Here is a 111959-nt window from a genome sequence, read left to right on the forward strand (position 1 = left end):
AATTGGGATAAATTTATAAAATAATTTTGGTCAACTCGTTTTTTAAAAAATATCTCTTCAAATATATTTATTATTATAAATCAAGATATGCATGGTTGATGAACTAGAAAAATGTGTAAAATAACATTGTTCAACTAATTTTTTTAACCACATGGGACATATTGACCACACAGCAGGAGCTCGTCCGTTAATTTGTCCAGCAGCTTGGGCATATAAATTTTTTTGTTGTGCTTTTTGTTAGAGCCTTGGTCGCTAAATTTGGGTACTGCACATGCACTTGGTATAAACATTAGTGTATTTTAGTTATCAGAAAATCAAAAAAACAATTCAAAGATTCGAATTAAATGAATCTCCACTACTTTAATTTAAGTTCTAGATTTGTATGTTTTCAACTCACAACAAGATGAAATTGACTGGGTATGCTTTTTTTTTTTTAATCCCAATCATCTCAATATAGGAGTATGGCGACTCCGTAGAAATGGATGGCCACGACGTCGACTATGGGGTGAGAGAGATTATCTTTAAAATGTTTATTTATCAACATGTTTTGAATACATGTCTTATTTTGTGAGTACTTGAAATTCATTTTGTAGAATGAGGAGTTAACCTTGAAGATTGGAAGTTTGGGGACTTGTATCATAAACAAGCAATGTTTGGATGTCATCTCCGGTGAGGTATGAATTTCCTCAAAATTCATCGTATCTGTTTGATCACGCTCAGTTGTTGGCATCTTGGACTGTCAATTTTCGGCTTTAGTTCTGTTTTTGCTGGTTTAATGGTATTATAAGAAAATCCTTCTAATTGTCTGCAAACCCTTTTAAGCTGGCAAAAACTTGTGTGAGACGGTCTCACGAGTCGTATTTTATGAGATGGATGCCTTATTTGGGTCATCCATGAAAAAATATTACTTTTTATGCTAAGAATATTACTTTTTATTGTGAATGTCGGTAGTGTTTATCTGTCTTACAGATAAAGATTCGTGATATCGTCTCACAAGAGATCTACTCTTTAAGCTGTTGGTTTAAAGATCATGAATAGACTAAGCAAATGTCGGAGCCAGAATTATGGTTCTGTCCGGGCTAGAATTTTAAACTCTAGAATCTTTTATTATTTTAAATTGATCTACCCGGGCTAATATCATATTATTTCAAAATTATACAAAATTTACACATAAATTTTTTTAAAAAAAATTGGGCCATCCGGGCTAAAGCTCGGGTACAAGAAAAAGGAATATGTTATTCCTAGCAAGAAGGAATGAAAATTAACCAAGCTTCTTGGGATTCAGCTCAATATCACCTGTATTTTTAACCCAAGTCCTATAAGCATGACAAAATCATGCTTGAAGATCTTTGATAATGAAACTTCGAATCTTGACACACAAGCCACGTATAATGGAATAAATCAAGTTATTTTATCTTGATTAAGAGAGCAACTCGCCCACTAAAATGAACGGTGAAACCAAGCGTAAACTGTTTCAATCAATCATTGAAGTTGACTTTGCTGACGGAGCCTCATTTTGTCATGCGATATTTCTTGTAGTCAAAGAGAAGCAATTCCTAGTAAAAAAATTTTAAAAAAAGGATAGGCATTTCTTTTTGTTCTATTAAGTCTGAAGCTTATAACTGTAATCATGCAAGCTAAGAACACATGTTGCCTCGAGTTATTAATTTAAATCTTATACTCTTGAAACCAAGAGATCAACGTGGAATTAGATTGTTAGGATTGGCCTATATCCCTCATTATCAGAAGTAATTTCCCAGTTTCAAATGGTGATAGGACCATGTTGAGTACTCTTTGCGGAGTATATATATTCTGTTTCTTGATACCATATTGTTTATGACAACGTACGAGGCAGAGTTCTTTCAGAAGGACGCAGGTTTTGAAATTGCTAATATTGTCGAGCATAGCTGCATTAATTGTTTAGCTAAAAAAAAGGCCGAAAGTGCACTATGCGTTGAACCAGTGTAGCACGGTTGAGTGTTTAACATTTGGTTCTTCATTGCAGTGGCCCCTCTAGATTCGACTGGGAATCTGGGATCAACATTCTCGAGCATGGATTTATAGGCGAACTAGACAAGACTTAATCAAAGTGATGGAAACTGAGTTGGTTTCCCGTGATTGCAAAGAGACCTGAAGAAAATCACTAGTATATTTCTGTTTAGAGACTCAACAAGGAGAAAAGGGGCAGGATACAGCCACACTACTTCATCCACTAAGCATAAACCCATGTGATTTAAGAATGTAATACAACCAAAATGTCGCCCTCACTGTGCAATCTCGAAAATACGTCATGACAGCATGATATTGATGTCATCATGAACCCATGTTACCTCGGAATAGTGGTGATAATTTAAATAACAAAATCAGTAGTGCAACCGATAAAGAAAATGGGGACCAAAAGGGTTTGTCTTCTTTTTTTTATCAACCAATATGGAGTGCATTATGATGAGTTCTTCGCAATTGGAATGACTTCACTCTCCAAAAACATAATAATAGTGTTGGGGTCATTTGTCATTGGATTGGAACTAGGGGTGTGAAACTCGTTTCAACCGAAAATATCGAAATCGAACAAATCAAATTTTGTTCGATCAACCAAACCAACCGATCAATATTAGTCATTAAAAACGATTAAATCGAACCGATATTTTTTTAAAAAAAATTGGTTTTTTATCTTAAAAAATTACACTATTTGTCTAGTTTTAATAAATTCAAACACTAGAATAAAACAATAATTATTGAATAATTATAATGGTATAATAATAAAATTAGACTTTGTTCGAAGCCCAATTTTTTTTGTATTTTTAAAGCCCACTAAGATATAAGACAGTAAAAAATCTGATTCAATAATAATTATATATACAAATTATCGATTTAACTGATTTTTTATATTTAAAATCGAAACAGAACCTACTTACCGAAATTTTTTTTTTTTTAAATATTTTGATCTGTTAAGTCAGTTTTCTTGATTTAACCTAGAATTTGTAATCCCACAATTGAAACACATCACATGCATTAATCTCTGCGTCAGACAGATTTTGTCTCGTTTGTTTCTACTTAATATTTTCTTGAAAACTAAAATTATTCATAATAATTATAATAATAATATTCCATTAATAAAACTGTGCATATAGCTATTGCATGTGTAAGTAGAGACAAAAACGGTCAGCGAAGCATAAAACGAAGCTTGCGATGAGTGGTTTAAATGTAGGGCAGTAAGGTAAGAGTGTGTTTCAAGACAATTACTCCATTGGGTTGGCGTGGAAATACCAACGGGTAATGGTAAAAGTTATATATAGCATATATAAATTATTGAAAAATTAGATTTTATATTAAATAGTAAGGGATTATAGATGAAATGAAATATATTGTATGTCATATTTGTCACGCCCCGAAACCGAGACGTGTCATCGATGTTGTTTAACAATTTAAAATCGTGTAACAACAAGTCACGTAGTACATCAAATAGTCAAAAGTCAATCTATTACATAAATCAATAATCTTCTTTACAATGTGATTGAAATGATATGTAGAAGCGTAAAACACGATAATATAACTAAAAGATGGAATGACAAGACTAATCTTGAATTGGATTAGCTTCTTCACATCCCCAAAAATATTCTTGTTCTTTATCTTCGATTTGTTCTCGTTCTTATCTGGGGTGGAATGTAAGAGGTGCATATTTAGGGAAATAATCAGTAAATTGGGGTCGATCGTGCATAACAAATATCAAGGTTATAATTATACGAATATATTATCATAATTTCAGTAATAAACATGTTGAATCGAATATGAACAAAATACAAACATAGCACTGAAAGTCATCTCATTTTCATGGTTTACTGATCAGTCTCATATATGTTATTCCTCTAAGGGGTGATGTCAAGTGAACGGTTATTATATCTCACCGCATCAGGGTCAAAACATATCAAATATCGGAATTTTCATGTCATTTCTAATTCAAATCATTACAGTGCATTTCAAATATTTCAAACATGGTTTCAAATATTATAACTAATATCCAACAACAACATATTCAAGAATGTTCATAACAAATAAGAATGAATAGATCATGCCGACCGAATTTCAAGAAACATACATAACGTATTTTTAAGCAAATGTGGACATACTTACAAAGAACAAGTATGTCGATATATATATCAAATAGTACATTTATGAAATGCAAGTGTGTGTAAGAGTATAGCAAAAATCCACTTACTTTTCTCTTCTTTGGATTAAAACGTGAGGAACTTGTGGGAGGAATTCTGCTCGAACTCGTACAAGACTTGGTTGTTGCAAGCCCAAAGCAAGTTGCTGTAATTTCGAACACCATGAATGGATTTCGGATAGTGGCACCACTTGAGCAGCAACTTTAGCTCAAAATTTGGGACAGGATATGGGTAGGACGGAGGTAAACCGGGGCTTGAGAATAGCAGCTAGGGAGCTTGAAAAATGAATAACTTTGTGTCTTGTTTGGGTGTGATTTTTTTCAACTCTTGGGGGTTATTTATAGGTTAGAAAAGGAGGGGATTACACACAATTTTCAGCCATGTTTATGGCCTCCTTAATGACATTAAACATCATGTTCTAGGTTGGCCATGGACTGTTCAAATTCAGCTTTTAATTCGGGTTGAATGAGATTTAAAGGCTTGGTTGAATCTGCATTTCATGATTTTGTGTGGGTAATTTTGGGTCATCACATTATCATTTTTGATATAAAACAAAATTAGCATTAATTTGACTCTTATACAAACTAGCTTATAATTAAACTGCTAAAAACCATTTTTACCTTCATCATCATAGATTTAATTATGATCTTCTACTTTTTTATTTGGTTGGTTTCCATAATCTTTGTGTTGCTTGTTCTATTGTGTTCGTATCAGGGGACTGGGAGAGTTTATCCTTGTCCAAGAGCTTAGAATCATGAGTAGGTCTGTTGTGCATGAGACGGTCTCATAGATCTTTATTCGTGAGACGAGTCAACTCTGCTCATCTTTACAATAAAAATTAATAATTTTGACATAAAAATATTGTTTTTCAATGAATAACCCAAATAAAATATATATCTCACAAAATTTACATTTGAGAAGGTCTTATAAGAATTTTTTGTACATAAGCATTCACCGAGCAACTTGGTTTTTTATGAAATTCGATCCCATTTATATAAGACATAATCTGATCCCGATTTTATTCGCATTATAAAAAAGGTGGAGTCGATAGTGGAGAGAAGAAAGTTTTAGGCATTCATTCAACTTTGAATAAAAAAAATAAAAAAATATGGAAAAAAAAAACTTCTTCATATTTTAAAAAATGAAATATGACAATAGTAAAATAATATACTTTTTTTTAATGGTGAGCATGTTTAATTTCTAAAATTTTGAAGTTGGTAATTGATGAACCCACCAAAGCTCAACACAAAGGAAAAGGTTGCATTCTTGAGTGAGGATATAAAGGGGTTATTTCACTCTTCACCATTCACTAAAACTAAAATCTTCACTTAACAAAGGATTTGTTGACAGAGAAGGGAGAAAGAAAAAGGGATTGAGGAGAAACGAGAAAAAAGTTTCAAGTGGAGAGGAGGGGCAAAACAATCTTCCTCAGCTTGCAGCACAAAACAAAGGTATGTCTATATTAGTATATCCCTTTCTTTATTTACTTCCTTTTGCTCCCCCATGCCAAAGTAGATCCCAAGTAATTTCTTGATCCTTTCCCTTCGCATATTTTTTCTTTTTATCTTTATGTGAAAGAAAGATGGCGTGATCATGAGTCAACCCTAAAGTTGGTCTGAGTTGTGACCTAAATTGTAACTTTTGACAACAAAAGAATTAGATAATATTATATCTAAATCCCATTTACACACTAGCACATTTATAAACCTAGCAAGGGGTGTTCAAGTTTTGAGGGGTTTGATGTATTATATATGAATGACTAGAAGAAGAAAGACGAAAATCAAGAAAATTGTGTCTAATAACATTTCTGAGGGTTTCCAAACTCAAGATCTATAATTTGTTCAAGCAATGCAGCAAGAAAACGGAATGGATGCGTATACTGGAGTCGGAGGATCAACCCTAGCTTTTGCTAAGCTATCACAAGTCATGCCATGTATTTCTCCGGTTCACATTTTCAACCAGGTTGATGACTTTTCGGGCTCTGATATCGACCCGTTTCATCTCCACCCACCACCATCATTTGGCGGTTTTTTAAACGGGAGAGGTTCCAGCTTACAATTTGGATACCGTGGACAGGTTTCGGACCGTCGAATGAGGCTTATTTCCGAATCTGTAGTCCAAATGGTGCACCCCAACTCGGCCCCTTTTGGGCTGCAAGCCGAGCTACAGAAAATGAATACTCAAGAAATCATGGATGCAAAGGCTCTTGCAGCCTCTAAAAGCCACAGTGAAGCTGAGAGGAGACGTAGAGAAAGGATCAATAATCATCTCGCTAAGCTCAGAAGCTTACTTCCTAACACCATCAAAGTAAGCATTTAAATTCCACATTTCGTTAACTCTTTCTAGCTTATCTTTATTAATCGGAGTTCACACAAATCTTGGAGCTTGATTCTATGTCATCTTTCGTGGGTTCAAAGATTTTTCAGACTATAACATGTCCCAAGATTCTAGTTAAAATACTTTGAGCCACAGGTTTTGTTGGGGATTAATGTGACACAAAAAATGGAAGAATCTAGACAAAAAATGACACATTTTTTAATACAGAAATCTGCATGATGAGTGGATGTAGTTTATGTGCATTAGCGATGCAGATATTTATATTTAGTGTAACTTCGTTCCGCATTCTGAATAGATGGTTAACATATGTCATATTAAATTATACATGTCCATTATCCGATCAATATATAAACGAAGAACATGAATGAATACAGCGGAAGAAAACATTAAAAGAATGCAATAAATGAGTTTTTTTCTTCACGCGACACAAACTCGGTGTAGCAAGCAATTTGAACTAGTAATTTATGGCTTTGTGCTGCTTATGAATCCCCCGACGGGGTACTTCGATTTTTCTTGGTTCAAATGCTACATTAATGGGTGATTTTAAAAATTATTTAATTCATCTTTTATATTGATGTAATTGATTCCCAATGGTAGTCCCAAGGGAAGGGAATATGGGGCGAGGGAGAGGGAACAGGCGTCACATCTCTCAGTTTTATACGATAAAGAGAATCTTTGAACCAGTCCAAAAGCTTTGTCTGAAATTTCCTGCCGGATTTAATTTGCAGTCAAAAATTCTATGCAATGGATCTTAAAAGAAACAAAATTAAAAATCAAAATAAATTGGACAGACAAAGAAACATTCTTGTCAGTAATTCGGCTCATTCTCACACTTTATTATACCTACTATGCCTAGTTTCCCAACTCCACCATCAACATTTACTCAGAAAAATGGAGAATTACACTTTTAGCTTTGTAATATAAAAGTTTTTGATTTTATAATCTATTATCCATCAATTTCACAATTCTAGTCCATTATTTTTCAATTTTAATAATTTTTCACTAGATATTGACGTGACTCGACAATATCTAACATCGGGTCTCAAATTTGATTCTAATGAAAATATGTGATATGGCGAAAATTTAATTCTCTAGATTTTCGTTTTATCCGCTACATGCAAGTGTAAAAATTTTTAGCCGATACATCTGCTTCACTCATTGGATTCTTGTAACAGATTCTATCATAACAAAAAGTGGTACAAAGGTTACATGACAAACATCTATTCTGTAACTTTTATTTCAATATAATGTGTTGTGATTTTTAGACAGACAAAGCATCATTGTTAGCAGAAGTGGTCGAACAAGTGAAGGAGCTAAAACGCCAAACTTCCCTAATACAAGGAGCAAGTCCAGTTCCATCCGAAAACGATGAAATAACAATTCATAATGCACCAGATAAAGATGGTAAACTAGTGATCAAAGCTTCAATCTGCTGCGAAGACCGGTCTGACCTCTTACCTGACCTAATCAAGACTCTAAAATCTTTGAGGTTAAGAACAGTAAAAGCCGAAATCACTACACTCGGAGGTCGAGTTAAGAATGTTTTGTACATAACTTGTGCGGAAGATCATCAAGATTCAAAAAATGACTACAGTGGTTTTGAGCAGCAACGTCAGCCATTATGCGTTAGCTCAATTCAAGAAGCACTTCAAGCAGTAATGAAGTGTAATGGCAATGGGTATGGTACTTCAGGGAGCGTTAAAGGGCAAAGAACAAATTTGAATATCCTTGAACACAGGTCTCTCTAAAAAATTTACTCTAAAAATTAACTTTTTTATTATTATTTTCCTTTTGTGTGTTTTTTGGGTTTTCAATAGTTTCCTTGATTGTTGTTCTATGAGGTATCTATGTAATATTTTGGGACTAATTATTGGAATGCGGATTCGAAGTGGCGTGTTCCAATTACGTGTCACAACTGTTGCGGGTTAAGTTTATACCGCACCCAAGTACATCATTATGGGAAATTGGCTAGCATAGTGGGATTTATTTATTGGGGTTAAAACTTTGCTGGACATAACTTATTTAATGATACTAACAATGGACTTCAATAAATAACTAATGAAATCTCAAGCCCAAACTTTAAACATATACTAAAAATTGAGATAGATCAGTTCACAAAGCTGAGTTGTTGGCTACGGGCTAGGACTGTTAAACGATGACAAGGAGTATATTGATAGTATTGTCGAGAAAATTTAATGGGCTTCGGCACAATCAATGAGAGTTCCTTTGGCTATCTTATTGTCATTGGATTGCATTAGCCGATTGGAAGTAGTTTGAGAGTCATGGTGGACATAGAATCATGCGTGACATAATCAGATTTGCAGATCCTTCAAGCTTTCACTTCTCTTTTGAGGCAAAAATGTTGTATTCAGAAGATATTTTTTGGCAGATTAAGGACAATATACATGATATTTTTCATGCCACTATTAATTCGTCATATTTGTGGAGACACTGCACGGTTATGAGATTGACTAATAATATGTGTCTTTATAATTTAGTTTATGATGAAGATCATGATGATGAAATTTAAGAGATTTTCATATTGGATTGCAAACACAGGAGACATAAAAATTAAAGAATCAAATGACGGATATGCGAAGATTGATATTCTGAATGAATTGTTGATTAAAGATTTCAAAGACCCTATTGCAACAGTCGTAGAGAATGCATATCCATTTATCGTTAGCACAGTAAGTGGTTCATCATACTTTCAGCAGAGAGCTATATTGACATCGACTCTCGATGTTGTTCAGTCTATAAATTAATACATGACATTACTGAACAATTAAGATGGAAGATTGTATTTAAGTTCAGATTCGACGTGTTATTCAGATAGAAATGTTGACATGTTGCACTATGTCTATGCTCCAGAATTCTTAAATGAAATTAGATGTTCTGGAGTTCCAAACAACGAGTTAAATTTGAAGGCTGGAACTCATGTTATGTTGTTGCAGAACATGTATTATTATCTTGGATTATGCAACACTATTTAGATTGATTATCACGAGGCTCGGAAACTATGTTTTGGAAAGAAAAATTCTTGCTGAAAGTAATGCGGGGTCAAGAAATGCTTATTCTAAGAATGTCATCAACACATCTGATCCAAGACTTCATTTCTAGTTCCAAAATAAACAATTTCCCTTAATTGTTTCATATGCAATGACAATGAATAAAATTCAGGGGCAATTATTATTATGTGGGGCTTTATTTGAGGAAACATGTCTTTAGTAATGACCGGTTGTACATTGTTGTATCCAAAATTACAAATTCTGGAAGACTTAAAATTTCAATATGTGATGATGACAGCAACCAAAGAAACTCAACGACAAATGTTGTATACACAAAAGTTTTTCAAAATTTGTAATAATATTTTTTCACATTTTTTTTGCTTTAATCAATATTAAGTTAGATTTTGTTTTTATGTTTTAATTACAAACTCAAAATCTAATACTCTCCAATTTTTAATCATTATATTATATACCAAATACAATCTGTGCAACGCATGAGTGCAAAACTATTATACTCAAAATTGAGATAGATCAGTTCACATGGCAGAGTTGTTGGCAGTTCAAAAGGCCTTATAGTATGTTCAAAAGGTGCGAGAAAGTTGGTAAAATGAAGTTTGGTAGCTTTTTATACTGATATCAGCGTTGATAACTTTATTATATATTTGTTAGATTATATTTCATAAATGATATTGAAATATTAAATTTGTAGCATATTAATAAATTTTTATTCAATTTAATAATATACTATTTAAAAACAAAAAAAATTGAAACATAATTAAAATTAGAAAAAATATACATGTTAGAAAAAAAATGCATAATTAATAATTAAAATTTAAAATAATTAGAAAAAGTACACATAATTTTAAAACTTACATGCAATTTAAAAAATTACAAATAATTAAATGGAACAAACTATGAACTAAATAAATTATTAATTGAATCATTTAAGAAAATTTTTTTCTTGCATCTTCATATAATACTCACCTTGAATGTCATTCAGGTTTGGATCATTGATATTTGTCCTAATGAACAAATTTTCTTGCTCTATCTTCTTTCTTTCTTCTCCCTCCACCTCATTTCTCACTTCATTTCTATACTTTTCGCAGCTTTTGCAAAATGCTTTTATGCTAGAGCAATCTTCGTATCTTCCTTTTCATAGTATTGTGTCTCTCCTTCTTTCATTTCTTGTAACAAATCCATAACCTTTGGAGCTTTCGATCATTCTCTTTTCATGCCCTTTTTGAATGACTTCCTTCCCATTAGTCTAATGGTTTTTCCCAATTGATGCACGAAATCTCCTTCATCAGCGGTGAGTGTATCGGAAGGTGTGGGGAAAAGAGCTAGAAAAGATCCACCATCAATATCAATTTTTTTATAGCATTCGTCGAAACTCTTTTGAATTTTTTGAAAGATCATATCTTCCATTTTGATTACTCTCTCAACATTAACCAAGCTTTCTCTTCGGAGGAGACTTCCCATAATCTTGCTCCATATTTGTTTGAGCTTGGGCATACCAAACATTGATTCATTTCGTGTTTGGATGGAAAATGAAATGAAAGTTGAAGAAACTTTGATTTTTAGAATAAAAGTAGAAAGAATTATGATTTTTTAATGTGTAAATGATATCAATTTATAGGAGTATGGTTGGATTTTCAAAATATGATCGTTGGTGGTTTTTCATAATTAAAAAAATGATTTTTTTCCTAATTTTTCGATTTTTTTCTTATTTTTAAATACATTTTTTTTTAAAATAAAATGTTGGGTAAGATCTGGTCATTGATCTTTAATGGCCAGATCATTTTAGCCATTCATTTTTATTTTAAAAATTTATTTTCAAAATTTTTACGGTTAGATTAAACTTGCCATTGATTTTATTATACAAAAAAATAATAAAAAGCAGACATCACCGCACGAAGAGTCTCCTCGCGGAGCACGCTATATCCATCGTACACAGATCCTTCCGTGTGCTTTTTCCTCACCCCTTGGAGGGGCGAGTAACCCATGCAAGCACAGAAGACACGCTTTATTGCACGACTTCCATTGTCACGCCCAGAGTTCGGGTCCGCGTCTGCGTGGTCGCACGATAGACCCCTCCTTATAACAACTATTTCGTATTCGTCATCCCTTTACGAAAATGATTCACTCAAGTTGCTATAATACTCTATTGTAAGCTCATTATAAATTCATTTTAAATATTTAATTTTTAAGATATGGGATAAGAGATATTATATCCACGTCCATTGAACATATAAAGGGATGCATATAATGCAGTGGTGTCCATTACTAGCCCATCTCAGTTTGCAATGGAAGCTCCTGTTGTTGGTCGTATCCACCACTACTGTAGTCAGGCGTCTTCCTTTGTCGTACAACATTGTATTTGCTATGGTAGCTTCATTTGTTGCTCGTTATCCAGCACTACAGTAGTTGGGCCTATTCTTTTGTTGTACAACATTTTATGTGCTCAACTAATCGAGTCATCGTGTCCTAACATCTTTTGACGAAGTCCTAACATCTTTTGATTTATCGTACGCTACTTGAGTGTGTAGATTTTTGCCCTATGTTTTTAGGTCCCTGATAAATTCTGACATTCTAGGATGACAATATTATGATCTTGAATATTAAAAAATAATAATAAGATTGAACAATTTTTCTTAACCAGCTCTTCTTGGGCAATAGAGCACCAAAACCAAATCAAATAAAATCATGAAACTGCTTCCAAACAAGAACACAGCATCTGATTAATTCAAGAAAATACATTAATACACTGGTGTCAACGAATTCGTCGAGGATGCTTGCTACTACAAGTATATATGGGTAGTGTTTAGAATCACCAACAGAGGAAGAAGCCATAATTATAATTCTACTATCGTCAAAATTGTATAGGCCTTGATAATAAGATCAGAGTGCCTCTTTCAGATTAAACGTTCTTGATAAAGCTCTTGCATGGTCGTATTCGTTCAGCTCCACCAGCATTTTCTTCAACCTTCTAACGAGTTTACCAGTTTCTGTTTCCATGTTGCCAGAGCCAACCTTTTTCTCCAGTGTCTTCCCAATCAACAGCAAATAGTCCACCAAAGCCTGCAACTTTCGGCTACAAGACCAAAACCAAAAAAACACATGGAAAAAGCAAAAAAAAAAAAGGAAAAAAAGATGCTATTATAAAATCGAACGATCCTGACACGTTATCCAGTCTTAACAATTCGGAAAAAGACTTCAAGCAAATCTGAATAACAATATTTATCCTACCTCCGATCCCCTGTAACACTAGGACCCGCCCAAACTCCATTCATTGAAGAAATGACTCTCTCCGTTCGGAAGATAGAATCATGAATATTAGAATGTATGATGTGAAGATGTGGAAGAATCTTGCCACACAAAAGTTCATCGAGAGCAATCTTCTCCAGCACATGCACAGAAAGAATTTTATTCCACAAGCACACGTTTCTCATCAATCGAAGCGCTGTACCAAACTTATATGCCGCCACTCGAGCTGCATTTGATACAGTGTTCATTTCGACTGGGCTCCATGTTGGGACCTACAATATAGAAATCAGAGAAAAATAAATCGTCTCAAAAAGAAATTAAGATTCTCTTGAAACAAATACAATGATTTAATTCAAACTAAGTAATGTCACCATCAAATCAGCTACAGCACTAGTAAGACGATCACGAAGTACTGCTAACAAGTCCCCAAGAGCCGAACTGGAGTGATCTACGTATCTGATGACCAAGTTCATAGCAGATACAGCATTTTTTGTTTCGACGGTACTATGTGTGTCCCAACAAGAACTTAACTGATGATACAGAATAGGGATTGCAAGTTTTTCAACCAGTACAGGAATAAGATTTGCATCAGCATCAGCCTCAGAATCATCCCTGCCGTTTCTAATCTCGCTTCCAGGTACACCATAATCAAACAGAAAAGAATGCCTGCAATACATAGAAATTACATTCAAACACATGGGGTGGAAAAATATGAAATGTTATCAACTTGCATAAATAGGATTCAGCACTGGCACCAGTATATTCCATAAAGAGGACTTTTTGGGAAAACAATGTGTATAATCGATGAAAAAAAGAATTATCATGCAGCTTAATAGCATGGCAAACAATCTTTGTGAAGTCAACAGACACTTTCAGAAGAGAGAAGGAAGAAATTTATGAAAATAAATTACAGATAAATTCTCTATGATAATAAAAAGCGTTAAAACAAGTAGCAGTTAGCGCATATGTAGGCAAAGCGATTGGTCAAAATTGATATCCCACCAAATTAGGTAAAAATGATCAAGATGCCTCATTTGTCAGCCTGTTACTGTCAGTTACAAAGCTAAGCGCTCGTATAATGATCTTTCCACGACAAAATATTACATCAACCGTTTATGAAGGTACTTACCATGCCATATCTATAAAATCTGTATCTTCATGTAGTGGATCCCACTTCAGAAGTTCCAGTCTCACATAAGGAGAGAATATAGAAGGTATACTCAATGACATATAAGCATCAGAATAGCTTGATGCATAAACTTTCTTCCATCCATCAAATCTTTCTACCACTGTTGAAAATTGAGAATATTCTTCATCTGCATCACTTAAAATTTTATCCGCAACCTGAAGCAATTGATTACGGGTTGACTCATACGCTGTGCTCTCACTATCACTTTCATCAGTGCTCGATTCTCCTTCCATTTGCGAATAAAAACGATCATTTTCCATGGTTAACTTTCTTTTAGAGTCAGATTTAGCTCTTCGTCTTTGTCGAGCTTCAGCCCTTCTTGTCATATCCATTCGCTTTTGAAGATTCATATCTCTACCAAGTTCATCCAGCTCTACTGGTGCAATCTTAAATGCTCTAGAATTAGCAGATACAGCCGCCGCCGCCGCCGCTGCTTTTGCTGCATTGCTCCCTCCTTTACGGAATTCTGCACGTACCGCAATAATAGCCTGTTCTATTTCAGGGATTTCGTCATCGTTATCTGCTGCCCTTCTTTCTGCAATGGCTCTTGCCCGTTCTTCATGAAGTTTTTGCATTTGTTCTTCAAGTTCTTCAATGAAAGGAGCTTTATGCTATAAAATGGAAACAAATAATTGACATTAATAAAGCCAACCCTATTAGTCGCCATGCAAGAAATAGGTTAGATAAAAAATGCCAACTTGCAACAACAGTATCCACAGCACAAGCATGGACTGATATTGTAAATCATACAACAGAATGCAACGTTCAGTAAACCCAAAAGGTGTGAATAGTGTAGTGTGTGCTACGTCAACTGACTTGCCCAGTAGTTGAACACCAATAAGTTATATATGAGTAGAAGGAGAATTAGTCAACTAACAAAACATTGCTGATATATTTTTAATCCACAAAAAGTCTTGCATGCATAAATTCATGAATGTTCACACAGGATCGCTTTGCTCAGCTAATATAAGGATTTGATTCGGATATCGAAGAGATATGCCCTCCAATATAAAAGAACCCTCCAAGTGAAATGCAAAAGCTCAAAATTAATAAGCAGCTTGATTAAACCAATATCTCCCTCACTAGTATCCTTGAATTTTCACCTTTTTCTAACACCATATAGATTCTAAAATGATACTTTTGACGTTTAAAAAGATACAAAAGTGAAGGTTTGATGGGAGCTAGGTGATAGCCAAGAGGGCAGGCAAAATTACTGCAAGGCAGAAAAAATATAACTTCGTTTCCTTCGGTTCCCCCACCCACTCTATCTCCAAATGCAGAAAAATTCAAGGAAACAAAAAATCTAAGGAAGAACAATCGAGGTGAAAGCAGAAAAAATTAACAGAGGTAAGCTTAAAATAAACCAAACATTCACTGATCCAGAGATCCATTATTCAGTAAGTACGGTAGCAATTTCAAGGTTGCGTTAAGCAACATAGTTTCTCAACTGTTAAACTAAGCCGAAAAAGCAAGGCTTACTATACGTCCACCCCACTGTCAAGAATTGGCTTTAAGATTGATGGTTAAATACTCTTATCATTTCGACAATATGTTCTTGCAATTTACGAAGCTACCATCATTTTGCAGCAGTTTTCTCTTAGATAGTTATCATGCCAGCAGGGCATTCTACTTCATCCACAACTCATGCAGTGGAAAAACAGAGCAATTTCAGAGTAGGTATAACATGATCCCTCAAACTAAAAATGAAAAGAACAGAATCAGCACGAGATATTCCCTCGTATTAAATTTAGTCATGTTTGAGAATTTAAAGGGTATGTCATTGAAATGATTAATGAAGCGAACACTCATATTTCACGACATACGAAACAACAACACCACATTGACACAAAATCTAAGGTGTTTGTTATAACAAAAACTAAACAAAATCCATAATTAAAATAATTCATACCTGCAAAAACTCACATAAAACAGAAACAAAGTCACGAAGCTTTTGCATAAAGAGGAACTTCTCACCGGCAACAGAAAAAGAATCCTCCAGGTTAGTGACATTAAGCAATGAGGAAGATAAGTTTTCTTCATTCTTTGCCAATGACACCATAGTTCGACCATGAGATTCCTGAAAAGAGAAGATATGATACCTTGAATTGAATATTTAAAAGTTCATATAATCATACAATTGAAATGACATATATTATATAACAAATAAAAGAATATGACCTCAATGTGTGATACATCTCAGATTAAAAATAGAAAATCAGAGAAGCATATACAATCAAAAGGTTTATACCTTAACTCTCCTCAAGTTCTCGTTCAAAGCTTTCTTGGCAAGGTCAGCCTGAATAGATATAGACATTACATCCGGACCAAACAAACCTACAACTGCTCCTCCAATACTACTATAACTACTATCGCTCACATTTTGCATTACAGGGTACATCCCACCAGATCTAATACCGGAGTATCCAAAACTTGGTTGCGAATCAACAGCACTATGGTGAATGCTACCAATACCACTAACGCTAGCGCCCACTCCTTGATTCACAACACCGTCATCTAGCCTCTTTCCCAACCCTTTCCTTACCTGTTCTTCCTCCCACATCTTATCCTCCTCATCCTCCTCATCAGTAATCCTTTCAACGACCCTCTCTTTTGGCATTGCCCTATCCTCAAAGTCTTCAAACACGCCTTTCATATCACCGCCAACTTTCTCCCCAAAGAATCCAATCCTCCCCTTAAATTCTGGCTCCTCATCACTCAAACCATCAGCTGCGCCATGATTACTCCCTCCATCCAATGCAATATAATCTGGTGCTGCGGCCCTAGCTTTCCTTAGCCTCTCCCTCTTTGCCCTGATTGCCTCTATTGTGGCTTGATCAGGAATCACTTCCTTATCATCTCGCAAACCTTTCCCTAAACCGAGTTTTCCCAGCCGAGCCAAATCGGAAGCATCATCTCTCTCCACGGTTAAAATTTCACTCTTATCGTTCAAACTCACTTCATCATCTTCAAAATCTTGATTTTTTCCTGCAGTTTCAGAACCAAAATCGTTTGCAATCAAGGGTTTCACCAAGCCTTTCAGAACTATCACAGGTTCAGGTTCGGGTTTGGTTTTATTACGGGCTGGCGCGGCGAGGGTTTTAGTATTCTTCTGGAGCTCTAAAAGGGCTTCTTTTGTATAACTTCCAGCTTGTGGTTGAACATTAGAGAGGAGAGAAGAGGATGGAGGGTGAGGGGCACTTCGGTCTTTCGAGGAGCTAAGCCTATGAGCTGATTTGCCAGAAAAGCGCGAGGATGAAGAGGAGGGTTTGGAAGAGGGCCGAGAGAATGGAGATTCCGAAGATTCTTCGTCGTCGGCGAAGGAAAGGAGGCTCTTAGCCGTTGGTGTGGATGTTTTCTTCGGTTTACTCGCGGCCGAATGAGGCCTGCTCGCTGTGGAAGAAGTGCCCTTATTTTTTGCGGTGGCAGAGTCTTCTTCTTCATCATCAGCTCCGCCACGGCGGCGGAAGTTGCGGGATTTGGCGCTACTCATGGCGGCGGGGATGTATGAACAATGGCCGCTCCGGTCTCGAAAAAGTCCGCGGGGGGATAGGTATTTCGGTATTTGGACCGCTTCGAATCGGTGACCGAGTGTCTGCTCTCCGGGTCGGGTTTGGTTCTGCAAAGAAAATGTTGAATCGTAGGGTTGTCCTGGCCCATAACTCCTAAATAAACAGCCCAAGACCAAAACTCTATGCCCACAAAGCCCATTTTCAGCAGGAAAAGTTCTCCAAAGTCCAAACGTATAGAAATAAACAACTCAATATCCAGTATAATGGATGCATATAACACGTTTGAGATGTATGTTAATTTAGAACAAAATCATGTAATATTTTTTTACAGAAAAAAATATTAATAAAATGTTTCTTAATATTAAGACAAACATTTCTGATGAAATAATAATGTGTAATCAATTAATATCACATCTTTCACATCAAACAGCGAGACAAAGAGGAAAAGTCGAGTCACTAGGGTTGAATAAGAAAAATCAAAATATCATAAAGCTTGTCTATGTAGAAAATGAGCATTGATGATTCTCAAGATTCTTTTTTTGCCATCTATGCATGTTTCATCCATATTTCTCCCAACTATATTTATTTAGTTTCTTGCATGATTAATATATGCAGAATTTTATATGATTATTACAAGAGGGATCCCCCATTATAATGTTTTTGTCCAAAACAAGCACAATGAGAAGAAGCAATATGGGTAAGTGCATGAACCTGAGGAGTCTTACAGGTCATCGAGGCTAGCTGTTTTTCGATGTCAGAGTTGTTGAAATTCCTAATTTAGAATGAAACATCTCTTCTTCTGTTGAAGTATAAAGCCATTGTAGTCACCCAGTGTCTTAAAGTCTTCTAATATATAAATATTTTCCTATTTTTTAACATTTGTTGTGGCACCTAAAGATTTTTAATGACAATTTCACAATGGATGTCCACCATTGTTTTCCATCAATAATTGCATGCATGCATAATATGTGATGGATATTTAAGTAAAAATGGGGTTGTTTATTTGTGCCCACAGATTCTCAAGTGCGCGCTTCAACTACTGAAACCAGCTGCCAACGGAAAGTGCGTCATTTGCTTTGTAAAATTCACTCAGGTTTCAACTATTTTGGACCACTCGTTAAACCCAACATGCACCAATGTCTTGTCAATTGATGCCACCTTCCCAAGCAGAAAAATTGGAAATATGTGTAAAAAATTATTTCATGTGCATGTAAAAATGTCTTATCTTAATAATCAATAGCTAAATTTTTTATATTTTGTTCAGTAATTAACGTGGTTTTAAAAACTAGTTTTATATCTGAGTCGTCGTACGATTTAGAAGATTGAATTGTACCGTCGTCACTGTTTATAATCTTTGTCAAAGTAGATATCACTTGATTCTACTAAACTCAACCAACACAACACCAAAATGTGAAACAAGCTGAGAGTAGGGACTTGGGAGAGACGAGTAGTACTCTTCATACCTTCAGCACTCAAGGATAGTGTAAACTTTAAGGATGTGTATATTTCTTTATGCTGTAATGGTTGAATTGTGTTCAAAATTATCGAAATAAAGCTGAGTTTTAACCCGTTTGATATTTTTCCTCTTTAAATTTGACCCAAATGTTATTTTTTGATGAACATTTTGTTTGGAAATTAAATTTAAATATATTTATTAGCATGTATACAGAAACACAGAGATACAATGATGATAAGAATAGAATCAAAGAGTGGAGGGGGACGGGGAATGGTGGGGTTAGTAGTGCACGTGGGTGAGGATAAGGCTGCTCGATCTTTTGACTCATCGCACATTATGTCGGGTAGTTTCCTCTACAATTGTCCCGTTCACTGTTTTTTTTCCTTGATATTGTACTCATTTTTTTTAATATTTAACTGCAATTTGCGACCATTAATTTGCATATATTTTTCTCCCTTTCTTATATTCCTTTTTGTTGCCATTTTGGGGTGTTATGTGTAAACTCAAATGATCAATACAGTAGCATGAAAACCGTTAGATAAATCAAACTGGACAAACCATGTATGACAGACTCAAAGTTGAGATAATAGAAACAAGAAGAGATTGAATCTCTGACCTTTTGGTGGAGATCACCATACTTACCCTCCAAGCTACCCACTTGAGGGCTGATATAATAGTTTATTTCCATGGTTTATGGTGTTTGTAAAAACTAAAAATAGACAAATATAATTGATACATTTGTTTTTTTAGCTAGAAATATTTAAATTATGTTAACATTGGAGAAAGAAACACAAAGTACTGTTGAATTTATAAATAAATTATTTCGGTTTGAATTTAGTTCAAAAAAATGTTCTTCGTTTTTATTATTTTTTGTTGTTTGACTTGCACGAAAAACTTTATCCATTTGCTCTGCCTAAAATCAGGATCACCTTTACTTTGAAAAAAAAAATTGCCTCTGGATCTTAAATTTAAGTCGATATCTCATATTTGAGGTTCATTTCATACAATTAACATCTCCTCGTCTCAAAAAATTCGTAGTGAATATGTTAGTAAAATGAAAATCTTAACGATAACGTGGAGTTAATTATTGTATAAATTTTTAATTGATTAAAATATATTTTAGCTTCTGATTCTGCTTTAAACGTCGATAAACGGCTCTTGGTGCTATTAAATGAGATTTAAATCCTCTACTGTATTGAAAATATAGCGCCAAGTGATGTGCACTTTTTACACGAGATGATCATATAATCATCTCGTTTAATCTGACAACTTTTTAAATTTATCTCATATGGTGTGATGTCCACAAGATGATCAGATGATCATCTAGTGTAAAAAATGCACAGCACCAAATGCTGTCTTTTCATGATCATCACGTGTAATCTGATAACTTTTTAAATTTATCTCATATGGTGTGATGTCCACAAGATGATCACGTGATCATCTCGTGTAAAAAATGCACAGCACCAAATGTTGTATTTTCAACATAGTAGAGGATACAAATCCTATTAAATGATTTGACAAGCATGCTTAATTATGAAGCGTGCCTTTAAATCACACCAAGAAGTTAACACAAAACTCATGAAAGACGATCGTACAGATCAATTTTGTGAGACATATATTATATATGTCACCCATCAAAATTTATTATTTTTTATACAAAAAAATATTACTTTTTATTGTAAATATGAGCAAAATAAAAATTTCCTCATGAATAAAAATTCGTAAAATTGTATCTTAAACAAACTACTAAATTATGGAGGTTGACTGATTCAAAAGGGAGTTGGAATATTTTGCAATTTCAATATTAATATTAGGGATTTGGAATTATTTTAGCTCTAAGATTTTGTTTTATTAATGTTGGTGGAATGAATATTGAAATGATTGCATAATCTTGCTTTCGAGATTGCATGTGATCTGAGCGATCATTTGAAGAACTGTGGCTGGAAAATTGAGACGGAATATTTTTAGATGAATTTAAATTTATTTTCCTTCATTTTTCAAAATACATTTTCTGTAAAGAAAATTATATTTTACATTACAATTAAATAAAGTTTCTCTTATTCTAAAATATTTTAGTTTTCGAGCCTCCCTCAACCCTTTTGTACTAATTAGGTTTAAAGAATTTAATGAAGGGAAAATGATAAAATTGATGAAAATAAATTAGCTAGACTAATTTCAAAGTTTCGAAATTAATTCTTCACAATAGATCGGGTCCTTTCCATCATAATCATGGCAACAATTCACGTGAAACGATCTCACGGGTCGTATTTTGTGAGATGGATATCTTATTTGGGTCATTCATGAAAAAATATTACTTTTTATGCTAAGAGTATTACTTTTTATTGTGAATATCGGTAGGATCGACCCATCTCACAGATAAAAATTCATGAAATCGTCTCATAAGATACCTACTCCAGAACCAGAACCCTTCTAAAGAAAAGAACAAGGGACGAAAGACGAAAAAGAACAAGTTGGAATGCAGCAAGTACAATCATCCGAAGCGAAAAGTACTTTTGACCTCATTGTGCCTCTCTCTTCTTGATCTTGCTATCATGATGAAATTTCAAACGAAAACTGTACTTCTAAGCCCTAAACTGATTTTCTAGGTCTTGGATTAATGTGCCCGAGAAAATGTATTCAATTTAATTCGAGTTAATAACGCATATATATATGTGTGTGTGTGTGTGTGTATTCATCGACCCATGCATCAGATCCCAATAATTGAACGAGAAAATGATGTTACCCTCACTCAATCACGTCCAATTCCAATAAATTGAGCTCATCAAGTTTCAAAAATAACGCAAGAAACATTCCCAAATTGCAAGACCTGAATCAAAAAATCACAATCCCAAAATTCAAGAATCGGATCACGTATACAAAGAAGCCCACTAGGCCAATTATTAGTACAAAATCGCCAAAACTTGGACTAAATTCTCTCCTCCCCTCACTATTTACACAAGCAGCAAATACCCAAAAAAGAAGAAAAAGAAGAAGAAGAAATCATCAATCATGATAACAAAGAAGCATGACTACACATCTTCTAATGATGTAAAGCCTAGCCCTTTGCTCTCTGAGGACTCCTCCAAGCCCTCTACTCGATACCCTTCTCTTGAAATTGCCACTCATCTTCATGATTCCTTCCAATGAAATGTAGCTATCAAGAAATATTGAATAAACCCTGATTTCTTCCAAGAAAAGTTAGAGAGGGATTTTGGTGCTTGAAAATTAATGAGTTGAAGTGTAGAAAAGAAAAAAGGGTGGGTTTTATAGAGCAGAAGGATTGAGGGTTACCTAAACGAGATCTGGTAAGTAAAGAAGTTTAAAAATTATTGATTTAAATATTGAGAAAGTAGAAGAATATTTAATTATGTGCAAATACTTTTTCTTAATTACACTCATAGCTAGCTAGCTACCCTATTACACTTTTTTTAGAAAAGAAAAAATCAAATGATAACAATATAAAATTTTCAACAAAAAATTATGAGTTTATCAAGTTTCTGGCAGTATATATCTTATATTTGTATGTATAATCTAATAAATGGATTATTCAATTTTTTTTATTAATCTCGATTTAGTTGCTTGTTCACAGTATAATAATGATCTTGCACTGTGTCAGTTTTTGGTCTCCCAGCCATTTTGATATTTAACTATTTTTAGCCATAAATATATATTTTTTATATATATAAAAAAAATTTGTGTTCCCTATTTGGTGTTGACATTAACACCAACATATTGGGTCGGCCTTTACTTAAATCAGGATACAATTTTCCATGCATGGTTTCTGAGCTGCCTTCGCAATATAGATAATATACTAATACATATTTTGTTTAAGTTTTGTTTGTCCGCAGGTATACAATGCACAAATATCAAATATATCATCTTCTTGTTTAAATCAAACTTTCGAAAATTGTAAAATTATTGTCCGGGATATATCATTTAGTGTGTTTAGCGAACCAGGTTGTTCATGTCATTGATAGGGAAGTTGTTCCTGTCTCTGATCTGGTAGGTCGAGACGTTCCTTCGTCTAAGTGTAATTATTCAGAGTTTAGTTTAATTATATTTGAGACGATCTTACGAGAGTGTTTTGTGAAGATTTATTTGGGTCGCGGAACCCAACAAAAGCGAGCAATGTTTGGTTTAATTATTGTGTTTTCAAAAATATGATATTAGAAAACGAACGGGAGATTGTGATTAATAATTTACTTTTAACAATTGATGATTCTCCCAAGTGGCAGATTAATTCATATTATATTCTAATATTCTGTTACGTGTAAAATACAATATAATTAATCCACTTGCTTTGTCTCGTCTTCCTGATTTGATTCCATTTCATCGAGGACACCACCATTTTTAAAAATAGTCGTATTTAAAATAAATAAATAGTTAATTAAACTTTTAACATTCTCATATTAATAATAATTATTATTATTATATAGTCTCATTAGTGTCGGTAATTGTGATTAAGACTTTTGGTTTCGTCTTTGCTCATTGAACCAAAGACATGTACTTAATTTATTACACAATCTACTCTGATTTGTACCCTCGGAATCTAGACAACTGAAAAATAATATACTTCTATATATATATAAATTAAGCAAATTTAATTTGTGCACTAATTTGAGATGGCTATGAGATTTATAGTGAAAAGCCGTTTAATTTACTGTAGAGTGGCTCTCACGTTCTCACGAATCTTTATCTGTGAGACGGGTCAACTCTACCGATATTCACAATAAAAAGTAATACTCTTAACATAAAAAATAATATTTTTTCATAAATGATCCAAATAAGATATTCATCTCATAAAAAACGACCCATGAGATCATCTCACACAAATTTTTGTCTTTACTGTATTTATATTTTTTTGTTTCCGTCTTCCATTAGTTTGGAAATTAAATCGGTTCGAGATTGTTGAAAACCTCAAATGAAAAAATGATCTATTAAATTTATATGTTTTTAAATCTTAAACATACTCATTTTTTATTTGTATGTATATTGAGAGATACGTGTTATCAGATTTAAAAATACATTATTTTTTTAATGAAAATTAAGTTATTTATCCTTAAATTGAGGTGTACGAAGAAGTACTACAGTAAGGTACCATATCCAGCCAAATAATTTCACGCATTATGGAATTTGAATTTAATATTTCGGAATAACTTACACAATAATCAAGGAATTCAAAGGAAATTTTTAATTATTAATCATTATATTCTATTTTTTAATATATCTTTTCGCAGAAATCAGGTCACACGTGAATATGAATATAAGTCCCTAATCCCTTGCTTATGCTGCCCTCGACATTATCTGATCAAAATAAATAATTAATTATTCTGAAGCAAAACTTGCTCCATCACCTAAGGGAAAATTCTTCCGACAAATGTGATATAAAACATGGGCATTATTTTTCATGTTGTATGTCTAAAGAACATGATAATTCCTTCAAAAAAATTTTTGAATATTATTACATCCTTGGACGAAATTCCGATAATTAAAAAGTTCAAGTGTGGTTCGAAATGCAACAAACATGCCTTCTTAGATATTCATGTTAGATCAATATTCAAAACTATATTTTAAAGCAACTCAATTTTAAAATAGTACAGTTTCTACACTAAATACAATATACATCTCCAACCCAACTACTTCAAATATTACTCTAAAAAGAATATTATCGGAATACTCTTTTTTATTTGATTTATTTAATTTTTTTCTTATTATTTATAAAATATTTATATTTTAAATTTAGTGATATAATTATGATTATATTTTATATTTGATATAATTAATATTATATTATTAATAATTACGATAATATTACTAAATGATTAATTTAGTTATTTTAAATATATTATTGATATCTATATCATACGAATTGAAATAGAAATAATTAAAATTGGTGAAATAAAATTAATACATGACATTAAATTAAATAACATATTACAAATACAACTTCAAATATTTGAAGGACAATATCCATTCCATAAATTATAAATTAAAGCATTTCGTAAATACATAGTGAGCGTCTTTGTATTTTATTTTTTATATCGAGCGAGAAATTCGCGAAATCTGATATGCTCATTGACAGCTATTTCTACCATTGGAGTCGGTGCTTCCCTAGCATCTTGAATTGGTGCACTAAAAAATGAGCATTGCAAAATGAGCAAAAAAAATCGAAATTCGACAACAACAAATAGAATTGGCTAAAATTCAAGAGGAAAATAAAGTTTTGTACATGGATCTAAGCAAAGTTGACGATCCAGAAATGCGTCAAATTGCTCAAAATGAACGAGCAAGAATTATGACTAAAATAAAAAGATGCAGAACGTCGTTAACATGAGAGCTTTGGAAAATATTTTGGTGATTTTGGAGGATCTAGATTTGGATCCGAATCCGATTTTCCAAATTATTGATAATTTAGTTTTTTTATATTTTATTATATTTGCATTTAAATTATCTGAATTCGAATTCGTATTTTTATTTTACTTGTGTCCTTGAATGTTTATACTAATTGAACAAAAGAATATGACACAGGATATCATTTATGGATAATATGGTCGTCCAAATATAAAAATATATTATACATGTAAAATTTAATTAAATAAAATAGATTTTGATTTTTTTAAATAGAGGAAAAAGAGTTGTATGAGATAAAAAAAATTTTATGATTTCAGACTACGTTGTGGTCTTAAAAAATTGGGTCGAATACTCAAAGTGGGTCGAGCTCGACCCATTCTTCAGACCTGGGTCGACCGAGAGCAGACGAGACCCACCTAGGTCGAATAGGTCGAGGTGAGTGGGTTACTCTTCATATTTTTTTAAATCTTTTTTATATATATTTCTATATATTACATTAATATAATAATATCATATTATTTATATATTATTATATGAATAATATTTATAATTTTTATTATAAATATTTATAATTATAAAAAACAAAAAAAATTAAAAAACGAAAACTCCTCTACACCAAATTTGATGCAGAGAAAAATGGAGCTGCGCTATTTTGCAAAATATCATAGCTCCGTCGGAGAAAACCCAAACATTAAAATAGCGTAAAACACTTTTCGTTATTTTGATGTTAGAGGTGAGATGTCCTATGGATGCAACGGTTAATAAATGGAAAAAATAGAAAACTCAATGGATTCGCCAACTAAAAATCTCTCTGCTTTCAAAAAATCCTTTCAAGTAAAAAACAATACAAAAATATAAAGGTAAAACCTGACATATTTATAATTTATTCTTTCCTCAAAATAAATAATAATAATAATTTTTTAGGTTAATCTTCACGTGGATAGGCTTTATAGGATGGGCCTATTGTATTTTGTGGCCTGTAAAAGTAAACGGAGCTCGGCCCATCTTGTAAGTAATAAGATAACTTGTGTGAGACGGTTTCACGGGTCGTATTTTGTGAGACAGATATTTTATTTGGGTCATCAATGAAAAAGTATTACTTTTTATGCTAAGAGTATTACTTTTTATTGTAAATATCGGTGTGATTGACCCATCTCACAGATAAAGATTCGTGAGACCGTACAAGAGACATACTCAAAATTAAAAGTTAGTAAACAAATATAAAAATTTTACAAATTGATAAACCACAACCAAAAAATTAAATAAATTAGTGATAAAAAAAATTATTTTCTCTAGTTAACATGTCAAATCATATGAATAAGAAGGAATCAATCAAATTATTAACATGTTTGACTAACTTTGTCTCTAATTACATGTCAAACATTGCGTGGTAACATGTCGGCCTTTGTAATAATTCCAATAACAATGATGACGACACAAATACATTTAATGTATACATACATACATACGTTATATACAACAGCATGTGCCCATCAACGTCGAGACAACATCTGATAGCAACACGAGAATCTTCCATATCCATCCACTTTCACAAAAACAAGATTTTATTGCTCGGCTAAACCCACCGCCCCTCACGGCTGAGCTGCCGTCAAACACCACCACGTCCTCCGCCGTTGAATTCCTTGTCGTATGCCCGTCATGAATGTATATATAATAATTTATTAATAATAAACTGTCAATTTAATGTTACCCAAAGCTTAATAGTCATGAATTTCCAATTCACCCCCTATTACAGCTCGTGATATTTCTGCCACTTTTGTCCAAATCCGTCCTTTCGGGTGGCTTCTTGACAGTCTCCAACCGACACTCCCATGGCTACGAGATCCAAGATCAACTGTCGGAAAACAAATATTCATGTCTGAACAGATCGTAGGGAGCCCAAAGATTATCCAATGTACAAGCCATTTTAGCATCAAGCCGTAGCCATGGCTTCCCTTTGCCACTCCAATGTAGCAAGCTCACTGGACCCGTATGCAGATCCCTGCACAATCCTTCAAGATTATCTCCCCCGAGCCCATGCTGATTCCATCTATGTTCGACTCCTTCAACATTTCCGGCAAATACGAGCAAAAATGGCGGCAGGGAGCCTAATTCGTAGATTCTGTAACTCTTTTGTATCTTCATCCAGTATTCTAGCTTCTGCGTGCAGCCCTGTTTCCGCCACTCTAGTAAATCGATTACCATTACTCCGGTGTTGAAGTAGCACGGGGATTGCCCCTTGAATGTGGAGGACAATGATGGGTTTGACCAGAATTTTGAGGTGAAATAATGGCTGAAGTTTGCGTGGCAGTACACAGGCGCGCCGAGGACGTGTGAATTGAGGTTGGTTTTCCAGAGTTTCGCAATATCATCGATTACGATGATGTCGGAGTCGAGGTAGATAATGCGGGAGGCTGACGAAGGGAGGAGATCGGCGATGTAGATGCGGGCGTAGTTGAGGGGCTCATCGAGGGCGCGGCGGATGGAAGAGGAGATGAGGTGGCTGACGGCGGTGGGATTGAAGGAGTAGAGGTGGAACTGGAGGTAAGGGAAGGTGGAGGTGATGGTTTTGTGGAGGTGGGGATGGTGGTTGGGTATAGCGAAAAAGTGGAAGGCAGTGTTTTCTGGGCAGGTAGAGTGTTGAAGAACGGAGAGGACGGCGGCGACGGAGCCGCGGAGGTAGGGGGTCGAGTAGTCTAGAGTCATTGCTACGTGCACGGTGGTGGAGGTGTCATACGGTGGCGGGCACGAGATTCCATTGCGGAATGCGGGAGCTTCGCGGAATAGACGGTGGTTAGCTGCGGTGAGGGGAGGAAGGCGGAGGAAGACGGCGATAATGACGGTGGCTATTAGGCGGAGATTTGGTGGCATGATGGTTTGGAGGGACGAGTGCTTAGAGTTAGAAATCAAGGCGATTGTTTACATAATATTTCGTTGTACAAAAAAGTAGACCTTATTCATTAGATATTTGAAAAAAAAAAATGTGAACAAATATTTAAAAAATATATAAAATTGAATTATGCTAACCGAAAAAAAAAACTTTAGTTCTCTAAAATTTGGGTACGATTTAAAACTTAAACTAAGAATTGTTCACATTTTGAAAATTTCTAATATATGGGTTCCCATCAAAATCGAAAGATATATAAAACTAATTATATACCTCTTCCATGTATGTAATTTCTCCTTCATGTCCGTATATATGGACTTCAGGACTTGATACATATACATTACGTAGAACCAAGCGCGTATTGTCTACGAAAAGTTATAGTTTTGTGTGACGGTGTAACTCAAATATTTTAAATCGTACAACAGCTCAAATATCACATTTCTATTACTTTACTCACATAGATAATTATTACATCGAATTTATATCTACTTTACTTTTTTATATTTATATTAGTATATTATTTAAAAAAACAATAACATAACTATGATATTAAACAATATATAGGTTATTGATGTAGCCATTAAACAAAAGTACTTCAAATTAAATAAGTAGTGTGCATGGGATTTTTTCTTAAAACAAAGAAACACTTTGAAAAGACAAAAAGGGAGAAGAAAATCAGCATCGAATTAGATGATTTAAAATACAAAATGAAATTGAAGATTTAGCATCAAGATCATTGAGTTAGAAAACGAATAACATTCTTGAAAATGTTTAATTTGATATATATATATATATATATTTAAATTTTACTTAAATATAGTTCATCCAAATAAGTTAATAAACTTAAAATTATAAAAAAAATGAAATACATAATTTCAAATCTATCGATTCAAATATAACATAAAGTATTTGAAACTAATTCATGCCCATTAATAATCAAGTCGAATTAAAGTGAAAAGTAAGTTTAATAATAGATGAACTTTATTATTGAGTGATTGCATACCTACAAATGAATTGAATTATCTTAATTTCATTTCAAAAAAAGTAAAAAAAAAAAATATATTTAATGAATTTGAAAGTTTCATACAAAACTGGTGAGGAAATTAATTGTTCACGTGCCTTATTTATAAGCAGGTTTTAATGATCTAATCAATTCCCCTAAAAATTGGTTTCAAGGAAAGGCGATTCAACGGGTTTCAAGAGGGAAAAAATTTGTATTATATAAAAAGTTGAGGAAAAAGGCATAAATTAATTGACGGCTGGTGAAAGAATAAGTTTGAAACAAGTTTTTATAAAGTAGTTAATTCAGATCAAATACTAATTTTGGAGGATAACAAAATCTAATGAAATATTATTATTCATTCTTAATTTTTCAATAGTTTCATTTGTTATATATATTCATTTTTGTGTTAGAGTAGGGTAAAATTATTTAACATTAGAGTAAAAATATTTCGAAATATAATGAAATTAGAATTTGTTTAGGAGTAGGTCTCTTGTGAGATGATCTCACGAATCTTTATCTGTGAGACGTGTCAACCCGACTGATATTCACAATAAAAAGTAATACTCTTAGCATAAAAAGTAATATTTTTTCATAGATGACTCAAATTAGATATCTGTATCACAAAATACGACCTGTGAGAGCGTCTCACACAAATTTTTACCTTTGTTTAATTGGTTTACGATAAATATAGAATGAGTAATACACAGTTATTTTACATTTAGTATATAACATATCTTTTAAATGATATAACTCGAAATATTTACTCAACGAGTCGAATCTAATTCAAGTTTTGTAAGACCCGTTGCCCACTCCAACCATGTACAAGTAGAAAATCAGTAATACTTGTTTGACATACACAAACTTACTCAACTAGGACGTGTCCGGGTTGAGTATAAGCTTTGATTTAGACTCATCGTCATCCTCATAGTTCAACAACACATTCGAGTTGGGCGATTTGAATTCCGACCCGACGCATCAACTGAAATCCCGAGTTCATCCGTAATTCCGTTCAATGTCTATTTCCCTTTGATCGCTGGATGCAAGTGGGAGCACCCGCATTTAACGGCAGTCGCCATACATGTAGTTGAGGTGGTACTTTTTGAAGTGGAAGTCCTTGGAACTCATAATTACGTTTCAATTTCTTTTGGATGGGCTGGTCCCTAAGGAATTCAAAGAACATCCGCAGATATGTTTTCACACATTTTAATTATAGTCCTTCAACTAAAATTTTCAACTTTTCGTTGATAGAAATAACAACAATAAAAATTGTATTTTCCGGCCGAATATATTATGATACTTTTGGCTTTTTGGGGGGTTTTTCTATATCAAAATTATAAAATGACTTTTCAAAATAAACTATACATGGAGTTGTTTGCACAAAAAAATCTGTGTGCGGGCGTGTCAGACATGAAATTGTTTCAAATGAATAATCTGACTTCTACGATCTTTTTGTTTTGCAATATTTTCTATAACCACATACATAAGCACAATCCACTGTGAAATATCATGAGTATGTCTTCAAGCTGATATAGTATCATCAATTGCAATTTATGGCATGCAAACCTCATTTCAAATGATATATGCATCAAATACATCACCACCTCAAGCCAGCACAATAAATTCAAGGATAAAACACAAAAATCAAAGGATTTAATTAAGCCATAATTTGGCCACCATATCATCTACATATGAAAATGACTAAATAATCATACTTATCAACTTTTTTTTCTACCCGACAAACATGCTCTTATGCTTAGTTTTTTTTTATATTCATCTAGTTTTATTTATAAAAAAAAAAAACCAAAAATAGTAATTATCTCATGATTCACAAGTCGCTTTACACTTCATCTCCCCAAGTTGGATAGTTGATCATCAAGAATTTGCTGAACTCAATGATCCTTGAACTTTTTCTCAATCATTTTCCAGATTTATAAGCCATTAGGCCAATGATTCCCAGTTATATTTCGAATTCCCTTACTTTGTTGTTGAAAATCTTCTATTGGTATCTCAGATCTGCCTAACCTAAAATTCATTCTTCTAATTTCATGAATTTTTGCCTCAAGTATTAGTTCATCAACCTCATTTTTTTGTTCAATAACCTTTTTATTATTCTCGGTCTCTTTCATCTAATTCTGCAATTTCATTCCTCAAAACACTCTTATATTTTGAATTTTAGTGAGTGGTACTGGAAATTTATGGTGTTTTACTACATGTCGATATTTTTTTCATCGAGTTAGGAGGAATCACAAATTTCACGCTCCTTGAAGTGATCATTTAAGTAAGAGGATTGTTAATCCATTGACGTTGATTTGAGTCTAATCCCCCAACCTACATTCATCCTCTCATAAAAATGATTTCCTCTACTTGAAACTTTACTGATCCCTCACCTCAAAAAATTTCTTTAGCCATCCAACACTTTTTTGTTGACTTCGTGACAGAATTCTTCATTTCCCACTTTGAACATAAGTCTTTTACCTCAAATATCATTTCTTTAGAAAATCATTTTTCTTCCTCGTCTTTGTCTCTGTTGCAATTTTTCTTTTTCTCTAAATTAAACAATGTATCATTTTTTTCTCTTTTTTTTTAAAAAAAATTTCCGAGCTATACACATCACTCAGTAAAGTCTTGCAAACATAAAATCTTCATCTTTATTCATTGGACTATCTTTCTGGGCAAAATATTCTTTCATATGATTATCATATGGATTTTGGATATCCTCCTCCGCATTTGTATGACTTGACAATGCATCGAAATAGTGGAAATGATAATTTCCTGATTTTCCTACCTCGACATTTTGTTTGTTGTCACTGTTATGGTCTTGCTCGCTATTCTGGTCGTCTTTGTCGTAGTTAGTAGTCTGCTGATATTCAACAACTTCTTCCCGCCCACTCACCGTGGTCAGCATGATCTCACTCACTTTAAGTCAAGCAACTCATGGTTTCTTCTGAACGTTTTACGAAACTTGTCATCATAAAATCCAATTTATCTTTCTCATAATCCAGATCCGAGGAAACACGAGGAACTAGCTCCTTAGGAATTTCTTTAGAATGTCTTTCTTGATATATATTTATCTCCCTTTCTTCCACCTTGTGATGGACAAATCCTCCAACTAATCATCCTTTTTCTTTGGAACTTTGTAATAGTTCCTCATATGAAAATGTTGTTTCCTTCAAGAATCATAATCGTATGGATATGAAAAATCAGAAATTATGTATCCTCCAATGTCAAACAATACATTCCATTCATGTTAATGCATTCTTATGTTGTAGTTTTCATCTAAATTTTATTTCTTTTCATCTGTAAAAGAGACTTGAGGATCCACATTTAATCTCCATAAACACAACCATATAAACATTAAGATTATCTTATTATGCATGTTCTCAAGAATTTATTCGTAAACTCAGTTGATCCAGTGAAATCCCCCGATATTATTCATCATCTAATTCATTCAATATTTTCTCGGCATAATTTGCTTGACAAATTCATATTTCATATTGTAAACGATCATTATATGAATATAAAAAATTAGAAATCATGTGTCCTTAATTCTAAATATTTTCTGAGTGCATTTCCTTCCAATTATTCATTAGCATACTCACTTTGCAGCATCATTTCGTCCTTTTCAGCGTTTCCTCGCTTCCTTGGTGGTTTTGTCACATCGGACATGGCAAAACTATTTGCTCATAATTTTTTTGTGGGTGTATCATGCACGAAATTATGCCAAACAAATAATTTGACTTTTACGATCAAACGATGTGGATCACGATTCGATCGTTAGTTATATTTTCCTCGATAAAACACAACAAATTAAGAAAGTGAAAAATCAGGGAACGAAGAAAAACTCACGAACAACGACAAAATTTAATATTGTCATCATTAATCGATTCAACATTTTTACAACTAGAATTTTTTTAAAAAAAATATGTTAAAATTGATGAAATTAAGTTCATGAAAACTGGAAATAAACGAATTATAATAAATTATAATTGACTAATGTTGGTGAGTTGTGTGCAGTCTTTCTGATGCTCCTGCCTGCTTTTGTTCGAAGGAATTGTTCGTATTCCTTCGATTGTTTTGACCTGTCTTTCACGATCATTGGTTATGAATCACGACTCAACTTCCTCAACATATGCGGAAGTGCAACTTCTCAAACCATCAAATCTTCAAACTTAATAATGAGTTTTTAATCTAATGGGCCCTAATTTTTATTTGTACAGATAAAATTTGAGTCTAGCAGAATAGAGTTATCCATGAAAATATTAATAGTAGGCTTTAAGTAACGATCCCAAATTTATACTATTTAATAAGTTTTGACAATTTGACGTGCATGTAATTACGGGGTACTATAATGGTTAGCACGTCCAAAAACTTCTTAATATTTTAAATTCACTATAATATTAGCAGTTGATGATCCAAACAATACTTGGGTTTTTCTAATCAGAGGGAAATCTTAGTCAATATTGAATTTTTTAATTATATAAATAAATTAATTTTCAAATTTAAGTGATACGTACCTCGATTTGCTAGCAAGATTATCTCTTTCATAATTGTCATTATAAAACATAAAACACGATAAAAACATACATATAGATAGTCCAAACTCAAACTTTTTGGATGCACAATTTTAATATAATTTGCATATAAAAATAACATAAAATAAATAATATAGGAAATAGAAATAGCTTTTATAATATACATATAATGATAATTAATGAGCTACCAATTGTATGATCAATCTAAGCTAAGCGTATAATCATGTACATAAACACTACCTAGATGCATAAAATTAATAATCATGGATAATATCATGTCATGATCATATCCAAAAATTACAGTCAAAGATAACGGTACAATTCAAAAATTGTAAACTATTTGTATTTAAATCATGGACGATTATTACACTCTAATATATTCTAAAATATATTTTAAGATTTAAAATGATAAAACTTCTCATTTAATTCATTTTAAGTTAACACTAAATTTTCTATTGGAGTTTTGTTTTTATATACGAGTAGGTCTCTTGTGAGACAGTCTCCCGAATTTTTATCTGTGAGACGGGTCAATCCTATCGATATTCACAATAAAAAGTAATACTTAGCATAAAAAAGTAATATTTTTTATAGATGACTCAAATAAAAATCTATATCACAAAATACGATATGTGAGACCGTCTCCCATGAGTTTTTGCAAATAAATAATGTCATAAAATTTTAGGCCTCGGATCTCAGACCGAGATGTGTGCGCGTGGGTCATCGTCGTTGCGTTTATTAACAACCTTTTGGTTCCTTTTTTCCATGGAGTCCCCGCTAATCCCGCCATATATTTCAACACATAAACGCTCGCTTCTCTACTTAAATGTTGCCCAGAACAAAAGTTGACAGCCATCTGCGATGACCCTTCTTCTCCCCCTCTTCCTCCTCCTCCTCCACTCCTCACTTTCGCTCTCCGCCGCCGTCCCTTTCAGTAAGTTTACTGCATCATCTATATCTACTTAACTGGCACCGCCTACTTCGATTTCTACTTCCATTCATTAACTATGTAGCTCACTCTCTTTTCTTTGCCGCTTTTACGCAGACTACAGCTTACATATTGACTGCGGCGGCCTAGTGAACACCACCGACGATTTCCATACTGACTGGGTCTCCGACAGCTTCTACTCCGGTGGTGCAGCCTCCGTCGTCTCCGAGCCGCTCCTCTTCCTCCACCAGCAAGAGAAAACTCTTCGGTACTTCCCCTTTTCGTTTGGTAAGAAGAACTGCTACTCCATACCCATCAACGCCGGCTTCAGCCGCTACTTCCTACGTACGTTCACTGTCTACGATAACTACGATGGGAAGTCTCAGTCTCCATCCTTTGATGTTTCTGTTGAGGGTACTGTAGTCTTTTCATGGCGATCTCCATGGCCGGAATCGGTTTCAAGATCTGGCGCTTATTCTGATCTTTTCTTTTATCACGAGGAACCCATTTTCGATCTTTGCTTTTACAGCATTGCCACGGATTCTCCGGTTGTTGGGTCTATAGAAGTGACTCAGATTGACACAAAGGCGTACCCTTTTAATAACTCAAAAAATTCAAGCGATTACATCTTAATTAACTACGGCAGGTTTTCATCCGGGTCGGATCAATGGGGACCTGGATTTAGCAATGATACAGATATCTTTGGCCGGACATGGCAGTCTGACGCTAAATTCCGCGTACAATCAGTACCTATGGCTAACGGTGCCACAAGCCAACCAATTTCTACCTTTCAAAACATTGCGGGTGTGGAAAAGAGCCCAAATTATTTCCCCGAAAAGCTTTATAAAACAGCTGTTACAGCATCAGGAAGCGAAGGTGGAGTTTTGGAGTACGAATTTCTGGTGGATGCCAAGCTTGATTATTTGCTGTGGTTCCATTTTGCTGAGATAGATGTGAACGTAACAAATGTGGGGCAGAGGGTGTTTGATGTCATTGTAAACGGGGAGAATGTGAATAGAGTGGATTTGTATAAGGAGGTTGGGGGATTTGCTGCATATGATTGGAGCTATGTAGTCAAGAATTTGAGTAGCATCATTTTGAATGTGAGGCTGGAGTCTGTGGTTGGAGCGCCAATTATTTGCGGGATCGAGAACTATGCAATTGTTCCTGTTGATATCAGAACTGTTTCCGACCAGGGTAGGTGTGTTTCAAATTTTTTTTTTCTTTTTTATGTTTTTCTATTATCATCATTTTGTGCTTGATGTTTTCGTATAAATTGGTTGTAATCATTGCAAGAACTAACAGATTATGGTAGATAAACCTGGCGAAGTTGTGGTGGTTGAGATGCTGAATTTTGTACATAGTAGTTCTATTCTTTCTAGTTGGGGATGAGGTATCTTATTTTCTTGACTCAGGTACTGCTCTAATGGCGGTGGAAGACAATTCACATTAATTTATGTGACATTCTTCTTCTCTGCCTTTATTTTTCTTATTTTACCGATTATGCTGATCTTCATGTATTCTATTCCCTTTTAAGTTATTATATACTGGGGGGAATATATGCGGCAATTTTTGGAGAGAAGATTCTTGTATGGCTTTGGGGAAAGGAGTGAGTTTGCAGTGTGAAAAGGGGTGAAATTTGTAACTGAGAATCAGGAAAATGCGTGGAGAACTTAATCTTAATCACTTGTATATATAGCATTTAGACCACAATGCAAAAACAACTTTTGGTTATAGTTTGAGGCAACTTCTTCCAGCTGTCGCCATGAAAGCTCTGAAGGAATCTCTCCGAATACCTGATAGAATGGGATGGAATGGAGATCCTTGTGCCCCTACCACTTGGGATGCTTGGGAGGGTGTAACGTGTCACCCCACTAAAGATAATTCAGCCCTTGTTATCTCCCAAATGTAAGTGTTTCTTCTCTCTGTGAAGGTGTTTATAGTCTTAGAATGATGTAGTTGTTTGAGCTTATAGAATGGCTGGTAAGCTAGTTTTTGAAAGCCTTAATTGACTTACTGGTTACATCTACGAGTTTCATCATACACTCTTGACCGATTGTATTTATAAAATAGAATGTATGATTTGATTTACTTATCTAAATATATTTTCATTATTGATGAACAATACTACTCTTTTTTTCGGGAATTCTTCCTTTATACTCACCTCAGCAATGCTATGTTTTACTCTAGATAACGATTCTTACATCTCTTGATCTCTTCATTTTGTTTTTTTATTTTTGTTCTTAATGCTATCATCATTGTTATCAGTTATCACTTGTATATCTAGGTCATACTAGTGACTGGTGAATGTAGTTCCTGCTCATTTATACTTTTGTGAAATTTGGAATATCTGCCTCCACACATATTTTGCTTGTTTTGGTTTCATTCTTACTGGTCTTTACTGCCATTTGAATTGGATTATCTGGCTAATGTTTATTTATCTTGCTTTCAGAGATCTCGGCAGCCAAGGCTTGAAAGGAAATATTGGTGATCAAATTAGTCTTTTGACAAACTTGGTAAGCCTGTAAGTGTCCACTATTAACTTCTTTACAAGACGTACATTGATGGATGATTTGCTGCTCAAATTGAAAATACTGGTGATAAATTCATACTCTGAAAAAATTTAAGATTGCAAATCAATTGCACAAAAGGATCAATGAGATCAAATTATGTTTTTTTAATTTGGCTTATGGTTTCCAGCTCAAATAAATACTTTATATTTTCTTCCTGAAATTTGATGAAGCTGTCAAAAATTTCAACATGGATAATGGGGCGACAAAATATGAACTACTATCTGCTGCTTCGCTGAAACTTTTCAGTTTTTTAGACTAGTTTATGTTTGGCGAATATTTTAATACCTTTCTTGATTAAATGATAATTTTTGAATCTTGCAGGAACTTGAGTTCCAATTCTTTGGGAGGCAGTATACCTTCTGGGTTGGGTCAAAACTCTCTTGTGAAACTGTAAGACCAAATACTAATATTGTTTTTTCTTGGCAGAAGTATTTCATTTTGGTTGAGATATATGTTTGCATTGATGCAGTTGGATTCTCTTGATGTTTCAAATATCACAGAGTTATAAGATATTTACAATTTTCCGTGATCACAAATTACTTTTTTGACTTGGATACACAAACTAAATGGTGCAATTCTTGAGTTAAAAACACAAATCACGGTGCATAATACTGTGATCCATAGTCCTGGATATTAGTTATGCACTCCCTCCCTTGTTGAATATACCTTTTACTTTTTAGAACATTGCTAAATAATTTTTCACGACTAAGTTTAAGCCGTAATCAAGTCAAACCCAATAAACAATTTTCATTTCTTTCACCTTTTCATTCTTTCATGTAAAATTCTGAATCAGGTTCGAACAATAGGTAATGTTTGGTTATGCTCTAATGTTTCTGGAAATATATTTTGGGATTGTACCCTGGAATGTGGCGCATGTCTGAGTGCATTCTGGAAAGAAGATACTTCTGCTGGAGCTGCCGTGTCATGTCATATGTTTTGGCATATAAGTGCATTTTAAGTATAAGAATTATGAACCCAAAGTCCAAAGTGAGATGCAATGTAATAGCTATTCATGTTTTCTCATAAGCTAATGAATATTTGTTTCTATAATTGGTAAATGATTCATATAGTGCACAAAGAAGACAAAGTTTTGTTCAGATATCTACAATCTAGAATCTTATCTTTGGTTTACTTCAGTTTGATATGGCATTTGGTTTTGTTTGAATGTAGCGCCTAAGCTTTACATTTCCAAGGCATTAAGTGCACCTTTTGCCTTCGGTAACTTAATGGGATGACGTTATATAGTAGTGTTGCCAAGAGTTGCTTCTTGTTTGCCTAATTGTTGAATAGTTTTGTATAGTACATATTTGAGAAAAAGTTTTCTCCAGATATCCAGATTTTTAGAATCTTATGTTTTAGTTTGTGCACTTCGATATGGCATTTGCTTTTGTTTGAATGTTGCGCCTAAGCTCTATATTTCGCAGGCATTAAGTACACCTTTTGCCTCTGGTAACTTAATGAACGACAGTATATAGTATCATTGCCAAAATTTGCTTGACGATTTCTTAATCTAATTTTATTTATGTACAAGTTTCCTCTTTTGGTGCAGGGATTTATCAAATAATAAATTTGTTGGCTATATACCAGACAGTCTAACCTCGGCCAGCTTGCAGATTGTGTAAGTTGTGAGCTTCCTATACAATTGTTTGTGGTTAATTCTATATCTAAATAGCCCTCAAATGTCATTAAGATGTGTTGCTTCCTCTACTCAGTTGACCTTCGTGTTCAATTGGGTGTATTTTTGAATCGGTTATTGTTGGGTTGGAGTCTGTCATGTGTGACTTGTCTATATTGTACAACAGTATGACACTTATTATTATACAATTTAAAATATTCGAGTTTAACATTTGCTGACTTTTAACATCTGGTTCTATCTTTGTTTGAGCCTTTTAACTGTTCAAATCTGCTCTCATTTTCCTTGTGTAACGGACTTCAAATTTTTTCTTCCTTTGGAATCTTACAAGTTTTAACGTGCAATAGGTTGTGCATTCATCTGCGGTTTTAAATTTGGTCCTATCTTTTGTTTGAGCCTCTAACTGTTCAATTACTCTCATTTTCCTTGTAATTTTGTCTTACAGTCAACCAACTTTAAATTTTCTCCTCCTTTTGAAATCCTTTTAAGTTGTTTTAGCACAAATCCAAAAAGTTTCAATGCACAATACTCTCACATTGTGTATACACCAGCATAAACATTTACTTAATGGATTTTCTATCTTAATTAGGCAGTTTTGTTCTTGCACAGGTTGTTGAATGATAACCTATTGGAAGGGAAAGTTCCTGAAGAACTTTATTCGATTGGGGTTCATGGCGGAACTATCGAGTATGTCATGTCATGCCATAATCTATAGACTTATTTCACATATTACTCTCGATTATTAATTCATATTGACCATTTACAACTTTATCTGCTTCAATATATGACATGGATCCCTGAACGTCCTTGGAGTTTTTTGGGCATATAATAATGTCTGTGACTGCAATGTAGGAATTGTTTTTGTGATAATAATATCTTCCAACACGCCAAATCTCTCAGTTATCACACCAGCAGTTGGAGATATACATATTAATATATGAAACAACTTTTTATTGGATTGATAATCATGTAAGATAGTATGAATTCATAAAAGATTATCTTTTATACAGCCTTCATGGTAATGAAGGATTATGTGGTGTACCTTCTTTGCCAAACTGCTCCCTGATTTGGGGGAAGCACGGCTTATCTACTGGTGCAAAAGTTGCGATAGCGCTGTTATGTCTGGTTATTTTCTCGGGAGCTCTGTTTGGGATATACTGCTACATCAGGAGGCGACAAAATGACTATGACTTTGGGCTACCCCACGAACTATTATGTAAGTTTCCAAGTAAATTGATTCAAGTGAAAATATGTATGTACATATGTTGGTTCAAACCGGCAACTTTTCTTCTTCAAACTGAGACACATCGTATCCAAGAAATCTGGAATATCAATTTTGTTTCTTCATCCGTCCAACCTTAATTATCTACACTTGGAACATCACAAATATTAAGCCTATCTTGGCTGCACGTCATTTGATGTGTTATATTTCAGCCTAATATGCACAAGACTTAAAAATTAGTTCTGGTCACAATTCAAAATTGACAGTTCCGTCTATGGTTCCACATAGTTTTAGCTTGATTTTTTTTATTTCTGGCAATAGAAATTGAACTGTAAGCACTCTGTTTTGTGCTTAGCAAAAAAACCATCTTGGTTTCAATTTTTAGAGGATGATTTTGTTTTCATTCTTGGTTTGAACCTCTCCTTGATCAGGTCTACTGAATCTTCTTTCCTTTTGCTACTTCCTTCGGTTCCTATTGATTTATTTACACGTGAAATCTATTACCATTAGTGTTGTAATTTTTGCCAAGCCAGTAAATGATTCTGATGATGGGAGTACTCATTAGTTCTCGTAAATTACATCAACATTCCTTAAGAATAAGTTTAGCTGCAGAAATACCTCATATGTCATTAAAGGACATCGAGTGTTATGGATGCTGTATTCAATATTCAAGGATAGGGTTCATCTAAAAAAAAAAAGGGGATAGGGTTCATCTTTAAGCCAAAACTCAAACTGGCGCCATTGTAACTTACCTTGACTCAAAGTAGGACTCTGTTCTACCCGCAGTTTTTGCCTCATCTTCTCTCATAACCACCTCCCGTCGCTGCCTTTCCCAAAATGGCTATTCTTATATATTTGGTTGTATTCCTTTTTGATTCCTGAAATGCTGTATGCATATTAAATGCACGTCATTTCTATACCATGTTTCATGCTGCTATTTCTCATCATACAATCTTTTTCCTGCAGCACTTGCTGCTAAGAGAAACAGGTATCAAAGACAAAAATCCTTGATGGCTCTTGAAATGGAAAGCCAACACGCCAAAGGATTCATACCCACATACAATGTGAATTGATCAGCATCTTCGAGATGAGTTAAACACAGTTTTTTATGTATATGATGCAAATGTAGACGAGGACTCCTTGCTTCAGAATGATGCAGGTCGAGGGCGTTACAATTTTTTCTCGAAGTATGTAATAGAGAGTTGTTTTGTGGTGTTGAGGAAAGACATGATTTGTTGAGTAGTTTTTTTGTTTGTTCACTCTCATAAAGTTCGATTAAAAGGCAAGGTAAAGTAGCTTATATTGCAAAGTTTTTGCCATTGTGTACGTACAAATACAATGTGAATCCCAATTACATTTGCAATTCATTTGGTATGTTATCTTACTCTTTATATTAGCATATACAAGATTATATTATACCATGTAATTATTGAACGTCAATTTAGATCTACTCATGGAAAACAATATCTAGCATTCGCATGGTAGATCTTCTAATATATTTGATATTGTTTTCTCGGGTTATTCGTTATTTAATATTTATAAGTAGACAACCGAAGAATTAATGATTTTCTTACATTTTTGTACCATCACCATACGTTCCATGTACAAGAAATAATGTGCCGTTCGGAGGAGGTGATCGTCACTGTCAGGAGGTTGCACTTACAACGAGAGGGTTTTGAAAGGCTTCTATATAAATAGAACATAAATGAACAAATCTCACACCAGAATACGAGAGATTTTAAAAACATTCAGGCATGGAACTGTACAGTTGAGGAGTGTTTAAAAGATTTGATAGGTAAAACTCATATCAAGAAGATGCATTTTTTTCGGAAGCTCGTCACATAAGAACTCTTTAGTTAAGTTTGCTTGACTTGAGGTAATTCTAAAATGTGTAATATCTTGGGAAGTTTCTTAGAGTGCGTGTGAGTGAAACCATAAGCATGCAAAAAAAAAACTTGTATTTCTACGGTAGGAACAGTCTTCGAAACCGGGGCGTTACAGTTGGTATCATAGCCAACCTCTCTTAGTACGGTCAAGATGACCCCTGATAAGCTTTCTATGGTGTGTATGAGTGATAACATAAACATGCTGAAAATATTTATCTTAGTACACCGGAGACAATCATCGAATATAAAGTTTTACAAAAAACATTGCTGAAAATTGATGTTTCACATAGAAAACCAAATGTCGAAAAATGCAAAAAAGAGGAAAAAAAGCCTTTACCATTTACTTTGTTGGTCTCCGAAATGGCAACCGAACAAGCATGCTAACTGGTCGATGATTCACAGAAAAATCGGGCCCTTGGTGGGTTGCTTACTTGCCTTTTCAGGGATTATTCCATCCTACCCCTGCAGGCAATGCCAGCAGGGTACATCCAGAGACGGAATTTTTTCTGGCCCAAATTTTTTTTTTTAATTTTTTTTTTCTATGAAGTGGAATCCCAACCAATCAGATGGGGTGTGGGCAGTATCAAACGAACCCCTTTTCAGTGTATGGCTGTTACATATTTTAGAGAGAAACATTTGGGCCCGAGGCCCACCTTTTACACCATTCCTCCCTCTTATATATTGATTTAAAGGTCGTCGTTGTAATTTAAATGGTTTTTTCAATTCAATTTTGTTAATTATTTATATCATTTTAATTTTCCAATAACTGATAATATATAATTTTTTAAAAAAAAATATATTTCAATCCTTAATTCATCAAGCCATCCCTTCCTTGTATTAACTTCATATGTCGGTGGTGTGAAGTGCAAGTCTAACTAGCTAGCTATACTTGATTAGTTAAAAAAAAAAAAAATCGAAACATAACTCATTTTTTTCTGCTTTGATTTTTGTTTTTTTGTTTTTTGTTTTGTCTCCTTTTTCTTTGAAAATTCAAATCTAAATTGAATTGCATGTCATCACAAACGTGTACGGGGTCCATATTTACTATATTAATAAATCTATAGCAATTGTTTATTTTCTTTTTTAATAAAAAAAGGATCCTATTTTTTGGTTTTATTTCTCAATTTTTTTTTAAAAAAAATTGAATTGTCTTTTTGAAGATTGGAAAATTCAAATCTAATCGAATTCAAGGCATTGTCTTGGCCACCGCGAGGACCCAACGACGTTGTCATTTCACGGGTCTATTTAATGTGTGTAACTCACGATATTCACCGTTTAAGTTGACTAATATGGTGCACCAAATAATGCAAAATAAAGGATCCGGTCGTATAGTAATTAATAGAGTAGGTCTGTTGAAGACGATCTCACGAATTTTTATCTATGAGACGGATCAACTCTACCGATATTCACAATAAAAAGTAATATTCTTAGTATAAAAAGTAATATTTTTTCATGAATAATCCAAATAAAAGATTCGTCTCACAAAATACGACAGACCAGTTTTTGCCTAACTAATAACCACAAAAATTCAGATTCAAATACTTTTTTTTAGAAAAAAAATATAAATATGAATATCTGCAACAAACTAAAGATATCTTCATCTAATCTCACCTAACATTCATACGCTCACTCAATCCAATTTTGATTCTATACAATATATTCGAGTTTTGATATTAGATCCAATGATGCATATGGATTAATTAATCTCAAATCCATGAATTTCAAACGTAGTCAAGTAATAGGAAAGTAAAATCATAAACTTCAAATTCACTAATTTCATATTTACACAGTGTTTTATGTTAATTATGATAAATTTCAAGTTCTTCCAATAATAGATATATTTGAAATTTATCTTTGTGTAACTAAAATATATAAATAATTTACTGATTTAAGATTTCATATATTATTTGACTGTAAACAACAAAACTATAATCGAAATCCCATATGTTTCAAATCCATCCATTCAAATGCAAAGTCGTAAAGGTATAAAAACTTCAAGAATCGATCCTCTAGCAATTATATAACTACAATATGGTGTATTTTCATGAACTGATATAGTCAAAAGTTGCGACAAATTATGTGAGAACCCGAATTTTCAGTATTTCCAGCATTTCAGTAGCAATGCAAAATTTCCAGCAGAAGATAATATTTCAGAAGCTGGTACTTTTCCAGCAGATTAGAATCTAGCAGCAGACAGCAGATTAGAATCCAGCAGCAGACAACAGATAAAAATCCAGCAGCAGAAGATTAGAATCCAGCAGACAGTTACTGGTTCAGCATATGACTTGTAACTGAAGCATTTAACATGGAAAAGGCTGTTAATGACAGATTATAGCCATTAATTGGGAGGCTAACAGTCAGAATTGTTGCTTATAAATAGCACCCTTAAGCTCTGAAATTGTTGTTACCAAAATCTGGAGTTTCACTTGAAAATTCGAGTTAAGAGAGCATCTTTGTTCGAGCAGAAAAATCCAGTAGCAAGAGCAACCAGAGTCCAGTAGACTTCAACCGAAACTCTAGCAAACTACAGTAAGTGGTCTTATATATAAATATCTTGAAATCAGTTTGATAATTCTGTTTTAAAGTACAGTTTCTGTATGTGTATTTCTGATATATGATTTTGAAGCACTGAAACTCCATAGTAAACTAATGGTAGGAATATATATTCTGAACATTTCTGAATTCTGATTCTGATTCTGATTCTGGCCTCACCCCTTAGAGGAGAGAACATATAGGGGACTGACATCAGTTTAGCCATGAAATTCACTAACGTGCTCAGTGCTTACTAATTCTGATTTCTGTTCTGAAACCTGTAAATTCTGAATTCTGATTTCTGTTCTGAAAATACGAGTTTTCTGCATATTACTGTTTTACTGTCATGTTGAAAACGATTTCGAAAATTGGGAGTTATTCCTGCCCCTGCTTAATGAGTGACAATCATATCACTCACCCACCAAACTCATCTCAGATAAGAACGAGGAAGAAATATTAGAAGAAGAAGAACAGATCCAGTTCTGGGGCTGGTGAAGAAGATTATTGTTTTCAGTTTATGTTTATGTTAATTCCGCTGTATCTGTTAAGATACTGTTATGTCTGGTTTTACATTTCCGCTGTAAAACATCAGTATTCGAGTTGTAACAGACAATTGATTTATTTCGTATTATGAATAAAAGACTGGTTTCTGAATTTTGTACTTCTGAGGCTTGTTGTTTTCGAATGTAAATTTGAGAGCAACGCCGGTGTCAACCAACCCCCGTCCCGGGGCGTGACATTGAAGTGGTATCAGAGCAAACCAGGTTTCATAATCTGGGGAGGAGGAACTAGAAATAATAAGTTCTGATAGAGTTCTGAAATTAATTCCCGAAAGTTACTGAAATAAGCTACTGTAATAGACTTCTGAAATTTACTACTGTAATAAACTACTGAAAATATAGACTAACTACGTACACTTGGGAAAAATCAGTAGACCCAAAACCACTAGCCTGAAACCAGAACCAGTAGATGGAAACCAGTAGACCCAAAATCAGTAGCTCGAAATCAGAACCAGTAGACGGAAACCAGCAGATCTGAATGCAGAAGACTGGTCAGTAGACTCGGAATGCAGCATATTGGTTATAACAGTGCTGGAAAAGCAGCAGACTGATTACAGTAGCATCAAAATTGCAGTAGACCGCGAATTCCAGTAGGCGCATGCAGTAGACCTTGCAAATGGCATGAAAGTTGAGGTGTTTTTCGCGCAAACTTCAAACGGCCATAACTTTTGATCCAGGAGGAATTTTTACTATTAAAAGTAGGCGTTGGAAAGCTCTCGACGAGGAGAACCTATATTAGAACCATTTAATTGTTGTAGCACCGTCGACAAACCCCAAAATCCTTCGTTAAGATAGTGATATCATCATTTCCGTAAAATTTTCCAACTTTTCGAAACTTTGAGGAATTTTCATTTCCAAACGGCTTAGCATTTTTACACCAAACTTGGTACCATTCATGTTCTTGATGTGAATGATTTTTACTAAATTTTTCACGAAATTCTGAGACCGAAAAAATTTGAGCTGTTTTCTTTCATTGAATGCATAGATAGTACTAATTTTGTTCATTCCAGTAATTGTCTATAACTCAACCTGTACTCTTGAGACCAATTCTGAACATTCACTCTCCTGTTTTAGATGAAGATTATGACTGATCAGAGTAGCTACATTAAGAGCTTAGAGAAGAAGAAGTACCTATAGATGTAGTGGAAAAAGAACAGTGATAATGGAGAGATGATAAGGTAGACTAGATTGGTATTATCATACGAAAAGAAAGAAGTGTAACATTCTTTGGAAATGTACCAAGATAAGTTGAATCATATTGGGACTGTACCTATCTGATATAAGTTGACTTACATTTTTGGGAATTTACCTATCGAAGATAAGCTTCTGACTTAAGATGAATTGTTTGACTCACGGATAATATATTATTTATGAAAATATGAGATAAGGATTATATAAGCTTTGAAATTCAGATGTAGAAAAAAATTTTTGTTTCAATAATTAATGATATGTACATTAAATTTGGGATGCTAAGTAAAGGACCTCCAATGAAACTTTTTAAAACATGCTAGACTCATAATCTTGATTAAGGAAAGATTTAGTAAAAGAAGAATTGTCTGAGGATTTAGTTTCTTCCGTTCAAGGTTGAAAGAAATTTTAACTAAGTTATAATTATTGGGACTTGAAGCAATCGGCTGATAAGGAGTTATATTCTAAGATTCTATATTGGTTTCAAGATTTGGGTTAGTAATCATGTTAATTTTAAGATAGAGTAAAATAAGTATGGATACGCTTATATTCAGTGCCGATCTTATACAGTGTACTTTGGGAATTGATTGGTTGGACAAAAATCATGTAATGGTAGATTGTTGGAGTAAGAATGCCAAACCCCAATCCAAGAAGAAATCGTACTTCGTGGTAAAGATAAGGAACAGAAATCCTTCCTTTCTACTTCTCAGACCTAGAAAGTCTAACTAGCAATGATCAATCAGCGAGGTAAATAAAAAAGTTACTCTAAAGATAGAGGATATTCCAGTTATTCACGAGTTTCCGGACGTCCTTCCTGAAGAACTCCCCGGCGAACTTCCCGACCGCGAATTGGAATTTGAGATTAATTTAGTGCCCAATGCTGCACCAATCTCAAAAGCACCATACTGAATGGCTCCGGCAGAGTTGAAAGAACTCAAAGAGCAACTTAAAGAATTGTTGGATAAGAAGCCAATCCGACCAAGCGCATCTCCGTGGGGAGCTCCTGTCCTATTTGTAAAGAAGAAGGACGGAAGCATGAGAATGTATATCGATTACAGAGAGCTGAATAAGATCACAATAAAAAACAAGTACCCGCTTCCAATAATAGATGACTTGTTTGACCAACTCAAGGGAGCTACGGTCTTTTCCAAGCTCGACTTAAGGTCAGGCTACCACCAACTCAAGGTCAAGACGGACGATATTCCGAAGACAGCCTTCCGAACAAGGTATGGACATTATGAGTTCATGGTGATGCCGTTCGGATTAACAAATGCTCCGACAATATTCATGGATCTCATGAATAGAGTGTTTAAACCATTTCTTGACAAGTTTGTTGTGGTATTCATCGACGACGTTCTAGTGTATTTGTCAAGTGAAGAAGACCACAAGGAACATCTTCGTCTCACCCTCCAGACCCTGAGAGAAAAGAAACTGTACGCCAAGTTCAAGAAATGCAAATTTTTGCTAGAGAGCGTAACATTCATGGGACACATAATACCAGCAGCAGGAGTAGCTGTGGACCCTAAGAAAGTAGAGGCAATCTCAGATTGGCCTAAACCAAAGAATGTGACAGAAATTAGAAGTTTCATAGGACTAGCAGGCTATTATTGAAAATTTGTTGAAGGATTCTCTTCAATAGCAATACCTCTCACCAAACTCACACAGAAGAACTCTAAATTTCAATGGAGTGAAGATTGTGAGCAAAGTTTCGAGACTTTGAAGAAGAAGCATATCTCAACTCCGGTGTTAGTATTGCCAACTGAAGGCAAAGACTTCACCATCTCCAGTGATGCATCTAAAGGAGGTTTAGGATGTGTACTCATGCAAGAGGGAAGGGTGATTGCATACGCGTCGAGACAGTTGAAGACGTATGAACAGAATTACCCAACACATGACCTCGAGCTAGCAGCAGAGGTATTTGCACTCAAGATTTGGAAATACTGTTTATATGGTGCTAGATGTGAGATTTTCACCGATCATCAAAGTCTCAAGTATTTGTTCACTCAAAAAGAACTAAATATGAGACAAAGACGGTGGATTGAACTCATGAAGGATTACGACTTGACGATAAGCTACCATCCAGGCAAAGCCAACAAAGTAGCAGATACTTTGTGTCGAAAGAATATGAGTAAGGTGATCCTGACATCACTTTCCACACAACCATGTCTTTGAGAGACAATCAAGATAAGTCAGGATAGAGATTCCGCTTTGGTGAAACTAAAAGAGCAAGTTAAAGAAGGGAAAGCACCAGATTTCGAGACGGATAACAAAGGAATCTTGTGGATAAAAGGACGATTGTGCATACCAGACATCGATAACATTCGAAAAGAAGTAATGTCCGAGGCACATAAGTCAAAATTTTAAGTCCATCATGGCAGTACAAAGATGTACAGAGATTTGAAGAAAAATTTTTGGTGGAGTGGAATGAAGAAAGACGTGGCAATGTAAGTTTCCAAGTGTCACGTGTGCCAGCAAGTCAAGGCAGAGCACCAAAAACCTGGAGGACTTCTGCAACCTCTAGAAATTCCAGAATGGAAATGAGAACATATTTCTATGGATTTCGTAGTGGGTTTACCAAAGACGAGACAAGGTCATGACGGAATATGGGTAATCGTAGATAGACTCACAAAATCTGCGCATTTCCTACCTGTCCGCATGAATTATAATTTGGACAAGCTAGCCACCTTGTACATGAACGAGATTGTGCGATTACATGGAGTACCAGCTAGCATACTATCAGACAGAGATCCTAGATTTACATATCGATTTTGGAAGAGCTTTCAACAAGCTATGGGAACTAAGATTACTCTTAGCACGGCCTATCATCCTCAAACCGATGGCCAAACAGAGAGTACAATTCAAACTCTAGAAGATATGCTGAGAGCATGTGCTCTAGATTTCAGTGGTAATTGGAGCGAACATCTGCCCTTAATTGAGTTGAGTTCACGTACAATAATAGTTACCACAGCAGTATTGAAATGGCACCATACGAAGCTCTGTATGGACGAAAGTGTCGATAGCCACTGTATTGGGATGAGGTAGGGGAAAAAGCCATTGTTGGACCCGAAATGATCCAAGAAACAGTTGATAAAGTCGCTTTGATCAAGGAGAGATTAAAAGCTGCACAAGATCGACAGAAAAGCTGGGCTGATCAGAAAAGACGACCCGTGGAATTTGAAGTGGGAGAAAAGGCATATGTGAAAGTGTCACCCATGAAGGGTGTAATCCGATTCAATAAGGCTGGGAAACTGAATCCCAGATACGTCGGACCATTTGAAATTCTTGAGAAAGTGGGAACACTTGCTTATAGATTAGCACTTTCACCCGACATGTCAAGAATTCACAATGTATTCCACGTTTCGCAGCTGAGGAGATATATTTCTGATCCTAGTCATATTCTTGAAGCTGGACCACTGTTGGTTGAAGGAAATTTAAATGAAGGACTGAAATATGAAGAGATTCCAATTCGAATTGTGGATAACAAAGACCAAGTACTGAGGCGACGAACTATTCCATATGTCAAAGTACAATGGTCCAACTACACCGAAAGAGAAGCTACTTGGGAGTTGGAAGAAAATATGCGAGAACAATACCCTTACCTCTTTGAGGATCATGTGTAGCCAAGTTTCGAGGACGAAACTTTTCATAAGGAGGGAGGGATGTGAGAACCCGGATTTCCAGCATTTCCAGCATTTCAGTAGCAATGCAAAATTTCCAGCAGAAGATAATATTTCAGAAGCTGGTACTTTTCCAGCAGATTAGAATCCAGCAGCAGACAACAGATTAGAATCCACCAGCAGACAACAGATAAAAATCCAGCAGCAGAAGATTAGAATCCAGCAGACAGTTACTGGTTCAGCATATGACTTGTAACTGAAGCATTTAACATGGAATAAAGGCTGTTAATGACAGATTATAGCCATTAATTGGGAGGCTAACAGTCAGAATTATTGCTTATAAATAGCACCCTTAAGCTCTGAAATTGTTGTTACCAAAATCTGGAGTTATCACTTGAAAATTTGAGTTAAGAGAGCATCTTTGTTCGAGCAGAAAAATCCAGTAGCAAGAGCAACCAGAGTCCAGTAGACTTCAACCGAAACTCTAGCAAACTACAGTAAGTGGTCTTATATATAAATATCTTGAAATCAGTTTGATAATTCTGTTTTAAAGTACAGTTTCTGTATGTGTATTTCTGATATATGATTTTGAAGATCTGAAACTCCATAGTAAACTAATGGTAGGAATATATATTCTGAACATTTCTGAATTCTGATTTTGATTCTGATTCTGGCCTCACCCCTTAGAGGAGAGAACATATAGGGGACTGACATCAGTTTAGCCATGAAATTCACTAACGTGCTCAGTGCTTACTAATTCCGATTTCTGTTCTGAAACCTGTAAATTCTGAATTCTGATTTCTGTTCTGAAAATACGAGTTTTCTGCATATTACTGTTTTACTGTCATGTTGAAAACGATTTCGAAAATTGGGAGTTATTCCTGCCCCTGCTTAATGAGTGACAATCATATCACTCACCTACCAAACTCATCTCAGATAAGAACGAGGAAGAAATATTAGAAGAAGAAGAACAGATCCAGTTCTGGGGCTGGTGAAGAAGATTATTGTTTTCAATTTATGTTTATGTTAATTCCGCTGTATCTGTTAAGATACTGTTATGTCTGGTTTTACATTTCCGCTGTAAAACATCAGTATTCGAGTTGTAACAGACAATTGATTTATTTCGTATTATGAATAAAAGACTGGTTTCTGAATTTTGTACTTCTAAGGCTTGTTGTTTTCGAATGTAAATTTGAGAGCAACGCCGGTGTCAACCAACCCCCATCCCGGGGCGTGACAAATTAATAATAAATAGATCAGATATTACCAAAAGCAAACGAAATTATTTGGTAATTACAATCTTAAACTTAACAAATAATTGTCTCTTTACGTGTTCGAACAACAAAAACACCTCATTTGGTGTTCATATTTTCTTCAAAACACTAAAAACTTATCTGTGCCTCCTAAAAAATAAACATCGGTTATTGTTTAGATATTAAGTTTTTAAATAGATAATATATTTTTTCCGTTCATAACTTGACTGATTTTTTGTTTTGGTCCATTAATTTTTTAAAATTTTGTTTCGATAAACTAATTTTTAATTTTCGATTATTTTGACATAGTCGTTGATATAAAAAATGATAATGTGAGATCTAAAATATCGAAGTAACATTGAAAAATAAAGACGTGTTTATGTCATATCAATCATTATTATGTGTGTGGACCATTGACTCCATAAAATCACGGAACAAAAGCTCAACTTGACAATTATTTCCTGAAACCACATGATGAATTTCAAATATTTGTAACCAATCAACGACTTTATCAGATGTATTAAAATGCTTCTATTTCACAAAAATAAAATCACATTTAATATTTAATGTGAAGAAACATTTACATGTCAACGGAAATTTTATAAAATTTTTGATTAATTATTTAGTGGAGCATGCAAATATCAATAGTCTTTAATTGCGTAAATAGACGAGGATTTTGACCGATATTGATATATATTTTCCTGTAGTGATTATATTTAAAATATATATTTTACGTATGCGTTGAATTTGTGAATTCCACAGTTATTGCGATGCTTGGAAGTCATTCGACGCTCTTCTTCGATTCAATTATTAGAGGGCTCATTATATTAAATGAAAGGAGTGTCAACCTTCCCCTAAATTTAATTTCCAACCATTTTTTTCCTTCAATCCATTGAAAAATATATTATTTCTGGTGAGACAGTATCACGAATCTTTATTTGTGAGACGGGTCAATCCTACCGATATTCAAAATAAAAAGTAATATTTTTAGCAGAAAAATAATATTTTTTCATTGATGACCCAAATAAGAGATCCGTCTCACAAAATATAACCCGTGAGACCGTCTCACACAATTTTTTGCCAAAAAATAATCATGTCGTACCCTAATTTTTTTTACGGTTAGAATTTTAATTTTTATTTATGTTATCGACATTATTTAATTTTTTATCGGAAATATAAGAAATCAAAGTACGTATATGAGAGCCAAATTAAATTATTGCAAATGTGCAAGTTGTGTACTCGATGTTGACTTTGCAACACTAGGTTTCTTCGCATCATGTCGGCAACATAAAATGGTATAGCATCAATTTTCCATATCCACAAAAAAATAAAATAGAAATATTTGGTTTTAGGTTTGTTGGGACCATTAAATATTTAGAAAAGTCTTTGCGACACGTTTTATATGTCAATCCATGCATATAATCAGATATCTGTTACGGTACGTTTGGTATGCATGATTAGATGGATTTAAAAATTTAAATTCACCTAAATCAATGTTTGATATGATTTTTATTTAATAAACTCAATCCCTCCTATGAATGATTATGTTGTATTACGTGTGATTATCCTTCCTCTATCCCTACAATCTTTCCAATTTTACCATTTCTCTTTCACCAACGCCGGACCACCTCCGCCGCGGGACCGCCGTCGACCTCCTCCGGACCGCCGCCGGACTGCCGCAAGACCGCGGATCGCCGCCGGACTGCCACCGACCGTCGGACCACCGTCGTTGTCTTGCCGTCGCCGACCTCCGCCAGCCGTCGGACCACCTCCTGGCGCCAACCAGCCGCCTACCGTCGTCGGACCGCCTCCCGCTGACCGCTGCCGGCCGCTGACCACCAACGGCCGTCGGACCACCTCCGTTGCCGGGCCGTCGCCGGAATGAAGAAGAAAAAATAAAGAAAATGTCAGTTTTGTCATTTCATCATAAAATTCAAAATTATCTCATACTTAAAAATCATACTAAACATAATACTATTTTACATCATATATTATATTTGTATCACAATCATTTTTTTTATAGTTTATTTTATCCTCCTATTAAACATAGTCTTACATGTTTGTATAGTCATGTTTTTTGCGACAAGGGATTGCTAATTAATTAATTTTTCGACGACTTAACTCGAATGATTAAATCACGTTTATAATAAATTAAAGATTGAAAAATTAATAAGGGACACGAGATTCAAGATTCTATGTGATATTCTTTTGTGTAACGAGAATTTAATGACAACTAATTTACATTATTTAAAGTTTAAAGAGGGTCTACAGAAAATAAATTAATCGCGTGGATAGTTCGGCTTCTTTTGAAATTTCAAAGTAATTAAGAATCTAAATAAATATTTAATTTGGTACAAAAACTGTAATATTTTAAAATAAAATTGTCTTAAAATAGAATTTTGAGTTGGAGATGGTTTGAGATATATGTGTGTATGGTACATGTGTATATATGTGTAACGCATCAAATTCGACTATTGTCTCTTTTGTATCAAGACGAGTCTTTTCAGTGTGCCCCAAACCAATCACACTTAACTTTTGAGTTCTTATATGATTAGCTCACAAAAATAAGATTCGCCTTCTTGATATGAGTAATGCTGTCAAATCTTTTTATGCACTTTTCAACTGTAAAGTCTCATACTTGAACAGTTTTAGAATCCCTCTCATTTCGGTGTGAAATCGGTCCATTCATGTTCTCTTCGCCTAGAAAGTTGTCATGCGCCGCTCATTGTCCGAATAAACTCATAATACCAGAGATCACCCCGCCCTCTTCGATCTCGTATCTCACAGTATGTGTTAATGTGTATACTTGTATCTATGTGTATAAATTTTGCATGTATATACATTGATACACACACACAACAAAAGCAACTTGGGCACATTAAAATTTACACGCTTTCTCCCACTTGCTAAACACCAGTTGGCCTTGAGAAGACCCCACGATTTCAGTAGTTCCATTTGACAAATCTTCAAATTATTGTTTTAAATCAAATCACCCACTCAGCCATCAAAAATAAATTTTAAATATTATATATATCATTTTAAAATTAATTCGTTAAAAATATATTAAATAGAAATCTATTTTTCAAATATATAGTTGCACTATTTCAACGATTCATTTATCAGCATACTCCTTAAAGATTGGGATTCCTGGCTGATCATCATTTGATTGAATTATAAGTCTTACATGAGATGATCTCAAATATTTATATTAATGAAACAGATTGATCTGATTCATATTTTCAATGAAAAATAATATTTTTTATAAACCGACTCGGGTTGAGGTTGACATTCTCATAGGAATTTTTATGTCATTTCAAACTTAACTAGCTAATACACTCATGTGTGACAACTGAAATTTTAAACATAAAAATGAATGGACTAATTAATCAGCATGCCTCATGAAAAAAAAACACTATATGTAAAATTAATAATGTGTTAGACATTGTATTTTTTAAAATCAAATATAAAATTTCTCTATTAAATGGGGTAAATGTGCTTGAATTTTTATAACATATGGTGAAATTTGTTTGACATTTAAAAAATAAAGAATGTGTTAGCCTATTAATATTTTTGGAGGGTTTTATGTTTAAAAGATAGTTGTATAATTATATTATATGGTACATCTAATTATCACAACTATAGTTTTTTTTTATACAACTCTTTACAGTTGGATTGTTGGATCCAAATATTGTTGGAAAATCAAGGCCGAAAATCTTGAAAAATACAGCACTGCCCCTTTTGCCTTTCATCATTATTTTTTTCCACATCCAAATTAAGTTAGGTGTACAAATTTCAATTGATCACATATATGGTAGGCCTCTTAATTCATTATATATATATATATATATATATGCTCGAGGTAGATTCGAACTTTTCTGATAAGGTTCGAGCTTGACTTGTTTTGAAATTACTAATCTCGCGAATAGATTTACCTCAATTCGTTAATAACTCATTTATCATGTTTAACGAGTCTGGCTCGATCTTAGCTCATTTAGCTGACTCATTTTCGAGCTTTTCCAACATATAATTGAACTCGAGTCTGAGTTTGATTCGATCTCGTTAAAGATAAAATCAAGTTCAATTATACAATAAAATTTACTCATAAATAACTAAAACGACAAACCTAACAACTAAAAAATATATAAACTCGGTTCATCATTGAACATTCCAAAATTACAACATCAAAACTATAAATAATTGATTATACTCTATCTAAAATATATTAGTTGTAGAAATTTATCAATTTCAAGTAATTTATTATAAATGGTTCATGAATAATACTAAGATTTGAATGATAAGCTTAATTTTATTACTCTAAACCTATAAAGTAGTATAATTATCATATGAATTTTCTTTGATTGTATATAATTATTTAATTAGTTTTTCTAGATATCTCAATGCAACAATATCATTATAAGATTTATATCATATTTTATTTATTTATTATGCTAGTTTTTAAAACAACGTTTTAACATAATATATACATGTTTATTCAAATTTGCAATCGGATTAGTAGTGCAATTTCATATTATTTTAATGTGTTTAGTCCTTTTAAATGAATTAATTGATATGTTTTGTTGAGTTTTAATTATTGATTATGTTAGTTTTTAAAATAATATTTTAATATAATAATTTGTAAATTTCCTGAACGTGCATATGACTCAGTAGTGTAAATTTTTTGGGAAAAAAAAAAGGTTGATGCATTTATGTTATGTTATTTTATTTATTGTATTTTAAGAGCATTTTAATATAATGAAATGCAAATCAAATTTAAAATTGTAATTGTGATTAAGTGGTGTAAATTTATCTTTTGAATGTCTTGTATTAAAATAATCAAATCATTTCAAATTCACTGGTAATAATATTTCTATATGTCAACTCAACAAATTAGCTAAGCTAGAGGTCGAGCTCACGAACCACATAAATGAGCCGAACTCAAGCTCGTAAACAAGATTGCAAGATCACAAGCCGAATATACTGAAAATCAATCTCGAGCTCGGATTAACGAACGATCTCGAACGAACTTTTATTGAGTCGAGCATTGAATAACTTGTCAGTAGCTTGATTCGTTTACATATCATATATGTACACACAAATCATACAATTGTTTTAAGGATGATCACAAACCAATATATGAAAAATGAGAGAAATAAATTCTTTTTGGGATTTTTCATAGGTCAAGAAAACATGGATTAAGTATTAAAAAACTCAAGCCAGATTACTGTCTGGGTAACAGATTCACGAGTTGAACGTCCGATTCGGTCTAATAATTTTGAAAGTATGCAGATAATAAAAGTCAACTTGAACAATATTATTCAATGTGGGGTATTTTTTATGTTTTGAGATCCAATCTGAATTGAAGAAAAATTTTAGAGAAAGAAGAAATTTAAAAAAATTTCACGAATATAATAATGTCGATATTCTTGCAGGTGTGGAAAATACATAACCATACTTAATATTAATGAAATTAAGTTATGATTAAAAGTAATAATAAATAAAAATACAGTGTTAAAAAACTAGAATTAATAAACAGCATGATCCCAGAGATTGTTATTATTCTAATTTGGAGTAAATATTTGTATATTAATATTCTGATGTATTAATATATAATACTACGCTCCAAAAATACGTATTTTTACAATGTTCAAAGATCTATAAATGATAGATTTTCAAAAATTTAGTCAAGGTTAATAAAATATATAAGATTATTAATTTCCCCACCCCACTTTTATTGACCAAGGAAATATTTTTGTGTTCATAAATAATTCATCAAATTTCTCTCGGCAAATCGGACAAAACTTGAGCCGAAAGCGACTAAATTAGATAAAGCTATAGACATAAATATAAAAAAAATTGAAGATGTTAGAATTTAATTACTGATTTATTTCAAAATTATTTGTTTAAATGCCAATCTTTTGAATTGTTACGATGGATAGCTCGTTCCAGATCTTTCGTTTCCACTCGGACCCGATGAAAAAATGGAATCACTACTACTTATAAATTTGTCGAAGATGATTCCGATCTAGTTCATGGTTAATTAAAAGTAGAAGGCGCTATCGTACTAATGCTTCAGTCTTGCTGGATGACTATCGAGCGGCAGTCCGAGACCTCTCAATTAACCAACACCATTCAGCTACTACCTCGCAGGAGACATGGCAACCACCGCTAGAAGGAACAATAAGAATTGATGTGGATGCGAGCTTCAATACAGTAGCCAACGTCTGTGGGCTGGGTGGAGTGATCCGAGGCAATGATGATACTATGGTGATCGCGTTTGGACTTGCTATTCCTAAACCAGACACAGTCGTCATGGGAGAATTGTTTGCGATACGAGAAGGCTTACGTCTTGCTAAAGAGAAAGGATTCCACGATATTTGTCTCTGCTCTGATTCACTTCTGGCCGTTCAAGCAGTCACGTCACCAACAAGTGATCTGAGTTACGTCGGGTCCTGTGCTGAAGAGATCCGATGTTCGTGTCTTGATTTTACTAATGCTATATTATTGCATGTTAGGAGATCGGCCAATGAGTTGTCTCATTTTTTTTATCTAAATTTGCAATTTCTTCCCCTGCACCATTCAAATGGGTGCCTGGGGATTCTCCCCTATGGGTGGACCAACTTGTAATGCAGAATCATCATCAATAAAGATTACAAGTTTTTTTGTAAAAAAAAAAAAAATGTAGAAGGCGCTATTGTGAGATCCAAATGTTTCATGGCGTGGCATGTTCGTTCTTATCAACTACTCTAAATAGGAATTAGTCATTATTATGATATATATATATACATATATATATTCTAGATCTATACTAAATTATTTTAAGTATCTTTGTTTTCTCGGCATGTTTCTAGGAATTTTGTAAAATACCAATTTACAACTTGGCATCTTAATTAATTATATGTACTCCCATTGACAACTCTTTCCTTTAATTAATTTTATGTTACGTTAACCTCTAACATAAAAAAAAATCATACACTAAATCAATTTTAACATTAATTTCATTTATCAAGGTAAAAAAAAACCTTCATAAAAATTAACTTTGGGATTCAAATTGAGATTCTCACATATAACTTCGACTCTATTAAAATTAAAAAGACACAAAAAATAATAATAATTTAGTTGATCACTAATTTGCATCATCAATTCCAAGGAGAAAATATATAAATATGCTTGAGGTGATAGTAAAGTCGGATATCATGAGATTGAGGTGGCGTGGCATCGCAATCTCTACTCATTCATTAAGTCATCTTCAACCGAAATAAATTAATTTAAACCTACGGAGTTGAAAAGTGCGCTTTCGTTAGGCAAACTTGTGAATTAATTAATCCATCCATAATATATTTTTAGATTTGTTGCAGACAAGGCACTAGCTAGAAAAAGTCGGATTTTCCGATACATGTGACTAAGTGAAACGTATCCGAAGACCAAGCACTTTATTTAATTTAAATTTTATAAATTTTATCACACACATATATGACATGTATTGCATATTATGCGTGATTATATTATATTTATAATTGAATTAATGATTGTAAAAAAAATTTTTTTTGATGATATTAAACCAATCAAGATTAAACCACATCCATCAATCTTGATTGGTTTTTGAAAAGGATTATTAAAAAATTATCATCGTGTTAAATGACTCTAATTTTACGCGTATATATATATATATACACACACATATATTTATATATATTTGATCAATAATTGTAATATGTCGATCGATCGATTCCATTATCCTAAAAATCGAGGTGGGTTTGTATGTACATGTCACGATGGATTTTCTTGAATATAAATAATAAAAGAAAATCTTGATATTGTCATTGCTAGCTCTAACTGATTAACTAAATCTTGAGGTTGAGATAAGCAGCGATCTTAGAAGATAATCTATAATAATGATATTGATTATCCTCTCCATGTTGTAATAAAGCTAAAAAAATTATAGAAGATAATAGGTTTTCTTGAGATTTGGATTCGTAATTTTCCACTTCAAAAATCTCACGTTTTCAAGGACAAGAAATCACATGAGATAATCACCAAATAAGGCCCTACCACTAGATTTCCATTTCTTCTGTCAACTTTTTTTTATTCCCCAAGGGGAAGTGCATGTCATCATAAAAAAAGGGATCGCAAATATTTGTATCCACAATTTGATTTTGTTCCTAATTTTCCTTAGTTTTTAAGGTTAGCCAGATCATGACTATGCTTCCACTAGTGTCATTTAGACATTTTCTTTGATTTCCAAGTTCCCACACGAGTAATTGAATCATATGACCTAAAATTGATATCCATATGTATAACGAACGAGTTTTTTTCGCCGAATCATCGTGTGAAATATCGAAATTGCACACTTATCTCGTATGAAAATTAAATAGACATCTTAAATCTTAATATTTTATAAATATTGCACAAACACCACTTGCACATAAAATATCGAAAATACACATTTATCTCATATGAAAATTAAATAGACATCTTATATCTTAATATTTTATAAATGTTGCACAAACGCCACTTGCATATGCTGGAAATCTGGTGAGCTGAAGTGTTTTGATGATATCTCATAGACCAGCGAGGCAGCGATCAAAATGACCAGCAGACAAAACGATTAGCAATAAAACTCAATTTATTACAAGTCAAATTTCAAACCAGCTAGGCTAGTTCGGACATTGTCTATACTAACCGGAAGCCATCGATTGCTGTATCCGTGTTATTCAGCTCGATCTTGCAGCGTCTAATTTTCATAGATAACGTTCGAACTAGTCTATCCCGCATGAAATATGACCTGTAATAAATGAAGTTTTCTTTCTAACCATTTTGTCTTTTGATCATTTTGATAATTGGTCTATGAGATATTATCAAAATACTTTTCATCTAATGTATGGAGCGTTCGTTCAACTTTTATAAAAGATTAATGTCTATTAAATTTTCACATAAAATAAATATAAATTCTCGATATTTCACAGAGTTTGGTAAAAAAAGAACTTTATCACGGACACATCAAGTAATTTTATTACAACATGGTCAATTCCATTGGTTACTGAAATTTAGTTAGTGGAAAGTTACTGGTTGAATTTAAAATGTGAAATAAATGACAATTTATAATATATATTACAAAATTTTCAAAGAATAAGATAAAATATACTATATTAATAGTTCATCGAGACATCGACCCATCTTACATGTGACAAAACCCAACAAGTTCACGCGTTCCCACCTGTAAGGACAGCTTCTCCGTATTACTACGCACGCATTTGGTACCGTACCTTTTTCTTACGTAAAAATTCAAGAAACCCACACGATATATACAATAATAATATATTTATCGCAAACAAATTCGGGTCCCATTTACCCAACATCGTCAATTAGTCTGTTTCCATTTAAGAACAATGTAATATTACTATCATTCCAGGGATGTAATTTTTTACGTCATTTTGTATTTCGGTTAATTTTAAAGAATGTTAGACACATCAAATTAAAGCAACATATATGTATATACGCGCGTGCATCCACATATATATAAATATATATTACATAAAAACCCACACGAATTACACGACATGAATTAAAACGTTGGATGTTTTATGAAATTATTATTATTCTTTTTTCTTTTTTGAATCTTGGAGATTCACCGCCGTTATTTTGGTCGCGTTCTTGATAAATTCAAAAAGTCAACACAATAATCTGCAAACCACGATAATAAAGTAAACTATACTATAAGAGTCATATCTGATAAATTCAAAACTGAAATGACAGGGATCGGAAAACATCTAATCCCTAGGAATTCACTATGACCTAAAATCTAAGTTAAAACAGTTATCATATTCAACTTTTAAGGTGGGGACCTAGCTGCTATTAAGGTGGGGACCTAACTTGAGAATAGCAGCTAGGACTATCCGTACGGAATCCCAATACTTACATTATTAAAATTTATTATATCACTCTCACGTTACTCAACTATTATTATTGTTGATAAATATAGGGTTAGTAGATTTATTAGATTAAAGGCTATATATATATATATATATATATATATATAATAAGATAGATGCCGTAGCCCACAGATTGAACGTGTTTGCTTCCTTGTTACTGTGATCATAATTATCAAACAAAGAATGGTCAAAAGGTTTCGAATAAAAGTTTAAGCTGGGAAAATATCTTTTCATGAAAGGATGTGACTATATATTATATTATTTTATGATGAAGTTTCGGGTATAACGGACCTAATTTTCATGAAATGTATATTAAAAATTGGGATTCAGATGGGGGGAAACTTAATTTTCTAGGAAAATATTTTGACCAATTCTTCTTTGATTTAAAATGCTTGAATCAACTTGATCGTTGAGGGTTTTATTAATTAACTAATTTGTCAATATGTACACATAGTGGGGCGGACTCAACATGTGGTAAAATATAGTCTCTTCCCTTTTTTACTAATTTTCTTTTTTATAAAAAAAAGCATATGTTGGAATATATTCATTTACGGGATAAAATAAATTGTTTATGTAATGTAACCTGATTTTCCAGATGTAGTAAATTGAATCCAGCCAATAAAACAAACAAAATATGAGGATGACCAATCAAATCAAGCCAGGTAGGATTTTATGCAGAAAATTCTAGTTGGATGGGTTTCCCATGTCTCTTTCATTTCAAGTCTATCCAGTTATCCTTTCATTAACAATGGCCCATACTGGTGGAGATCACATAAGTGTTACTCCCCAATCCCCATCCATTATTACCCCTTTTTCTTTTATAATTTGCTGGATATATCAGTATTTTTCGGTGTCATGTCTCAATCTTCCGGTGAAATAAAAATAAAAATAAAATCTTATAATTCATTAAGTGAACCAATTAATGGAGCAAAAACGTTGTTTTGTATGGTGCATGAATAATTAAGTTAATCACAAGAAAATGTAAATCTACATGTGTAGGAGACGATGCTAAATGTCAGCAGTAGCAGCAAAAATGAACTGACTTAAACAGGTCCACACTTGGTGCATGTGAATCCCACCAACTTGCTCTCGTTATCTTCTTTAACCCCACCTCAAACCGTAGCCTGCATAACTCCGGCACTTGTGTTTTATTATATATTTGAATTGGCAGTGACCCCCCATCTTCCTCTGAATCTTCCTTACCCATCTCTAGGGTTGACCCACATCCGGGGCAGATTAAAATATTAAAGGATGTACTATTTCATGTTGTTGTTATTATATTTCCAAAAAATTTAGGGAACCTCTTATATATATCCACCTCTCTTTCCAACTACTCATTTCATTATTCACTCGTTTTTCTTCCAGATTAATACATATATAATTTGCCCTCTCCGATCCTCTACAAGACATAATATATATATATAATGGATGTGAGCTCAGCAGATGAAAGCATAAGTGACTCCACATCAGTCACACCACCGCCTTCGATCTCAACGGCGGCCATGACCAAGTCTCCGGCGAGTTTGTGCCGTGTCGGCAGTGGGGCTAGCGTCATCATCGATTCGGAGAACGGGATCGAAGCGGAGTCCAGGAAGCTGCCCTCGTCAAGATTCAAAGGCGTGGTGCCTCAGCCTAATGGAAGGTGGGGTGCGCAAATTTACGAAAAGCATCAGAGGGTGTGGTTAGGTACTTTCAATGAGGAGGAAGAAGCTGCCAGAGCTTACGACACCGCGGCGCAGCGGTTCCGCGGCCGCGATGCTGTCACCAACTTTAAGCCATTGTCGGAGACTGAAGATGACCGGGTCGAAGCGGCTTTCTTGAATTCTCACTCGAAAGCTGAGATTGTGGACATGTTGAGGAAACATACATACAATGATGAGCTCGAGCAGAGCAGGAAAAACAAGGGAGGAATTAGTGGCAAGAAAGATGGGTCCTTCGGTTTCATCAACGGCGGAGATACGGTGGCGAAGTCCCGGGAACAGCTCTTCGAAAAGGCGGTGACGCCTAGCGACGTCGGCAAGCTTAACAGACTGGTTATTCCGAAACAGCACGCAGAAAAACACTTCCCTTTACAAAGCGGAAACAACACAAAAGGGGTTCTGTTAAATTTCGAGGATATGTGTGGGAAAGTGTGGAGATTTCGGTATTCTTATTGGAATAGCAGCCAAAGCTATGTGTTAACAAAGGGATGGAGCAGATTTGTGAAGGAGAAGAATCTTCGGGCCGGCGACATTGTTAGCTTTCAACGATCAACCGGCCCCGATAAGCAGCTGTACATAGATTGGACATCGAGAAACAATGGATCAATAGTGGGGTCGGGCCTGGTTCAGCCCGGCCAGATAATTCGGCTGTTTGGAGTGAACATATTTGAGGCACCGAGTAGGGTTCATGCTGCTGCAGCCATTGAAGATAATGGTAGCTGCAGTGGGAAAAGAATGAGAGAAATCGAGCTTCTGGGATTCGATCAGTTTAGGAAGAAACAAAGGGTTATCGATGTTTTGTGACAATAATATAATTTAGTTACCTTTTTTTCTCCTTCTATTTTCTAATTTTGTTTCGTTTTCTTGTTCTTTTCTGTAATGTTGCGTTGGGAGTTGCTAAAAGTTATAATTGTATAGTATTTAGACGAAGAAGGAAAGGTTCACAGGTATGAATTCCATGATTAGAGGTGGAGAAAATTTGAAATTTACAAAAAGAACGTTATCGTTTCTTGGTTTTAAAGTATTACCTCGATCTTTTATGACTAAAAATCCATTTGTTTTTTGTTTCTTTTACTTTTATGGTTTTATGATGGATTAATAACAACAAAGAAAAAAAAATAAATCAAGAATGTATTGACTGAAAGATGAAATCCCTTTTGTAATCTCTGGAAGATAAGGAAATTGTACATTAATTGGGATTTTAGACTGTAAGATTTTTTCAGTGGGGAAATCTTTGATTTTATGTAATATTTACTCACGTAAATGATTAATCATTCCCATGCTTTTAACTTTAGATCACAAATACAGTAAAAAATTGAATTTAATGCGCCTTTTTTGGATTTTGATTATACATATCCGATGTTGAGTATGCTTCTTTGAGAATATTATACGCATCAACAACTGAATATATACATACATAAAAGATTACATATATTTTCTCCATCATTATATTGAATATCTATATCCATCTGGCTCCGACTCTTTACATACCAGCTAAATCTATATGATGCGTGGAACTAATCATAAAGGCCATCTTGAAAGGCTGTAAATCCTTTTTTTTTCCCCACCCCAAAATCATCTCCTAGCTCCTAAATTAGAGAAACATAATAATTTTCAGAGTTATAACATGGGACTTAGCATAAATTTATGCTTCAAAAACTTAGGATATCATTGCTCTTGTTTTAGTTTCTATCATTTTGATCTTCGCCAAACTAATTTCGACTTGTTCGTAATCTAAAGTTGATACCCTCGGGATAGCTCGGGTTGTGCCCGAGTCATGAACGATTCTTGTGCCCGGGGCATGGACGACCCAGGATACTGGATGGATGGCCAGAATCAGGACAAGTCGGCAGGAAGGGTTCATCAGGAGCCGGGCAGGTGAATGCCCGGGACGTCTCCTCCCCGGGCCACCGGACGCCCATGCTCTCGTTCAAACTCCCGGGAACTTTCTACCCGGGCCACCTCGATATGAGCACCGCACTCGAGTATACAAGCAGAATAGGATGTGGGCGACTGTCTCATCTCTGACATCGATCCAAGTGGTTGACAGAATCAGACAGGCAGGATGTGACTAGTATATGATTTGACATGACAGAATATAGGGTGTGCTCAGCCGTCCTACTATAACTAGTAGGTAGCATGGAGAACGAGGTCATCATTACTTCTCCTACTATAAATACCAGGTTCTATATTTACATTTACATTCATTCATTCACACCAATATCACAACCATCACTTGGTTACATTGGTTCTTGGCTTGAATCATTCACTGACTTAAACATCGAAGTGGCCACGCCGGACACCCTTCCGGCGCCCATTCACGTGGTTACCTTCTTGAGTGCAGGAAATCCTCTCCGCCCGGGGAAGAAGCTTCTGGTTCAGATATCTACATTACTCTTATTTCCTTCATCATTTTGATAGCAGATCCGGTGGAGCACCCGACCATGCTCACTCATTTCATCGCATCAAAAGTGAACATGGTTTATGGAATCAGTAGATGGAAACCGAGCCAAAGGGACTGTTAGAATATATTATTGTTAGTTCTCAAAGGTAGATTAGTCATTTTACTTTTTTTGTGTTTACCCTAGCTATATAAACATAATTCTTTGTATTCTTTATTCAGTTGACGATGCTGCCTGCAGCTTAAGTTTTTCGCTCACTCTGGACAACACTTGAAATCAACGTTATATCTTTCATTTCTCTTTGCTACTTATATATAAAATTATAGACAAATTCGGTTTAGTAAAGGCTATACTTTTGTTACGTAAATTTTCATCTTTTTAGTACTAGATCCATGCATAATATAACGTCTTAAGTTTTAACTATCATCATATCATCGGACTGATATTTTATGTAATTCAATAATAACACATGCATGTAATAACTTATTTTTGTTAATTATATATATATATATATATATATATATATAAGATTAATCTAAGGCAAACTTCTGTGCATTTTCTTAGCGACTTTTCGAAAGAGTTGAAATGGGAATCAATAGTCTCAAATATACTTTTTAACCCAATTTCTAGGCTTTTTTTACTCTTTCTTATCTTCTTTTTGGAAAGCATAATACGGTGGTTCACTTCACTGGGATTGCATTGTAATGTTAATTCCACCTTTTTTAATGTAAAAAATATATATTTTAATTAATAAAATAAGTGTTATATTTTCAAATTTTATATTATTTTCTTACTGGGACCTGATTATATTTTTATGCTACACACCTTATGGTGGCACAACTTAATAACTTATTTATATTCAAGTATTTACTAAGAATTTAACATATATTTAATTATCGTGTACTATTTATAAACATAAAACATATTTTTTTTCTTAGAATTTAAACAGACGTGAATTAAGACTAATTAGTTTAAAATTTTATTACAAATTGAATCTATCAATAATTTTTTATCAACAAAATATTTTTTACGAAACAATTTTTTAAAGCGAATTAGTCGAAGTAATTTAAGGATGTAGTTTTCGTACAAGCTTTAATGCTGGACCAGAATAATGGAATCATATTCTTGCAACTTATTACAAATTCACTAACCGACGCTGAACAAGTTTGTTTTAAAAAAAAAGTTTAGGAGGCTTATTTACATTTTAGGAAACTAAATCATTAAAAAATGAATTTATTTATTTTTTTCAAAATATTTTTAATGTAGAATCAATCCCTATTAAGGATTACCTGTAATAATATAAAAAAATGATGCAAAATCTTTAAATATAATGTATTCATGTGTTGGAGGATAATATTAATATGCAATATAAAAAATTTTGGAAAATATATTTTCGTGAATAAAATTAGAGAGTATATGATATTTAATTTAATTTAATTTTTTGGGATAGAAACCAGCCTTTCCGGCTAAATTTCTACGAACAAAAACCGAAGAAAAGGCCGAAATGTCATGGTCAGGTGCTGGAAAATTCATGAATCAAATATACTTTGATGCCTTCTTTGTAATTTTTATAGAGATGATGACACTTCCATATACGTCAGCTATTGGTAGTATCATGAATGATATGATATCGACACGTCCTGATGTTGCTTACGCTTTGAGTATTACAAGCAGATATCAGGCGAACCCTGGTCCAATGCATTGGAAGGCCGTGAAAGATATTCTTAAGTATTTGAGAAGGACTAAAAACTTGTTCATGGTTTATGAGGGTGGAGAATTAAAATTGGAAGGCTACACTGATTCTAGCTTCCAATGTGATGTAGATGATTCGAAATCGACCTCTGGTTTTGTATTCATGCTTAATGGTACGGCTGTCTCTTGGAAGAGTTCCAAACAAGACACAGTTGCGGATTCCACCACTGAAACTGAGTACATTGCTGCGTCTGCTGCAGCCAAAGAGGCAGTTTGGATGAGGAATTTTGTCCAAGAGTTGGGCGTTATTCCTAATGGAGTTGATCCAGTCCCGGTGTACTGCTTTTCCCAAATATTCTTAATTAATATAGGTCTACACATCAAGTGGATATATCTATATGTGAGCACAAAAAGAGGATTCCTTTTTACCTAAAATCTTATTTGTAACCTTGCATGAATTTTTTAAATAAGCTCCAAATGTAATAAAATATAAATAAATTGCATACCCAAATTCAGAAAACTGAGAAAACCAACATAGCCAAATGGATAAGTTCACAAAAAATTGCATACCCAAATTACACAAAAAATAAAAACAAGTCCCATCAATTAAACACAAATGTTTACAGGCCCAAGGATAAAATTGAACCAAACATGGCACATGGGCCATATTAATAAACCCAGCCTATTATCAAGGGAACCAAACGGTCCCTTATGAATCTTGCCCATCAAATTCAACCGCAAACCAGTAGTCTCCTGCGACAATAATGGCTTTTGCAAATGCTTCAGCTTCCCAAATCAGCTCATTCTTCTCTTCTTCACGAAAAACCCAGATTATCAGCATCTTCCAGTGTTCTTATGGGGGCCCCACTCTCCTCCCGCCACACTTTGCCTTTATCTTGGGAATATTTCACCCTACCATGGGGCACTGCCCCAAATTTAACCACGTATATGCAGGGTTCACCGATTCATATACGGGGTCCATCAAATTCTTTAAAATCAACGGCCCAGATGCCGTGGAAACATCGACAGAACCTTTATCTTGTATGTGTTTTGTCTCTGGATAAGTCTTCGTATATGTGTGTGCATTGTGTGTTCTCTGCTTCGTTGAAATTTATTCGTTTTGCCTTTGGTATCCATGGTCATGATAATCTTGTAAACTTCTGGATTGGGCATTCTTTTTACTTTGGTAAGGTTCTTTAAAAGATTTGGATGCCAATATTTATCACCCTCTTGTAAGATTTTGAATTGAGCCGTTCTTTTACGTTGATTTTAGGTGCATTCTATGTCTGCGTAATCGTTCATATGTGTGCCTTTACTGTTATTGCTGTAAGCTTTAGTTCCTTCTGCTTTCGGTATCAGTATTCATGATAAGCTAGTAATATTTTGAATTGGGCATTATTGTACTTTGGTACTGGGGCCATTTTTACATCTGAGCAACTGATCATGTTTGTACTTCATTATTTCAGTGAACTTGAATTCTTTGTGCATTTTGATATCATTATTTGTTCATGACAATCTTGTAAAGTTTTAAGTTGTAAATAATTTTACTTTGATTTTATATTCATATTGCAACACGGGCTATAAAGTTGGAGTCTTTGTTCATTGAAGATTGCTCATAGTTATATAATATTAAGCTGTCGTAAGATGATATGTTAATCCCAAGGTTTAAAATATTAGAATCTATATAGTATGAATTTCATGTGCTTAAGTTGAGTTTTTGTTTATGTACCATTTTTTTCCTTTTCATATTTGTTGTCAAATTCTTGTTGTGAAATTGGTTGAAGTTTCAGATTTAAAGAGGCATTTTGTTATTTATTCAAAGAAAAGCTATCGGGTTTGGAAGAGGCCATGAGAATAAGAAGGTAATTTTATGCTTTTGTAGGATTCTCATAGGTCACAAGTAGCATGAAGTGATTTTTTTATAATTTTATTACTATATGCTTCACTTATAATTTTATTACTATATGCTTCACTTAAAAGAAGGCCTTCTCTAAGGCGTGGAAAGGTATCACAACGGCTTCCTGTGCCTGATCATATTCCTCAGCCTCCTTACCTTAGTTCAGAAGTGTTGCCAGAAATTTCAAGGAAACATTCATGATTCTGAAGGAATTTTCCGTATGAGGGATGCTTGCCCGCTTGCCGCTCGGGTGCTAGAACATGCCGGATCATTGGTTAGGGTGTGAATTTACTGTTTTATTAACTCTAGTATAAGATATTGATACTCTTGGTGCTTGTGTCTCTTGGTGGTTACCTACATGTAGTTATTCATTTGTTACCATCAGCTTCTGGTCAAAGTTTTCTTCTCACTCTGTGACTTAGTTGAGGCTCGTGTAGCCATCAATTGAGGATAGGGATGCAATTACATATCTGAATCAGAGTCTCGCCGACGGCTATTGGGGGTTGAACATTTTGACTTACTAAAATGTTGTCACTAAGAGATGATGTTTTCTATACTAGATCTTTTATTTGTGGATCTTGTCTAGTGATCTCCCTTTATTGATTTTTGTTTGCGCCATGGTCTCGAAGGGCGCTAGGTCATAGTTACCAGAAGGCCACAAGGCAAGTTATCCCTTGAGCCTTGAACTAGATTAACTGTTAATCCCTGCCTTGGTCTTCGAAGGCTCAAGTCACCTTAATTATAAGTCCCAGTCTTGGGAGATTATTTTTACTTGAACATTGGAAATTGCTGACGTTAACTTGCATCCTAGCCATCGTACTTTTTCACCATCTTATTAAGATTTTATAATCTTCACAGATATGACAATCCAGTACTTAAGGATTCACCACCTTGTTCAGATATTATAATTTTCTCATATGATATTAATCCAGTACCTATAGCTAAAAATTCTTCCAGTTTAACCTTTTCTGTGAGTGCCAAAGTCTTGCAGGATAATTTATCCGTGCTGTAATTAGACAGCCAAATAAGTGTGCCAAATCCTATGCAGAACCAACAATCCGTGATTTGCATGTGTTTTTATTTGTTCTTCTCTTTTTTACCACAACCGATGATATTATTTATGCTTAGAATTTTAAAAAAAAACAGAAGATGACAGTTAATTGGATCTAAAACTACTAAAAATAATGAAAGACTTAATCACAGCCTGGAGAAAATCTTCCTTTCTGATAGTATAAAGTAATATACCTTACTAGTTAAGCAAAGTGTGGAACAGAAGGCATGCGATTTTCTTTATTTTTTCTTTTGCTGATATATCGGTTTATACTGATCTTAAACCTTATTGTTTTGTATTGCACTAAATAGAAGTTAAAACTGTAAAGTGGACAATTTCTTTTTGGTGTCTCAGTGACCATGCTGAAAATTTTGGCTATGGTGTGGACCGTGTCGTGGACCATTTTGTGGGACATGGCATTGGAACTATATTCCATTCTGAGCCTCCTTATATTTCACCACCGTAAGTCCCTTTCTTGAGTTCCACCATATGTTTACCGGTTTGTTAGTTGCTATGAATATCTGCATGCGCTGCAAGGGGACGGTTGATTGTTATTTATTAAAATGTTTGAGTATAGTAAGTTAAAAAAGCATCATACTAGGTGAGAGCATGTGTCAAATTGTTTGAGGTTAAAATAATGGCATTTATCGGTTTACATAATTTTTATTGTAACTTCTCTAACTTCTTGAGGGTAAAAATTCACGGATAAAATAATGGCATTTATCAATTTACATAATTTTTATTGTAACCTCTCTAACTTCTTGAGGGTAAAAATTTTCGGTAAAGGAACAGTCAACATTATTTATCAAAGCTTATTCTAATTATAAGTCCAACTTCGTTATTGAAAAAACATTGTCAGTGCTCGATCATTAATTGTTATAAATAAAAACTGATGCACGCAAGTGCTATTATCTTTTATTGATTGTATGCCAAGCATTAGCGAAAATTATTAGTTTTTGTTTAGTTGCGAACTTATGAAATTTTCTGGTATGAGCTACTCTTATTCATGATTATACTGAATCCTTTCTCACTCTTTTTTCATGGTGGCCAGTATGGAAAATTGATCGTTTTTATATTTGATTTTTAATTTTATAATATCTGTTTTAAGTTATGCCAGGAACATTTTCAGTTAAGTCATGGTACTGTGTAAATTTATGGTTTCGAACTGTCTTTTTTATAACAATAGAAGAGAAAAATGCATGTGAAAAAACTTGGTTCCCCTGTGCTTGAGTTTGCTAGAATATAATGTTGATGCCATAAAATTTAAGAGGAATTTTCTGGTTATGCTTGGTCGGCCTTTCAAAGTTTTATTGGATAACAATATTCTTCAAGATGCTGTTGGTTTTGAATCTTTAAAAGATTTGTTTTGTTTAATCTCCTCTTTTTTAAACTTTCTACACATTATTAGTAGGGATGTTTTTTAATCTTCGGCAAAGATATGAAGAATGTACCTACTTGTAATGTTACATAGATATGATAAGAGTTCATAGATAATTTCTTATTCTTATTTCACAAGTTTATTTTTTTGGATCCTACTTCCCCACAAAAAATTGGGGGAGGCATGCCTTTAGAGGATAGAATTCACTCATGTTTAAGCGGTAGAGAAATTCCTCCTCTTCCCCTCCATTGTACGTGTCATTCTGGATCCTGATTGTGTTAGTTTGCTATGCAGTCATGTAAATTAATATTCTTGATTGCCCGTGTTATATAATTATGTAAATTATCTTCTTCTGCAGGTAATGACGAGGCTGGCCGCATGGTTGTGGTAAAACATCCACCATTGGTGAATGCTGTAGATTTATTTGTCGTATATGTTATTCTTGGTTGGCTCAGATGACTGATTTCGAAGAATATGAACTGGGGAGGAATATCAAATCTTGAATTGCCCCTTCGAATAAAATTGAACTTGCTACAAATGCATATTTGCTGATAAATGTTCAACTGTTGCCAGAGCATGAACAAATTTTTGATTTTTTTCCTCTATTTGATTTGATAAAGAGAAGTTTGCCATTCGTGCAGAACCAATTCTTACATTGAGACCTACAGAGTGCATAACACGGGAAGACAACTTGACTACTCTAACAACCGATGGATGCCCGGCAGCACAGTTCGAGCATACAATTCTCATTACAAGAACCGGGGCTGAAATTTAGACTAATGCTAAAAGGACGTGTTTAATTTTTTCCGGGCTTGTCTTACATTTTCAAGACAGTCAGCATAAGCTCAGGTATTTGTATGAACAGATGGATCGGCTTCTTCCTGCCATCAAGCCAAGAGAAAGTGGCTATTGCAGCAAGTTTTACCATAAGTCGCCATATATATTCGCTTAATGGTTTGGAGAGGGTTCTTGATTATAGTACCACAGAACCTACGCTAAAGCGGATGTGCAAAATTTACTTCAAGAATGGTATCTCATGTCGGTGTCGCTGACCTCTCATATGCCTTAAAAGTTTTCCTTCAGCTAAGGAGAATTTGTCTCGTGTATGATCTCTGCTGTGAATTCCATGTAAATTTTCCTTCAGCCAAGGAAACATGTAATGCTAATGAATGCAATATTGACTTTATAATTCCTTGTAATTTAGGCTTTTACTTGTAATTTCTTCTTTTACTCATATAATCGAGACCTACGCGGTTGACCTAACTGGCGTAGTCATCGTGGAATAGTCTTGTTTGTCCAAATTTTGTGATTATGCGGGCATGTTAGATGCTAGAAGCACCGATTTAAATGAAAATTGTAAAAATTATTTCTAAACACAAAATGATTATGAATCTCTAATTTAATTGTTAGTTATAATCTGTTAAGAAAAAATATTAGCTAAAACGAAAGAGTTGAAAATAAAAACGATACTAGAAAAGATAAAATTCTTATCACGATCATTTCATTTACACAATCACAAAGAAAATAAAACGAACATAAAAACAAAATAAGAGTTGCTAGAAATTTGAACAGCAAACTAGACAAAACAATGGAAAAATTAAGAAATGTGAAAGCTTGCTATAAATTTGAGTAGAGAGAATTTGCAGTGTTTGCAAGTACTGTTGAGTTGAGTTCAGTTGTGTTGTTCTCTTCTGTTTTTGCCGATGCTTTAGTTTCAGTCATGGGGAGTTCCCACTTCTTCCATGATCTCAAGTCACGATCTCCAATGTTTCACGTCGTTGCATGTTGGCTTCAAAGTCAGTTGTGTGGCTCCACAAACTTTTTCAATCTTTCAACCAATTAATCGTTCAAAATATTTTATCCTAATAGACCAAAAATATTTCCTAATTTATTGGACTTTCATTCATACTTTCTTGGGTCAATAATTTACTTTTGACGCAAACAACTCCCTTGCAATTAATCCCAGATTAGTATGTTTGATTTACCCGTGCATTTAATTTATATATTATATATTTTCAATGTTTATACTTTATGACATTACAATACTGGTCTCTTGAAAATGAATGCCTTATTATTATAATTTATTTATTTTTCTTAAAGGAACAAATATATTAATTACTAACCGAAGCAATTGTCTCTGCAAAAGGGGTAATAAAACGAGGGAGATCTCCCTCCCAAACAAAGCCACGCATGGCCATCACTATATGGCGAGCCAACATATGCGCTACAATATTCGTGTTGAACGGGGAGAATAACTAATGGATCCATTGGGTTGCAAAGAAAGAAACCCAAATGAATTTTCTAAGTAATTTCAAGATTAATTGTGGTCGATTTCAAAAACACAATGTTAGGGTTAATTGTTTGACAGATGTGAGTATATACAACAGTAGTAGAATAGATTGTAAATTTGTGTTTTTATCATAATTAAGTATTGTGTTGAATACTACAACATTTCAGACAATATGCAGCGGAATATTAAAGTTTGTAACACAAATTGACTTTAAAAAAATACGATAGTCAAGATTAAATTTGCACAAGTGCTTCAAGGCAAAATTAATCACTATAAAAACCAATGAGTTTACACGAAAACAATATCAATAGTGATTATTAATAAAATTAATTTTCTCAACACGTTGAGAAAATAAATACTTTCTAAAAACAAATAACGAGAATAAAACTTATTCAAGAAAACAAAAATGTGATGTCAAAAACTGGAGCAACAAAAACAATTTTCAGCCAACTTCGTCACGGATGTTGTCTGTAAATGTCTCCAACAATCAAGGCAACACACGACATCAGCACTTCTTCGATCAGCAGGAACGTTGTGAATTATTGTTCTCTGAAACGTTTGTGTCGTGCAAAGTGCGTGTATGATCAATCCAAAAGCCCACACGAAAATCACCTCCACGAAAAACTACTCCAAGAAAAACTGTCTCTTTTGCATGATATAAATCCTCTTATTTATGGTCTTTATCTCTCCTAGAGTTTATCTTCATAAGGAAACCTATTATACAAGGAAATTAAAGGTTTAATTAGTAACAAACTCTTTTTAAACAAGGATATCATATCACAAAAATCTTAACATAAATATCTTAATAATTTCACGTAAAATCATATTTAATATTCCAAAATCATATCAATAAGAAAATAAATTTAAGGAAGATATTATTTCCATGAATAAATTATATCTTGAAATTCAAGATTATTTTTCCTTTCACACAAAAACTAGTGTATTTCTAAATTCATTCAACAAATCTTTATCTGTGAAATGGGTCAACTCTACCGATATTTATAATAAAAAGTAATAATCTTAACATAAAAAATAATATTTTTTCATGGATGACCCAAATAAGAGATCCGTCTCACAAAATACGACCCGTGAGATCGTCTCACACAAGTTTTTGCCTTATTATTAATAATAAAAGAAACTTTAAACCCCTTAAATTGCCTCTCGAGTCTTAACTCGCCTTCAACTTAATTTGAAACTGTACTGACCGTTTTGCCTCAATTTTACGTATGTATGATCCATTAAATCTAAATGTACAATGTGTGTGTGATAATTATATATATGTAAAATATAATTACATAAAAGATAATGATATTTTAATAGTTTTTTATACCAAACCTATTGTTAGAATTTTATTTTGTTACATATAATTCGTTTTGTCATAAAACAAAAGTATTGTTTAAAGAAAAAGAATTGATGTATTTGAAAGACCAAATCAATTATTATAGAAATCTCTTACTCAGTGATATTGTATAGATATTAAATATGTTATAATTACCATTTGTCTGGAAATTTTCCTTGTGTCTTAGCAGCAAAAACTTGTGTTAGACGGTCTCACAGATCGTATTTTGTGAGACAGATATCTTATTTGGGTCATCCATGTAAATAGTAGTCGCTAATTTCAAAAATCAGTACTCCTAAATCAAATTTGGTGTGTAAATTAAAGAATATGGTTAAATACCCTGAAAATTATCTATAAAACCAATAAAAATAGTTTCATATCCAAAATCCTATCAGTTTATATTTAATTTTACTTCTTCTTTTTTAAATTCCAAAATTTTATTTTTCCTTTGACACATTTCTTCCATGCTGATTATTTCTTTATTTTTATTCTTGAATTTATCATTTAATTAATTGTATCAATTTAATTTAATGCGCATCGGCACATGTACAAGTCCCACACTAAACTACAAGAATATATGTTTTGCTTACACGCAACAAAGTTTATTATATAATCTTAAATTAATAAAGTTACAATTAAATTTTTATAAACTAATAAAAACTCTGTTTAAAGAATTATATAATACCCAGTCAATTTTCAAATACAGAAATTTAATTTAATTTATATATCACAGATCACGGCTCCGACCAAACGAGCTAGCTAGCTATATATATTTTTTTCGTGTTTCTTTGGTCTTCTCCTTCTGAAACCTAAACCCATCCACACCAATTGTCTATCTAAGGTATCTGATAAAGCCCAGATTCGAAAATATTTCCCCACCCATTTCTATTCATCAATCAAGAAATAATTATCTGCAAGACAAGATACATACATATATATATATATATAGCTAAATATGAGTACAGATTATACATACATATATACATATACGCATGGACGGAAAAAGCCAAATGTAAAGCCATATGCATGCATGCGCATGCAATCAAATTGTACAAACACAAGACAGAGAAGTGAGGGATCAGAAGGAAACAAAGTGAAAAGAGAGTCCCAAAAAAGGGGCTTGAAGTGACGGTGACACTGTATATAAAAATGGAGGTGGTGTTATTACAAGGTAAGAACTGTGCGTGTGGAGTATGTGTGTGTTTAATTTGTTGACCTGAAATGGTAAAAAAAAGTGATGCTTTGGGTGAAACCCTAAAACAGAAACTTGCAGTGGTCCAATATTACCGTCTGACTCTTGTTGTCTCCATTAGCAGTCCAAGTCAAAGCTAGCTAGCTCAGAGGCTGTTTCACCCTCCTCACACTGTATCTTTCTCTCTTTTTTCTTGAAATTTATATTAGGAGTTAATTTGTATGTTTTTTTCTTTTCTTTTCTCTTTTAGCATTAAAACTGCGGAAGCGATGGGTCCTGGTTAAGCATGTTTGTAAAAGGGCTAGCTCAAGTATAAGTGCACTGACGACTGAGGAGGGTCCAGCCTTACAGACAAGTCAAATTAAATCTTTAAAATTTTCTAATTTCTTGAGTTCACAAATGGGTTTGCATAAAGGAAACTTGTATTTTTTTTTTATCTTGTAACTTACATATATTTCATATTTTTGTCATGTTGTTAATAAATTTGCGATTTTAATCCATCAATTTGTATTTTTGTTTTATTTTTCCTTTTTCTAATTGGAACATTCACATGAAACCGAAATTAAAAAGATGATGTGTCATCAAAACATTGTTAACATGGTGATGACTCTCTCACGAAAAAGACTAAATTTGAAAAAAAATACAACTTAGTAGACTAAGACAGTAAATTAATAATCAATAACATAACCAAAAATTTTAAAACGTGCAAATTACTAGATCAAAAATATAATTTTCTTATTCTCGTAATCACATATATAATAATATCGTCACAAAAGATACATGTATGGATTATAAAATATATCGCCATGATAATTAATTAGGTAGCTAGTATCAAGTCATCTATTTTGCATGTGTGGAATCTTTAGCATTTTCTAAATATTTCTTAATCACTGCCTCTATAAATCTTAACAAAGTGATTATTAATAAGTTTCCAAAATACAAAACATTAGAACAGTAGAAATATTCCGAGACTGCAGCACAGTACAAAGTTGAGAAATAATGTCTGCCACTTCTTTTTTTCTTGCTGTGCTGAATTTCCTAAACCAAAACTAAGCTACTCTGTCTTCTATTCATTTATCTCCGCATTAATGCACACAACCACGTCTTTCCGTACTATTTTTCGGCTCATTCGCGAGTTGATCTAAGATTGTGGTTATATCGATAAATTTGAGATGATCGGTTTAAAATTCATTAGTTTCGAATTACTTGACTTGTATGACGGACAAATTGTAAATTCATTCTATATCTGTAATTTTAAAAGTAATTGTGGTGGATTTTAAACACGAACAAAATGAATATCAATTTAATTTCATCAATCAAATCCCTGCTCAAATCAAATTCCTCAATCCAAATAAAAAAATTTGATCAAAGGGCAAACCTAGCTAATGGATATTATGGACTCCAGTAATATCATTTCTGTCTGAAATTCATGTGGGGCCGAAATTTTTGAATGAGCTAAACAGAAGTAGATTTGGAGCTTGAATATTAAAATATAATAGTATTAGGTTGCATTGATGAAGATGCATATGCAAAACCCTTCCCAAACCTGAGTTAACCAAACTTTTATATGGCACCTACATTTTCGTACGATGACACCATCCACTTAGCTTCTATAAGGGAAGAAACTCATAGTTGATCACATTTAGTTTAAGATTTTGACTTGCATTGCAAGACACAATTCCTTAAAATTATTTTTTCCTTTTCGATAAGATTTTGCAATGTATAAAATTATTTGTTTCATAATGAAAAATTAATTTCCGTATCTTGTAGGAATCTATTGAAGATCAACACAATTCTATATATATTGAAAGATAATTGCTGCTCAAAACAGATAGATGTGAAATACGATAGAACAAAGAGAGAATTTTCTGAAAAACTCTCAAAGACGAAACATCATTGTTTCACCGTGTTGCCGTGATGTGTTGGAGACATTTGAAGACAACACTCTTACAAAGTGTTAATTGAAGAATTGTTTTGTTGCTCCGACTTTTGGTCACATATATAGATTTGCATTCTTGTATATTGGTTATTTTTGTTATTGATATTTTAATATGCAATTTATTTCATTGACTTGTTAAGAAATATATTTTTTCGTTTTTCACTAATATTGGTTTTGTAAATTCGATTACTTTTTTAATTTAATGATTATTTTTTCGTAGCATTGCACAAGTGTGTTCATTTGTCCATAATTATCTCTGTGTTACTTTTAATTAAAGTTATTTATTTATGTGTTATATTATTCTATTTTATGTTGTCACTAATTGTTACAACATAGGCCGACGACATTTATATCTGATACACATAATCCTTACCATTATGTTAAACAAAACGCTTTCAATTTTCGCATATATGAAGTACAAGGACAATTTTTCCTTATCATTTTAGCAGCTCAAAAGGGATAAAACGGTACTAAATGGAGAGTTTTTGGCATCCAATTATATATAATAAAAATAAAGATAGCAAATACGAAGATTGATTATGGCAAAATCATTATCCAATTAAAAAAAATTATGAGACATCCTTAAATGGAGGTTAAAATCGCCTCTATATTATTGTAGTATCATTACCTTGTCTTAGTCCGCATTTAAAGGTTCATTGCACAATCTATGGCAAAGCACGCTCAACATAATTTCTGTTGAAGAAGACAAGCGAATTCTAGTCGCCGATCAATTCAAATAACTAAGAGAGGAAAACCAACGCATTAACCAAAGGGTCATTGGTTTTTTAAAAGATCAGCACATTCCTCAAAATTCTCCATTTTTAAGTTCTAAATTCTTCCCCGTTATCATCTTCCCCCTCCTCTTCTTCAAACTCTTCAACATCAACCTGATCATACGGGTACAGATTATCGCTATGCGCCGCGTGGCCTTCACCAAATGACCGCACATGATCTTTAAGGGACCTCTTATGCTTAAAATCCGAGCCACATATACAGAACCATAATTTCCCACAATTCTTCTCGTGGGTTCGCCAGTCGCCACGCACGGCAAATGGCTTGCCACACTTGTGGCAGCGGAAAGGTTTTGTCCCGTGTTTCCGCTTGTAATGCGTTTGAAGTGTTCTGAAGTCCTTTAACGGCTTTGATCTTGGGTGATCTATGTTGTTCTTGCAGCCCTCAGCGCAGCAGTAACATGGCATGCGTAGAAATGTGGAGGCGGGCTTTGTCCCTCGAAGAGATTCCGGACCCTTTCGGAATTCGGATCCATGCCCCCACATATGCATCTATGAGATGAACAACAAGGAAACCAAATTTATTGATGCTGCTAGTTAAAAGAGAGTTGGCATATCAAGAAAATTTAAGGAGCTGTTATTCTGGTTTTTAGAATATTTAGTCTTGAAGAATGTTTGTTTTAGAGTACGTCATGAATGTTAAATTTTATTTACAATATTTTGACCTAGTAATTAAGAGAGAAAACTAGCACATGAATGTCAGTGTTATATTAAAGAAGCTGCCGAAGAAAAGATTATTATTTTTTTATAAATTCGAATTTAACAGTTTCTTTTCTTTCTTTCTTTCATTTTTTTTTAACACACTCTTATAGTCACTACTCAGGTTGGGGTGGCGAAAATCAACGGAGCCAAAATCATATTTAAAACACAAACAGAAGAAAAAGGGGAAACATGGTTCTCACGAGAAAGCCAACATTAAAAACATCATAAGATTTACTTTGAAAAAATAGAACTTAAGAGCAAAATTTGTACGAATGCATATAACAGAAAATTCATAACAAATGTGTCTTCTTACATATATATAATCACAAACTCATAGAGTGAATACTGTGCAAAATTAAAGAACCTGCATATTGTTGTATCTGTTGAAAGCTTTGTTGCATATGGAACAAGAGAACTGTGTAGGCCCAACAAGGATTTGAGCTGGGGTAGGAATCCAGTACTGTTGTTCACCAACACCCATTATTCGATTAGTGCTTCTGTCAGCCATAACTACTGGTGAAGAAGAACTTGGTTGGCCAATATGTAGAGCTACAGTCACACCATTTTCACCAATAGGGTTTTGGGAATCCTGGCCCTGCTTGTACTTACTGAAACTGTGGTTGTGCTTTTGCTGTTTTTGGCCTGGAGGGCAAAGAGAGAGCACAGTTGAGCAGTCATCTTGGCCTTCTTCATAAGGTTTCAAGTTGCAGAAACAGTGATCACTGGAAGATATGTATGAGAAAGAATGGGTACTTTGCATGGTGAATATGGCGGTGGGTTGGGTTTGTTTCTTGGAATTTTGCAAAATATTGTTGGGGTTTACTAGGGAGACAAGGTTTGAGCAGTAGACTTTATAGTCTGCCCCTTTATTTAAATCATTTTATTTCAATATTATGTGATATATTTTTTATGTACATATCATCTTATAATGCTACCATATAGAACATCAGATTTGGGGACCATTTGATGAACAAAAATGATATCTGGGAAAATAGAAATTAGAATCAAAATTTCATTATCTTGGGTCTATCGTGTTTCCTCCTAAACTCCCCGGCGAACCTTTTGTGTATTCTTGTCGACGATTTTATATAGACAGCTATTTTTCGTATCCATATTATCGTAACTATAAAGCCGAAATCAGCAATCGAATTTTAGTTATGATATATGACTTGATACATTTTAATTTATATTATTATCTTATTAAATAATTACTAGATTATTTTTTATATAAAAAAAAACTATAACACCACCATTTGCCGGCCTCATTTGTTGGAAAAATTAATTTCACCTTTGGGATCAGATATTTATGAGGGACATTAAAGAAGTTGGATTTTGTCACATTTGGATTAGTGGGAGACAAAGGACAAGGGGAACTAGTTAAGTTCATAGAATGGTTCATCTTTTGCCTCACAAACAACAATCCGCATTTCCCAAGTCCATAAACTTTTCATCATTTTCCAAAACCACAGCTTTCAAGCCCTTTAATATATATACATATATATATGTGTGTGTGTGTGTGTGTGTATTTATTATATATGTATGTATGTGTGTGTGTATCGATCTCATATCCTTTGAAGTTTACCTGTTTAGCATGCATGATTTTACAGCATGAAAACCTAATAAGAAACAGAATCTTGCCACCAATTATAAGTGGTCCAATTAACCTATTTTAATCCAGGAAGTGTCAATTAATTGGTGTATGGCATCTCAACTGCCTGTTCTATTTGGTTGAATTTGTCATCAAGAATAACATATGCACATGTTGCAAATACGAAAATATAAGGTTGTGCTTGGATTGATGAATTTCAAATCTATTAATTTCAAATGTATTTTTATTGTTTAGATAAGTAAGACCATAAACTTCAAATCCACATTGCACGTATTTATATAGTATTTCATGTTAATTATGATATATCCAAATTCACCCAATAATAGTGTCATTTGAAATTCATTTGACTTGATATTACAAATATACAAAAATTTAAGGTGTTGATTTATGATTTACAACAATAAAACTAATCGAAATCCATGGATTTGAAATGGATCCATCCAAACGCAACATAAGGTAAAGTTTGACGTAATTGAAAACGTCCACTTCAATAAAGCATCACTATGTGCACATATGGACTCCAAATTGAACCTTTTAAGCATGCACCGTTACCAACGGCTTGGTAGATGTTATTTATATGGGTAGTGTCTTCATACACTCAGCACATAACACGTATGCTGCGTTATGAATTATGACCACTCATTCATACATCATGGTTAAATGAGTGTTCATAATTTATCCACTGAGCACGCATGTCATATGCTGAATATGTAAGGATACTACCCATATAAGTAGCTTGAACAAAACCGTGACCAACCTGTGATCGTGCTATATTTATGTAGAGGTAACCATCATTTATGTACGAATGTTTTCAAGAGTTATGTATACTTTTAAAAAAAAAACATAATTGTTTATTTATATGTCTTCCTCGACGAAATCTCGAAAACGGATGGGTTATTTTCTGTGTCACGTACGGTAAAATTACCCATCGATCAGACCCAAATCAGGATTATTAGTAGTCGTAGTGATTGAATAAATAGACTGTCGAGTCTTTGAAAAACAATGTTGTGGTAATTTATTTTTTTGAAAGATTTAAGGTACATTGGTATTTTAAATACGCAGAAGTATTTTTTTAAATTCGAATCGCATCGGGTCGGATTAAAGTCATGAATCATATAAATGGAGGTTACGGCCCAAAATACAACGGGCCTAGAAGCGCAGCTTTTAGTAATTTGGACTTGTCCTTAAAAAATATATCACCACATTCTATTTTAAATTTATCAAGGTTTAGTTCCAACTTGCAAAGCTCTAAATATTGGAAATATTACTCTTTTATTTCCTAAAACACTTAATTTTTCATAATCTTTGCTAGACCAATTTTGAATATGTATATTGATCTTTTCAATCTCCTAAATAACCCTCCTTAAGATAATATAAAACATTAAGAGTAGGTCTCTTGTGAGACGGTCTCACTAATCTTTATCTGTGAGACCGGTGAACCCTACCGATATTCACAATAAAAAGTAATACTCTTAACATAAAAAGTAATATTTTTTCATGGATGACCCAAATAAAAGATCCGTCTCACAAAATACGACCGTGAGACCGTATCACACCAGTTTTTGCCAAACATTTAATTCTAAACTAGATATTCGGCCCACATTTTTTTGTACATATTTATTAAAATATAAGATAAGATTCAAGTTTTAATTGATAGTAATATAATTAACATAAATTCATGTATGAAAGGCATAAAATAAATTTTAAATAAATCCCAGAACAAAAAAGTGAGAAAGGAAAAAAAGATAATTCAAGAATAGATTATGTAGTATCTTTCACATTGAATAATTTAATATAAAGACTTTGTGTTAGTAGAAGTTGGAATAATATATTAAGTATACTGATTTTTTTTTTCAAAAATATCAATTTATTAACAAAATAATATATTATTTTTTAATATTTAAAACTATCATATATACATAATTGATTTGAATATACGGTATGTTTAATTAATATGATAAGTTTCATTATTGAATCACATATTACTAGCATTTTTAGTTTTAATATTTGTTTGATCTTTTGTTTTTCTTGTATGTTTAAGTTCCTTTAAAAAAAATCAATTTGAAAATAATATTTTACCAAAATTATTTTTCTGACTATTTCTTATTTTTCTAAGGTACGAATGCGAACTTTGAATTTTAATTTAATTTAATTATTAAATGAAAAGAAATAAAATAGTTAGACCTGATTTAGATCGAAATATATGATAAAATTTGGTTCAAATTTAATAACTTCATATGAAAATAAAAATTGTTAATATTCAAAGACCTAATGGTGTGCGTGTAATACACGGAACACGGGCGAGAGGATTTTGGGATTATTATATTTGAGATTTGGCCCTTAGAGTACGCGAAAAGGCGCACGTTTTTTTTAGAACGGCTCCGCAAGAGACAGACTAATACCACGCAGTGGTCGTGGGCCGTGTGAATCACGCTCCTTCGAGGAAGATTCTTCCCCGTTCGTTTAAATTTTAATCCCCTTCAGAGGATATTCCATTTGCAGTGCAAATATTCAAAAATGTAAGGGGTTTAAATTACACATTTGGCCCTTCAATTTTTTAACCTTTTGATTAGGTTCCATCTTCAGCAAGACAACCTGCTTTGTATTCTTATTAAAATATCGTATTTTTGTATTTATGTCTAGATTTATCATTAAGGCTTTCAATCAAATATTTTTAAATAAATTTTTTAATCAAATATATATATATATATATATATATGACTTATTCAAAATTAATTTGTACCAAGTATTATAACATGGTGTATTCAAGATTTTCAGGAGAATTAGATACCTATATCTATGTATGTTCTAATGTAAAATAAAGTTTGTTATTATAATGTGTATTTAAACCAAAAGGTCATAGTACTCAAAAAAATAGAGTAGTTCTCTTGTGAGACGGTCTCACTAATTTTTATATGTGAGACGGGTTAACCCTACCGATATTCACAATAAAAAGTAATACTCTTAGCATAAAAAGTAATATTTTTTCATGGATGACCTAAATAATAGATCTGTCTCACGAAATACGACTCGTAGGACCGTATCACACAAATTTTTATCAAATAAAAAATATAATAAAAAACATGTAGGGGCAGAAATAAGGGAGATAAGAGACGAGATGGATATAGATAGAGGAGCCCATTAAATTGATCTTATCCGAAATACATGTGTCACGTCGTTGACAACCCACACAAATATATATACACACTCAAAATTAAGTAATATCATCTTACAAATCGATTATATGAAGAAAAAAATTTTGAATCACTCGATTTATGATAAAGTATTATATTTTTATTAAAAACATTATTTTTAAATTTAAATATAAATATAATTATTCCACTTCACAAAAAAGATATATATCATCTCCAAAAAAAATTTACTAATATATATATATATATATATATATATATATCTAAAATCAAGAATCACCCTTCGAATATTCAAAACCAACCCCACCGCCCACCCCACCTATACGGACACCCTATCAACTAAGAAAAATTTCATGATCAAAGATTCGTCCTGCATGTACGCGACGCCACGACCTCGATGGTTTCACGCTCCCCTTGTTAAAATAATTTAGGCAAAAATTTGTGTAAGACGGTCTCACGGGTCGTATTTTGTGAGTCGGATCTTTTATTTGAGTCATCCATGAAAAAATATTACTTTTTATGCTAAGAGTATTATTTTTTATTGTTAATATTGATATGATTACCCGTCTCATAGATAGAGATTCATGAGACCGTCTCACAAGAGACCTATTCAATAATTTATGGCTACAAATGTTTTTAATTTTTCTTGATTCTTTTATCTTTCTATATATGAATATACTCGCTAGAATTTATACACACACCGCATGTTTAGTTGAAATTGAGATTTTTCTTACAACATCAATATACACGATTGTTACGTCCAAAATACATATATATAGACCAGATAAAAGTTGATCATACGATTTTCTTTTTTCCAATGGATGTGAGATATGTACATAGACCTAACTTAACAAACTAACTAACTAAACATCTCACACGTATGCAATCGTAGAATTAAAACTCAAAATTACAAAAGTCTTGTAGCATCATCCTTGCCACTGGGGCGAAAGATCCTTAGCCAACGCTACAAACTAAAATGCGCTAATAACAAAATCGAAGAAGTAAACTCGTGAATACAAAGAAGGAACCGGAGTAAGTATATTGTTTATAATATGTATATAGTATATGTAAAACAAAACCAAACCGAGGCATGTAGTACAGTTTCCTTAAAACAGATTTGTCTCCTCCGATATGTGCTTTGAGATTTTAATCGGAGGTCGGTTTCAAAGAGTACAACAGGCAGACCCACAGTGATGTATACAAATCACAACGCTGGCGAACCAAAAAGTATCTGAACTTTATCAGCGAAATGCGCAGAAACAAGAGTAATTTCGGAGGAGAGAAACATGAGTCAGAAATGCAAGAGAAGTGGATGTTTTGCTGGTGTGTCTTATGGCCTTAGCATATCCTTATACAGGCTGATAGCAACCATATGAAAGGCCAACGATTGCCATCAAGAGGTCAGCCGAAGCATCTATAGTTAGGCAACTAGGCAATTTTTGCCTTGATTAGTCCGACATTCGATGCACCCAGGTCGCGCTCGTATGCTTGCACACAAAAGTCAAACCTTTTTTAGTTCAAATCGGGCCCGCGGTTTACATCCCCATGTAACTGGCGTGTTCGAGAGAGAGCCTCTTGATCAATTTTTCTTACACTTTCATATAATGTAACACAATATAAGCTTATTTATACCACTTTATTTCTCTGGTGCGGGACAAACACACCTTCCCAAATTTTCATTCATTTACCTGGAAAGTCCATTAACATAGAGGTACAACTCAGTATATATTATATATATAATCCAACAAACGCTACAATCAATATTTCTAGTAAAAAATTAAATTATTGATGATATGATTTATATTAGTTCTTGTAGATCATATGCCAATTATTACTCCACTCTGTGATTTCTATATTAGATCTCTTTATTCTAGCTAGTATTCTCATTGGGAACGCTTGGCCGGGAATGTGACCAAAGAAAATGAATAAATAAATAGAGAACCATAAACCAAAGAACGCTTTGTCTTTCCTCCATTTAATCCCCTTGTCCCGTCCCATTTCCCTGTCACAAGCTCACACTTTTCTTTGGTCAATCAGCCTAAAACAAGTATACAAAAGCAAAAATTAAGGATAACATGATAGTATAGCATAAAAGAAGAACAACCCAAAATGTTAATCAGCATCCCTAATAATCACAGTGAATTTCCTGAGAAGATACAAAGGTGTCAAGATTATATCCAAGCTTTAGAGGAAGAGCGTCGCAAGATTCAAGTTTTCCAACGTGAACTCCCTCTCTGTCTTGACCTTGTTACACAAAGTATGGGTGGTTCTATCTATTTGCAGATTTAAACGTTGAACTGCAAGAAATTATTTTAGTTTTAGAATCGCTTTGGTTAATTTATGCTATTTACTTTAGTATCTTCCTTGTTTGCATTTTTCCTGGTTTAATTAATTTGTGCATGTGGGATTTCGGTACTTCGTAGCAATTGAGACATGCAAACAGCAGTTATCCGGGACAACGACAGATTATAATTTACGTGGGCTATCTGAGTGTTCGGAGCAGACATCCAGTCCCGTTTTTGAAGAGTTTATTCCCTTAAAGAGGGCTTCATTTCATTCTGATGGTGAAGAAGAAGAATACCAGAAGGAAAGAGGTGGTGATGATGTTCAGAATGGTAATGAAACCAAGAAATCAGACTGGCTCAGATGTGTCCAGCTATGGAATGAAACCCCAGATCCATCTTCCAAAGAGGTAAATCTACAGAAGATTATTACATTTTTGGCATTTTAAGTGTGTTTTGGTATGTGGGCTTTTGTAAAGTTGGATAAAACAATTCGATCTTTCCGAACTATGGGATTCAGGATTCGCCAAGAAAGGTGGCAGTCGTGGAAGTGAACAGAAACAGCGGCAGCAGCGACGGAGGTTGCGACGGCGGCGGCGGTGCATTTAATCCATTTAAGAAAGAGAAAAGATTAGGCATTAATAGCAGTACTACAACTACAACCGATCGCCCTACACAAGGCGCAGAGCCAAAGAGTGGATCGGTGCCACCAGCATCCACCAGTTCTACAGCGGACACCGGCGGCGGAAGTGGTGGTGCGAGTAAGAAGGAAGAAAAGGGAGGGGAATCTCAAAGAAAGGAAAGGAGGTATTGGTTGCCGGAATTACATAGAAGATTTGAGCACGCCCTTCAACAACTTGGTGGCTCGCATGGTATGTGATAATAATATATATATATATATAATAAATTTAGAATGTTAACATGCACTTTTGTTTATTTTAATTCAATTAAATATTTCAATTTTTTTTCTTGAAATTGTTATTATGCAGTTGCCACACCGAAACAAATTAGGGAGTTGATGAAGGTCGATGGTCTCACCAATGATGAGGTTAAAAGCCATTTACAGGTACATTTGTTTTCATAATTTTATGAAGGTGTCTGAATATTTCATTGTTGCTTTGATCCAAGAACATGGGAATGTTTTCATTTTATTCGAGGGTTGTAATTTTTATGACGAGGCACAGAATCAAGAAATATGTTGGTGCCAAACCATTTGAAGGGACAAATATTATATTTTTGGAAAATTATAAATCAAATTAATAACATTTATAAACTTAAATGTTTTTGGTGAAAAATAGCTCGAATTTGGTTGAAATAATAATACTGCAAAGTAGTTAAATTTGGAAGATTCTGATAAATTGGCTTTAGCGTGGTTTAATTCTTGGGGAAAAAAAAATAATTAAATGTTTGAATCATTTTCTTGCTGTGATTATGTTATAATCATCTGCATGTTAAAATTTTTCATCACGTCATGTAGAAATATCGGTTGCACATGAGAAGACCAAGCCCTACGATTCAAAACAACCTCCACTCTCAAGCGCCTCAATTCGTGGTGGTCGGAGGGATATTGGTGCCACCGGAATATGCTGCTGCAGTGGCTACAACCGCCAAGTCCGGTGATGCAACCACCACGAATGGAATCTACGCCCCGATCGCTTCGGTGCCACAGCCTTTCCAAGGGACATCAACTCATTCCCCTAAGCAAAGTGAAGGTGGATCCCAACTCCATTCCCCGGCCGTCTCCTCTACGTTTGTGTAATATAACTTCTCGTGTAATCTTCCGATTGTGGGAAATTATTGAGAAAAAAAAAAGAAAAAGGGGCGATTTTGGGTTTATTATATTTCATGATTATCTTATAATTTGGAGGCATGGATTTGATAGTGACATTCTTCCCTTGTTTGTGTTCTTTTTAATCTATGTTTTGTCGAACTGACAAATTTTGCTCAAAGCTTCTCTCCCATTATATTTAAAATTTAATCTCACATTCATTATTAAATATTTCATAGTATCAACTTACATTTTTCAAAGGAAGTTTCATGATTATGCGAAGAATGCGAGAAGACCGAAATATTATTAATTATTAACAGATGAAGGGATGAACCTCTCTCTCTTTTATTGTCTACATACGTGCAATTGGATTCATGTAATGAATCTGGACTTGATTCATACAGTTGCATTAATGAAATAATCTTGAAATAAATATATATTATCTGAAAATATTAATTTCCTTTAAACTTTAGCTTGTATTTTTACGAACAAAATGAGTTAGCTATGCATTTTCGCCTCAAATTCGAGATCGTTTAGCCAAACGAAATAGTCTAACGAACATACAAGCAATGTGCGTTGTTACGGAGATTTATTGCCTAATTTAACTATTTTTAAAATTTTATTTATTAGATCAAATATTTGTCGTCTTTTTAAAAAGTAAATTACTAATTATAACGGTGTGACTTAAAAATATTTAGAGTAGGTCTCTTGTTAGACGGTCTCACGAATCTTTATCTGTGAAACGGGTTAATCCTATCAATATTCACAATAAAAAGTAATATTCTTAGCATAAAAAGTAATACTTTTTCATGGATGACCCAGATAAGAGACATGTCTCATAAAATACGACCCGTGAGACCGTCTCACATAAGTTTTTGTCAAAAATTTAATGTTTCAGTACTAACATAAACATCATGTTTCGATTGTTGTTGTAGTGAACAATTATTGTGATAATTATATAACTCAAATCCTTTTTAATCGTACTACAATATAAACGTCAAATTTCAAGGAAAATATTAATCCTTGGAATAATATTTTCCTTATATTTATTTCCTTATTGATAATATTGTGTAAAATATTGATTTAAGGGTTTTGCCTTTCTAGATAGGATATTTATGATAAGGATTTTATGATATGATATTATTGATTTAAAAAGAATTTACTTATAATAAAACTCTTAATGTCTATATCTTGTAGATTTTTTTTTTGAAAATAAAACCTAAAAAAGAAGGAAGCTGTAAATAATATAACCAAGCTAAGGAAAAAGGCTCTCGGGTTGTTCGACTTTTGGTGGCTGCATATTGTTTGCACTTTAAGCACACCTTGGTTTTCAGAGAAAAAAAATTAACAAAGACGTTGTTGATTTGAAGAGTGTTGTTTCACGTGTTGCCATGATTGTTGAAGACATCTGCAGACAACATGCGTGAAAATGTTGGTTGAAGATCGTGTTTTACTATTCCAATTTTTGGCACCGTGTTTTTGCTTTCTTGATTACGTTTTAGTGGTGTTATTTGTTTTAGAAAGCAGTTTGTTTTCTCTAAGTGTTGAGAAAATTGATTTTCATTAAAATCACTAATGATTGTTTTTGTAAACTGAAAAGTGTTTTGTAGTAATTATTTTGTCATGAAGCATCACACAAGTGAACATACTTGTGCAGAATTAGTTCTGAGTTATTTTAGTTTAAGTTATTTATTTGTTTTATATTATTCAGCTGTATATTGTGCCAAATATTACAACATTTAAATCTGATACACACAAACTCTCGTACACTTTTTATAATTTATGTTAAACAAAATATATCATATTCAACAGTCCTAACATAAACAATTAGTGTTCCGCAATAATTGCACTCTTTGAAATTCGATTACTAAGTTTATGTAAAAACAAGTAAATGATTTCACCATATTTTCCAGTACAACATTTGTTGTAAAACAGAATATATAATATCGTTTATCCCCATTTATAATTGTCTTATATATAACATTATAAAATTATTATAAAAGTTATTTTGTGTAATAATATTATAACTTTGAACTGATTTTTAGTTAAGGGTACAAAATTTGTCACACTGCTTCAACTCCTTGAAATGACATATCAATGCCCCTTTTCTTTTGTCTTGAAATAATAGCTAATACTCTTATTAGAAATCATACAATCAATTTTATGTCTTACATATTTTAAGATTATGTTTGTACGGTGGATTTGGATTCAATGAAATCGTTTTAATTTTTTGGAATTTCAAATTCATCAAAACCACTAAAATACAAGTTTGAAATGGGGAAAAAAACCATTTAAATGTCATCCAATAATGTTGAGGTGCAATAATTGTCCCTACTTGGTAGAGCGATCGAACCGTGGTGCTTAAGCTGCTGTGCGGTTTAAAAAATTTGAGTTGCACCATTACCACTAGCTATAGCTTTTGGTAAAGCGACAAGCGCTCGGTCCTATAATTAGTATCAGAGCCAAGCTCACGGGTTCGATTCCCATTGATTGCAAAGAGTGCAATTATTGGGAGGGAGATTGTTGAGTTGCAATAATTGTCCCTGCTTGGTAGACCGATCGAACCGTGGTGCTTGAGCTGCTGTGCGGTTTAAAAGATTTGAGTTGCACCATTACTACTAGCTATAGCTTTTGGTAAAGCGGCAAGCGCTCGGTCCTACAAATAAATTAGCTTAAATCAGATTTTTATCCTTTAATGTTTTATTTTAAATTCATCAAAATCACTAAAATACAATTTTGAAATGGGTAAAAAAAAGAAAAAGAGAAATTGATTATTCTAGTCTATTTCAAAGTCATAATTTCAAAAATGACCTTCTTTATTACACATTTTGCATTATGTCTTATTTAATTAAAAAATCCTAAAATACGCTTTCTCTATAAACACATGTTCCATTTTCGTGATTCATTTGTTTAATTATCTATTATTTCTCTTCAAGAGTTGATTTAATATTTGTTCTGTTTTATTTAATTTATATTATATTAATTTTTTTAATATTAATTACTTATATCAATAAACATATTTTAAAAAAATTATGAATTGTTAGTTTGAATTAGTGCATACGAAACCAACAAGGTTATAATATTTTAATTACGATTGTTTCTCTCCCTAAAATAATATAAACAAAATCACCAATCACCATGATTATGAAACGTAATAATTACGTCAATGTGAGTTTATACAAATATAAACAAAAAATCTGATGGTCTCAATTAAGTCTCTACTTTATTCCATGCTAACAGTTTATGAGTGTGCACAACAAATCTTCAAAAAATAAAATGCATAAAAATGATACTCGACAAAAGAATTATCTCAAATTATCATCATTCTATGTCCAAATGCATGGAATTTATAAGATTATTCGAGAAATTGCGAAAATCAAATAAAGAATTTGAGATAAAGAAATTGATGATTAATAGAGTTTAAATGATAAAGGATATTTATGTAATTTGATAGGATAAAAAGACTATTTTGGTAAATTAATTTAACTGAAAACTAAAATTGATTATAGTACTTGTGTGAAGTCTATTTAAGAAAATCTCTCAAAAAAAAAAAAAAAAATACCAATTTTATTAGTAATATCTACCTTCTATCACAAACATAAATTCCTCGTATATTGAAACCAACATATTTAATGAAAATTACCAACCTTACCTTAACCTACACAAGTTCTTAATCAACCAAAGGATAATTACTTTACGTTTTTCAAATTAAATAAAATAGTTTAATGTATGTCCAAAATCTTAAACGATGCGCAAAATCCTTATAAAAATTCAGAATATTTTTGTTTATCAATAGTATTTCATAATATTCTTCAATTTGATACACAATCATTTTGAGACATTGACAGACACATAAAAAAAAAACTATATCAATTGGATTTTATAATGCCAATAAAAAAAAATACGAACTTCGTTTTATTAGCTAGTTATGCGGAGGAATCAATGACCCCATCAAAGAATATTCTGGTGGTAATATGAGAAGGATATTCGATACCATGCTGTATTAAGATCAAAAGTAAGTCTCTGGTGAGACGGTCTCACGAATCTTTATCTGTAAGACGGGTTAATCTTACTAATATTCATAGTAAAAAATAATATTCGTAGCATAAAAAATAATATTTTTTCATGGATGACCAAAATAAGAGATCTGTCTCACAAATACGACCCGTGAGATCGTCTCACACAAGTTTTTGCCTGAGATTAATAATCAATGGATTAATTAACAATTTTTAATGTGCTATTAATGAGAGATGATTTGATTGGTGAAGTATGTCCTCAGATTTTTTTTTTAAAAAAAATCTGTATATAACTTTATAAATATTATTGAATTTTATTTTTCAAAACACTAATTACTTGATTTAATTTTAAAAAAAATCTGTATATAACTTTATAAATATTATTGAATTTTATTTTTCAAAACACTAATTACTTGATTTAATTATCTTTTTAATATCCCAACAAGTCGTGTATGTTAAGCCTAGGAATGAATATATACACACACACGTAGTGCATGGTAGACAAGCCACGCGGTGGTATTTATATAATATTATATTTTATAAAAAAATATTAAATAAAATTGGGAATCTGTGGGGTCGATCGGTCTAAAAATGGCTCTTCGACACAATTAAGGCCATATGTCTCTTGCAGTCGTTTAAGCTTGTCTGAGGATACGAAGCCATTTTAATGCCATTTTTCTCACGAAATCGACCAAACTGTGTGTATGATCCGTGCTTATCTCTTGGAGTCAAGATTTAATATTTTTCTTCTAAAATCAATGTCAACATGCTAATTTGGTCCCGAGTTAATTGTCGTTGAAATAAATTTTAAAAATTTGTGTGAGACGATCTTACGTGTCACATTTTATGAGACAGATCTCTTATTTGGGTCACCATAAAAAAGTATTTTTTTTTTTGTGAATATGAGTAGGGTTGACCCGTCTGACAGATAAATATTCGTGAGACCGTCTCACAAGAGGCTTACTCTAAATTTAATCGTTGACAAGTTAAAAGATTTTAGAAATCAACATACATTTGTATATATATATTAAGGTTGTTGGACAAAATTTTATTTAAGTTTTGGACAGCTTATGATACGGATATTTAGGAGATATTCGCTCAGTCAATATATCTAATATTTTAATATGTTCACGGTCTGTCGACATTATAGAGTAGATGTTTAAAATAATTTATTAATGTTTCGTATAAATACGCCAATGGCAATTGACATTATCCATTTCTATATTTATATATATAGAGCATGAGATACACACACACACATATATATATATACACACATATATATGGTGGTTGAATTTTATTTATATAACATATGAAATTAAGATGTATGTAATTAAGATATACATACATACATATATATATACACACACACACAGATGCTGCGAGTGGAAATCGAATTATTTGTATTTGTGGAATTTGGGCTGTTTCAGTTAACGTGAGGGACCATTATATTTCATTTTAAGTGCATGAAATAATATATATAGTGGATTTTATCTTATCTTGAAAATAAATTAAGACGGGTGAGTTTATATAGAAATACATTGCATGAATGGATGAAATGGGCAGAGCGATTTCTTTACGACTTTATCCATTTTATTGTTGTAGGGAGAAAAATTGTTCTGGTTAGATGAACGATCAAAATGTAATATTTGAGTTATTTACGATTTAAAAGATTTAAGTTGTATCGTTGCTAATTGTTATATTTTTTGGAAAAAGTCACAAACGTCTCATCCTACAATCTCTTTTATGATATTTGTTTTCGGATTTATTTATTTGCAGTATATCGTTTTCTACAGTACATAATTTATTATATATTTTTATGTTTGGCTTTCTTTTTGTCTTTGATCGTGACAAAGTTTGGCTTTTGAATGCACACTCTTAGACAGTATATTTTGGCTACAGTTGTAAGATAGACATCTCTTTTTTGGAGTAAATCTCTTGTGAGACGACCTCACAAATTTTTATCTGTAACACGGATCAATCCTATCGATATTCACGATAAAAAATAATATTCTTAGTATAAAGAGTAATAATTTTTCATGAATGACCCAAATAAAAAATCTGTCTCACAAAATACGACCCGTGAGATCGTCTCACCCAAGTTTTTGCCGTCTTTTTTAAACATGAATATGAGCAACTTTCATGCTTTATATCATTTGTGTGTACATACATACACATATATATATATATATACTAATTGTTATAGACAAGTATTAAAACTTTAATATTCAAATATATATTTATTTTTATCAAAATAAATTATTTGAAAAATAAGTTTTGAATGCAAAACTTTTTTAGCATCATATATTCCATATAATATCGTAGTTGGTGTTTATATATAATGGTCTTTCTATTTAATTTCTTGTGAGCAGTAATTGCATAAACATTCTCCTTTTGACAAGATAACACAACTTTGAATACGTACCTAAAATCATATTTCTTAAATATTATTTCAAAGGAAAATAAATTAGAAGCCGCGTTTTAAAACTTTTATTTGAATAGAAATTAAAATTAGTTAGGGATAATTTTTATATATTTCTAGTCAAACAATAACTTATACTAAACAACAGCAGCAATGTTCCCCTAGCTCAAATTCGTACCCTAATCTAGAGACACTATGACTAAATCATACACAACATATACAAATTTATCTGATAGGATAAGAATTTGACCCATCATTATATTGTAATTAATTATGTGTGAGCATATTGTAATTAATTATGTGTGAGCATATATATATATATAATTACAATATTATGATGGGTCAAATTACACACACACACGTCTGTGTACCTAATTAAAATAGAATATGTTTCTTATGAGACGGTCTCACGAATCTTTATCTGTGATACGAATCAACCCTACCGATATTCACAATAAAAAGTAATTCTCTCAGCATAAAAAGTAGTATTTTTTCATGAATGACCCAAATAAGATATTCATCTCATAAAATACGACCCGTGAGATCGTCTCACACAAGTTTTTGCCATTAAAATATATATGAACTCAAAAAAACTACTGGGTCAGATACTTCAAAAACATACGAGCCTAAAAGAAAATATCTACTTGACTCGATTTAAAAAGTGACTCCAGAACATCAAAGAACTTAATACGGGTCTTGAACTTGATACATAAATAGATAGTATAAACTTGTGATCATTTTAGGTGCCTAACCTTACAATATCACATGTATCGTAATTACGAATTTAAGAATATACAACAACGATTCAGTGATACTTGAGAGCACGGAAGTTTGATCCAACTTTCCAAAGAAAATCTAAGCCAGTTGCTGCGGCAAGAGGAAGCCACCTTTTGCAGGTTACGGGGTTGGGATGTTCACTACCGTGCTGAAATTTCGATGGGTTTCCCAGGTGTAGGCTGTAGAACTTTGGCTTCCGGTAGCTCTTTCGACAAGAGCTCCTGCATTGTTATTATATCCGGAACAAAGTTGAGAGGATGATTTTATCTCAAACCAAATGCATTTTAGCACCGGTAACATACAAAGCAGGATCTATGATAGAGGTACAATATGACGAATAATATGAACCCGTAAATTTGTAGGATGCGAATGAAAATTTGAGCACTTTATTCTGAGGCAAACTCGCATCTACCAGGCAAGCGTGCCACAGGATGCCAATACACCATCAGCACGAAAAGTTTGTATTGGCAAACATGCCAGGAGGAGCTTATTGGTTACATTCTGAGAAAATGAATTAATCTATATGCAGTGATTCTTTACAAAATATGTGTTCTCTTTATTCACAGATACGGCTTTCGAGCAAACTCTAGTGAAATCATACCTTGAATGATTCTACGGTCCCTTCAGCTTTAACAAGACTTGAAAGCAGCCCTTTACTATCAAGATCACCGTTTTTCATTGGAACGATAAACCTATACAAGAGAAGAAGAAGCAAATTTCAAATCTTCCATAACCAAGCTCAAATTATTGATTGAAAAACTCAAAAAAGATACATACTGGGCATGCAACAACTTTGCTAGACGAACAGCGTCCTCTTGTCCAGAAACCAAAGTGAAGCTTGGCAAGAGTTGCTTAATAACAGGGGTTATAACTATGTCAGCTCGTTCTTTCTCAACAAAATTCTCATTATAGACACAGTGGGGTTCATAGTACAGAGTCAGCTCGCCTTCAGGAGAGGTGACAAGATAGCTGTGGTATAATATGTAAAGGATAAAATTTGTAAGAATGCATCATTAATATGAAACAGAAGTCGGTCTTGATTGAGTGATACTTCACATATTCTACCCGTTTTCTGGACGCTGCCAAGGAGGACCTAAAACCGGCCCTGCAATAGCTCGGATCTTGACTGAAGAACCACTATTGACTTGTATTTCAGAGGCCTGACCTGGTTCTAAATATGTGACCTAGACATTTGTAAGAAAAAGCCAGTAAGAATCCTGTACTAATTCTACATGAAGCCGGATGGATATACAGCAACTAAAGCTTCGGCTCATGACAATCATGGCCACATAACAACTTTGAACTATTATTAGAAGTAATAAGATTAGATACATTGAACTAGAAAGAAAATGAGCAAAGACTGATAACATAACTTACATTGGTAAATAAGGGATCCAATAGAGCCTTGGCATTCGGAGTCGCAATTACTCTAAGATTCGGTAACTTTTGAGAAAGAGGCTTTAGAGTTTTCATGTGGCAATGGTCATCAAGGCTTTGTGTAATTAGTAAGCAATTGATTTCGGGAAGATCATCAAGCTGCACTGATTTGATCACACATCCATTACATGAGAGCATACACAATATGATAAATTTAGTGGAAGACCTACCTAGAGTTGAGTAAGGACAGTCATTTCTTTCACAAAATACATTGAATAGTTCCATTTATTTAAATTTCCAAGATCAAAACAAAACAAAAAAACTGTGCTCAAAATATTGATTCAATGTCAAATAAATTATACCATGAAATTCTTGAGAAGCTTTTTAGCAGCATCATAAAGCCAAGGAATTCCGAAATCCAAGTTCCCCACCAAGACTGGATCAACCAATATTTTCACCCCTCCAACTTCCCACAACCAACTATTCCCCTACTCCAAAAGAAAATTTTAAAAATATCAAATTTTCGACAACAATTCTCAAAAAACTCAACAGAAAAACAAAGCCCAAATCAAGAAATTACAAAGACACCTCTAAATAAGTGAGCTTGAAAACATCAGATCCAGAATTACTCGTCTCCACCTCTTTTTCTTCTGATACCACAGCAGCAACTTTCTTACTTAACCTGTCAAAAAAACCAAAATATACTTGTGAATAAATACTTCCTCTACGGGCAATGCCCAAAAATGACACAAGCCCATAAAACTAAAGCCATAAATTAAACAAAAACTAAAGCCATAAATTAAACAAAATGCCAAACAGAATCAGCTCCAATGGAATCAACTGATAGGTAGGATAGCGATTTTCAACTGAAATTTACTGGGGGGGGGGGGGGGGGGGGGGGGGGGGGGGGTGGAACCCGCCCACAGCTAGCTATCACCAACATGAAGCATACCCCAACCTGTTAGCTGAGAGCTTGAATACACTAGAATAGATGAAAAATGGAGTTTCCTGAAGAAAGGCGAAATGGGTTTTTAGCACTGGGGTCTTCCGTCTCCTAGTACATGGTTTAATGGAAGAGTGTTGGAAGAAAATGCTCCGAGAAGCCATGATTGATAGTTGGGACTGAAGATACAAGATCAACAATAGTACATTGGTGGTTTCTTGAGGTGGGTGCTATGTGAAGTGTCGATTCAATTTTCTGAAACAGTTTCTTGATTTTCTTAAAATGAGTGGATCGGAAGGTCCCAAATGGCAACATATTCAACCCGAATTATGATAATTACTCTTAACACCATCTTGTTTCGAGTTCAAACCTTGTCTGAACATGTTCATATTAAAAAAAAACTTAGATTACATGAGAAATTTTATAAAAATATGTAATGGATAAATTTGAAATTTATGATTTTATATTTTTAAACAACGAAAATATTTGAAATTAAAAGATTTGAAATTTATCAATACAAACATATTTTTGATTTTTGTGTTAAGATTGTCTTTTTCTTGCTATTTCGATTTATCAAATCATGTCATATAATTTGCATGTTTCAAATGTTACAAATTAAAATACATGAAGATAGGTAATCTGCAAAAGCCACGACAGTTGTTTCCAATTTTTTTTCCAAAATAATTCATCATCAAATGATTTTTTAAAAATAACTCATTTTTTATTTTATATATATTTACCTACAATAAATAGTAATAATAACATTTATCATATTTACTTATTTACCAAAAAATAATTTTTTTTTCTATAATGAAAAGTTAATAAATTAGAAAATATTGGTTCAAAATAAATTAAATAAGAATTAGAAGAAATTAAAATGACCAAAATCTTCAATATTTTACTATGACAGATTCCAAAAACAGCCGTATCTTGAAAACATTGTTTTTTGAAACATAAGAATAAAATAAAACAATATTAGTATATAATATATTAACAATAATTTGCATTGCAATACCTCTAAAACATAATTAAATTATTGAGTTATTCAAATTAAAAACGCAATTGCACTTACGTATCCGAAATAAAATGTCCGAATTGCGACTGAAATAGTAAAATATTTTTAAAATCTTTGTTATACAACAACATACATACACTAATACAAATTTATGCAAATAAAATAAAATAAAATTTGAAACTACGTGAAAATGAGACACAATAGTTAAAAAAAAATGCATGGCTGCTAGTTGAGTAGTAATTTACAGAATATTGATAGTTATTCAATATTTTTTAGATTTAAATTTCAAAATAAGAATAGTATGTTGGGTTAAATAGTCTATTGCTACCACTTTCTATGACACATGGGGAATTGAAGGCTCTACAGGATGACTAAGATCCTTAGATGAGGAGATTTTAAAACGACCAAGTGCTTTTTTTTTTTTTTCCAGTGTAAACAGTGACCCTATCATGAGAAGATTTGGGCTACGTCATTACTAGTGTGGTGGAGAGATCGCGGAGCTTCTTAGTGATCTAATAGTTTCGTCGTTTTTCCATATCAAACGATCAACGAATACATTTGCACACGCTTTAACAAAATTTCTACTTCTTATTCACTTTTTTTTATTGAGTGTCCGTGAAATTTTTGATTTGGCTACTTAAACTTATATTTGATGACATTTGATTAATCAATAAAAATTACTATTTTTTTTATTTTTTTAAAAAAATAGTCGATCCCCATAGAGAAAAATATATAAAATTTGGGATTTAAAATTTAGAAAATTTCAATTCCAATTTAGAATATGAATTTGAATTTGGGCAGGAAAAAAAATTAAAACATTCTGTTTTTATTGATTTGTTTATATCTAAATTTAATTTAATCTTAATTGATATTCAAATACATTACACACTTGTTTCATACTTCAAGTGAAAATCTAAATTACCTAATTACTTGGTTTTTTGAGTGGTATTATTTTCTTTTTTTGTATAAAAAATTTAAATTTCACAAACATTTCAAAATGGACTTGCTTAATAAGATTAAAAACTCCAATCCAATCAAAATTTGCAATTCAATGTCTGATCAATATCTCCAATGTAACAACTGTAATTACTTTCAACCGTTAATCGAGTATCAAGATATTGACACTTTACTGATAATGATAGAGGCGTAATTGGCAATGGCGGATTCTGGCGATTGTCGAAGCTGTGCTATTAGAGGAAGCAACTCCGATGAGCTAATAAATTGCCTACATTGTGGGTAAGCACACATCCTGACAAGTGAAAATAAGGCTATCTTTAGGGGTGACTCATTTATGGCATCCTTTCTTGGGTTCAATGCCACCTTCGAGCAATCGGCCACCACCTTTAGCAATGCCTGAAATGATAATGGTTTTGGTTTAGAAAAATGTAGAGGCATGGATAATATCAGCACTCACAACACAAATGTAAGACTGTTGCAAATGCATGTGATTTTGCGGGCAGAATACTCTTTTGAGATAGCAAATGATATAATAATGAGATCATAATCTCAAAACAAAAGGAAGGGGACATGACGAAATCGATAGACGCTACAGACTTAATCGGATTGAGCTTCCCCATTGGTGAAGAGCAATGAGAAGGAGATGGCGCCTGCTCATTCGCTTCCACCCTTGTGGCATTATAGTTCCCAAGACTTCCACGTGACATAGTTATCAAGGCATTGGATGATACTAATTCTTTCAATCGTTTACCGGCAATTCATACAAAAGCACCATCATTCCCACATGGTTGAAACTACAGGGAAACTGACAGATAAAACTGAATCCACCCTTCTTATTTGTGACAGAGGATGGCCAATATATCTGTGAAGCATCGTTTGAGGCATATTTTTCAGACAAACTGATGGCAACCCAGAAGGACCAGATTGCAGTGGCCTCAATGGAAAAAAAGATCTGACTAACGCCAAATGACTCATACGAGCCTGGAAGAATTTGATTTACCTGCATGCCTCCTTTGGAAACCATGTCTTCACAAAGCATGTTGGAGTTCCGAACAAGATTACTGAGAGCACCTGCAGCATTTGCCTTCGTTTTATCCTCCTCATCTGAGAGTAGTACATTTTTCAGCTGCGGGATGACTCTTCTAAGTTCTTCATACAAAGAATCGTTGTGATATGCAGCATTTCCAACCTGGAGTTCAAGACATATGCTCATTAATTAGTCTAAAACAATATCACTTCGCCACAAGACAAAATAGAGATAATGTAGTCGCGACATTGTTGAGGAATAGACTGTTGGAATACTTACTGCAAAACAAGCAAACTTCCTTGTTCTTTTATCAGGATCAGAGCATCGATCAATAAGGACACCAATTATATGATGTTTTGCCTTCAAATAATACGACAGCTAGTAAGTTACTATAGCAATTGTGACCAGACTTCTAAAAATCTAACGTCTTGATTAATGAATGGGTAGTAGATTATCAAGATCAAAGAGCAATAAATAAGAAAGCGCAAGTGTCTCTTTGGGTTTTCATGAGTTCTATACCAGTAAACCATAGAAGTAGGAGCTGTGGCGACACATATTGCCAATAGCACTGCAAGCCTTGGAGCGAATATTTGGATCTTCATGCGTGAGAAAGTTCTTCAGAGCCTCCAAGATATCCGCTGCCTTGATATTTTCATAAAATAACTGCATGAATAATTGTGATTAGAAATTTCCGATGTGCCTGCCTCACTAACACGATAATGAAAGTATCTGCGTATAGAAAATTAGGTAGAAACTACTATGATGCTTTTTTTCCCAGCTGATTGTTAAGGTGGTGAGTCTTCATAGATGAAGATTATAGTTTATAACTAGGCTATATAAGTAGAATAAAAAACCAATCAGAAAGACAAATCATTTTGTTGCCATTTCAAGTACAAAAGAGAACTAAGAGGCATTAAGTTCGGCTTAAAGTCTCTAAAAGATCAGAATAATAAAAATTTATTTTTTCTTCAGAACTCAGAACCTTGTGTCGATGAGAGAAACAAAATCCAATCAACAATGCAATACAGCTGACCAGCAAGTGTTTTTTTTTTTTCTGGTCAGTAAGTTTTCCTATCTAGGAAGTATGTGTAGCAAACCTTCCTGAACTGACACAATAAATAAGGCTACAAATATTGGATATCAACATTACACCGCCATAAGCACCACAAGAAAAGTAGGAATTATGAATATTTAGCAATGCATATTTTTCTCATTTTACTGTGTAGCTAATTATCTGTATGATATCTATAGATAAGATATAGACAAAGTGACCAGTAAAATGCGAGGTAAAATTATGTCATTCGAGTCTAGTTTTTTATGACACTTAAGAACTTCACATGATTCATTATGTGCCAAGATGTAATTTTATATAAATTACCCTAGTAGAAGTACATCCTAGAAGTACCTTATCCATTCGAGCTAAATCAGAAACAATCATAAGAAAATCCACGGTGGCTTCTCTAGGGCAGGGGCCACTAAGCAACCTTCTTATTCTGGTTGGATCCAAGAAGCCTTTGCTTACTAGTTGAACAGCAAGGGGGTGTTGGTTCGATAGTTTGGAAACAAAAGCAACTGGCCTGGAAACATCTTTAATTTCCATATGGTCCAAGCAACGGACAATTATGGCTGGCACTTCAACCTAGAATACAAAAGCAACTGCATCATCTCAACTACAAAACCACAATTTTTCACTTCAAAAGAGTTCATGAATCATTGAGTTCAATATTTCAAGTCAAGGACAGATTAATGTCTCGTCAATCTGTTCATGCTTGCAAGGAAAAAAACAAAGAATGAAATGTTCCTGCATTATCAAGGAAACTTGTAAAATGTCGACATAGAAGTTAATGTTTTTTTCACCTAACTGGCGTCACAGAACTTTTTTCACAATATAATGTGTAATTTACATTCAGAAAAAAAAAATGAAACCATTGCCGTCTCCATGTTTTATGGCCACACATCTTAAAAATTCTCCAAGCATAGGTCACTTTCCCAAAAATACAGCAGCGCCACATTTAGGTTCCTAAAATTTCCCCTCGTCAAATTAGCATACAACAATATAAAAAGGTACAGAAACTCACATCAAGTGTCTGATAGAAAGTATAGGGTAGTAGGGTACAATTTGGAATGTAAACTAAACCGAACTGTACTTATACTTAGCACCAATGGGATGCTCAACAAACAATATAAATTAGGGGAACTCAGAAAGAGGCATAGACTGACCTCCAAAAGAATCTTGATATAGTTGTTCATGTTCGTCTGTATCGCTTTCATCATGTCTTTGTCTTCAGCACAAACCTTCCCACCAGGAGAGCCCATATTGAGAAGGAAACCACCATTCACTGAAGCAGTAGCGGATGGCAAACCAGGTGAATTTTGTATAACAACAAATGGAAATGCTAAGAGGTCAATTACTGCATTTATTGTATCTCTAACACCATATTTTCCTCCACCAGGTCCAATCCATGATCGAATAAGCTTAAGATGTGTGTCAGATAATAAATCTGTGATGCACTTGACATGCTCTGTCCTTAGCAAAATATGGCGAAATGTCGAAACTCCGCCTGAAAGGCATTGACATATTGAAGCAATTGTCCTAACCACCCCAGTAGGCGACAATCCTATTTGATCTTGTGAGCAGACAGATCCTTGTTGAGAAGCATTTGAAACATTGTTAGCCAATAAATCAATAAGAAGCTGTGGAGCACCGCTTGCACACAACTGTTGCACAGCCAAGGGTCCTCCCCAACTCAGTCTGGAGTCCAACAATCCAACACAGCCATCCCTGATACCATGCCAGAATGTGAGCATCCCCTTTGGCATGTTGAGGTTTATAACATTTTCATCAGTTGCTGGACCTCTGAGATACTCACACAAAGTCGGTGTTCGAGGAATTAAAGGAAGAGCTATTTCAGAGATGGCATTTTCAACCGAAGCTCCCATTTCAAGAGACAGAATGGATGCGAGAGCCAACATAGCAGATGCACAAGCAGGTTGCAGCGGAAACTGTGTCCTTTCGTCCGAGGAATAATGGTGTGCCAGAGTAGAAAGCCGAGTTGATTGCTTTTTCGAGGATGTAGTCAGCATAAACAGTGCAGAGTTTCTTCCAGATGATTTCAGACCTTGAGCAATGGTGGCAAGCACAAGACTTGAATGCATAACTAAGACACGGGTATTCATTGCTTTGAGTTTTGTACTATCTGCGTCTCCTCCATTGATCTCTTTGTCAGTAACATCACAAAATGATAGGATGGAGAAGAGCTCCGAAACTATTGTGCCATCTCCTCCACCACTAACAACTGTCATCACAGGTAGTTTACCTGGCAAACCACAGAGAACATTTACTACCACTTCACTGCGTGTGCAAACTCTCAAGACAAGCTGCATAAAGCACATGAGTCATGTAGTTTAAAGATAAATAAAAAAAAAGTGCATTAAATAATCAGGAGAAAAATTAAAGAGCATGTCACGTAATTGGAACATGTGTATGATGATGTCGTCATTCACACGTACAGGAAGCATAGAGAGTAGGGAAAAATAAAAGTTTAATTTTGCAGATTACTTGATGCTTATAAGATCTAGGAATTAGTTTTAGCTGCGTTTGGTCATGAAAAATTTCTAACTGCATTTGGTCATGAAAAATTCTAGCTGTGTTTAGTTGATCAAAGAACTTGGCATAGAAATAAACTTCGTTATCCAAGATAAGATAATTATTTGAAGCTCTTGCATCCAAGAAACACAGGAACATGGAAGAAATCAAAATCAGCAAGAGAATAAAAATACCTGCAACACGGCACAGAGACCAATCTCATTGCGTTGGCGAAGACAAAAGAAAACAGCAACCTGTATGGCTTTAGACTTGAGAAATGCTTTGGTAATGACATCGGTGACTTCTCCTGATTCAGATCCATGCAAGAAACCCTCATCACGGCCCTTAAGGTCAAATCGGAGTAGAGAATGGCTTCGCAAAGAATTTAGTGGAAATAACGGTCTCTCTCTCATGGATAGAAGTTCAAATGCATCGATGAGCGACCAAATTCCCCTGCAGGCCTCACAAGCAGCTTTTAACAAAGTCGTAGAGCCTGATATGAGAATTGAGCCTGATGATTCCAGGCATAAACACAAATAATCCACCACATCCGAAGATTTAGCATGGACCAAAATTTGTTGAAGAGTTTTATTCACCACTGAAGGAGCGGAAGCTGCCTCAGGGGTTGAAGTGGCAGCAGATGCTCTGAGAGACTGTGATACTTGAGATAACATGATGGCAACACAGGAAGTGCTCTCATAAAAAACTCTTCCTGATGCTTCATCACTGCAACTTATCACCTGCAGAATTTAAAACTTCTGAGTGTATCAAGCAAACAAATGTAATTTTTCTTGAAGGACAAAGGTAATAGCAAAGAAATGAATCTAACCTGTGCATACAATCCAACCATGGTAACCCAATTTTTGAAATAAGGATCTCCGGTACCACCTCCACAATTATCTATCATTCTTTTTATGGCTGAGAGGCTCTGTCACATAACAAAGCAGATTAACACTCGTAATGACTACCACTAGCTTGAACAAGTGACTAGAACTTCCTAAAGGAAAAAAAATCAAGTAAAATTTTAAGTTTATATGGAACTAAGTGCTCTAGTTTAAATAGTTACAATTCTATTTCTACTATTGAAAGAGGGGATTTCCAGTCCTCAGACACAGAACTTTACAAGAAGAGACTGGTTACCAATTCGATATTCTCCAACTCACAAGTAAATCCCAAATGTTATCCATACAAACTGCTATAAAATATTAAACATGCAAATGATTCACACTCACAGACATTCATGATAATTAAAAGTGACATCTACATACCTTTGCAATCAAGTCATTTCCATTTGTTGGTTTAAATTGAACTATGGCAGAAGCAAAACCAAGAAGTCCACCAACAATTTCATCCAAAATACCCCTTGAATTTAATGCTTCAGAAGCAATTAAATTTGAAAGAATTCTCAGTGATTGGTTCAAAATAACTTCGTCCAGACTCCTGTTATAATAAATGACAGGAAACATAACATTCTTTTGAGACACAGTTAAAATTTATCCAATAAAAACTGAATGAGTCATTTTATGTAAAGCAGCCCTTCAAAATATTATTTATATGATCTTCAAGAAGCTGCATACAAGTACAAACAAATTAAAAGTGATTTTAAGGCAAAAATAAACTTCATTGTAGTCCTGCTGATACAGGGTCTAAACAAGACAACAAGTTATACAGACATCCAACAGCAGCAAAATATACTTTTCTGTTTGATTCCATGTCTTCACAAAAGTTTCTCAAACTTTAACATCCTCCTCACATATACCCTCTCATACAGCATCAATGCACAATTAAGAAATTGATATTTAACATCATAGCATGCTTGCGTACAAAGAAACCTACATTGAACGACAAGGCACTTATTTAACTTTAGTTTCAAAATCATTTTAACAATGCAAACAGGCACTGAAGTCTAGTTCAAAACACAATAAGATAAATTTACACACACAGATACATAAAGCAAAATAAACAGCAACCAAAAAGCATAATCTAGACTCGCGTGATTGTAAAGAAGACTGATTTACATGCAAGAGTTTTGTGATCCACTGCACACTTTTTTAAGTGGTAGCATAATAGCAGCCAATGCTTCATTGTCTTGAACTATTAAATTTGCACCCTTGACTGTTCGAGAATTATTCTCCAGTCGATCCAACACTTGGCACCCTGAGCACAAAAGGAGGCCATACAGCCACGCAAAATACAATATTATTCAAATTAAATTAAGTTAAATCATGATACACAGAAAACATTATCCATCTTGTACAACCAATACAGTGTAACCTTTCAAGAGAAATAACAATTACAAGATGCTAATGAAGCATCATTTATATGGTGATTGGCGTGATGCTAAAAGCAGCAAGACCTATAAGAACTGAAAGCAGGTACCAAAAGACATTTAGGGTAGCAGAGAGCTACAGTAGAAGGGGGAAGGATTATGGAACTATCTATGGAAGAATATGAAAGTTATTTTATCCCTATAGGAAGTGATGAGCATAGGAAAGAACAGTGTGCAGATATATTATGCAAGAACCTAGAAAAACACATTAAACATATACAAGAGAAATCAACTCTCAGTTTATCAAACAGAATGCTAACAAATCTAACATTGTCCATAACATCTTAAAAAAGCACAAACCCAAGCTCTTGGGAAAGTGGTACAATTAAAACGTAGCATAATGTCAGTACTAACCCCATGGCTTGTACAAAGACAGACTGGTCTCTTTCAACAATCACCCAAAAAAAATTGCATTCTTGACAGCCAGAAGATGGAGTTATATTTTTAATATTTACACACCAAATAGCAAAGAAGAGTTTTTGACCTATTACCGAATGGGTATAAGATAATCCTGTTTCCTAAAAACTCATCAAGATATAGATAAGCTCATTCTTGAAAATATAATACTTTTGCTAGGTACCATCAGGGTAAAGAGTAAAAAGAAAACATTGAAGCTCCCCTACATTAATAAATCAGATATATGATAGAACATTAAGGAAAAAAATTTGAAATTTTGGAAAATGCACATGTTGCAAAAATACAACCTGAAACTCTTGGGTACAGCATAATCATGTGTAAAAACAAAGCGAAAGAGTGTGCACCATTTATCAAAAGCAACTTACCTGATTGTGCAGCACCATCCTTACATGGAAAAGTTGAAAACTCCTCCCTTGGCATGTCATCAACTGTTGAGTTAGTGCTTCTCGATTGAAGATTAGTAGGAGAGCATTGGACAATCTCACTTTCACGACTAGGAGAATAATTTTTACCTATAGTAAATACCACCAGAGTTTAACTTCAAGACATAACTTTGGAGAATTATAGCAGCACTAACTCTCTGGATTAGAAAATATTCACTGAATAACTTTAAAAGACAATAAAGAGCATACTCTCTGGTACAACAAATTCACTTGGCTTTTGAACACTCCTTTCGTGCCTCAAAGCTGCATTGAAACCTCGTGGAGATGCTGTGGTCACGGTACTTAACTCCTGGTTATAATAGATAACACAAATTTGTATGATTATTTTATTTAAAAAAACGAGCCTCTTTTAAAAAAAATATGAGAAGAGCATCAAGAAAATGACAACGGACAGGAAAAAACTGAAAACTCTTACTTCATCCACTTGAGTTTCTTTAACAAATGGATGTTCAAGAAGAGCAGGCCATGTCAGTCTGTTTTGTGGAACCTGTTATGAAGGAAGAAAGTAATATTCAAGAGTCATCATGAAAAATAGAATGTCCTTGCACATTTTTTTTTCTCTCAAACTGTACCTTATTAAGTAAACCCTTCAAAAAGCTTTTGAAGTTTGAACTCATGTTGTCTGGATATTTAACAGGATCCTGCAACAAATTCAAAAAAATAATCAATATATGACACGGTGAAAAATAAAACAGAAAAAATGTAATTACCTTAATGATATGCCGGATAAGAGCATACACAGAATTCGTATAGAATGGAGGTTGGCCAACAAATAGTTCATACCTGTGTAGCATAAGGATTTCTAGATAAGCCAAGAGGACGACTATAAACTAGCAAGCAAAATGAAGAATATTTCATATAAAATTGAATACAGCAGGGGCAGGCATCTCTTGAGACATTTTTTATCATTAGCCGTCATCTTTCCATGAGCTTAGCTAATTGATGGACACTTTTTGTGAAAAAAGAAATTGAAACTATGCAAGAGGAACATCACACGAATAAGAAATTATTCGTTTTAGTGCAGTTTAACCTGGCTCATTTCTGGAAGAAACATCATTGAAACTATACAAAAGGAACATCACAAGAGTTGCTGGAAGAAGCATCGTGTTTCTAGCAATACTGGCACACAAGGGTAGACAAATTTTTGTTACAAGAGTCGGTCATTTACAATAACTTTCTCCTTAATAGTGCTTTTAGAGTCAGTCATTTGCATTGAATTCCTCCTTCATACAGCTCTGTCATTTGCTTTGATTATTCCATCTGATGCTAGATAAAGACAGAAGTGGTGGCCGAGTTTGTTTTAGTTCAAGGAGATCTCTTAGAAATCATTCAGAAGCTGACTAAATGTTGCTAGAATGCTTGTCAATATGCAAACTAAATAACTGAAAAAAATTTCTTTTAAATTCAAAAAGGAGAAATCGATAACAAGTCATTGTTTCTTCTTGATGCACAAAAAAGCTAAGAAGGAAGCCTGCATACAAAATAACACCAAGGGACCACAGATCGGCAGTGTGGTTATATGGCTGTTCTCGTACTAATTCTGGGGCCATGTACAAAGGAGTTCCTGATTTTAAAATATGTAGAAACAGAAGTCAGAGATGTGGCTGTCAATAAAGGCAAAGAAACAATATAGGCATCGCTATTGATTCATCCTTACCTTTAATAGACCGCAAGACAACTGTGTTTGCAGACATTGCACGTGCAAAACCAAAATCACACAGCTAATAGACAATATGACAAAACAAAGGAAGAAGAAATCAGGCATGCCGCTGATATAATCATTAAGCAATAGAACAAAACAGTGCCCATTTATAATGATCAATAACATATGAATGTCAACCCTAGGTCAATGCAATACTGTAAAGAATCATAAAGTACAACATGAAAATATGCCTCATAACATCTCAACTTTAAAACAGCAAAGGAACATTTATGAATAACAAATGTGAACAGAAAATAAAGACAAGGGAAACATTTCAATACAAACCTTTACAATGGATTCAGCACCTATGAGTATGTTTTGTGGCTTCATATCACGGTGAATAATACGATTTGAGTGGAGATAATGCAATGCTCTCACCTAAAAATAGACCAGTAAAACAAAAAACCAAAAGGTGAATTTTGTATCCAAGAGTGACCCAAGCATGTGGACATCATTTCAATATCAATAAAAGAAAGAACAGAATCATCATATTCCCTACAGGTTTTAAATCTTATCACCAACAGTCGTACAGAATGAGATCAGATGCATAAAGTCATAGCTTAAAGAAACTTAGTACCAGCTGTTTCGCAATTGCTTGAACTTGTTCTTCAGGAAGGCACTTGTCATCCTCCAGAATTTCAAAAAGCTCGCCCTGCAATAAAATACATTAATCACATAACTTTCATTTTCCCTGACAGAGTGTGCAGGATGTGCACATCAAATAGCTCAGATAACCACTAAGCCTTGTAGCAAAGTACTTGATCGAGTGGAGATAATTTGAAAGAGAAGTAGCAATTACTTGTGCGAATTCCGTGACAACACAAAACTCTTGTGGGCTCTCGAATGAGTCCAGCATTGCTATGATATTTTCATGCTTCAACTTTCTAAGAATCTGAAGAGCTCCGAACCAGCTAAAGTTAGCAAATGGCCACATACAAAACATGACCAAATTTAAAGTATTACGTAAATACGACAATGCAAACCTATGCTTAGTATGCTAATAGAACGCAATCAACAACAGAAGAATAAGAACAACCAACATGATAAATACCTCAATTTCCTGTCTTAAATTCAAAATGTCCTTCTCTGTTTTCCCATGTTTGGGGATAAATTTCATAGCAACCGTCTGTCAAATTATTGGCACAAACCAGACCAAGTAACGATAAATAAATTCATACCAGTGTAATAATTATATAAATATAAAACAAACAAATAGATAATACCTGGCCAGTGAACTTTCGTCTTCCTTTGTAAACTTTACCAAAGGAGCCCTCTCCCGCAAGCTCTATTACATGATAATTCTCGACACCCATTTTCGTTTATTCCACCAACATATACTGCAATTCAAAAACTATCACGCATCAGGAAGTAAGACCAAGAGCCTTAACCCGGATTACAGCAACGAGTGAGAAATTTCCATCAATTTAAGACAAAATCACTTCAATTTCAAACATATCAGCTAAACTATCCATCAACATACATCTTCATGCATAGCGATTGGAAGCATAAAATTCGAGGAAATTAAACAAACAAAAATCACAAAAGAAATTTGTTTTCACCTGGAAAAAGTGACTGTGAATTCTGAAGCAAATTGTTGAATCGAGTCTGAACTTCAAGTGCGATAGAGTGGAATGGGAAGTCTTTAGATTCGAAAAATTGGAGGGGTCTGATATATGTCCGTTTAACTCATTTTTTCTATTTCAATTCAAAATTTTCAAATGAAGGCAAACCCCGCTGCGTCACCTTGTACGACACCGCTTCGCTCTCTTGCTTAAATATTTTTTTCAAGACTCGAAAATAATTTATTTTGTTGCTGTGATAAAATCATAAATGATAAAATATATTGGTAATTAAAGTAGTATAATGATAAATAAATAATAATTACTTTTTAATAAGGTGTTTGGTTAACTTGTTTTGGTTAGACAAAATTACAATTATAACTCTAATTACTACAGTTTTTAAAATTAAATTTTTTTATTTAGTAATTTTCAATAAGATTTTATCCATCTCTTTCTCTTCGCACAACTTCTTTTATCATTATTCTTTTACGTGGTTACGTTAATTTGGTCTTTGAAAAACGATTTTTGTAATTTACGTTATGTTACAATAATTGTCCATGCTATGTGAAACAATTAAAACGTAGTATTTTAGTTGTTGTACGGTTTAAAAGATCGGAGTTACATTGTTATTGTCTACTGTAATTTTTGATAAAGAGACAAACGTTCGGTTATTATGACAAGTTACATTTTTTAACTTTACCGTAATAAGGTGTTCATTTGGAAAAAAAAAATTTAATTCTAATATGAATACATAAACAAATAAAATAAATATGTATCTGAATCATCGTTATTACTAAAATAAATCACCTTAAATGATATAATTAAACTTCACATTTTTCATTTAAAAGTAGTAATTGAGTACTCTACGTTCACAAGGCAGAAATTTTAGATAGTTGGTTTAAGGGTATGTTTGGTACGATAGACAGATTCTATATAATTATCTAATCAAATTTATTAAAGATTGATTTTTTTATTCTATGAATTTATTAAAAAATGTGGAAATAAAAACACTTAGGCTACGTTTGTTGAAGGATAAAATATTGAAATGATTAAGAGAGAAATGATAAAAAGAATTATTGAAGTAGATAATGATAAAATAATATTATGTTTGGTATGATTGTTAAGAATGAGATAAATAATAATCTTTTGATGAATTGACAAAATTGTCCTTACAGTTTTGTGGCG

At 33.5% G+C, this 111959-nt stretch overlaps 10 protein-coding genes and 1 long non-coding RNA gene across 22 annotated transcripts; 5 read left to right on the plus strand and 6 right to left on the minus strand.

The window, feature by feature from the left end:
* Positions 1–5443: 5443 nt before the first annotated feature.
* Positions 5444–8853, plus strand: LOC142543557 (transcription factor bHLH30-like). Of its 6 annotated transcripts, none has more exons than XM_075650903.1 (4): positions 5444–5617; positions 6021–6128; positions 6243–6473; positions 7769–8853. In XM_075650903.1, exons 2-4 carry the CDS (start codon positions 6033–6035, stop codon positions 8249–8251), a joined length of 810 nt encoding a protein of 269 aa, XP_075507018.1. In that variant the 5' UTR covers positions 5444–5617; positions 6021–6032; the 3' UTR covers positions 8252–8853. The 6 variants fall into 6 exon arrangements, with proteins under 6 accessions (XP_075507018.1, XP_075507016.1, XP_075507019.1 ...); XM_075650901.1 differs by having other exon boundaries at positions 5445–5617; positions 6013–6128; positions 7769–8851; XM_075650902.1 differs by lacking the exon at positions 5444–5617 and adding an exon at positions 5641–5688 and having other exon boundaries at positions 6013–6128.
* A 3371-nt stretch (positions 8854–12224) lies between these two features.
* On the minus strand, positions 12225–17570 carry LOC142543558 (transcriptional repressor ILP1-like). Its single transcript, XM_075650906.1, has 6 exons — positions 16213–17570; positions 15874–16041; positions 13905–14575; positions 13147–13441; positions 12758–13047; positions 12225–12602 (listed from the first exon to the last, which is right to left on the minus strand). Exons 1-6 carry the CDS (start codon positions 17452–17454, stop codon positions 12410–12412), a joined length of 2859 nt encoding a protein of 952 aa, XP_075507021.1. The 5' UTR covers positions 17455–17570; the 3' UTR covers positions 12225–12409.
* Positions 17571–21725: 4155 nt separating this feature from the next.
* On the minus strand, positions 21726–22234 carry LOC142541725 (small polypeptide DEVIL 4-like). Its single transcript, XM_075648190.1, has one exon. The coding sequence runs from the start codon at positions 22059–22061 to the stop codon at positions 21933–21935; it is 129 nt and encodes a 42-aa protein (XP_075504305.1). The 5' UTR covers positions 22062–22234; the 3' UTR covers positions 21726–21932.
* Positions 22235–26608: 4374 nt separating this feature from the next.
* On the minus strand, positions 26609–28235 carry LOC142543560 (putative galacturonosyltransferase-like 3). Its single transcript, XM_075650908.1, has one exon. It carries the CDS (start codon positions 28149–28151, stop codon positions 27132–27134), a length of 1020 nt encoding a protein of 339 aa, XP_075507023.1. The 5' UTR covers positions 28152–28235; the 3' UTR covers positions 26609–27131.
* A 6157-nt stretch (positions 28236–34392) lies between these two features.
* LOC142543559 (receptor-like protein 4) lies at positions 34393–41416 on the plus strand. The gene is made up of 9 exons (XM_075650907.1): positions 34393–34633; positions 34745–35824; positions 36385–36535; positions 37080–37151; positions 37522–37590; positions 38750–38818; positions 39443–39520; positions 39844–40049; positions 41022–41416. The coding sequence occupies exons 1-9, from the start codon at positions 34561–34563 to the stop codon at positions 41126–41128; spliced, it is 1905 nt and encodes a 634-aa protein (XP_075507022.1). The 5' UTR covers positions 34393–34560; the 3' UTR covers positions 41129–41416.
* A 20915-nt stretch (positions 41417–62331) lies between these two features.
* LOC142543562 (AP2/ERF and B3 domain-containing transcription factor RAV1-like) lies at positions 62332–63747 on the plus strand. The gene has a single exon (XM_075650909.1). The coding sequence runs from the start codon at positions 62445–62447 to the stop codon at positions 63522–63524; it is 1080 nt and encodes a 359-aa protein (XP_075507024.1). The 5' UTR covers positions 62332–62444; the 3' UTR covers positions 63525–63747.
* Positions 63748–67697: 3950 nt separating this feature from the next.
* Positions 67698–72329, plus strand: LOC142543563 (uncharacterized). Of its 5 annotated transcripts, none has more exons than XR_012819777.1 (6): positions 67698–67855; positions 68605–68676; positions 68798–68991; positions 70117–70224; positions 71499–71545; positions 71782–72329. It is a non-coding gene; the product is annotated as an uncharacterized LOC142543563 (long non-coding RNA). The 5 variants fall into 5 exon arrangements; XR_012819776.1 differs by lacking the exon at positions 67698–67855 and adding an exon at positions 67901–68000 and having other exon boundaries at positions 68795–68991; XR_012819775.1 differs by lacking the exon at positions 67698–67855 and adding an exon at positions 67911–68000 and having other exon boundaries at positions 68599–68676; positions 68795–68991.
* Positions 72330–78521: 6192 nt separating this feature from the next.
* On the minus strand, positions 78522–80153 carry LOC142541726 (zinc finger protein WIP6-like). Its single transcript, XM_075648191.1, has 2 exons — positions 79758–80153; positions 78522–79183 (listed from the first exon to the last, which is right to left on the minus strand). The coding sequence occupies exons 1-2, from the start codon at positions 80151–80153 to the stop codon at positions 78722–78724; spliced, it is 858 nt and encodes a 285-aa protein (XP_075504306.1). The 3' UTR covers positions 78522–78721.
* A 5849-nt stretch (positions 80154–86002) lies between these two features.
* On the plus strand, positions 86003–88385 carry LOC142543564 (transcription factor HHO3-like). The gene is made up of 5 exons (XM_075650910.1): positions 86003–86411; positions 86578–86846; positions 86957–87308; positions 87426–87502; positions 87914–88385. Exons 1-5 carry the CDS (start codon positions 86264–86266, stop codon positions 88193–88195), a joined length of 1128 nt encoding a protein of 375 aa, XP_075507025.1. The 5' UTR covers positions 86003–86263; the 3' UTR covers positions 88196–88385.
* A 6932-nt stretch (positions 88386–95317) lies between these two features.
* LOC142543565 (uncharacterized) lies at positions 95318–98077 on the minus strand. Of its 2 annotated transcripts, none has more exons than XM_075650911.1 (8): positions 97749–98077; positions 97385–97478; positions 97159–97284; positions 96797–96955; positions 96485–96603; positions 96197–96388; positions 96021–96111; positions 95318–95640 (listed from the first exon to the last, which is right to left on the minus strand). In XM_075650911.1, the coding sequence occupies exons 1-8, from the start codon at positions 97901–97903 to the stop codon at positions 95560–95562; spliced, it is 1017 nt and encodes a 338-aa protein (XP_075507026.1). In that variant the 5' UTR covers positions 97904–98077; the 3' UTR covers positions 95318–95559. The 2 variants fall into 2 exon arrangements, with proteins under 2 accessions (XP_075507026.1, XP_075507027.1); XM_075650912.1 differs by having other exon boundaries at positions 97755–98076.
* Positions 98078–99772: 1695 nt separating this feature from the next.
* LOC142543566 (serine/threonine-protein kinase TIO-like) lies at positions 99773–110938 on the minus strand. Of its 2 annotated transcripts, none has more exons than XM_075650913.1 (23): positions 110775–110938; positions 110439–110552; positions 110267–110341; positions 110015–110107; positions 109793–109867; positions 109501–109593; positions 109171–109234; positions 108993–109077; positions 108224–108296; positions 108086–108154; positions 107929–108000; positions 107703–107802; positions 107436–107582; positions 106343–106481; positions 105593–105764; positions 105154–105252; positions 104519–105064; positions 102959–104116; positions 102144–102377; positions 101258–101401; positions 101018–101098; positions 100712–100900; positions 99773–100107 (listed from the first exon to the last, which is right to left on the minus strand). In XM_075650913.1, exons 2-23 carry the CDS (start codon positions 110526–110528, stop codon positions 99865–99867), a joined length of 4041 nt encoding a protein of 1346 aa, XP_075507028.1. In that variant the 5' UTR covers positions 110529–110552; positions 110775–110938; the 3' UTR covers positions 99773–99864. The 2 variants fall into 2 exon arrangements, with proteins under 2 accessions (XP_075507028.1, XP_075507029.1); XM_075650914.1 differs by having other exon boundaries at positions 110439–110566.
* Positions 110939–111959: the final 1021 nt, after the last annotated feature.

The sequence above is a fragment of the Primulina tabacum genome, chromosome 4 (assembly GCF_025594145.1).
Source record: "Primulina tabacum isolate GXHZ01 chromosome 4, ASM2559414v2, whole genome shotgun sequence".
In the NCBI taxonomy this organism is placed as follows: domain Eukaryota; kingdom Viridiplantae; phylum Streptophyta; class Magnoliopsida; order Lamiales; family Gesneriaceae; genus Primulina; species Primulina tabacum.

Excerpts from the sequence above, each read along its gene's own strand:
- LOC142543557 (XM_075650904.1), top strand. The coding sequence starts at position 6,015 with ATGCAGCAAGAAAACGGAATGGATGCGTATACTGGAGTCGGAGGATCA. Across the intron at positions 6,474-7,768 it reads TACTTCCTAACACCATCAAA|ACAGACAAAGCATCATTGTT; the intron begins GTAAGCATTTAA and ends TGTGATTTTTAG.
- LOC142543558 (XM_075650906.1), bottom strand. The coding sequence starts at position 17,454 with ATGAGTAGCGCCAAATCCCGCAACTTCCGCCGCCGTGGCGGAGCTGAT. Across the intron at positions 14,576-15,873 it reads TTTTATGTGAGTTTTTGCAG|CATAAAGCTCCTTTCATTGA; the intron begins GTATGAATTATT and ends TCCATTTTATAG. Across the intron at positions 13,048-13,146 it reads GTGCTGTAGCTGATTTGATG|GTCCCAACATGGAGCCCAGT; the intron begins GTGACATTACTT and ends TCTATATTGTAG.
- LOC142541725 (XM_075648190.1), bottom strand. The coding sequence starts at position 22,061 with ATGAAGATGAGTGGCAATTTCAAGAGAAGGGTATCGAGTAGAGGGCTT.
- LOC142543560 (XM_075650908.1), bottom strand. The coding sequence starts at position 28,151 with ATGCCACCAAATCTCCGCCTAATAGCCACCGTCATTATCGCCGTCTTC.
- LOC142543559 (XM_075650907.1), top strand. The coding sequence starts at position 34,561 with ATGACCCTTCTTCTCCCCCTCTTCCTCCTCCTCCTCCACTCCTCACTT. Across the intron at positions 35,825-36,384 it reads CAGAACTGTTTCCGACCAGG|CTGTCGCCATGAAAGCTCTG; the intron begins GTAGGTGTGTTT and ends AACTTCTTCCAG. Across the intron at positions 37,591-38,749 it reads CAAAACTCTCTTGTGAAACT|GGATTTATCAAATAATAAAT; the intron begins GTAAGACCAAAT and ends CTTTTGGTGCAG.
- LOC142543562 (XM_075650909.1), top strand. The coding sequence starts at position 62,445 with ATGGATGTGAGCTCAGCAGATGAAAGCATAAGTGACTCCACATCAGTC.
- LOC142541726 (XM_075648191.1), bottom strand. The coding sequence starts at position 80,153 with ATGCAAAGTACCCATTCTTTCTCATACATATCTTCCAGTGATCACTGT. Across the intron at positions 79,184-79,757 it reads ACAGATACAACAATATGCAG|ATGCATATGTGGGGGCATGG; the intron begins GTTCTTTAATTT and ends TTCATCTCATAG.
- LOC142543564 (XM_075650910.1), top strand. The coding sequence starts at position 86,264 with ATGTTAATCAGCATCCCTAATAATCACAGTGAATTTCCTGAGAAGATA. Across the intron at positions 86,412-86,577 it reads TCTTGACCTTGTTACACAAA|CAATTGAGACATGCAAACAG; the intron begins GTATGGGTGGTT and ends GGTACTTCGTAG. Across the intron at positions 87,309-87,425 it reads ACAACTTGGTGGCTCGCATG|TTGCCACACCGAAACAAATT; the intron begins GTATGTGATAAT and ends GTTATTATGCAG.
- LOC142543565 (XM_075650911.1), bottom strand. The coding sequence starts at position 97,903 with ATGGCTTCTCGGAGCATTTTCTTCCAACACTCTTCCATTAAACCATGT. Across the intron at positions 97,479-97,748 it reads CTCTCAGCTAACAGGTTGGG|GTTAAGTAAGAAAGTTGCTG; the intron begins GTATGCTTCATG and ends TTTTTTTGACAG. Across the intron at positions 95,641-96,020 it reads GGACCGTAGAATCATTCAAG|GAGCTCTTGTCGAAAGAGCT; the intron begins GTATGATTTCAC and ends ATAACAATGCAG.
- LOC142543566 (XM_075650913.1), bottom strand. The coding sequence starts at position 110,528 with ATGGGTGTCGAGAATTATCATGTAATAGAGCTTGCGGGAGAGGGCTCC. Across the intron at positions 108,155-108,223 it reads TTATCCGGCATATCATTAAG|GATCCTGTTAAATATCCAGA; the intron begins GTAATTACATTT and ends AATTTGTTGCAG. Across the intron at positions 102,378-102,958 it reads ATATCAAGATTCTTTTGGAG|GTTGAAGTGCCAGCCATAAT; the intron begins GTCAGTCTATGC and ends TTTGTATTCTAG.